The sequence below is a fragment of the Populus alba genome, chromosome 18 (assembly GCF_005239225.2).
Source record: "Populus alba chromosome 18, ASM523922v2, whole genome shotgun sequence".
Taxonomy (NCBI): Eukaryota; Viridiplantae; Streptophyta; class Magnoliopsida; order Malpighiales; family Salicaceae; genus Populus; species Populus alba.
Window position 1 is genome coordinate 7,666,492 of NC_133301.1, and position 144,179 is coordinate 7,810,670.

The 144,179-nt window shown below is 32.8% G+C and overlaps 8 protein-coding genes and 1 pseudogene across 18 annotated transcripts; 5 read left to right on the forward strand and 4 right to left on the reverse strand.

Annotated features, from left to right (window-relative positions):
* Window positions 1-7,233: 7,233 nt before the first annotated feature.
* On the reverse strand, window positions 7,234-18,907 carry LOC118056703 (phosphoinositide phosphatase SAC3). The gene is made up of 16 exons (XM_035069010.2): window positions 18,172-18,907; window positions 17,586-17,790; window positions 17,336-17,501; window positions 16,070-16,292; window positions 15,842-15,918; window positions 14,609-14,796; window positions 14,435-14,532; window positions 14,078-14,211; window positions 13,852-13,980; window positions 12,913-13,276; window positions 11,910-12,031; window positions 11,470-11,583; window positions 10,814-11,005; window positions 10,175-10,351; window positions 9,835-9,949; window positions 7,234-7,747 (listed from the first exon to the last, which is right to left on the reverse strand). The coding sequence occupies exons 1-16, from the start codon at window positions 18,310-18,312 to the stop codon at window positions 7,628-7,630; spliced, it is 2,565 nt and encodes an 854-aa protein (XP_034924901.1). The 5' UTR covers window positions 18,313-18,907; the 3' UTR covers window positions 7,234-7,627.
* Window positions 18,908-22,916: 4,009 nt separating this feature from the next.
* On the reverse strand, window positions 22,917-36,360 carry LOC118056705 (GDSL lipase). 2 transcript variants are annotated; one of them, XM_073406410.1, is made up of 5 exons: window positions 35,991-36,360; window positions 35,732-35,850; window positions 30,415-30,645; window positions 30,057-30,315; window positions 22,917-23,173 (listed from the first exon to the last, which is right to left on the reverse strand). In XM_073406410.1, exons 1-5 carry the CDS (start codon window positions 36,244-36,246, stop codon window positions 23,082-23,084), a joined length of 957 nt encoding a protein of 318 aa, XP_073262511.1. In that variant the 5' UTR covers window positions 36,247-36,360; the 3' UTR covers window positions 22,917-23,081. The 2 variants fall into 2 exon arrangements, with proteins under 2 accessions (XP_073262511.1, XP_034924903.1); XM_035069012.2 differs by lacking the exon at window positions 22,917-23,173 and adding an exon at window positions 29,350-29,900.
* Window positions 36,361-48,529: 12,169 nt separating this feature from the next.
* On the reverse strand, window positions 48,530-55,551 carry LOC118056704 (GDSL esterase/lipase 5-like; annotated as a pseudogene).
* A 7,656-nt stretch (window positions 55,552-63,207) lies between these two features.
* LOC118056668 (suppressor of mec-8 and unc-52 protein homolog 2) lies at window positions 63,208-68,178 on the forward strand. The gene is made up of 10 exons (XM_035068949.2): window positions 63,208-63,354; window positions 63,453-63,646; window positions 63,738-63,852; window positions 64,503-64,551; window positions 64,665-64,754; window positions 65,504-65,572; window positions 65,666-65,789; window positions 66,305-66,663; window positions 66,831-67,214; window positions 67,592-68,178. The coding sequence occupies exons 1-10, from the start codon at window positions 63,308-63,310 to the stop codon at window positions 67,862-67,864; spliced, it is 1,704 nt and encodes a 567-aa protein (XP_034924840.1). The 5' UTR covers window positions 63,208-63,307; the 3' UTR covers window positions 67,865-68,178.
* A 2,237-nt stretch (window positions 68,179-70,415) lies between these two features.
* LOC118056670 (uncharacterized) lies at window positions 70,416-73,812 on the forward strand. Its single transcript, XM_035068951.2, has 4 exons — window positions 70,416-71,629; window positions 71,983-72,183; window positions 72,489-72,684; window positions 73,356-73,812. The coding sequence occupies exons 1-4, from the start codon at window positions 70,754-70,756 to the stop codon at window positions 73,538-73,540; spliced, it is 1,458 nt and encodes a 485-aa protein (XP_034924842.1). The 5' UTR covers window positions 70,416-70,753; the 3' UTR covers window positions 73,541-73,812.
* A 1,921-nt stretch (window positions 73,813-75,733) lies between these two features.
* LOC118056674 (uncharacterized) lies at window positions 75,734-79,113 on the forward strand. Of its 2 annotated transcripts, none has more exons than XM_035068957.2 (2): window positions 75,734-77,105; window positions 78,939-79,113. In XM_035068957.2, the coding sequence occupies exons 1-2, from the start codon at window positions 75,979-75,981 to the stop codon at window positions 79,018-79,020; spliced, it is 1,209 nt and encodes a 402-aa protein (XP_034924848.1). In that variant the 5' UTR covers window positions 75,734-75,978; the 3' UTR covers window positions 79,021-79,113. The 2 variants fall into 2 exon arrangements, with proteins under 2 accessions (XP_034924848.1, XP_034924847.1); XM_035068956.2 differs by lacking the exon at window positions 78,939-79,113 and adding an exon at window positions 78,303-78,753 and having other exon boundaries at window positions 75,735-77,105.
* Window positions 79,114-91,783: 12,670 nt separating this feature from the next.
* LOC118056678 (AT-rich interactive domain-containing protein 4) lies at window positions 91,784-100,738 on the reverse strand. Its single transcript, XM_035068960.2, has 15 exons — window positions 99,651-100,738; window positions 99,342-99,533; window positions 99,125-99,178; window positions 98,784-98,872; window positions 98,084-98,357; window positions 97,930-97,986; window positions 97,338-97,369; window positions 96,940-97,075; window positions 96,643-96,816; window positions 95,776-96,336; window positions 95,075-95,212; window positions 94,895-94,993; window positions 93,114-93,214; window positions 92,928-93,018; window positions 91,784-92,534 (listed from the first exon to the last, which is right to left on the reverse strand). The coding sequence occupies exons 1-15, from the start codon at window positions 99,795-99,797 to the stop codon at window positions 92,439-92,441; spliced, it is 2,241 nt and encodes a 746-aa protein (XP_034924851.1). The 5' UTR covers window positions 99,798-100,738; the 3' UTR covers window positions 91,784-92,438.
* Window positions 100,739-106,621: 5,883 nt separating this feature from the next.
* Window positions 106,622-112,239, forward strand: LOC118056679 (nuclear transcription factor Y subunit A-3). Of its 4 annotated transcripts, none has more exons than XM_035068965.2 (7): window positions 106,622-106,836; window positions 107,150-107,235; window positions 108,847-109,214; window positions 110,593-110,699; window positions 110,776-110,841; window positions 111,198-111,377; window positions 111,597-112,239. In XM_035068965.2, the coding sequence occupies exons 3-7, from the start codon at window positions 108,941-108,943 to the stop codon at window positions 111,963-111,965; spliced, it is 996 nt and encodes a 331-aa protein (XP_034924856.1). In that variant the 5' UTR covers window positions 106,622-106,836; window positions 107,150-107,235; window positions 108,847-108,940; the 3' UTR covers window positions 111,966-112,239. The 4 variants fall into 4 exon arrangements, with proteins under 4 accessions (XP_034924856.1, XP_034924854.1, XP_034924853.1 ...); XM_035068963.2 differs by having other exon boundaries at window positions 106,624-106,836; window positions 107,150-107,251; window positions 108,847-109,232; XM_035068962.2 differs by having other exon boundaries at window positions 106,624-106,836; window positions 108,847-109,232.
* An 18,433-nt stretch (window positions 112,240-130,672) lies between these two features.
* Window positions 130,673-139,293, forward strand: LOC118056681 (alpha/beta hydrolase domain-containing protein WAV2). 6 transcript variants are annotated; one of them, XM_035068969.2, is made up of 8 exons: window positions 130,673-131,164; window positions 131,404-131,439; window positions 131,566-131,644; window positions 131,784-131,838; window positions 131,933-132,049; window positions 137,481-137,645; window positions 138,028-138,271; window positions 139,045-139,293. In XM_035068969.2, the coding sequence occupies exons 1-8, from the start codon at window positions 130,927-130,929 to the stop codon at window positions 139,068-139,070; spliced, it is 960 nt and encodes a 319-aa protein (XP_034924860.1). In that variant the 5' UTR covers window positions 130,673-130,926; the 3' UTR covers window positions 139,071-139,293. The 6 variants fall into 6 exon arrangements, with proteins under 6 accessions (XP_034924860.1, XP_034924863.1, XP_034924859.1 ...); XM_035068972.2 differs by having other exon boundaries at window positions 139,051-139,293; XM_035068968.2 differs by lacking the exon at window positions 139,045-139,293 and adding an exon at window positions 138,650-138,929.
* The last annotated feature ends 4,886 nt before the right edge of the window (window positions 139,294-144,179 follow it).

Here is a 144,179-nt window from a genome sequence, read left to right on the forward strand (position 1 = left end):
TTAAGGGGCTACATGTAAGGCTATAAATAAGCCTTTAATCAGTTCTGTATTATTTTAGTTCATTCTCTTCTTCTCATGGCAGAACATAGATTTAATATTAGGGGCTTTATGTTATTTTGTTAGCTACAGCCCAAGGCTTGTTTGGGCTTAATTAATACTTTGTTTTAAGCTAGGATCCAAGGCTTGTTTGGATTAAGTTATGAGCTTTTTATTTTAGGGTTTTGGGCTACTTTTGAGTGGACCTCATATAAGTCCACATAAGGGGTCCATTAGGGTTAACTTTTCAAGAACTATATAAACTCATGTAGGCCAAAATTTCAGCAGCTTTGATGATTATTATTCCGAATTTTTCAGTTTTAACGTGTGAGAGTGTTTCTTGTATTCTTCAGTTCTTGAACGAACTAAATCTGACTTATCGAAGATTAACTGGTTTCGTGACGTCATTCTACTCATTCCAATAGTGTTGGTGCCTTGGGGCAGGTTTCCATTGTGTCACACTAATATCAGACCTATTTCGGCTTTCCGGGATCAGATCTCAATCTTGATTGTGGGTTGTGTGACCACGTGATCACGAGGTTCGCATCACAAGTGATTCTAGTGGAATTAGAAAGCTAACATCCATACCCTTTTATCTATATATGGTAAGAAAAAAAAAAGGACGAAGTGCATGGAAATTGCAATTTTCAAAGACAAGTATGATATTCTATCAGTTTTGATCTTTAGTCATTCCAACTTGAATATCTTGAGCTAGTGAAGTCAGTTTGTTGCAAACTTAGGTTTGTTAATTCCTGACTGAAGGATCTATCAACATACCAAATATCAATAGAGAAAAAGCTCATATGCAAGAGATATAAGTTTTCTAAGACAACCCATAAATTCTGTCAAAAACAAGTTTTGTGAAGAAACAAGTCCAACTTATTTTCCAAGCATCAAAACCACATGACAATTATTTTTTTCATATGAAAAAGGTCTTTACAAGGGCAACCTAACTTCACTAAGTCCAAAGTCAAAGCTTGAAGATTTCATACAAGATTATTTTTCCTTCTTTATAGGAAAATAGTTTTTTTTCACTAAGTCTAAGGTTTTTCTCTTAATAATTTTAATTTAATTTGATTACTTTATTTTGTTTACCCTAGCATAGTTTAGATAATCTCAAAATCCTCAATCTTTGAATCATTTAACATAAAGATCCGAATTAGATCTTCCTTATGATATCGACCTCTTACTTGCTCTATACCATCTTATTTATTTAAGTTAGGGTAGTTAATTTGTGTGACCGCAACATCACAACAAAGACTCTTATAAGTTGTTCTTTACTTTTTGAGTCTCAGATGACTCTTACAAATTTAATCTAAACCTTGTCATTATGTTACTCTTGTGATTAAGTTTTAGAGGACTCTTGTGTGTCTTTCTTTACTTTTAAATCTCAAAGGACTCTTACTATTTATTCTGTAATTTAGAGTCCTAGAGGACTCTAACAAGTTTTACTTTACTTTTAGAGTCACAATAAACTTTTGCAAATTTGAGTCAAACCCTACCATTATGAGTCTCTTACAATTGAGTTTCAAAGGAAAGGGAACCTCAAAAGTTTTATTTTACTTTTAAACTCCTAGAGAACTCTTGTAATTTTTTCTTTATTTTTTAGTCTTAGAGGACTCCTATTTTTTTCTTAGTTTTTAAATCTCAAAGGACTGTTACATTTTTATTTTTATTTTTTAGTCTCATATGACTCTTGTAAGCTTAAGTAAAAAAAATCTCTCTTATGAATTTTAATATTAAGTGATTATTTTATTTTTTTAGGTTGGTCCCCTCTCGATTTCATAATTTTTTCATGTGTGCTATCGTTTTTTTTTACAAGTTTACTAAGCAAAGCCTATTAAAAAGTGTTTTTTGTAGACTTTGTTTCGAAACTATTGTAAAGAGATGGTAGTTGTCATAACCCAATTTTTTACTCTTTAAATATCTCTAAAAAAGGAAGAAAAAAAAATATTCAAAAACAATATATATTCCAAAAAAGAAAAAAAAATACAATTATAGGTGAAATTATAAAAAAAACTTGAGAAAAATAGTTGAAATTGGCTGAATTATTTAAAATTGGAAAGCCCATGTCCAAATTGAAAAAATTAGCAATATGAAAGGACAAGATAAATGAAATTAAGGAGGAAATCGAGAAGAAATATTGAGAAAAATGGTTGAAATTGTATGACTATAGAAATTGAGAGCCAATGATCAAATTATAGGTGAAATTATAAATACAATTGAAAGAGAAAAAAAATACAATTATAGGTGAAATTATAAAGAAAACTTGATAAAATAGTTGGTATTGGCTGAATAATTTAAAATTGGAAAGCCCATGTCCAAATTGAAAATAGCAATATTAAAGGACAAGATAAATGCAATTAGGGAGGAAATTGAGAAGAAATATTAAGAAAAATGGTTGAAATTGTATGACTATAGAAATTGAAAGCCAGTTATCAAATTGAAAAAGAAAGCAACATGCAAAGACAAGAAAAATGTAGTCATTGATGAAATTATGAAGAAATACTAAGAAAATAGTTAAAATTGGTTAAATAATCTAAAAAAAAAAACAATAACAAAAATAAAAAAGACAAAGAAATTGAGAGATTATTTTAATGCAACCAATGACAAAATTAAGAAGAAATAAGTTGAAATTAGAAAAAATAAAATAAAAAATACAAAGACTAAATTAAAAAATGTAATAAAATTGAGGGACTTATTCTAAACATGAAATTTATATTAATTAAAATGATATATATAAACAAACCACTAAAACAACATCTTTTTGGTGTATGGAAAAACAATATCTATATATATACACACATACACACATATAAACAAACCACCAAAACAATATCTTTTTGGTGTATGAAAAAACAATATTTCTTCCCACGCATGACTACTTTAGAACCCTTTGTTTTTCATGGTTTTGACCGGACTTTGACTATTGTTTTCTCTCTCCCACACCTCCCAAAATGTCAAACAACATATAATTTCCCTCCCTTGCATGTGTACTACAATATTAGTAAAAACATATGTTATGACCCTTTGAATTGGTTAAATAATCTAAAATCAGAAAAACAATAACCAAAATAAAAAAGACAAAGAAATTGAGAGAATATTTTAATGCAACCAATGACAAAATTGAGAAGAAATAAGTTGAAATTAGCCAAAATAAAAAAAAATACAAAGACTAAATTAAAAAATGTAATAAAATTGAGGGACTTATTCTAAACATGAAATTTCTATTAATTAAAATGATACATACATACATACATACATATATATAGATATATATATATATATATATATATAAACAAACCACCAAAACAACATCTTTTTGGTGTATGAAAAACAATATTTCTTCCCACGCATGACTACTCTACAAGCCTTTGTTTTTCATGATTTTGACCTAACTTTGACTACTTTTTTGTCTCTCCCACACCTCCCAAAATGTCAAACAACATATAATTTCCCTCCATTGCATGTGTACTACATTATTAGTAAAAACATATGTTATGACCTTTTGAAATTACTACAAAATTGATGCAAAGAGGACAACATAAACATTCTTGGCCAAAGGGTACAACCATGAAGGATGGTTGAGATTGACTCAAGCAAAACAATGTCCTCGATCATTCCACGAAGAACAGTTCTAGGAGCTTCATCCTTATCTATAATTAGAAGGGCAAAGTAATAAACTTTGTCGTTATTATTAAAACCAGTTCAACGAATCAAACTTGAAAACTAACAACTTGGCTCCATAGGGCTCAAGTTTTAAATAAAATCATGTGGAACTTGTCTTGATGTGACCTAGTTAACTTGATATGTCTAAAAAAAAAAATGACAAAAAAAAATTTAGGCGTGTCAATCTAAAAGCAGCCTGAATGATCGGTAAAGTCATTATTTGACTTTAAAAAATATCTCAATACAAATTTTTGTAAGCATTGAGATAGGGACATATTATATTTGACCCATGTTAATCCGCCAAACTTATGAGCCGAGTCATGGACTCTATTAGATTCAATTATATTATTTTTAATTTAATTATATTATAACAAGATATGAAGATCAATTCAAAATCAACTAAATATTAAAGTTTGAAACTGAAAGAAAAAAATCCAAAAACACTTGATTTGAAAAATGAAAAAAAAAAAAAAGTACATCAAATGTACTAGGCCTAGGTGGCCTATCAAGCTTGGGCCATAAAAAAAAAAAAAAAAAAAAGCACAAATGCTTGGGCATAAGGCAAGTGGCATGTATGGTTCATGCTTCTTTTTTTTCTTCTTCTTTAAAGGGTGAGCTTATTTTAAAAACTAAATAAATGCATTTTGCATGTTGTTGCAGACGACACATTGATGAGAGAAGGGGTTTTTGGGTTTAAAATATATTTTTCAACCTATTTTCACTCAAAACTACCTATTAAGCATCATAAAAACCTTTGTAAACCACCTAATAACCTCAAAACACCCCAAAATTACTAAAAAAACAAACAAAAAAATAACACATGTGATGCGAACCTCGTGATCACGCAACCCACAATCAAGATTGAGATCTGATTCCAGAAAGTCGAAAGAGGTCTAATAAGAGTGTGACACAATGAAAACCTGCACCAAGGCACCAACATTATTGAAATGAGTAAAATGACGCCACGAAGCCAGTTAATCTTCGATAAGTCAGATTCAGTTCGTTCAAGAATTGAAGAATGCAAGAATCACTCACACACGTTAAAACTGAAAAATTTAGAATAATATTCATCAAAGCTGCCGAAATTTTAGCTTACATGAGTTTAAATAGTTCTTAAAAAATTAACCCTAATGGACCCCGTATGTGAACTTATATGAGGTCCACTCAAAACTCGCCCAAAACCCTAAACTGAAAAGTCCATAACCTGATCCAAACAAGCCTTGGACCCTAGCTCAAAAAAAAGTTTTAATTAAGCCCAAACATTAAAAAAGATAATAAAAATAACTAATCTGTCATTAAATACCACTAGCCCTTCTTTCCTTGTGTAGCTAGAATGAATAAGGAATCCTTATAAGAAAAGAATTCTGAAACATTAATGAATCACCGCTACACTTGTAGATTATATTGCAGCTCATTAAAGATCCTTGTGGAACTAGAAAATTCCCAAAACCAGCTACCACATCCTTGTAGAAAAAGAATCCTAACCAAATAGGAAGTCCACAAGTCAAATGGAAGTAAATAACAAAATTTATACAGCCTCCGTTGACCAGTATTGCGGTTCCTTTCCGAACTCTGATTGACCTGAATTTTTAACCTAAAGTAGAAAAACATGTTTGGAGAGTCCACATAAAATATTAGCTCGATCCAACGGTCGGATTGAGAATTATGATTGTTGCCATAAACTTGGACTGTTGTGTTTTTTACGTCAAAATCTGAATCTAACCTTACTTGGGTCGTATTATAGGACTGAACCGTATCAACCTGAATAAAAAATCTCTAAATCGATCATGATCTATTTTTTCAGACAAGATCAAAGTTCAAAATCACCATCATTGAATGGAATCCATTGACAATAAAAATGACGAGTTTATTCACCAAAAAGTGGCCTCACTGATAATTTTCTCTCTCCTAGTTGTTTTTCAATTAATTTGTATCTCCTCTCTCTAACATAAGGAATAAAGAAATAAAATGAACTACGATACCAAAATAAAAATTGTAGTGAATTTGAGATTGGTTGTTTATTTCTTCTTGTTTATACTTCAATCCTTGGTCTTTTAATTTCATATTTATATGATAATTTAGAACCTACTTTAGTCTAATTAGGCTATAAAAGGATTAAATTGAATAAAAAATAAAAAAAAATCAGGGCAAGAGCTTCATTGTTTATATGAATAGTGAAGCACTTGAGTTTCACCCCAGATCTTTTAGTACATAGGTAATTAAGCAATTTCATACACATAAAAATTTAAAACCACCACCATCAAAATAACAAGTTTCTTCATTGAAAAATGGCCTAACCAATAACTTTCTTTCTCTTAGACATTTTCAACAAGTTTCTCTCTCCTCTCTCTAACACAATAACTAAAAAATAAATAAAATAAACTTTGAGACAAAAATAAAAATTGTAGCGAATTTAAGATTAGCTATGTATTTTCTCCACGTTTTACATTTTCTTTCTATATTTTTAAATTTTGTATTTTTATGATGATTTAAAACTTAATTTCATCTAGTTAGGATATAAAAAGATTAAATTGAAAGAGAAAAGAAATTTGAAAGAAAAAAGGGTTAGGAAATTCATTATTTATAAGCCCTGCATTTCATCTAAGTTCAAGTATATAGGTAATGTGAAATCTGACTTATTATATTTTTAATTAAAAATAGAAAGACTTATTTAATTCAATGTATGTTTGGTTTTTTAGAGGTGAATTGATTGTCCTGTTAGTTTTCAATGACTTGGGATGCATCCTATTCACGTTTTATTAGAAGGGAAAAGGCTATCCTCATCAGGGATGGCAATTTTAATTGCTCCATCAAATATCTAGTGCTATTTAATCTGGTAGAATTCATTTTTGTATTTACTTTCATCATGAAGAAATAAAAGGTTGATCAAATCTAATTTGCTTGTGGAATCCAAGTGAAGGGCTTATCTAACCCATCACCCAACCCTCAACCAATATTTTTTATTTTATTTTTATGGATGAAGAAGTATTTTTCTAAGCTTAGATTTAATTATTTCAAATGGAGAGTAGATAGAACAAAAACCAAACTCCCTGCGGATCCTTATTTTGTTATTGTGCAAGGTCAAACCCAATGGGTAGCGAAAACTATCCTCAAGAAAATGCGAGGCAAGCACTTCCATATAGCCTGGTTTTGTTACATGGCAATTATAAAAAAAACATAACTCTGCAGGCAAGGATTTTCACAGCGGAATTTCTTGCCTTTTCTAGTGTGAATTCCACGGCGAAATTTAACAGTTGTTTATTTAAGCTGGATTCCGTGAACAACAAATCACTACAGCTTTGTGAGGTGACGACTGACATGTCCTCGTAGCCTGTGCAGGAATAAATAAATCGGGGATAGCTGAATGTTTCTGCTGTAGCATGTGCAGGAATAAATAAATCGAGGACTCCTATATGCATTGCTGTTATTTTATTTTATTTTATTTTTCTTACTCTACAATCCACTTGTTTCCTAATATGAGGTTGGATCGAATGAATTACATCAAACGTAAAACAACATGCCAAACCCTAAAGGGTAATAAAGAATCAATGATCTTCAATTCTTCTAAACACGGAGGAGCTCTCAACGAGCACAGTTAAGCTATTTACAAGATTGAAACCTACCAAGTCCAGCTAGCATGGAGTTAAGAAGAAAAGGAAAAGATGCAAAAAGAATATTCTTTCAAGTCTCAACTTTGGTTATTTACTCTTTTGTACTTTGGTATCAAGTTCCACCGAGGTTCCCACGATGCCACCAGTCACCACAGAACTTGTGCGTATATTTTACAGAAGACAGCCGATGCAAGCCCTTTCATGTCTCTCCCAGCAACCTCTCTTTATCATTTGAAAAGCATCTTATGAGCAGGATGAACCCCGATGAGGTTGAGGTACATATGATAATTTAGAGGAAAACGAGCTCAACTTCAATGGCACAGTGCCTCCCCATGGTTTACCCAGTTCACAAAGCTATCTGAAAACTCCTCGAGCAAGTTGGGGTTTGCTGGATTACTGTACGATAGCTCTGTTCCTGTTCGCTGAATTTCCTACAAAGTAGAAAACATGAAAGCAGGGTTAAATTAACATGTAGAGCGGGTTGAATTTTTCTGGAATTCAGAAAAACTGACAGAAGCAGTTTGGTTCCTTCAAATATTCTAATCATATCATTGTGAACTTCTGTAAATTAAGACATCAACCTTCAACAATTTTAATTATTAATGGCCATATAGACCCTGAGGGAAGGGGGAATTAAAAGAAAAAAAAAAAGGGGTCTTTGTAAGCAAAGCCATTACTCAGAGATGTTAGAAAAAATTATGGAAATTCAACAACTTAATATGTTCCATGAGACCTCATTTAGTTTTTTCAACTCAACTTTTAATAAAGGTGATGCTAAGAGAAATACTTTTCATAACTTGTTTTTTTGGCAACTCGGTACTGTCTGTTGACTAAAAGACAACATGTTTTTCACTGTAGCAAGGGAATCAACCCTTTGTTTAAATGATGACATCAACTATTTGATTCAACCCTGTTGTCTTTTTCTTTGTTTAACTGCAATTAATGGCCACATCTTCCCCAATCGACCAAATTTAGTAAGAGACCACTAAGATGTGCTCTCATTTGAGCTGTACCATATTTTGCTAAAATATATGGTAATGGAGGCATGTAGCAGATACCAGGCAACATGACACGATGGCATGCGAATTGAGACCCACTTATTAAGAAATGATGACAAGACAATGCACCCTCCATAAACCTATGCACAAAAATAAAAGGGCAGCTCCAAATAGAAAAGGATGGGATAAAAAAATCATCTTCACCATCACAATTTCAAACACTTAATGAACATTTAATCCTCTGTCTCCACCATCCGATTTCACCATTTTCCCACTTCAGCACCATTGTCATCAAAGACACTGTCAACAATGTATTCTGTTCTAACACATCCGGTTTGGGATGTTTCTCATCATCATGCCAAAACTCTAAAGATCATTGATTATGACCACCTAAACTGAGAAACAACCAAGTTAGTCATTACTAATTGTGTATTGAACAAAGCCTCCACTATCCATGTTGAAGTAGGACATGATTGCTTCTACAATCCCAATTGTTATAATTGATGACAATTGCTTTGCAAAGAACCCTTAAAGGCTTAAAATCCACATAAAGCTTGGTGTTTTGAAGGAGAAATCAATTTTGAGACTGTAAGGGTTCATTTAAGGAATTACTCTTTCTGTTGATGCTTGGATGTTGATTGATGAATGTGACAATATCTTGGTTTGGTGTATGAATAGAGGAATTTAATAGCTTGTTGTGAAGATGATTGTAGTTCCAAGAGGCAAGACAGCGTTGGTTTTATCAACCATTTACAAGCTCCAGAATAAGGTTGGATGGGGTTTGAGAATGTGTTGCATTCCAGAAAATTGGTGGTACAGCCAATGAAGGAAGAACACTGTTAGTTACACATGGATGGTAAAATGCGATTATGGCAATGTGAGATAATTGGTTTGAGAATCAATTTAGGAGTCAAAAAAAAAAAAAAAAACACAGAGAGAACAAGAAAATATGAACATTTTAACAATGAGAAGCTTTTGGAATTTCAACTTCAGAATTTTCGGTTGTTTGGTGAGAAACAGCAGGAAAATGGAGGGTATGTAATTTAGTTAGAGAGAGTTGAAAATGGGAGTGACATTGGTAGAAGCCACATCCAAATGCATCTCAATAATTTCTGCAATTGATACATGTCAATAAAAAAAATAACAAGGCTACCTGAAAAACAGTTGAGAGTGTGATTGCAATTACTTTTTAAAGTGTTTTTCATGCCAAAATACATTAAAATGATGTTTTTTTATTTTTTAAAAAATTATTTTTGAGATCAAGACATCAAAACGATCCAAAACTTATAAAAAAAGAATTATTTTTTTGCGAAAAAGAAAAATTGGAAACATGGACCAAAACGCTCCCTTAGTGGTATAGTTTAGCAGCGGTTAATTATTGTGATTGTGAGCAACATGAGGCAAAGTTTGTAATTTGACGGGCAAAACATGACTGCTAAGTCGATCAATTGTGGCACACATATTGGTTAATTTATGGGTTTGGCCTTTTCAGTCTTCTCTGAATGGTGGAGAGGACTGACCTTCGTGCTGGATCCACCATATTCACTTGTGGATGGGGTTGTTTCACCCATTATTCCATTGGCAACATCTTCTGATGACAGACCACAAATTGGAGAGTTTGTGAGCAATGATGACCTGCACAAGTATCAAAAAATAATGAAGGGAACTACAATCACCGGTTCCAGCAGAAGGCATGATGTGACAGAAGCGCACACACATACATAGCACTTTTTTGCTATACCAAGCCCTATTTTTTTGGCATTTTCCGATAATAAAATATTCCTACTTTCATGCTCAGCAGTTTCTTACTTCTGTTCCACCAAATTTTTCATCCTGGTGATTGATAAAGAAAATAAATACCTCTCAAATGGCTCTTCTTCGCATGAGTTTCCAGAGGAAGACAGCCAGTCTATATCAACAAAGTTTGAGCAATTAAATGTATCTCCATGTTCAGAGAAGCAAACTTGATCACTTTCCAGGTAGCGATCTCTTTGCAGATCTCCAAAAAGCTGCCTACGAGGCATTAAGGGAGTGTACCTGCATGCAGCAATGAACAGCCAGTAAGTGAAATAGGGAACATGAGTTAGCATAATATCAAGACTAATGTTGTCCATGAGGGATTCTACAAGTGATACTATAAACCATACAGATCAATCAAGGAAATGAGACTGGAAAAAAAGAAGCAGAAGAGCTAGAGAAAAGAGAGACCGCTGCAGCTTTTTACAAGGAAAACTTCGCATGCTTTCAGGAAGCAAACATGCATCATAATCACTTTAATTGCTGCAGATATTAAGAACAGCTTTAAGAACAATGTTTATAAGAAGAGCAGAAGACTCCATCTGACAGAAGCACAGGACGAAACTTCAACTGCTATAAGTGAAAGATTTCCTTCTGTTTTTTCAATAGAGTGCCATCACTAGGGGGAAAATAATGGATCCTCCAAGAAACAATCAATTTATTCCAAATTCCAATACAGACAAAAAGGTGAAGCAATCAGACCTTGAAAATGCTATATCACTTTCACAAGTAGATATTTCAGGTGATGATTCTGAAAGAACATTGTTTTCCTCTTGAAATTGATCAGGAAAAGCTGATCTGCAAAAGTTCTGCTGCTTGACATTCATAGTTGACAAAGGTGAGTGATTTTCCCGAAGAATATTTCCATCAGATAAGGACCTTTTGAAAATGGACCTGAATAATAAAAATTTGACAGTCAAAGGATAAGCCAGAGCTACAAGTTTAGTCAACTTGCACTACTGTAACAAAGAAAGCAAAGTTAATAGAAAAGATCATAGGACCAATGAGCTCATGACAATAAGTGTACCTCCAGACAACAACCAACCTACCCCCAACCCCGAAAGAGAAAAGAATATGGAAATGATTAATAGAGAGTTCCGAAAGATGTACACAAGAAAGTAATGCATCAATGCATGGTCACACTCTAAAGCACAAAAGATAACAGAAATCTGTTAAACACTAAGCCTGGGCATTATACTTAGCTTAAACATTGGCCATTCAAAATGAAGCATCGGTGAAGACTGAGATACAATCAGATTGACCACAAATAGTAAAGTGATGAGTGGAGAAACACATTTAAGTGTACAATCTGTAATATGTAATATATAAAATTTGGCCTTGTCTGGCAATCTAAATACCTTGCATCTTCATCCACGTTTGTTTGCCCATTCCTTCCAACATTGTGATGCTGGTCAGAATCCAATTCCCAGAGTGCAGGTTTACCCTGTTGTGGTTGGAAGTGCCCCAAGAATCTGCTCAAGTTTTAGTTGTTAAAGTCATTATTGATAGAACAACTGCAGCAAATTACTCTAGGATGATCAAGCTGAGCAAATAAAGGCAATGACATAATCCAATTATCTCAATGCCCACCAAACTTTGATCTTGAACTCAGCACAAGCCACAATATTTCAGAGGTCTCTGAACAAATTGGCCTTTTCAATACATAAAAGTCCTAAATTAGATTGATTAGCTGAAGAATCACAGAGTATCTGTCCAACTTAGGCAGTATAAGCTCTTATCAAAGACAGCCTGTGTTTTTATCAAGTAGTACGAGAATAAGACAGAATGTACAACTTACACATTAATTGCATCCTGTTTCTCAGCATCCATGTATGCATTGCTGTAATACCGTTGAAGGGTTCTGAAGAACTCCTGGGACTGAGTTGCAGCCTTCCACTGACCCCTTCTCTCAGAGAATATCTAACATCATCAACAGTTCAATAAGAAATAATGAATCTCATTAATAGCCAAAAAATAGCAGCTTCAATTAAAACTATGGAGACCAGCAAGGGTATTTATCAGTGGGAGAGGATTCACAAGTAGATGCTATCAACAAAGTCAACAGAATGTACTAAGCCCACTACTGAACCCACAGCATATCTTACAGCAAAATATAAGAGACATTGCTCTGTTACAGTTGACAAACCCCCCCCCCTCCCATCTTCCATGAGATCACACAATTCTTATATATAGATTTTACATCAATCATTAGACACCAATAACCAGATCTGTTAATAGAAAATCCTCTTACCAAAGTAACTGTATGATAACATTATTTTTTCATGTGATAAATCTATTAGTTTGATAGGCTCGAGCTTCTAAAATTATGATATAAACACCTTCCTCATCTTTTTTCTTCTTTTGATAAGAAAAATATGAAGGCACCAATAGGGTGTCATTCATATGCAAGGAATATAAACTACATACAAGATAAAAGATCTGTCAACTCCTTTGCATCGTCAACACATTCAAACAAAAATTCCCTGTAAGCCAAGGTATGAAGTCTTAATTTGATATTGTATTAAAGAAAAGTTATGGAGGACTCTTCCACCTTGAATGTTCTTCTATTGCCTTCCTCAAACTCCAACACAGCCAAAACATAGCTCATGGATTAAATGTCAAGTTATAAAGTCTCCTTACTTTGTAACCACAAAATTAAATTCTTAAAAAAAAAAAATTAATCCAGTGACCAGTCTACATTGAAGTTCCAAGAGAAAAAATAAAAAGCAAACCAAAACCTCCAGGAAGACACTTGTTGTAATTAAAGAACTAATAACATCTGCAATACAAGCTAGAATCACCTTATTATGAGCAGCGGAGCCACCATACTGATGTGCAAGTGTGTCACCCATTCTCTCATAAAACCCCATCAATTCATCAGCCAAAGGCACATCAAGGTCTATTTTAGGGTTATCGATAACACCTAAGGCATTAAGCTGGTGTCCAAGAGCAGCCAGCCCATATGCATACTGTGCAACATTTGTGCGATCAAGACAATCTATGCAATTGGTCCTGAGCACACCCATCTGGAACATTGGGCGCTTGATAGAATGGTTTCCATTGACAGCATTGTTACCTCCACTAGATTTCTCCTCTAAGTTGTTGCCATCCTCATTATAGCTATTACTGTTATACTGAGAAGTTAAGTTGCCATTCTCAGCATGCCTGCATCACACGGGCAATGCCAACCTTGCCATCATTAAAACATGAGAAGTAGCCTACTCAGACATAAATGCAAATATTTTATAATGTCTGTCACTTATCAAATAAGATCATCAAGCACCCACTATACTTGGCTTCCAAGATCCAAGCACTAATGTAAGAAGTAAATTGATTAGGAAAGATTAGAAGTCCATTTGGCATCACAAAATAGAACCTGGGGTCAAAAATATGGTTTGCTTGCGTCATTGGTCCAGTCATAGAATTTTGTTTTAAATTCTTTTTAATGTCATTGGTCCCTGCAGCACCAAACATTTCCAGGATTTTCATTGCACTTTATAGCTTACACTCAGTAAGCAGAATGCAGCATAACCAACAGAAAGAACGAAAGAAAGAAGATTGAAGTTAGATCCCCTCATAACTGAAGTTAATGCTAATAACAGAAATACTGCATTTTAGATCCAGTGGCATGTGCTCATCATTTAAGTTATTGCTATGTCCACAAATTCAATGTACAAGTCATGTTGTTCAAAATATCACGAATGACTGGGGAAGCTACAGAAAGTGATTGACCAACTTACTCGGTGAAAGGTGAATCCATACAACCCTCAAGTTTCAAGTCCGATGTTGCTTGACAATAAAAGAAACCTGTTAGCGTCAAAGCATATGCAGCCACTTTTCCCAGAAGTAATAAAACATTTGTTGCTTTGCTGAGAGTTGACAATAAAGGCAAGTTCATTGATGTAAGAATACATTTTTGTCAAAATACCAGTACAAAATTAAGATGATCAAGCTAAAAAGAGATACCTTCTAGAATGTTTGTGTAGATCCCAGTGAAGGAACCTTAGACGATTCTCCTCAGATAAATTTTTATTAATATTATCAATAGCATTAGCAAACTCTGCACAAAGAATTGACTCTCGAGGTTTCTTCTCTTGTGTCTATGATTGTGAAACAATGAACAATAGATAAAATAAATAAATAAATAATAATAATATGAATTGAGACATGATACTAACAGAAGCAACTAAAACAGCCAACTTTTTGTAATAAAAAAACAGAACTGTTTAAAGATCTTTCATGTTGTAAGACTAATTCAAGACATTTGCAGCTGCAGTGGAAGAAACAAAACATGTGAACCACTGAATAAGTAAAGAAACTTACCTTAATCAAGTTCAAAACAATAATGGGATTTCCATATCTCTTTGCAAGATTTTCAAAATGAAGTCTTGTTGCTTCATAATTTTGGTCCTTCTTTGACACTATAGAAGACAAGAAATCATGTGAAAATAAAAAATGCAAAGCACCCCCATGAATGCCACAAGATCAAGGACATACATATAATATCAGGTTTAATATTCAAACGTGAGGTTTCCTGTGACCAAAATAGTGGGATGGAACCACGGTTCTGGACAACTGAACTTATTTGCACTGGAAATCCTTCGGGAACATCCTCAAAAACAATCTGCTCCGTCTCAACATCATTAGCCACTCTGCCCTTCTCATTTACCCCACGTTTCAAATACCTAAATAGAGAAACACCAGTGAGAGGTGTACCGATGTGAAAATTAATAAAGCAAAAACAACGTAAAAAACATCATCAACTCAACCAGCAGATGGTCAAACAATATCCAATATTATCATTTTTATGGAGAAGCATCGCAATCAACCCCGACTAGTTTGGGATTGACTTCTTGTTTTTCCTGCTGTTCTGTCATACATTCAGAGAAACATCATAGCCACATAAGCCGGGTTGAGATTATCATTTAACTGAAAATTAGGGTTTAAGGATTTGAAATGCATTTAAAATACATGGTGGCTGAGAACAATGGTTTCTTGGTAACCATGGAAACAGAATCGCCCATAATCTTCAAATAATAGTCAAAATATATATTTAAAAAATGCTGACAAAAGAAAGTGACAACTACCTTAATTTATTGTTAAAGAAGATATTCTATTAAAAAACCAAAACCAAGCTAGTAGATTCTTCTTCAACAAAGAGGTGTTTTGTTCTAGGAATAAATGTCCATGATATATTCTTATTTAAGAATTTCAATTTGGAGTTACAGGTAAAATTCTGTAAGTAGAGGCAGAGTAGTGATTTTGGCAATATCCTGCATCATGGATTGTTTCATTTAGTAATTATGCCATGAATAGTTACTTTTCTAATTAGAAGTCATTGGTCTATTTGGAATTTCAAGTTTATTAAGGATGCACAATATTATTTAGGAATCCTGGTCTTTTTAGGAATTATGGTGTAATAAGCTTTTCCATTTTGAGATCTTTAGCTTATTTTGCATATTACTACGAGGAAAAAAGCTTACTTTGCAACATAAGGTAATCAATGTCATTAGTTATCAGTTATGGAACAAAATAGACATTTCTAGAGTCATGTTCTAGGCTTGGTGCTTCGGGTTTTCCTCTCTTTCTGATTCTTCTTATTCTTGTTCTTTTAGCAAGGGTCATCATATAGGATGCCATTAGAATATTTAGCAACTACCTTAAGATTCCCATGCTAAGCACAACAAAACTTGGGAGGGAAAAAAAAAAAACACAGGCATGTTACTTTACCTAGTACCAGCATAATGACGTGAACGTCTTGCAATTAGGGTAAGTTTGAACTCCCGCCCGGATACAGAAAGTTTGGCCTACATTTATATAGCATGAAGCCAACAGTGAAATAAACGTCATAATTCGAGTACACATACTCACAAAATAAGCATTGCTTGGACAGCTATACACCTGAAAGAGGAAAAATAATTCACATTCTAAGCAACTTGTCTACCATCCATTATTCACCTGTTTAAAGAATCCATACACTAAAGCAACTGTCCACAGAGTATTTTGAAGGTGATTTCGGATGCCACGAGTCAAGAACTCATTCCAGACAAACATTGTTTCATATGGGACCTGGCCTGTCCTGGTATCACACAAGTTCTTTTGAAGACTACGCATAACATGGTATGAGTAGCTAAAAAAGAAGTCCTTTGTTAGGTCCACTGTGCATAGAAGCTTCTTGTACCTATGTCATCAATGAAATAAAGAGAATCAAACTTTACAACAAAACCCTCTGAAAATTTAGTGCTCAAACTCTTGCTACAAAAGGAAAGTACACATGAGAAAGAAAGTGAGCTATGGAAAGAATACAGAACGTCATTTTCCAATAAACCTGTAGTTGATTATTTCACTATGAATAATTAAAAGGTTACAGTAAGGGAATGAGAAGCAAGGGCATAAGTTTCTCACCCTAAATAACTCGACTGGCGCAGCACCAACAAATACAGAAAAAGAAGAAAAGACAAACAATTAATGTGCGATAAGGACAGGTGAAATTTATATTCTTGCAAGCCAAAAAGTGTTGATCAGAGACAAGTGCTAATTATTCTTTTGATTTCATGAAAATAACACAAAATCTGTAAGCACATTTTTTTCCTAAAAAATGGAATTTTATTAGAATATGAAAGAGGCAAGTAACAGGATGAAAAGATGAGAATCTCTCCCAACAGAAACAGGCACAAAAAAAGGCTAAAACACCAAATTTCTCCAGTCTCTCCGCATATTCCCTTGGGAAAAACCTCCAAAAACTTATGTGGCAAAGCACCACAGGAAAGTGAAAGACTTGGTCCAAACCATCACAAAAGAGCACACCTATACAACACTCTGCCTCCATTTCCTTTTAGAACTGAACGTTTTTCCTCCTTTTGATTCACCAAGACACACAAATCAGCTAGGAGCAGCTCTCCTAAAGTATTCCAGCAAACCCCAAAACTTACTGGAGATAGAGAAAATCCTAGCCTAAAGATTCCAAGAAACTGAACAGTGAAAGAAGAGGTGGTCTATGATTCACTATTATAGCCACACTTAGTGCATCATGTATCGGGGGATGAGCTCGTAGTCATAAAGTGCAAAAGAACTGTCTGAAAATGAGTAGGATACAACAACTAATACAGCTTTTGGAAATGAGTAGGGTACAACAACTAATACAGCTTTTGGTTTATCATTCATGATTTCTCTAACATTTAAAATAAATGAGTAACGATATCTCATGAAGAATGGGCTAAAGACCTGTTCTCCTCCTTAGAATTGCTGATACTAGACTGTACAGTGGAATTTGGAAGTGGAATCATCTCACTCTTGCAGACTGCATATACGTTGTGACCACAGATTGCACCAATTTGTCTTCTTTTTGTTATAAGTAGCATGTAGTATGGTCCAAGAAATTTGATGAACCCTAAAAGGAGAAGATCACTATGAGCATCGTGATATTGTAAACAATCTCAAGGAGAGAAAAACAATGCAACTAAAATGAACATACCAACAATTCCATAACAAGTAGTGACAAATTTAAGCCCACCGGTAGCATTGTTTCCTTCATGTACCCGCCTCAACAGATCATAACATTCACTCTCCGTATACGTTGTAGAATCTTCACGAATATTTAACTCGCAAGGATCAAGTCGGTCAATCTTTAGCACTCTCCAATACATCCTAGTCTTGTCCCTTCCTACCATGTAAAATTTCTGCAGAAACAGGTAAAGAACAAATAACCAAATGGGTGCAAAACACGACATAAAATCAATCAGTACATTTGCTGAATAAATCAAGCCATGTTGAATCTACAATAGGGAAGAGGCTTTGACTTGGTTGCAATTTCAAATGCATAAACTCAAGCAGACATCCGAAAATAGTAAAAAGCATAAGAGATTGAACACTTTGTATAGCATCTTAAACTGACAGCATATGATCATTCAATTCAATTCCAAAAAGAACAAAAACAGAAGGGTGTTAAAGTCAAATGCAGTCTACTTATAAGCGATCCAAAACAACCTAATTCGGCAATGAGAATTTGTGAATGTAAATTAAAGAGATCGCAAGAAAAGAATGCATAAGAGAAAGAGTACCGATTGAGTCTTATAAAGCTTGAATTTCTGCATAGAAACCTGGTCAGGCCACGGCAGCAACTCTTCTTGCTCATCAGTTCTACTATTGCTACTTATTGTCGGGGAGTAAGACGTTCCCTCATTCCCCGTCGACGACGCCATCACTCTCTCTCACACACACTCTAATTTCTCGAATTATTTTCTAGATCTATCCGTGTCTCCCTCCCCCGAGCCCCGGGCTCAGGGAGATTACCACAATAACATGCAACACAACATCAAATAAATTATTTAGTTATCAAAAGAAAGAATCGCAACCTTTGCATACAATGGAGCTTGGTTGCTTCAAATACAACATCTCTTTCTAATTATAAATTATCGCACCTCTCCTCTTCTCTCTTTTTTTCTCTCTCTGTCCCCCTTCATTCACACATACAAAGATATATAGCTTGATTCCTGTGATCTTCGAATCAAGAATAACCGCGCAATTGCAGAGATCGAAGCATTAATTAATTAACAGCTATAATTAGGCGGATATGGTTAACAAAGGGAAGCAGCTTTATATTTATACATACTAGGAAAGAAAAGGAGAAGATCAAGCTCAGAGACCAAAAAAACAACGAAGAAACCTGGGAGGTTTCGAGAACAAAAATAAATAAATAAAGTAAAAGGAAGGGGGGGAATTCTTGGCTTTTTTTCCTTCTGTTTTTTTGTGTGTGTGCGCCGTTCTTACAAACACAGCTGCTAATTATTGATGACGGTAAAAATTTAAAAGGTTTGTTGTTGTTGTTTGAGATTTTCAGATATCTTTTTTGATATTTTTGGAAAAGAAATTCTTTAAATTATTTTTTTATTTTTAAACTGATTTGATAAAAGAAGATAAGAAATAAATTTTTAAAAATAATAAAATATAATTTTAGTATATTTTCAAATAAAAACCAACCACAACTGTGAATGGCTGCTACAACCACACGTTTTTAATTTTTTCTTTTTTAAAAAGAATTGGTTTATATGATGTGAACTTGTCGAAGAAAGAAAGGAAGGCGCCGGGAGAGGGCAGTTGCAGCCACGAGGAATGCCTGGATGCCATGCCAGGCTGCTCCTCATAATTGATTAGGTCATCCATTCAGGATACCAATTTCTTCACGGCCCTCCCTCGAGGACCAATACACGCAAATCAAGTACTTGCGGGCATCTATAATATAATAATGGTTCTGTTTCAGGTGGAGATAGCAATATTTATTTTTGCATTTTAAAAAAATTAATATTTTTTTAAATTAATATTTTTTTGTATTTTTAGATTATTTTAATGAATTGATGTCAAAAATAATTTTAAAAAAATAAAATATATTTTAAAAAACAATCACATTTATATTTTTAAATATTGCCCATGTCAATTTATTTATTTATTTATTTTTGGTTTGTATGTCCTCCTTATGATGTATGATTGGGAAGAGGGTATCATTTTCTCAATCAAGAGTGTTGCACGTGATCCCATGTGAACTTTAGAATAGGGGTCATGTGACCATTTATTGCTTGTGTAAATGAATCCCACGCCGTTTCGAGAGAAGAAACGTTTCGGACGCGTAGATTATGGTGTCCAACAACAACAAGAAAGCAGCAATCATGTGAAGTAAAAGTAAAGTAAGAGCTGGGTACAAAATCCAAAGGCAGTGTTAATGAGAATGACGCCCACTGTTTTCTATTTTGAGCTTTTCAACTCTTTTCTTAACCGTAGAGCCACTCTCTTTTGTTTTGCAAATTTTCAGTATTCATTAAGCTCGGAAAAGTTCACTGTACTTTCTAAATTTTTTCAAACTTTATACATGGTCCTTGTAGTCTTCAACTTTTATATTTCAGTATTCTAGTCTTTCGACTCTGGCCACAAAAAAAAAGAGTTCATCTTGGTGTCGAAGATGGAAATACCATGCGGTGGTTTGGACTTTTTATCTTTATTGGAAAAATGAATCGTAACACACCAAGTTTATTTAGATTTAATTTATTTTTGAGCTTTTTTGACAGTTAAGGAGTGTTTTAGAGTTAAAAATGAGATTATTAAGATTTTTATGATACTTGTGCTTTTAGGCAAGATTAAAAAAAAAAAAAGTTGGGATTTGAGTTTTAAGGTCTAAATTACCTGGACATTGATTTTTCAAGTCATGATAAGTCTTTTATTAAAAAAATGCTATTAATAAAAAATATATATTTTTATATGCAAAAGAAAATAATACATAAACAAAAAAAAATAGATTGAGAAATCTTTTGAAGCGATTCATGAAAAATATAAGTGAATAAAAAAAAAAGATAAATTTCCTTACATAGTTGTGTCTTGACAATTCCTTGAAGGAATTTTTTTTTTTTTCATTTTACAAACTTGTTGTTCTCTATTTTGTTATGAAAATAATTTGTCAATCATTTATTCTATATAAATTAAACAAACTTGCTTATTTGTATTGGCTACCAGGCCTAGGTGTGCCTAGACTTTTTTTTAATAGACAGGCGTGTGATCTTGACTTTCTAAGTCTAAAGAGTGCTTAACATTTATCTTTTATTTATTTATTTATTTTATACTTTATGATGAAATGATCTTCCAATAAAATTATTAAAATGATGTTTGAAAAACCATCAAGTTACGCCATGACTTTTAAATAAAAATTATATTCTTATTATATATGAACATCTTAAAAACAATTGTTCATGAATATTCATTGAGAAGAGAATATCTATTTTATTATTTTTCTATTTTGTTTTCAAATTATCTATTCATTTGTTTTTTAATACAATCAAGTAAAAATTATAAAGAGAATTAAAATATCAATTTTCAAATAAAGAACAAGTGTTTTCTTCCGTGTGTGTGTCTATGTAAAAGGAATGATTGTTTTGATTAAAAATAATATGTTTTTTTTCTCATTAATTTAAATCATTGAGGTTCTTATAAATATTTATTTTAATTGCCTTAAGCATTAACTCAAAAGAACATATAAGAAAAATGATGTTTTTCATCAAAACAAAAGGAAAGGTGTGGAAAAAAAATCATTATTAAAGAAATACATTTTTTCTCCCTAATTTAAATTATTGAATTTCTTTTGAGTATTTATTTTAATCACCATATAATTTAATAAAAATAAATTCTAAAAAGGGCACTAGGGCAACATGCGAGTAAATTGACTAGTTTTTAGCTAAACATTATTTAATCATTGAAAAAAAATTCAAATATCAAGATTAAAAATTCCAAAAAAATCAAGATCTATGAATAAATTTTGGTTTGTGCTCAAAACTTCAATTTGAATAATGATGTTTATAATGTGTACCCACACTAGCACATGGTAGACAACTAAAACCCTCTTATGGATTTTTCTTTCTAATTTAAAGAGGTATTGTCTCACCAGAATCACATAATGAATTTTGTCCTTTTTAAAAGACACCTATTGGGAGAAAGGTGCCTTTGTGCTTATAAGCAATTAAAACCCTTGTCTCGTAACCTGTCGTAACATACACGACATCGAATGACAGGTTTTCCTTTTAGATCGAAAGGTTTTGGTATTAATCATAAAATTATAATTTTAAAGGAATCATCACCTAGTATCACGGTCATTAAAAAACCTAATAAACTAGGTAAGAGTACTAGTTGTGAAAAGAAAAAACACATCACTCCTGATACACCTTGCCTATGATAAGATACATTGTTAATTGATTTTTTTCTAGGCCATGTTAATATATGTTGGTTTATCTAATAAGGTACAACACAAATCTTTCTTCATGAGGAAGTGTTTGTCTTATGAGGTGAAAACATATCGTTCTGGAGCCCTAATCTTAACATCACACTTATTCCTTCTTTGTATCTTTAATATCCAAGAGTATACTTTATAGTGTAATTTTATACTCGTAAATAATAAAGTCCATAACTAATTCATAATATTTATTGTTATTAATTCATTTAATTTAATACTGAGAGTATGTATTGCATTGTAAAATTCATACTCCAAATATTAATTAAACAAATTAATTATGTGGTATTTATGAAATTTTGGTCAAATCCTAATGGGTGATTATAAACTAGTTACAATACTTTATTTTTGTATTTTTTTAAAACATGATAAAAATGCAATTTTTGTGTTTATAAAATATGCATAATGGGTGATTATAAACTAGTTACAATACTTTATTTTTGTATTTTTTAAAACATGATAAAAATGCAATTTTTGTGTTTATAAAATATGCATGGAAAACTTTTAGAATTTGGTTGTATACACACAAACAAAAATATATTTTTGTATTTTTGAGATAAGGAAATTTTTGGATATTTGGGATTTTTTTTGAAATTTTAGAGAAAACACATGTTTTTAATATCGTGTTAGTACCTTACAATGAAAGTCTGCAACCCGATATTAAGCAAAATTATTGGAAAAACACATGAGAGACCCACAAATATTTTTAAAATTGTCCTTGAGTTTTTAATAATGTTTTGGAAATTATCCTAGGCTTGTTTGGCAAAAGCACCAAAAAAAAAAAAAAAAAACATTGCTAAAAAATCAGTAGGGTGTATTTGGACTAAAAATCAGAGGCTTAAAAAATGATCTAATGTCATGTTTTAGCAATTACATCTTAAGAACATAAAAGGCATTTTTTTATAAATTTTTTATTAGCAAAACATGCTTTTATTTTAGGAATAGGCTCAACCCAACCACATGGGTTTAGCTTTTTAGCCTTAAACCCATGCCCAGAAACATAGCCTAGAACAAAAACAAAGCAAATGATAGAACTAAAGATTAAAAACCATAATTCCAGTCTTTCTAAACTATTAAAACCTTCAATTAGTGATCCAAAAGATTGTACGCATGTGTAATAACCATCAATATACCAAAAAACATGGAAAATAGGGACCCAAGGTAATGTTCAACAGATGAACACCAACCGAGAAACCTAGAAATGCCTTAAAATAAAAAATAAAAATGCATAGAGAGTCCAAAAAACAATCTAAACTTAGCAACCAAAGCTTGAGCATGCTCAACATAATTTGCTTGAACTGTCAAAACAACAAGAAACAAAAAATCAATGATAAAACAACAAGCAAAACCATATACTAACAACATGCCAAAAATGCATTTTCCTATCTATAAACCATGTTCAATTGATTAGTTTCATTGTCTTAAAGCTTAAACAACATGCTTACAACTTGTACAAACCCATCAAACTACTTTAAAACAACCTAATCCATATAAACATCAATGCTTACCATACATTGCCATGACTTTAAAATTGATTAACTAAAAATTCAAGCATGGAAAACAACATTGAACATTATCATATACCATACCATTATAACATAAACACATTAAAAAATAGCAATCTAACAAAACTTGAGCATGTATAAACTATCTTCAAAGCATGCTTAAATATTTTAAAAAAAATCATGACTTTTAAACAAGAAAATGACTTCAAATAAAGTTTAAATTTGAAACTATTGATTTGATGAGTAATTGTTGAGTGGGTGGCCAACTCTTGACTTGGTGAAAATCCTTATCTTCTTATATAAACAAACGTCATTGCTAACATCAGAATTGGAACCAATTGTATCATGAAAGCTCTAGGAAACTGTCTTATCTTTTCAGGATAAAAAATTGAGGTCATTTGGACTTCTATAACTCGAGATATGGGCTGAACATTGAACAGTGTCTGGGCTACAGAACAGATTCAGACTTCTCCATTGTTGCTATAATTTAGACTTGAAAACGGTCTTTTTAAATCTTGGACTCCACATGAAAGTTTTAAGCCTATATCTTAACTTTTCATCCATATAAAGTAGACCTAAATCTGAGATCTACAACTCCAGATATGACCCAATTACCGAACAATGCTCCAGTTTGGACCGAACCAGCATCTCTTTTCTAGGTTTGGCCCTCTCTTTGTCCTTTTAATTTTAGTACTTAAACTCATCAATCAATCCTTTTATTTATGTGATAGACCTGCATTTAAGATGAACATTTACCATAAATTAAAGGTATCTTATAGTATTAGATATGTTATTATAAAACATACTTTAGTTAAGGAGTTATTGATACTTCAAGTGCAAAATGATGATATAAAACCTTGATAAAAATGCATTTTTAAGCATTAATCAGTTGGCTATAAAAGGGCTAGAGGCATCACTATATTTAAAGACTGGGATGAATTAATAGCTAAAAAAAAAAAAAAAGGCTAAAGGCATTAGTGTATCTGATAACCAGGATGAATTATTTGACTAGCTAACCGAAAAGGGGCTATAGCCTATAAGCATTAACATGACTGACTACTGGAAAATGTATTAATATGGTAAAATTTTGGAAAAAGATTAAAATTAATTATATACAATGATGAAATGTACATTTGAAATTTGATTTCTTGGTCGCAATAATGAATCTGGATTGGGAAATATTTGAAAAGGGAAAGATAAATGGTAGTATAACAAATGTGCCTAATGATATAATTATGAATGAAGAATACATGCATACAAAGTTAAAAGGAACCAAATAGGCATAAGTTAAATAATAATGAAAGGTGTCGCACCCGACATCGCGGCGGCCTTAAAAATTTATTCTCGAATTAATTTAAAAAGAACAGATTTCTGGCATCCTATTCTTTTAGGGGAAAAGGTCTTGTTTAAGGAGTCGCCACCTAGTATTATGGTCACTAGGAACCCTAACTGGTCAACAGAGATTCTATGGTTCGGGACTGGTTACGTAAAAGGGAAGATATTATCACCCCTTAAACGTCCTACCTGAGGCAGGCTGCATTGCTAGTTTCATCGTAAATTGCTAAATGTTTATTTCTTTTATGTTATGAAAATTTTCTTACAATATTCCTGACTCTGGCGCCAGTGAATATTAACTACGAATATCTCCAACTCTGGCGTTGATAAATATTACGTAGCTAAAAAAATAAATTTAAATCAAATGTTTTTTTTTTATTCCCGACTCTGGCGCCAGTGAATAAATAAATAATAATACATTTATTTTTACGCGTGCACATATTTTTTTATTTTTCTAGCTAAATAAAATAAAATACAACGAATAAAAATAATATAAATTTAAACCGGTATTTTTATTCCTAACTCTGGCGTTAGTGAATAAACCAATAAATTTACATTATTTTTATTTATGCATACACATTTTTTATTTTTTTCTGTTTTATTTTTTATTTTTTTTGGGCTGGGCTAAATCCAGCCCAGCATGTATATTGGTGGCTGGGCCCAGCCCAGCCCACATGGGCTAGACTAAGCCCAGCTAGCCCGGCCAGGTCACTGGCCCAAGCCAGTGACCCGGTTGGGCAGAAATTAAAGAAAGCACGCGTGAAGTGATTTCACACGTGCATGAACAGTGCGAAGGTAATTAAATTACCTTCGCACAATGTTCTTGCAACACTAATTCACAGAAGGCAAAAACAAATTGAAGAAGGGGCGTACCTGTTTTTCTAAAGATGATGAAGATGCTTGCAGTGTGGTGGTCGCCTCTCGCCTGCCTATGACATTTACTTAATTACCTTCGCACAGTGTTCTTGCAACACTAATTCACAGAAGGCAAAAACAGATTGAAGAAGGGGCGTACCTGTTTTTCTGAAGATGACGAAGATGCTTGCAGCGTGGTGGTCGGCTCTCGCCTGCCTATGACATTTACTTCTGCTTCCTTTATCTCCCAGCTATCCCGCTGTCTTTTTTTTTTTTATAGTTCTTTGAGATGAACGAACTAAGCAGAAAATGGGTATGCCGGTTTTCTTTGAGTTTTTCACTGATTCTGGGTTACTCTTTTTCTGCAGGGACGAAGACAATTTCAAGGATAATTCTCGTCCTATGTGCTACCCTCTTTCTCTCTCTTTCTCTCTCTATATATTTTTTAGTTATGCTCTGTTTTTGTGCTGTGAGTTCTCTGTTTTTGGGTTGTTTTTCTTCTTCTTTTCTGGGTTTTTTGCTTGCGTTTTTCTGGTTTTTTCTGGGTTTCTTCCCCCATTTATACTGGGTCCTTCTTTCTTTTTATAGCCAAGCTAAACCCTCCCCTGGTGTCCTATCTTTGCAGGACTGTGTTTATGCCTCCACCATCGAGATCATGGGCAAGAGACGTGGTCCAAGATCAGATTTGTTGAGGATTATCAGCTCCCCTGTTGAAGCGGGAATGGAGAAGACGCACGACTGTTTCTAGGAACGGTGCCGTTTCGGCAAAAAATAGGAATTTTCAATTTGACCCCTATCTCTGGAATTTCGCAATTGGACCCCTAAACAAATAAAAATTTCTTTCAATTTTGCCCCTTTTGGATAAATTTCAATTAAGTCCCTAAATTTATTTAATTAAATTAAATCAAAGTTTAATTAAGTCCACAAACTTATTAATTCTTCTAATTTCATTAATTAAAATAATCCAAATTTTAAGTAAAATTTTAAACTTATTAATTCTTCAATTTTTGATCAATTTATTCTCAAATCTGATAATTTCATCCATAAACTTTGAATTTGTGTTATTTTAACCTCATTCTCAAATATATTTTTAATCATTGATTTTGTATTATTTATTCAAAAATTGGGTTATGACAAAAGGTATTAAGTAATTTACCTAAATAAGCTAAAGTACATAATTGATTTGATAGGTATTAAGAATTTTTGAATGAAAGAATTATATAAGTAAGATGAAAATGAATTAGAAGATATGTTAAGAATATAGTTTGATGGAATTAACCGCAGGGGTAGACACCATTATTAACAATAAAAATATAACTTTCCACATCAGTAAAGATATTTCTAATGGTGCATCTAGCGGATATATAAGTTGAATGTTTAAAGTATGAGAATTATAGGTTACATGTATTAAGTTGGTTTTATATAAAGGAACTAATGTATATAAATATCATAATATAATTTTAAATTCTTGTGATTGGAAATTAAACTTATACAGTTGGATAAATAGAGACATGTAGGCTAAAAATTTATGATGTTGATAAACTAAAGAGGAGATATTTTAGTAAATTTCTAAGATAATGGTATGTTACTTTCCTCATTGAAAAAAAAACTATTATAATTGGGATGTTAATAGTTGATAATGAATTGACTATATTTGTTTTCTTTAATATTTACCAATACATGTTTTTACCTTAAAGGTTCATTTCATACACAACAGGATTAGTGATTATCTGGATGCCATCTAGCCTAGGATTTAACCTTATGATTTTTTTAACTTATTCATTTAAGTTTGTAATAAGTATTCAAATTAAGAACATTTATTCCTTTTTCCTTATATACATAATCAATGTGATTGAACATAAATGCACATGAAAGTGTAGGGTGTTACATGTATGATAAATGAAGTATAAACACACAGAATAGTATGGGGTGTTATAGGAACCATATGGTGAATTTTATCCTTTTTAAAATACTCCTTTTAAAGAGAGATGTGCAATTTGTGCTTATAAGCAACTAAGACTCTCATCTCCTAACCGATGTGGGATAGTGACATCATCATGTATGCTCAAATCTGCACATGGTAGGCCTCCTAAGAGGTATTTTCTCACTAGAACCATATAATGAGTTTTGTCCTTTTTAAAATGTGACTTTTGGGGAGAGAGTTGCCTTTTGTGCTTATAAGATACCAAAGTCTTTGTCTCCTAGCCGATGTGGGATAGTGATATCATCATAACCCCATAGACGAGGAGCTTAGGTCACTACACATGACTAACATTCTCATAAACGGTGCCAATGATAATGTGCGCCCACACCTATACATGGTAGGGCCCTAGAGATATGTCTTACTAGAACTATATAGTGAGTTTTATTCTTTTTAAAAGGTGCCTTTTAGGTAAAGATGTATGTTTTGTGCTTATAAGTGATTAAAAATCTCTTCTCCTAGCTGATGTGGGATAGTAACATCATCATAGCCCTCTAGGCGGGGGGCTTGGGTAGTTGCATATTACTGAAGTTCTCACAAATGATGTCAATGATGACGTGTGCTTACATTTGCATATGGTAGGCATCCTAAGAGGTATTGTCTCATTGGAATTACATAGTGAGTTTTGTCTTTTTTAAAAGGTGTTGGGGAAAGTGGTGTTTTTTGTGCTTAACTAAGGCTATCGTTTCTTAACCGATGTTAGGTAATGATATCATCAAAAATAAGTAAATATAATTTTAAATGGTGATTTTAGATATAATTTTGTCAAAATGTTTTGTTAGACATTCGATTGAAGCCTAACAAAAAAAAAAGGTAATTAAAGAATTTTGAGATTCTCAAGCTAAGTAAACAATAGAATTCTTAAGTCGATAACCTATTTTAGCATGGACAATAATTAAGGGTCATCAATGATTTTATAATTAGTTGTACAATTTATCGTTGTAAGAGCTTATATTTGAAGGATTAGGTTTCTTAAAAAAAATTATTTACAAGAAAATGAAAAAAAAATATGTTAAATGATCTTTTTTTTAAAAATAAATTAGTAATGTTTTTGCTCTTCTTATTTTGATCTATAATTTCTATAATAAAAGGAGTTTAGATTAAAAATCCATGTGGACGTTGACTTTTCAAATTAACCTAATTTAATTAAATTTGATATGGTAAAGTTAGATATGATATGATTTATACAAGTTGTTTTTTAACTTTAATTTATAAAATAATCATACACATGTTTGATTAGAAATAATTTAAATCAAGAGTTAATAATTTTTTTAACTTTTAATTTATGGATTCTACTTATACTAAGTTCCTTTTTCATATTTATTTATGAAAAAAGAATTTCTAAATTATATTTCATTGTTAAAAATCAATTTTCATTAACCATACCAAATACACCTAATTTTGTCATTGTCGATTAACGAGGACATAATCAGATAGTAAAGGTCTGAATCACCTAGCTTAACCGACAGAGAGGGTAGTTTATGCTCTTAATTTGTCATTGCTTCATTCTTTGTATTGTACACGTGTGCAAAATTCTTATTGGTAAGACTTGAGAGAGAGTCAATGAAGCAGACCTGCTATTGCCATTATATAAACTGATCCAAGTCTTTGGATTGGGGAGCTAATCATCACCAAAAATTCATTCTCTTGGGTTTTCAAGCTTTTTTTACCCAACAAGAAAGATTAATTTTAGGGCTTTTTTGCAAGAATCCTTTTATGAGGTTTTGAAGAAACAAGAACAGGAGGACAAGCTGGCAAAGATGATATTTTGTCCACCCTTGTATGGAAAAGAAGTCGATTCAAGCAATGAAAACATTTTCTTAGATGGTCAAACAAGGATAGCTACATGGGATTCAGTGTTAGGTAAGTCCTTGTAGTTGCTTTATTTACACCAATAACGTTTTTCATTTATTCATACAACATAGCAGTTTGGTATGTGGTAAAATGACTTTAGCAAATGATGAAAGCCACTCTCAAACACCCTCTGAGTAATGTATATGCATTCCTTTATACCCACACGGCGTTGAGAAGTTGATTGGACTATAAAGGTAAGTAAAACTTCAGTGTTGGAAGTATTCTTCATCAGGGGCATCCAATATGTCAGCTATTGTGAGCCTTTCCTTGTCGAAAAAGAGGTCTTCTAGCTTGTATGGCCCTACTGAAGGTCCATCTTTCCATAAAGTCTTGGCGATTTGCTCATGGATCCTCTCTGTTGGATGGCCAGAATCCCACCAAATATAATGATCAACGTTATCGCATAACTGGAATTCCACGGGCATCCTTTTGCCTCCACAACTGTAGACATCGCCATAGGGTCTAGTTCCACAGCAAGCATTCCCTCTTTGAAACCTTGATTTTGGGTGAATAATAGTTACTTTGCTTGTGAGTAATTAAAATTAGCTTATCCAAGCAACATACTATCACATTATATTGCAATAGAGCCTACGTTACTCTTCTTAAATAAATTATGCACCACACGACTTTAATCAAGGAGAACACACATACCATAGCTTGCGGGATTATTAATTCTGTCATAAAGCCAGGTATAGAAATCGGAATTGCAATACTTGAAACCTTTCAGCAGTTGCTCGAGGCTTGTGAGTACAGCATTCAAAGCATTATTGTGTGTCAATGCAAGATCGGAAGCTGCTTCAAAGCAACCGCCTTCACTGGACTTGGGGTTCCTAGCTCTCATGGGTGGCATGCAACCTAAAGGAGACATGCTGAGAAATCCAAATTTTCTGGCTCCTTTCTCATACAACACCTAAATAAAAAGGACAAACACAATTAACATTAATCAATTCAACCTCAAGTTAATTACCATATAGATGAAGTATTAAATGTAGTTAATTAGAAGGTTCACCTGAATTGCATTTGTCAAGTTTCCAATGACCATCCCAACATACACCTCAGGCATAAAATATTCTTGCATTTTCGGATTACCTAGATAACCTGCCGCGTAATCGTTGCTTCCAACACTGATGAAATAAACTGCCTCTGATAAAAGAGCTTTTGCCTCTGCTTCTCCTAGCTTTTCTGTTAGTGACTTTTGCACCTCTTCAAAAGATCTTAACTGTGTCTGGAGGTCAACCACCTAATAGTGAAAGCAACAAGTTAAGAAACTCTTTCACTTTGAATTGGTGCAAACCCCGATTCCATCTCAAGCCCAATGATTGGATAAGTAATTGATAAGTTAGCTTTCTTTATTTATTTTTAAAAATGTATGGGTTCGGCAAGTGGATCTGATATGCTTGGACTTGACAGTTAGCTAAGTTCAAGGCGTACTGCCAACTCCAAGATAACACTAGTCTGGCACGCATGCCAGACCCAATACGCTTGGACTTGGCAGTGCACCAAGTCCAAGGTAGTGGGGGTCTAGCACACATGTTAGACTCAGTACAGTTGGGCTTGACAGTCAGCTAAGTCCAAGTAAAGACCAAAATAATATGGGTGTGGCACGCATGCCAAAACCAATACGCCTGGACTTGGCGGTTTGCCAAGTCCAAGGTCTAATGTACTTGGACTTGACAGTTAGCCAAATCCAAGGTGGCATGGGTCTGGAACGCATGCTAGATACAATACGTTTATGCTTGGCAGTCAGCCAAGTTCAAGGCATTTGAACTTGGCAATCAGCCAATTCCAAGCAAAGTCCAAGGTAATATGGGTTTGGCACACATGTCAAACCCAATACGCTTAAACTTGATGGTCAGCTAAGTCCGAAGTACTTGGACTTGGCAATTGGCCAAGTCCAATATGGTATGGGTTTGGCACGAATACCAGACCCAATATGTCTGGACTTTGCAGTTAGCCAAGTCCAAGGTAGTGTAGGTCTAACTTAGATTGAATCTTGCTTCTATTGGTCAATTATTTGATTTTGGTGATTTAGTCATTTCTTTTTCTTTTTGTTATGTACAAGATCTGTAGTCTCAGAAGCTGATTGAGATAATCCATAGAAAGAATAAACTATATATTTTGGATGAGTTAAAAGTGTTAGTTGCCGCCGCTGCTAATACTACTATTGATTTGTCTTCTTTTCATTTAAGTCCTTCATCTTCTAGTTTTTATTTATGACATTCTTGTCTAGGTCATGTTTCATCTTCTCGTTTGAGATTTTTAGCATCCACAAGAGTTTTAGAAAATTTGCAAACTTGTGATATTTCTGATTGTAGTGGATGTAAACTAGCAAAATTTTTTGCTTTACCTTTTAATCGAAGTATTTATATTTCTTATTCACCATTTGACTTGATTCATTTTGATGTTTGAGGACTTTCTCCTGTTGTCACAAAAGGAGGGTCTTGATATTATGTTTTATTTATTGATGATCATACTTCTTATTGTTGGGTTTATTTAATAAAATATCATTTTGAATTCTTTGAGATGTATACAACCTTTCGAGCTCTTGTCAAAACTCAACATTCTGCTATAATCAAATGCTTTAGGTGTGATTTTGGATGGAGAATATACCTCTAAATAAATTTTTTTCAGTTGCTTACCTTAGATGCAACCATTCACTAAACTTCATGTACAAATACTTATGAGCAAAATAGAGTTGTTGAAAGAAAACATAGGCATATTATCGAAACTGCTCATTCTCTCATATTGTTTGCTTCTGTTTCTAGTGAGTTTTGGGGAAAAGTTATCCTTACTACTATAAATTTGATTAATACATTTCTATCTTCTCATAATTCAAGTTTATCTCCTTTTGAAAAGTTATATAAATATGTCCTTGATTATTCCTCCTTTAGAGTTTTTAGTTGTACTTGTTTCGTTCTTCGTCGTCATGTAGAATGCAGTAAAGTGTCCTCTCGATATACTATTTGTGTTTTTTTGGGTTATGGTGAATGTAAAAAGAGGTATTATTATTTTGATCCAATAACTCAGAAACTTTATGTGTCTTATCATGTTGTCTTTCTCGAGTATATACCTTTCTTTTCCATTTCATCCACTACTCATAACCTTACTACATCTGATCTTATTCGTATAAATACTTTTTTTGAGGATTCTAATAGTTTATCATCTTACGTTCCTAGTACATCAGATACCCTTCAACCAATTTATACTCATCAATCTACAAGTATTTACTATTTGGCACACCTGAAGCTTCATTCTCATCTACAACCCTTCAAGCTTCATATGAGATTGTGGATCCACCTCTACATCAATCCATATGTATTCATAAGTCCACAAAACTACTAGATTTTGCTCATTCTTTATCATTTACTTCCTTTTTAGCTTATATTCATTATCTCTCTAAGCCCTCTTCCTATAAAAATGAGATTTTTTATCCTCTTTGGCAGCAAGTTATGATGAGAAACTTTATGCTTTGTATAAAACAGATACTTGAGATTTGGTTCCTCTACCTCTTAGTAAGAGTGTTGTTGGTTGTTGTTGGGTGTATAAGATCAAGACTAATTTAGATGGGTCTATTGAGCGATATAAAGTTAGGTTAGTTGCAAAAGGATACTCTCAACAGTATGGAATGGATTATGAGGAGACATTTACCCATATTGCAGAAATAACTATTATTCGTACTCTTATTATTGTAGCTTCAGTTCATCAATGATATATCTCTCAACTTAATGTTAAAAATGTCTTCTTGAATGGAGATCATTAAGAAGAAGTTTATATGACGCTTCCTCCTAGTGTTTCACATGACTCTGGATATGTTTGTAAGCTCAAGAAAGCGTTATATGGTCTCAAACAAGCATCTCGTGCTTGGTTTGAGAAATTTTATGTTGTAATCCAGTCTCTTGAATTTGTTTCTAGTAGTCATGATTCTGCTCTTTTAATTAAATGCAATGATGTAGGTTGTATCATTTTGTCCTTATATGTTGATGATATAATTATTACTAGTGATGACACTGATGGTATCTCAATTTTGAACACAAAATGGGTTAGACAATTTAAAATGAAGGATGTTGGTTATCTTTGATTTTTTCTGGGTATTTAGGTAGCTTACTCATCTAGAGGTTACCTTTTTTCTCAGTCAAAATATGTTGTATATATTCTTGAACTGGCTAGATTTACTGATTACAAGAGTGTAGATACTCCTATTGAAGTTAACGCAAAGTATTCTTCTTCTAATGGTTTACCTTTGGCAAATCCTACTTTATATTATACTATTGTTGAGAGCTTACTATATCTCACCATTACTTGTCCAAATATTGTATATGTTGTTAGCCAGTTTGTTGATTCTCCTACTATTGTTCATTGAGCAGTTATTTTTCATATTTTACGATATCCTCAGGGTATAGTCTTTTAAAGTCTTTTACTTTCATTTACTTCTTCCTTTGAATTGCGTGCATACTATGATGTTGATTATGGCATTGATCCCATAGATCGCAAGTCTGTTATAGGTATCTATATCATTTTAGGTGATTCTCTTATTTCTCAGAAGAGCAAGAAACAATCTATTGTTTCTTAATCCTCAACCGAAGCAAAATATCATGCTATGACATCTATTACTAAAGAGATTATTTGGTTACGTTGGTTACTTATGGATATGAGAGTTTTACTTTCTTGTCCTTCTCATATGTATTGTAACAACCAGAGTTCTATTTAAATTGCTAGCAACTCGGTTTTTCATGAACGAACTAAGCATATTGAGATTGATTGTCATCTTACTCGACATCATCTTAAGCATGGCATCATTACTTTGCCTTTTTGTTTCTTCTTCTTTGCAGATTGCAGATTTTTTTACCAAGTCGCATTTCATTTCTTATTTTTGTTTTCTAGTTGGCAAACTCTCAATACTTGTAGCTACTGCATTGTGAATTTAAGGGGAGATATTAAATAATACATTTTATCTTGTTTTATTTATCAAAGGTAGAATAATGTTTTTATTTTAACTTATATATAGCTTTTGTCGTTGTGGTTTGAAAAAAAAAAATATGAAAAGTACTTTTAGTTGAGGTTGATTTGATATTTATATATGTTTGGTTAAAACTATGGTTAAAATTGAGGTTGAACAAAAAGTAGTTTAATGTGTTTGGTTAAGAATGCTTTTTAAATTGAGGTTATAAAATAACTATAAAATATAAATATTAATATTAATGATTTTAAATTTAAACACTATAGATTTAACTACTACTATTATATCATGAAATAAATAATATATTATATAAAATATTTTTTATTGTTCCATTAAACTATCTACAATTCCATTACATACAAAATTCATCCGAGAATAACTACAGTTTTCCATGATTTTTAAGCGTGCAATAAAATTAGGTAAAAATATTATCAGGAATAAAATTGAGATTATAATGTGAGTAAATTTAATTCACTCTAAACTAGTTTTTTTTTAAAAAAATATTGTTCACGTGAACGTGAACAGTGCGAGTGATTAATTCACTGCACTAGTTTTTCGAGGAAAAAAAAAAAGCATTGTTCACTTTAAAAAAATTAACAGTGCAGAGTAGAAGAAGAAAAACAGATGAGAGATGCTTTGATTTTACCTGTGTTTTAGACTCAAAATGCATTGACCCCATAAAAAATAAATTGTGTTTTCAACTTTACTAAACACTTGTTTGGCAATGGATGCTTTCAAACGTAGAAGCAATTATGCAAACAAACAATCAAACTCTTTTGTATTTAGATTAAAAAAAGTAATTTAGAATAAACAAATTAATGAGATCTATAGCCTCCTTCTCTTTTTTATTTGTATTTTTTTATGTTAATTTGAATTGCTTTAACATCATCATTCTATGGCATGTCTAGAGGAATTATCAATCTGTTTTTGGTCAAACCTTAAAAAAAAACTCTAATTTTCTCTACTAATTTACGTCTTAAACTTTAATCTTTCTAAATTTTTTTAAATATATTAAAGCCCTTCATGAACCCACTATATTCTTAACAGATATGAAATATTTATTCCTCAACCAAAGCTATTAGAGAATGACCTTGCGGGCCCTCTATGAGAGCTTCAAGAAAAGAGTTCACGATTTAAAAAAAACTCTATAACTACCTTGATTATTTTAAAAAGATGACTTTACCATCGAAGAATCTAAAAGTTTCCCAAATTAGAACTGTTTTCTTGCAGGCATTCAATATCATCTTAGTGAATTTGGAAACAGTTAAAATATATATTTGCTACTATCCCAAACACCAAATAACCTTTTATTTTTATTTATATGTTCCTAATTTTTGAACATCACCAGACTGTAGATCAATTTTCTTACCAGCCCTTGATTGGTCTGAGGAAGAACTCCAGCCCCTCCCGAGGCGAAGTTAACACCATTTGTGAGATCAGCAGACGGTTGATAAAATGGAGGAATTATTGGCAATTTTGCATACTCAGCTGTCCAGTTCAAAGGAAACAGGTATTATGACAAAATAATCAGCTTCGCGGATGATTTAGAGCTCTACTGGCTAGTTATTTATGACACTTTGACTATATAAAAAAGAGAGTCAAGAGATATGCGTGGAGCACACAGGTACCTATAAAATCAACAAAGACACGGCCATCGGAGAAGCGTCCTGTAGGGGCTTCAAAAAAACCATTCTGGCCATAAGGTTTCCAATCCGCTCGCATGCCGGCGGTGGTGTTGATGTAGTTATTGTTGCCAGGGTCAGCAGTGGAGTCCCCAAAGATGAACAATGCACTTGTCGTCTTCTCCGGCAGACCATAACATGGCCTCAAGCTAATTGATAATAACAGTGTCACAAATAGATAAAATAAGTTGAGCCTCGCCATCGATCCGGAAGGAGGAGAAGTACAGTTACAAGCTCCTCACTTATTGAATCTCCTTGGTAATTATAAAGACTTGAATAAAGAAGATAGGCTTCAGCTAAACAGGCGAAGTCTTCCTATGCTCCTAGATATTATTATCACGTCGTTATCACCAGAGCTCCAACAAAAGTCTTCTAACTATCAGTCTCATACACCAAACATGTTTTTCTTAATGCATTTTTAGTCCCTTAAACTTTTTTTTTTTAAAAAAGAGTCCTTTGTTATTTAAAGATAGTTTTATTATTTAACTTAAAAATTATTTTCAAAAATTAATCTTACTTTTTTTTATTTCAGTCTCACTTTCCTATCTTTTTTTTTTTTAAGAAAAAACAAATTATTATATCATATAAAAAAGATCTCATTAGTTTGATAATTTAATTCAAGTTTGCTCGAGTATTTCAATTTTTTTTTAATAAAGTTATCATGATCTTATAATTTTGATTATGAATTTAACTGGTTAACCTGAATTTATCCAGGTTAATTTATTATATTGTTGTCTTAGTATTTTTTTTTAAAAATCATTTAATAATCTAATTTAATTATATAATTGTAAATTTACAAAAAAACAAAATCCAATTTTTTTTATATAAAAAAGATAAAGATAGAGGTGCGAATAATAGCATAGAACATTAACATAAATTTGAATTGACGAAAAAAATCAATCACAAAACATCAGAGCCTAAAAGCAATAGAGACACGTAAATTAGTTAACATTAGAGAATAGAAAGTTAACAAAATGGGTGTGCTCTATCCGTAATTATGACAAGCAAACAAAGCCAACAAATCATCTCATAGTGGAAAATGACACGTACAGCACCAACAACTCAATTATTTGAGGTTAAAATCATAAAATATACATTATTGACACCAGATTGAAATTCCATGTATAAAACCTTTTTTGTGTTTTAGAGAGGCTATGGAGAAGGACAAAGTTTGGTTTGACCGGAACCATGGTTAGGGATTACAAAGGATATTTATGAACCATGTTTGACACCTTCCATACCTAAATCCAATCCAGAATTAGAATTCATACCCGACTTGATGGGTATGTTTTTTTTTTTTAAATTCGAACTAAAACTTATAAGATTTTGAGGACCTATCAAATATCTATAATTTAACTTCAAATCCAACCCGAACCTGAATCCAAATACTATAATTTTCATACCTAATTAGCATATAATTAAGCAAATAATAGGAATATAAAATTTAATTACTAGTTGGTTTTTTATAATAATTTTTATAGATATTAAAAAAAAATAGAAAAGACATAGAACATAAACTAATGATGATTGGGATTGTACTGAATTGGTAAAGTAAATATTTACTATATAAACTAAAAGATTTAAGGTTTTACTATAGTGTTTTTTTTTTACTATTTAATCAAGACTTGTTGAACCACAAACCGCATTGTTCGTATCTATAATGCTCTTCTTCTTCTTCTTCTTTTTTGTCACTAAGCTTTTATTCTTTACAATTGCTTCATTTCAAGTCCTATTAGCATTTTTCTTCATTTACATTGTTTTAAATTTGCATTATCTCTCGTATAACTTATTTTTATTTCTAATATTTTGACAACTCTTTTCCCCACACATATTATACACTTTTTATTCTTAAACTTTAGTCCATCTAAGCTATTGTAGATTTGTATGTCATTACATTTGATAAACTTAGTCAGCTCTAACAGTTTTGACTGATCGAGTAGATAATTTCAAATAAATAAATATAGAGCTACAGACCTTCAATTTAAGCATTGTTGGATTAAATGAAAGGTGTGCTTTCCTTTACCAACTTCAGGTAGTCTCAAGTGACAATAACATCAAAATTACTCCAACGAAGCCTCGAAAGTGGGCAACTCAGTTACCCAGAGCTTGAAACATAATTGTGTAAAAAAATCAACCTTCTTTTCATGTGTTCACATTCGAAGGCTTCTCATAGGTTCTTATCAAGAGTTCACAACCCTTCCCTTATGATCGAAAGGTCAACAATAGATTGAAAAATTCACCAAAAACCCTACAAAATGCCCTTTAGGATCAAAGGGAAGGAGTTGAAAAAAAAACAGAGAAGGAGAAAAGGATAGGAGAGAAAAAATATTAATTTATTAGTATAAGAAAAAGAGGGCCTAGAAACCTATGAAAAGGTTTTTCCTAAGTTTGAAAAGGATAACAAGTTTGGGAGAGGCAAAAGTTTCCAAAAAGAAAACGAAAGGAAAGAGTAGTTGTTTAAGGTATTCTTCTAATTCAAAAGTGCCCTTGTGGCCTGCTTTAGTTGGTTTTTATTCGTTTTTTGTTCTATATTTATATTTACAAGCATAGAAAAGAGGTTTGGAATGCTTAATGAATGGTGTTGCATTCACCTCTATGTTACTATATTTTTTTATTTAACGATGTTATTTTTTAAGTCCTTTTATGTCATATATGTGTGTGCGCGTAAGTTGCTATTTTAAATTTGTTTTTTACATATAATGTTGTTTTTGTTCTTGTTTTTTACTTAACTTATGCATGTTAATGCAAGGGTGTTTACTTTGGCTTTGTTATGCCTATTCATACATAAAATAAGTTCAAAAAGCCAATTTTGAATCCAAGTTGCATGAATATATATGCTGTTTTAAGTTGTTGTTTTTTGGATTTGTTACCTCAAGATTGATTTTGGAGTTTTAATGTTTTTTTTGTTGATGATGCTTTAGATTCAAATATGTTGGTATATGTCAGTGTGACTTGTTGGGATAAAAAAAACATGTTTTAGAAGCCAAAAGTGCCCATTTATAGGCTGGAAAGTGGCTGCCCTTGCTAGGGTTTTTATGGATTTATGGGCAATGTTACTCGTGTTCTTAGGAAAAACATTGCCTTGGACCTTTGATTTGGACTTTTTTTTGTCCATTTCTTTGCCCAAAACACTTCTTTGAACATAATTAACAAATAATCTAGTGTTTATTTGAATCAATAACATGTTTGTAATAGATTTTAATCCTTGAGTTTCAATTTTGATATGAAACTCAATTTGACAAAATTATGTATTTTAAGTGAAAACTAAAGTGATTGAATGCTAGATTATTATTCCTTGCATGATTTCCAACATGTATGTGGTTTTCTTTTGACCAAATCTGGTTTGTATTGGGTTAGATATTGCTAGGTTTCATTTCGATTTCTAGGGGGTTCTTCGTGTTCTTTCTAAGAACATTACCTTAGTTACATGATTTGGTCCATTTTTTTGCCGAGAACACTTTTCTGGACATGATTAACAAGTAAACTAGTGTTTATTTGCATCAATAACATATGTCGCACGTCAAAAAATCTCGTGTGGCATCGGCTGGCGATCCTTTTCTCGTTGTTGCATTTGCATGAATCGGTTCATTGGAGTCGCCACCTAGTAATTGATTGCAGGCTACTAGGAAACCGGACGTACTGGTCTTGTCAGATATTCGGGTAAAGGACTGGTTGTGGTTAGGGAAGGTATTAGCACCCCTAACGCACCCTACCTGAGGTAAGCTGCTTTGCGAATTTGATGCGTTAAAGAAGTTTTAATAATTGTCTTTTCATCAAATATTAGAAATACAACTTACGTATAAGTTAATACTTCTTGACCTTGATCCAATCAAAATATTAAATTCTTCTTTAATCCTTGTAGTTTTACCATACAAAAAAAATAATCAAAATATAAAACACATATTTCATTTTCACTGTACTTTTCTTTTTTTTTCTTTTCTTTTTTTTTTCTTTTATATTTCTGCATATAAAATTAAAATATAAAATTCCTTTTTTTTTCCTCAATAACATACATAAAAAAAATACACCAACACACACATCCCCCTTTTTTATTATTATTATTTTCTCTTTCTTTTCTTTTCCTTTTCTTTTTGTACATCACATTACAAAATCATAAAAAACTAAACACTAAACAAAAGTACATTACATAATTTAAAAGTTACAAAATAGTCCCTAAACTCCAGAAATTGCATTGAAGACCTTCTGCCATCTCAGCAACAGTGGTGGCGCGTCTCCCCACACGCCACCGTCACTAGCGGCGCGTGGGCTCACGCGCCGCCGCAAAATCAACCGACGGGGGGATCTGTTATAGCTTCTCCCCCTCTTCACTTTCCTTGCCGGTGGCAACCTGCAAAAACAACCACAAGCGCAACAACAGTTGATTTTCGATTTTATTTCCTTTGTTTTTGATATCTGCTTCGATTTTTCTTTTTCTCCGTTTCGGATCGGCTACTCTACAGATCGGTTCTTCTCCTTTTTGTTTCCCCTTCTCTGTTTCAGGTGGTCGATTGTATGACCAATGGGGGAGGCGTCGGCTGCTAGGCTTTTGTCGGGTCTGGCCGGAGGAGATGGAGAAGAGATCCATTGTTGCCCGCGGTTGGTTCGGTCTCTTTTAAAAAAATGGGTTTAGGTTTAGGTTTTGTATTTTTTCTAATGTTGTCAAAATTACCCCCCTCTGAATGTGTTGAGGAACCCAGTATTTATAGGTGGAAATATTGATAGGTTTTCAAATTGGTCCCTCAATTTCTTTCTTTTTGTAAATTTGATCTTTTCTTAATTTTTTTGTATTTTTTGAAAACGAGCAATATCAACGTCGACTCGATGAGGAAAATAAATAATTTTAAAAATGACACGTGAAAAGTCGAACGCGTTTGAAAGACCCTTAAAAAATTAAATTCTTTTCTAGACGACGTTGAAAATGCTAAAATGACGAAAATATATTAAAAAACATATTTTTTTGGATTTTCTTTGTTTTTCTCTATTTTTTAATTTTTTTGAAAATATATCAAAAACATGGGTCAAAAAATGGGTAGCAACAGATGCCCCCTCTTTACAATGCTTACGAAGCAAAAATCCTCAATGTTTTGCATAGTAAGCTTTGTAAAGAAAAACTTGTACTTTTTGTTTTGCTCAATAATCCACTTCATCTAAAAAACCTTACTCTGTTATTTTTTTCTCTCTCTCTTTATCTCTCTGTTTTTTTATTATCCTGAGATCCTATCCACTTCATCTAAAAAACCTTACTCTGTTATTTTTTTTTCTCTCTCTTTATCTCTCTGTTTTTTTATTATCCTGAGATCCCATCTGGCGACTTCCTTTAACCAAAACCAAAGAATGTGTGTAACTCGGTCAACCTGAAATCTCATATGGAGATTCCCTTTAACCAAAGCTACATGAGATCCCATCTGGCGACCTCATTCAACTAGAAAAAAAGAATGTGTAAAAAGTGGTCTCATTGTAATGGGTGACCAACCCAGGTGGAAAGAATGTGAAAAAATGGTCTCATTATGATGGGTGACCTACCCAGATGAAAAGAATATGAATTGTGGTCTCATTGTAATGGGTGACCTACCCAAGAAAAAGGAAAGAGTTGTCTCATTCTTATGGGTGACCTACCCAGGGGGAAGAATGGCCTCATTATTATGGGTGACCTACCCAGGTAAAAAAAAAAGATGGAGAATGGTCTCATTCTAATGGGGTGAACCTACCCAGAAAAAAAAAATGGTGGTCTCATTGTGATGGGTGACCTACTCAAGTGGAAAGGGGGAAGAGTGGTCTCATTCTTATGGGTGACCTACCCAAGGGGAGGAATGACCTCATTCTTATGGGTGACCTACCCAGGTAAACAAAAGATGGAGAATGGTCTCATTCTAATGGGTGACCTACCCAGAAAAAAAATGGCGGTCTCATTGTGATGGGTGACCTACCCAAGTGAAAAGAGGAAGAGTGATCTCATTCTTATGGGTGACCTACCCAGGGGGAGGAATGGCCTTATTATTATGGGTGACCTATCCAGGTAAAAAACAAGATGGAGAATGGTCTCATTCTAATGGGTGACCTACCTAGAAAAAAAATGATGGTCTCATTGTGATGGGTGACCTATCCAAGTGGAAAAGAGGAAGAGTGGTCTCATTCTTATGGGTGACCTACCCAGGAGGAGGAATGATCTCATTGTAATGGGTGACCTACCCAAATAAAAACATGGAGAATGGTCTAATTCTAATGGGTGACCTACCTAGAAAAAAAATGATGGTCTCATTGTGATGGGTGACCTACCCAAGTGGAAAAGAGGAAGAGTGGTCTCATTCTTATGGGTGACCTACCCAGGGGAAAGAATGATTTCATTGTAATGGGTGACCTACCCAAGTAAAAAAAAACATGGAGAAGTGGTCGCGTTGTAATGTGTGACCTACCCAAAAAAAATGTTGGTCTCATTGTAATGGGTGACCTACCCAAGTGGAAAAATAGGAAAAACGGTCTTATTATGATGGGTGACCTACCCAGATGGAAAGAATGTGAAATGCGGTCTCATTGTAATGGGTGACCTACCCAGATGGAAAAAATATGAAAAACTACGGTCTCATTGTAATGGATGACCTACCCAGATGGAAAAAATATGAAGTGTGGTCTCATTGTAAAGGGGTGACCAACCCAAGTGGAAGATGTGATATGACAAGTGTGAAAAATAGGACTTACCTGGCGAAATCCTGAGGGGATGACAGAAGAAAGGCTGGAAAACTTGGTGCTTCCTGATAATTCCCGATCATAGGGTTTGAAAACTCGGTGTTTCTGGACTGCAAGGGTTGAAAACTCGAGGCTTCCCGATTGCAAGGTTGATCTTTTCATTTCTTTGGGATTTTCCTAATGGTAAGGTTCATCCCATCTTCTTTTTATTCCATGATCAAAACCGATTCTTTATTATTATCACCACAATGCTTCCTTCTTTTTCCACCATCTTGCTGGACCTCATTAAGGTTTTTCCTGTAACAATTCAAAAATATGTGCAAATGGTGTGTTTTTTTTTTTTTTTTTGAGGTTAAATGATATGCATGCATCCTTACCTGATTTGAAATATAGGTCCCCCCTCTTTGATGCTCCATCGTCAAAGGGTGCCCTTGTTTGTATCCCAAAGCTTTCTTTGTTCTTCCGATGCATTGGCTCATTCATGTGCTAGCCATCCACTCAGCTGTAAATGCAGTGCCCATCCCGGGCTGTCTTCGACAATTACTGCTTGCATCTTTCATCAAGCTTGACCCTGCCCCCCAAGTGTGGTACTGCTTGATTCATCATGAAGGATTTTCTCTCCTGGCTTCTTCTGAGACTTATCCTTTGATTGATTGTGTACATCATGCCAACACCCATCAATATTGTTAATCAGTCATGAACTTGCCTTCGGTTGAAACACCATTCAAGTATGTATGGTCACCAGCCTTCATGGAACTGCCAAGTCATCCAGACATGAATCTCATGCTTTGCAGTAAACAGCTCATCATTGTAAGCGCGATGTATTTCTCTATGGATTCCTCTTAGCTTGTCAAATCAGATCGTGAAAATAACTGCTTTGGCATCATCAATGATGTTTCATGTTATCACCCATATTCATGCGGTGAAGTGCGGATTTGAGCTTCAGAATAGATGGTCCCATAGTCAATCTTAGTGGTATGCATATGTTCGATGTTCATTCAAATGCACTCACCCGATAACATCATTCAGGAGTCATAGCTATGTTTCAGAGGGTAACCCAAGATGAAGATATGAAAATATCTTTCTAGTGCAGCGTTGCTCATCAATTGCTGCTGAAGTGCACTAGATCATGGATTGTCCTTGAACAATATTGGCCCTAGCAATGATATGAATGCTCGTTCATCAGTTTATACTAAAAAAAGGTCTTCCTTTGTCATTGTCAGATGCTAAACATAACTTTCATGTACTTTGATGACTCATCCTCTGATTCTTTCTTTGACCCCAGCTGATCAGAATGTTGTTTGTTTTTCTTCTAAAGGCCCACTGTATTGCCCCCAAGGTGGTCAACGTTTCAAGGAGTGTCGGGAAATTGATGTCATTTTTGTAAGGATTTTGCAAACTTAATTGATGTTCTTGTTTGGAAATCTTTCTTGTTCTGGAATCAAATCTCATATTTCAAAGATCATGTTTATTCAAAGTCTAGTTGTTTGAGATGAAATCAGAAGAGATATCAGTTTTTTGAAAAGTATTTTTTAAATTCAAGCTTCTTTGGTTAAAGACCCAACACACGTCATTCAACGTAGTCCTTCGATTTTCTTGTATTTTGAAAATAGAAAACGACCCGTTGCAAGATTAAAATGGTCTTTCCCATGGTTCTTTTTTAAACTCTGATTTTGGATATATCTTTTGATGGTCTGCGATGAGGTGACCTTCTGTGAATTTGAAGGAAAACAACAGGCTCAAGTCAAAACTTGAGGATTCATCAAGGAAAACTGTTTTGTTTTTTTAGCAATAATTTTATCAACATGCATAATGACCAGTAGCTTAATTCATGAAGCCACGACCCTTATAGAAAAGCTCTTCCAATTTTGAGAGCGCCATTTATCGGTTCAAGTTGCTTGCTTGATTAAAAAGGGCTTTTAAAAGCACTTAATGCAGGCTATGGTTTATGGCTATGAAAGAAAAGAATTTCAAAGGCTCAAAAGGTGTTTGAGGGTTTCAACAACTTAGGATCAACATTAACTATTCATCGATTCTCTTTCTCTTGTCATCATTGTAGAGAAAGTGACATTAATATTTGGTTTATTATTGAGCAAAAATAATTTTAAATTGGTTTTTTAGAGTAATAAATTTGTACTCTCGAAAAGCTAAATGTTCATATAATAGGATAATAAATCTTAGAGGCGACTTCTTCAAAATGAATGTAATGACTACTGTAACTATGGATAATAATAATGATGATGATGATGATGATGATAATGATGATGTCAATTCTTCTTACTTGCTTGAGTCTTGTGACTTATAGCACAACAAGTTAGGTATTGTGAATTATAATTCTATGTAAAGGTTAATAAATATTGATTTATTATGAAGTATTTTTTTTAGAAAAATCATAAATGTGAGGATTGTGTAGAATCTAAATTCACAAAAACTTCTTTTCATTCAATTAAAACAAGTAGTGAACCTCTAGGTTTAATTCACTCGAATATTAGTGATTTAAAGTTTATACAAACTAAAGGTGAGGAAAACTATTGTATTATTTTTATAGATGATTGCATGGGTATTGTTATATCTATTTTCTTAGAAATAATGATGAGTCTCTTGAAATATTTAAGCATTACAAGAATAAAATTGAAAATCAACTTAATAAGAAAATAAAAGTAATAAAAAAATGATAAAAGTAGAGAATATGAAGCACCACTTGATAAATTCTATCCCCAAAATGATATTATCTACTAAAATACCACTCCTTATTCACGTAAACAAAATAGCATTGTAGAATGTAAGAATTGAACTTTAAAAAAATAATGAATGCCATGTTAATAAGTTTATAAGCACCTTAGAAACTTATGAGGGTAGACAATTCTGATTGCCAATTATATACTTAACAAAGTACTCCACAAGAAGCTAGAGAAAACACATAAGAATTATGAAAATATAGAATACCTTTATACAATTACCTCAAAATATAAGGTTGTCTTGCAAATATGACAGTATCTGATCCAAAAAAAAAAATCAAGATAGGATCTAGAACTATAAATTGTGTAATATGAAATATGCTTACAATAGTAGTGCATATTAATTTCTTATACACAAATTAATTATTGAGAATATTTATCATAATGCTATTATGGAATCAATGAATGATACATTCTTTAAAGATGTGTTTCTGTTTAAGGAAGCACAAAAAAAATTATTCATTTAAGAGAACAATTGAGGCTAGCTCAAGTAATAATCATTAATTATAAAATGATAAAGTTGAGCATAAAAGGAGTAAAAAGGAAATAACAACCAAAAAATGTTTGGTTTGAATTTTTTTAACATACCTGTTAGAAATAAACCTAAAAAATAAGAAAATTTCTTGTCTTAAAGATTCCTATTAGAAAGTGACAGTTAATAGTAGAGTTGAATCAATTATGAATAATCATACATGGAAACTAATGAATCTTTCTCTTGGAACTAAACCATTATGCCACTAATGAATCTTTAAAATGAGTATAAAATCTAATGGAATTATTGACAAATATAAATATAGACTTGTTGTTAAAGGTTTTAGACAACAAAAGATGTAAACTATCTAAATAATTGCTCAACAAAATTAACAAGGTTATATTGTCAAATGAGTTCAAAATCAAAGAAGTTGATAAATGTGTTTATGTGAAAAACATAGATGAATGTTATGCCATTGTATGACTCTATACGAATGATATGTTTATTTTGAGCAACAATAATTATATGATCAAGTCTACCAAGAAAATAATAACTAATAAGTTTGATATGAAAGACTTGAGTGTTGTAGGTATCATATTATGAATAAAAATCTCTAAAACATTTGATGGATTAATATTGTCCCAATTTATCTAGTTGACTAAGGATGTCAAGATCTAGGTTCAAATGGAAAATTAAGTTATATAATATTTTCGATAAAACCAGGAAAATAAAAAAAACATGATTTAAATAAAAAAAAATATTTAGGTGTAAATTTTGTTTTTTAAAGAGTAATCAAATCTAACAATGGATGGATTGTATTAATTTTTTTTGGCTCCTAAAATCATTGATAAAAAGGAGGGGTTGAATAAGAGTGTTTTAGGGTTGGTTTTTTTCATAGAACTCTTGTGTGCTTCTTCACCTATTTTCAGCTTTGCTATTTTGAATTTAAAGCCCTACTTCCTCTCATTATTATTTTTTCTAATCTAAAGCTTAGATTTTAGTCATTATAGAGATATTATTAAGTACAATTTTCTTTAGTTTGTTGAACCTTATTTAGGAACAAAGTGGTGTTATTACAATCTTGCGCTTTTCTTACGCTATTTTTCATTTATTTTCATCTTTGCTCTTCTGGATTTAAAGCTCCGTTTCCTCTTTTTTTTTTTTTTTTTTTTTTTGTTTTTTTTAATCTAGAGCTTAGGTTTAGTCATTATAGAGAGATTATTAAGTACAATTCTCTTAGTTTGTTGAACCTCAATTTAGAAGTGCATCTAAACAAAGTGGTGTTGTTAGAAATCTTGCGTTTATTCTTCACATATTTTCATCTTTTGCTCTTTTAGATTTAAGGCTTTGTTTCCTCTCATTATTTTTTTTTTCTTCTATTCTAGAGCTTAGGTTTAGTCATTCTATAGAGATTATTAATTCCAATTTCCTTGGTTTGTTTGAACCTCATAGTGCATCTAAATAAAATGGTGTTTGTTAGAATCTTATGCTTTTCTTGCAATATTCTTCACCTATTTTCATCTTTGCTCTTCTGGATTTAAAACTCTATTTCCTCTCATTATTTTTTTTCACAATCTAGAGTTTAGGTTTAGTCATTGTAGAGAGATTATTAATCACAATTCTCTTGGTTTGTTGAACTTATTTAGGAGTACACGTAAACAAAGTGGTGTTTTTTAGAATTTTGAAAAAAAATTATTGAAGAAAATTATTTTGCACTAAATGAGAAGTAATAAAGTCTCAAGGACAAACAATTAATCATTAAAAAACAATAAAAATTTTACTTTTGTTATATTATAAGAGTTTTGATAAATAATTTATTTTAAATTAGTTTTATTTGAAGTATAAATTCTATACTTGTTTTAGTATTAGTATGATTTATTATGCTTTTATTATATTACATGACCATAAATTAGTGCTTATAATGGGTCATGATATCAAGGTACATGTCTTTTTGGATTTTTTATTTTCACTTATTTTTTTATAGTTTATTAAAGCAAGAGATGGTTATAATAATATATTTTTTAGTTTTCATTTATTTTTTTATAATTTTTAAAAGCAAGAGATGGTTATAATAATATATTTTATAAATTTTTTAATATTATGGAATTGATTATTTTTTATAATATTTTTAATATTAATATATCAAAACACGAAAAAGATAAAGAAACTTTTTTAAAAAATAAAATAAAATTTATTTTTTGAAAAAAACACTTTACACAAAACGGTGCGGATAACATTTTAAGTCGTACAATTTTCCAATCCGTCTGTTTCGTTATCACCCTCCTCCCAAAATTCAATTCTTTGTATTGTACAACGTGTGCAAAATTCTTATTGGTGAGACTTGAGAGAGAGTCAGCAAAGTAGACCTGCTATTGCCATTATATAAACTGATCCAAGTCTTTGGATGGGGGAGCTAATCATCACCAAAAATTCATTCTCTTGGGGTTTCGAGCTTTTTTTACCCAACAAGAAAGATTAATTTTAGGGCTTTTTTGCAAGAATCCTTTTCTGAGGTTCTGAAGAAACAAGAACATGAGGACAAGTTGGCAAAGATGATATTTCGTCCACCCTTGTATGGAAAAGAAGCCAACTCAAGCGATGAAAACATTTTCTTAGATGGTCAAACAAGGATAGCTACATGGGATTCAATGTTAGGCAAGTCCTTGTAGCTGCTTTATTTACACCAATAACATTTTTCATTTATTCATACAACATAGCAGTTTGGTATGTGGTAAAATGACTAGCAAATGATGAAAGCCACTCTCAGACACCCTCTGAGTAATGTATATGCATTCCTTTATACCCACACGCCGTTGAGAAGTTGATTGGACTATAAAGGCAAGTAGAACTTCAGTGTTGGAAGTGTTCTTCATCAGGGGCATCCAATATGTCAGCTATTGTGAGCCTTTCCTTGTCGAAAAAGAGGTCTTCTAGCTTGTATGGCCCTACTGAAGGTCCACCTTTCCATAAAGTCTTGGCGATTTGCTCATGGATCCTCTCTGTTGGATGGCCAGAATCCCACCAAATATAATTATCAGCGTTATCGCATAACTGGAATTCCACGGGCATCCTTTTGCCTCCACAGCTGTAGACACCGCCATAGGGTCCAGTTCCACAGCAAGCATTCACCCCCTCTTTGAAACCTTGATTTTGGGTGAATAACAATTACTTTTCTTGTAAGTAATTAAAATTAACTTATCCAAGCAACATACTATCACATTATATTGCAATAGAGCCTACGTTACTCTTCTTAAATAAATTATGCACCACACTACTTTAATCAAGGAGAACACACATACCATAGCTTGCAAGATTATTAATTCTATCATAAAGCCAGGTATAGGAATCAGAATTGCAATACTTGAAACCTTTCAACAGTTGCTCGAGGCTTGTGAGTACAGCATTCAAAGCATTATTGTGTGCCAATGCAAGACCAGAAGCTGCTTCAAAGCAACCGCCTTCACTAGACTTGGGGTTCCTAGCTCTCATGAGTGGCATGCAACCTAAAGGAGGCATGTTGAGAAATCCAAATTTTCTGGCTCCTTTCTCATACAACACCTAAATAAAAAGGACAAACACAATTAACATTAATCAATTGAACCTCAAGTTAATTACCATATAGATGAAGTATTAAATGTAGTTAATTAGAAGGTTCACCTGAATTGCATTTGTCAAGTTTCCAATGACCATCCCAACATACACCTCAGGCATAAAATATTCTTGCATTTTCGGATTACCTAGATAACCTGCCACGTAATCGTTGCTTCCAACACTGATGAAATAAACTGCCTCTCTGATAAAAAGAGCTTTTTGCCTTTGCTTCTCCTAGCTTTTCTGTTAATGACTTTTGCACCTCTTCAAAAGATCTTAACTGTGTCTGAAGGTCAATCACCTAATAGTGAAAGCAACAAGTTAAGAAACTCTTTCACTTTGAATTGGTGCAAACCCCAATTCCATCTCCAGCCCAATGATTGGATAGGTAATTGATGAGTTAGCTTTATTTATTTATTTTTTAAAATATACGGGTTCGGCAAGTAGATCTGATATGCTTGAACTTGACAGTTAGCTAAGTTCAAGGCGTACTGCCAACTCCAAGATAACACTAGTCTGGCATGCATGCCAGACCCAATACGCTTGGACTTGGCAATGCACTAAGTCCAAGGTAGCGGGGGTCTGACACGCATGTTAGACTCAGTACACTTGGGCTTGACAGTCAGCTAAGTCCAAGTTAATATGGGTGTGGCATGCATGCCAAAACCAATACGCTTGGACTTGGCAGTCTGCCAAGTCCAAGGTCTAATGTACTTGGACTTGATAGTTAGCCAAATTCAAGGTGGCATTGGTTTGGCACGCATGCTAGATATAATACGTTTATGCTTGGCAGTCAGCCAAGTTCAAGGCATTTGAGCTTGGCAGTCAACCAATTCCAAGCAAGGTCCAAGGTAATGTGGGTTTGGCACACATGTCAAACCCAATACGCTTAAACTTGATGGTCAGCTAAGTCCAATGTACTTGGACTTGGCAGTTGGCCAAGTCCAATATGGCATGGGTTTGGCACGGATACCAGACCCAATATGCTTGGACTTTGCAGTGAGCCAAGTCCAAGGTAGTGTAGGTCTAACTTAAATTGAATCTTGCTTCTGTTGGTCAATTATTTGATTCTGGTGATTTAGTCATTTCTTCTTCTTTTTGTTATGTACAAGATCTATAGTCTCGGAAGTTGATTGGGATAATCCATAGAGAGAATAAACTATATATTTTGGATGAGTTAAAAGTGTTAGTTGCCGCCGCTGCAAATACTACTATTGATTTGTCTTCTTTTCATTTAAGTCCTTCATTTTCTAGTTTTTATTTATGACATTTTTGTCTAGGTCATGTTTCATCTTCTCGTTTGAGATTTTTAGCATCAACAAGAGTTTTAGGAAATTTGCAAACTTGTGATATTTCTGATTGTAGTGGATGTAAACTAGCAAAATTTTTTGCTTTACCTTTTAATCGAAGTATTTATATTTCTTATTCACCATTTGACTTGATTCATTTTGATGTTTGAGGACCTTCTCCTGTTGTCATAAAAGGAGGGTCTTGATATTATGTTTTATTTATTGATGATCATACTTTTTATTGTTAGGTTTATTTAATAAAATATCATTTTAAATTCTTTGAGATGTATACAACCTTTCGAGCTCTTGTCAAAACTCAACATTCTGCTATAATCAAATGCTTTAGGTGTGATTTGGATGGAGAATATACCTCTAATAAATTTTTTCAGTTGCTTACCTTAGATGTAACCATTCACCAAACTTCATTTACAGATACTCATGAGCAAAATGGAGTTGTTGAAAGAAAACATAGGCATATTATCGAAACTGCTCGTTCTCTCATATTGTTTGCTTCTATTCCTAGTGAGTTTTGGAAAAAAGTTATCCTTACTACTGTAAATTTGATTAATACATTTATATCTTCTCATAATTCAAGTTTATCTCATTTTGAAAAGTTATATAAGTACGTCCTTGATTATTCCTCCTTTAGAGTTTTTAGTTGTACTTGTTTCGTTCTTCGTCGTCATGTAGAGCACAGTAAAGTGTCCTCTCGATATACTATTTGTGTTTTTTTGGGTTATGGTGAAGGTAAAAGGAGGTATTATTGTTTTGATCCAATAACTCAGAAACTTTATGTCTCCTCATGTTGACTTTCTTGAGTATATACCTTTCTTTTCCATTTCATCCACTACTCATAACTTTACCACATCTGATCTTATTAGTATAGATCCTTTTTTTGAGGATTCTAATAGTTTTATCATCTTACGTTCCTAGTACCTCAGATACCTTCAACCCAATTTATACTCATCAATCTACAAGTATTTACTATTTGGCACACCTGAAGTTTCATTCTCATCTACAACCCTTCAAGCTTCATCTGAGATTGTGGATCCACCTCTACATCAATCCATACGTATTCATAAGTCCACAAAACTACTAGATTTTGCTCATTCTTTATCATTTACTTCCTTTTTAGCTTATATTCATTATCTCTCTAAGCCCTCTTCCTATAAAAAGGAGATTTTTTATCCTCTTTGGCAGCAAGTTATGATGAGAAACTTTTTGCTTTGTATAAAACAGATACTTGGGATTTGGTTCCTCTACCTCTTAGTAAGAGTGTTGTTGGTTGTTGTCGGGTGATAAAATCAAGACTAATTTTGATGGGTCTATTGAGCGATATAAAGTTAGGTTAGTTGCAAAAGGATACTCTAAACAATATGGTATGGATTATGAGGAGACATTTACCCATATTGCAAAAATGACTATTATTTTTACTCTTATTATTATAGGTTCAGTTCATCAATGGTATATCTCTCAACTTGATGTTAAAAATGTCTTCTTGAATGGAGATCATTAAGAAGAAGTTTACATGACGCTTCCTCCTAGTGTTTCACATGACTCTGAATATGTTTGTAAGCTCAAGAAAGCATTATATGGTCTCAAACAAGCACCTCGTGCTTGGTTTGAGAAATTTTATGTTTTAATCTAGTCTCTTGGATTTGTTTCTAGTAGTCATGATTCTGCTCTTTTAATTAAATGCACTGATGTAGGTTGTATCACTTTGTCCTTATATGTTGATGATATAATTATTACTAGTGATGACATTGATGGTATCTCAATTTTGAACACAAAATGGGTTAGACAATTTAAAATGAAGGATGTTGGTTATCTTTGATATTTTCTGGGTATTTAGGTAGCTTACTCACCTAGAGGTTACCTTCTTTCTCAGTCGAAATATGTTGTATATATTCTTGAACTGGCTAGATTTCCTGATTACAAGAGTGTAGATACTCCTATTGAAGTTAACGCAAGGTATTCTTCTTCTAATGGTTTACCTTTGGCAAATCCTACTTTATATTATACTATTGTTGAGAGCTTACTATATCTCACCATTACTTGTCCAAATATTGTATATGTTGTTAGTCAGTTTGTTGACTATTGTTCTTTGAGTAGTTATTTTTCATATTTTAAGATATCTTCAGGGTATAGTCTTTTAGAGTCTTTTACTTTCATTCACTTCTTTCTTTGAATTGCGTGCATACTCTGATGTTGATTATGACATTGATCACACAGATCGCAAGTCTGTTATAAGCATCTATATCATTTTAGGTGATTCTCTTATTTCTCGGAAGAGCAAGAAACAATCTATTGTTTCTCAATCCTCAACCGAAGCAGAATATCGTGCTATGACATCTATTACTAAAGAGATTATTTGGTTACGTTGGTTACTTACGAATATGAGAGTTTCACTTTCTCGTCCTTCTCATATGTATTGTAACAACCAGAGTTCTATTTAGAATGCTAGAAACTCGGTTTTTCATGAACGAACTAAGCATATTGAGATCAATTGTCATCTTACTCGACATCATCTTAAGCATGGCATCATTACTTTGCCTTTTTGTTTTCTTTCTTCCTTGCAGATTGTAAGATTTTTTTTACCAAGTCGCATTCCATTTCTTATTTTTGTTTTCTAGTTGGCAAACTCTCGATACTTGTAGCTACTACATTGTGAATTTAAGGGGAGATATTAAATAATACATTTATCTTGTTTTATTTATCAAGGGTAGAATAATGTTTTTATTTTAACTTATATATAGTTTTTTGTAGTTGTGGTTTGAAAAAAAAATTAAAAAAAAATACTTTTAGTTGAGGTTGATTTGATATTTATATATGTTTGTTTAAAACTATGGTTAAAATTGAGGTTGAAAAAAAAGTAGTTTAATGTGTTTGGTTAAGAATGCTTTTTAAATTGAGGTTATAAAATAACCATAAAATATAAATATTAATATTAATGGTTTTAAATTTAAACACTATAGATTTAACTACTACTATTATATCATGAAATAAATAATATATTATATAAAATATTTTTTTATTGTTCCATTAAACTATCTACAATTCCATTACATACAAAATTCATCCGAGAAGAACTACAGTTTCCATGATTTTTAAGCGTACAATAAAATTAGGTAAAATATTATCAGGAATAAAATTGAGATTACAATGTGAGTAAATTTAATTCACTCTAAACTAGTTTTTTTTTATAAAAAAAAAAAAAATTGTTTCACGTGAAACGTGAACGGTGTGAGTGATTAATTCATTGCACTAGTTTTTCGAGGAAAAAAAAAAAGCATTGTTCACTTTTAAAAAATTAACAGTGCAAAGTAGAAGAAGAAAAGCAGACGAGAGATGCTTTGATTTTACCTGCGTTTTAGTCTCAAAATGCACTGGCCCATAAAAAAATAAATTGTGTTTTCAAACTATACCAAACACTTGTTTGGCAATGGTTACTTCAAATGTAGAAGCAATTACACAAACAAACAAACTCTTTTGTATTTAGATTAAAAAAAGTATTTTAGAATAAACAAATTAATGAGATCTATAGCCTCCTTCTCTCTTTTATTTGTATTTTTTTTCTATGTTAATTTTAATTGCTTTAACATCTTCATTCTATGGCATGTCTAGAGGAATAATCAATCTTCTTTTGGTCAAACCTCATAAAAGAACTCTAGTTTTCTCTACTAATTTACATCTTAAACTTTAGTTTTTCTAAATCTTTTTAGATGTATAAAAACCTTCCATAGACCCATTATATTCTTATCAGGTTATTCCTTATCCAAAGCTACCAGAAAATAACCTTGCAGGCCCTCTACGAGAGCTTCAAGAAAAGGGTTCACAATTAGAAAAAACTCTATTCTACCTTGATTATTTTAAAAGATTACTTTACCATCGAAGAATCTAAAAGTTTCCCAAATTAGAACTGTTTTCTTGCAGGCATTCAATATCATCTTAGTGAATTTGGAAACAGTTAAAATATATATTTGCTACTATCCCAAACACCAAATAACCTTTTATTTTTATTTATAAGTTCCTACTTTTTGAGCATCACCAGACTGTAGATCAATAGATTGCTTATTAATTTTCTTACCAGCCCTTGATTGGTCTGAGGAAGAACTCCAGCCCCTCCCGAGGCGAAGTTAACACCATTTGTGAGATCAGCAGACGGTTGATAAAATGGAGGAATTATTGGCAATTTTGCATACTCAGCTGTCCAGTTGAAGGGAAACAGGTATTATGACAAAATAATCAGCTTCGCGGATGATTTAGAGCTCTACTGGCTAGTTATTTATGACACTTTGACTATATAAAAAAGAGAGTCAAGAGATATGCGTGGAGCACATAGGTACCTATAAAATCAACAAAGACACGGCCATCGGAGAAGCGTCCTGTAGGGGCTTCAAAAAAACCATTCTGGCCATAAGGTTTCCAATCCGCTCGCATGCCGGCGGTGGTGTTGATGTAGTTATTGTTGCCAGGGTCAGCAGTGGAGTCCCCAAAGATGAACAAAGCACTTGTCGTCTTCTCCGGCAGACCATAACATGGCCTCAAGCTAATTGATAATAACAGTGTCACAAATAGATAAAATAAGTTGAGCCTCGCCATCGATCCGGAAGGAGGAGAAGTACAGTTACAAGCTCCTCACTTATTGAATCTCCTTGGTAATTATAAAGACTTGAATAAAGAAGATAGGCTTCAGCTAAACAGGCGAAGTCTTCCTATGCTCCTAGATATTATTATCACGTCGTTATCACCAGAGCTCCAACAAAAGTCTTCTAACTATCAGTCTCATACACCAAACATGTTTTCTTAATGCATTTTTAGTCCCTTAAACTTTTTTTTTTTAAAAAAGAGTCCTTTGTTATTTAAAGATAGTTTTATTATTTAACTTAAAAATTATTTTCAAAAATTAATCTTACTTTTTTTTATTTCAGTCTCACTTTCCTATCTTTTTTTTTTTTAAGAAAAACAAATTATTATATCATATAAAAAAGATCTCATTAGTTTGATAATTTAATTCAAGTTTTGCTCGAGTATTTTCAATTTTTTTTTAATAAAGTTATCATGATCTTATAATTTTGATTATGAATTTAACTGGTTAACCTGAATTTATCCAGGTTAATTTATTATATTGTTGTCTTAGTATTTTTTTAAAAAATCATTTAATAATCTAATTTAATTATATAATTGTAAATTTACAAAAAAACAAAATCCAATTTTTTTTATATAAAAAAGATAAAGATAGAGGTGCGAATAATAGCATAGAACATTAACATAAATTTGAATTGACGAAAAAAATCAATCAGAGCCTAAAAAGCAATAGAGACACGTAAATTAGTTAACATTAGAGAATAGAAAGTTAACAAAATGGGTGTGCTCTATCCGTAATTATGACAAGCAAACAAAAGCCAACAAATCATCTCATAGTGGAAAATGACACGTACAGCACCAACAACTCAATTATTTGAGGTTAAAATCATAAAATATACATTATTGACACCAGATTGAAATTCCATGTATAAACTTTTTTGTGTTTTAGAGAGGCTATGGAGAAGGACAAAGTTTGGTTTGACCGGAACCATGGTTAGGGATTACAAAGGATATTTATGAACCATGTTTGACACCTTCCATACCTAAATCCAATCCAGAATTAGAATTCATACCCGACTTGATGGGTATGTTTTTTTTTTTAAATTCGAACTAAAACTTATAAGTTTTTGAGGACCTATCAAATATCTATAATTTAACTTCAATCCAACCCGAACCTGAATCCAAATACTATAATTTCATACCTAATTAGCATATAATTAAGCAAATAATAGGATATAAAATTTAATTACTAGTTGGTTTTTTATAATAATTTTATAGATATTAAAAAAAAATAGAAAAGACATAGAACATAAACTAATGATGATTGGGATTGTACTGAATTGGTAAGTAAATATTACTATATAAACTAAAAGATTTAAGGTTTTACTATAGTGTTTTTTTTTACTATTTATCAAGACTTGTTGAACCACAAACCGCATTGTTCGTATCTATAATGCTCTTCTTCTTCTTCTTCTTTTTGTCACTAAGCTTTTATTCTTTACAATTGCTTCATTTCAAGTCCTATTAGCATTTTTCTTCATTTACATTGTTTTAAATTTGCATTATCTCTCGTATAACTTATTTTTATTTCTAATATTTTGACAACTCTTTTTCCCCACATATTATACATTTTTTATTCTTAAACTTTAGTCCATCTAAGCTATTGTAGATTTGTATGTCATTACATTTGATAACTTAGTCAGCTCTAACAGTTTTGACTGATCGAGTAGATAATTTCAAATAAATAAATATAGAGCTACAGACCTTCAATTTAAGCATTGTTGGATTTAAATGAAAGGTGTGCTTTCCCTTTACCAACTTCAGGTAGTCTCAAGTGACAATAACATCAAAATTACTCCAACGAAGCCTCGAAAGTGGGCAACTCAGTTACCCAGAGCTGAAACATAATTGTGTAAAAAAATCAACCTTCTTTTCATGTGTTCACATTCGAAGGCTTCTCATAGGTTCTTATCAAGAGTTCACAACCCTTCCCTTATGATCGAAAGGTCAACAATAGATTGAAAATTCACCAAAAACCCTACAAATGCCCTTTAGGATCAAAGGGAAGGAGTTGAAAAAAAAACAGAGAAGGAGAAAAGGATAGGAGAGAAAAAATATTAATTTATTAGTATAAGAAAAGAGGGCCTAGAAACCTATGAAAAGGTTTTTCCTAAGTTTGAAAAGGATAACAAGTTTGGGAGAGGCAAAAGTTTCCAAAAGAAAACGAAAGGAAAGAGTAGTTGTTTAAGGTATTCTTCTAATTCAAAAGTGCCCTTGTGGCCTGCTTTAGTTGGTTTTTATTCGTTTTTGTTCTATATTTATATTTACAAGCATAGAAAAGAGGTTTGGAATGCTTAATGAATGGTGTTGCATTCACCTCTATGTTACTATATTTTTTTATTTAACGATGTTATTTTTTAAGTCCTTTTATGTCATATATGTGTGTGCGCGTAAGTTGCTATTTTAAATTTGTTTTTTACATATAATGTTGTTTTTGTTCTTGTTTTTTACTTAACTTATGCATGTTAATGCAAGGGTGTTTACTTTGGCTTTGTTATGCCTATTCATACATAAAATAAGTTCAAAAAGCCAATTTTGAATCCAAGTTGCATGAATATATATGCTGTTTTAAGTTGTTGTTTTTTGGATTTGTTACCTCAAGATTGATTTTGGAGTTTTAATGTTTTTTTTTTTTTTGATGCTTTAGATTCAAATATGTTGGTATATGTCAGTGTGACTTGTTGGGATAAAAAAACATGTTTTAAAAGCCAAAAGTGCCCATTTATAAGCTGGAAAGTGGCTGCCCTTGCTAGGGTTTTTATGGATTTATGGGCAATGTTACTCGTGTTCTTAGGAAAAACATTGCCTTAGACCTTTGATTTGGACTTTTTTTTGTCCATTTCTTTGCCCAAAACACTTATTTGAACATAATTAACAAATAATCTAGTGTTTATTTGCATCAATAACATGTTTGTAATAGATTTTAATCCTTGAGTTTCAATTTTGATCTGAAACTCAATTTGACAAAATTATGTATTTTAAGTGAAAACTAAAGTGATTGAATGCTAGATTATTGTTCCTTGCATGATTTCCAACATGCATGTGCTTTTCTTATGACCAAATATGGTTTGTATTGGGTTAGATATTGCTAGGTTTCATTTCGATTTCTAGGGGGTTCTTCGTGTTATTTCTAAGAACATTACCTTAGCTACATGATTTGGTCTATTTTTTTGCCGAGAACACTTTTCTGAACATGATTAACAAGTAAACTAATGTTTATTTGCATCAATAACATATTTACAATAGATTTTAATCCATAGGTTTTGATTTTAAATCGAAACCCATTTTGACATAATAGTGAATTTTAAGTGAAAATTAAAGTGAATGGATGCAAAATTATTGTTCCTTGCATGTATGTGCTTTTTTTTTTAACCAAATCTGGCCTATGTTGGGTTCCATTTCAATTTCTAAGGTGTTTTTATTTTTATTTTTGTGTTTGATATGTTTTGTTTAAGTTTTTGTATTTTTGGCAAGTTTAATCTAGTTTTTGGCTTTGGTTTTGTTTTTGGGTTATTTTCAGGTCAAACATGTGCGACAGCCCCTAATGAAAAACTTGTTGTGAATGAGAAAAGTATTTCTAAGAAAATTTAATCATAAAAATGTTATATATAATAAGATAAGGCACCTAACCAAGGGTTATAGAAATATGGCTCAACTAGCTAAGAGCTCTTTTTTGTTCTGGTAGCAGTTGTAGTCATTCTCATTGTTTACACTTTTTTGTGCTATGTGTTAGGTCCAACACTTTGTCCTTGATTGTTTACACTGTTTACACTTTGTCTCACTGTTTAGTCATTCTTCGTGTTCTTTCTAAGAACATTAGGTTCCTCATCTAACAATTGTCAGCTAACAGGTTCAAGGAGTATGTTCCCTCTTTTGTAAATCTTGTATATATGAACTTAATGGTTCTCTAGCCTTGTATATTTTTTTGATTTGATATATATTTACTTACCTTTTATAAAAAGAAAGAAAGCAAGAAAGAAAGAAATAGGGCTCAACAAAGTAACTTAAAATAGAAAAATGATTGTTAAAGCCAATATCAATGAGATGGATCACTTATTGATGAAGTTTCAAAAATAAACATGTTTATTGTTGTTTTTGAAAGTCAATCTAATAAAAAAATCTCGAGTGGTGATGGAGTAACACTGGTGCGGCAATACATATATGTACCTAAAAAAAGATATTATCCACTTACAAAGAATTGAATGATGAGCACTTGTACACATAAATTCATTAACCTTTAAAGTATTAGGTGCGGAAAGGTCATATCAAAGATGACTTTTAAAAAAAGAAATTGACCCTTAATAATGTGTTTCATGTTACTGACATTAAGATTAACTAATAATTGGTTCATTATTGAGCAAAAATAATTTTAAATTGGTTTTTTAAAGTAATAAATTTGTACTCTCGAAAAGCTGAATGTTCATATAATAGGGGTATCTTAGAGGCGACTTCTTCAAAATGAATGTAATGATTACTATAATTATGGATGATAATAATAATAATAATAATAATAATAGTGATGTCAATTCTTCTTACTTGCTTGAGTTTTGTGACTTGTGTCACAACAAGTTAGATATTGTGAATTATAATTCTATGTAAAGGTTAATAAATATTGATTTATTATGAAGTATAATTTTTTTTAGAAAAATCATAAATGTGAGGATTGTTTAGAATCTAAATTCACAAAAAAAAATTTTCATTCAATTAAAACAAGTAGTGAACCTCTAGGTTTAATTCATTTGAATATTAGTGATTTAAAGTTTATACAAACTAAAGGTGAGGAAAAGTATTGTATTATTTTTATAGATGATTGCATGAGGTATTGTTATATCTATTTTCTTAGAAATAATGATGAGTATCTTGAAATATTTAAGCATTACAAGAATAAAATTGAAAATCAACTTAATAAGAAAATAAAGGTAATAAGAAATGATAAAAGTAGAGAATATGAGCACCACTTGGTGAATTCTATCCCCAAAATGATATTATCTACCAAATACCACTCCTTATTCACCTAAACAAAATAGTATTGTAGAATGTAGGAATTGAACTTAAAAAAAATGATGAACGCCATGTTGATAAGTTTATAAGCACTTTAAAAACTTGTGAGGGGAGACAATTCTAATTGCCAATTCTATACTTAACAAAGTACTCCACAAGAAGCTAGAGAAAACACATAAGAATTATGAAAATATAGAATACCTTTATACAATTACCTCAAAATATAGGGTTGTCTTGCAAATATGACAGTATCTGATCCAAAAAAAAAAAATCAAGATAAGATCTAGAACTATGAATTGTGTAATATGGAATATGCTTACAATAGTAGTGCATATTAATTTCTTATACACAAATCAATTATTGAGAATATTTATCATAATACTATTATGGAATCAATGAATGATACATTCTTTAAAGATGTGTTTCTATTTAAGGAAGCACAAAAAAAATATTCATTTAAGAGAACAATTAAAGCTAGCTCAAGTAATAATCATCAATTATAAGATGATAAAGTTGAGCATAAAATGAGTAAAAAGAAAATAACAACCAAACTGTTTGGTTTGAATTTTCTAACATACCTGTTAGAAAATAAACCTAAAAAATACCTCTTGAGAAAATTTCTTGTCTTAAAGATTCCTATTAGAAAGTGATAGTTAATAGTGGAGCTGAATCAATTATGAATAATCATACATGGAAACTAATAAATCTTTCTCTTGGAACTAAACCATTATGTCACTAATAGATCTTTAAAATGAGGATAAAATCTGATGGAATTATTGACAAATATAAATATAGACTTGTTGTTAAAGGTTTTAGACAACAAAAAATATGAACTATTTTGACACATATTCATAGGTGTCAATAATAGTTTCCATACGAATGTTAATAGCCATCACATTTATTAACAAACTTGAAATACATTAATTGATGCATAAACTACTTTCTTAAATGGTGACCTAGATGAAAAGGTTTACACAGAACAACCCAAAGGGTTTGTTATCAATAAACAAAAAAAACAAAGTCTATAAGCTTGTCAGTAACTATATGATTTGAAACAAGCATCTAAATAATTGCTCGACAAAATTGACAAGGTTATATTGTCAAATGAGTTCAAGATCAAAGAAGTTGATAAATGTGTTTATGTGAAAAACATAGATAAATGTTATGCCATTGTATGACTCTATACGGATGATATGCTTATTTTGAGCAACAATAATTATATGATCAAGTCTACCAAAAAAATAATAACTAATAAGTTTGATATGAAAGACTTGAGTGTTGTAGGTATCATATTATGAATAAAAATCTCTAAAACATTTAATGGATTGATATTGTCCCAATCTATCTAGTTGACTAAAGATCTCAAGATTTAGGTTCAAATGAAAAATTAAATCATATAATATTTTCGGTAAAACCATAACAATAAAAAAACATGATTTAAATAAAAAAAATATTCAGGTGTAAATTTTGTTTTTTAAAAAGTAATCAAATCTAACAATGGATGGATTGTATTAATTTTTTGGCTCCTAAAATCATTGATAAAAGGAGGGGTGAATAAGAGTGTTTTAGGGTTGGTTTTTTCATAGAACTCTTGCGTGCTTCTTCACCTATTTTCAGCTTTGCTATTTTGAATTTAAAGCCCTATTTCTTCTCATTATTATTTTTTCTAATCTAAAGCTTAGATTTAGTCATTATAGAGAGATTATTAAGTACAATTCTCTTAGTTTGTTGAACCTCATTTAGAAGTGCATCTAAACAAAATGGTATTGTTAGAATCTTGCGTTATTCTTCACATATTTTCATCTTTGCTCTTCTAGATTTAAGGCTTTGTTTCCTCTCATTATTTTTTTTCTATTCTAGAGCTTATGTTTAGTCATTGTATAGAGATTATTAATTTCAATTTCCTTGGTTTGTTGAACCTTAGAGTGCATTTAAATAAAGTGGTATTGTTAGAATCTTGTGCTTTTCTTGCGGTATTCTTAACCTAATTTCATCTTTGCTCTTCTGAATTTAAAGCTCTATTTCCTCTCATTATTTTTTTTCACAATTTAGAGCTTAGGTTCAATCATTGTAGAGAGATTAATAATCACAATTCTCTTGGTTTGTTGAACCTTATTTAGGAGCACACGTAAACAAAGTGGTGTTTTTAAAATTTTGAAAAAAATTATTGAAGAAAATTATTTTGTACTAAATGAGAAGTAATAAAGTCTCAAGGACAAACAATTAGTCATTAAAAAAATAAAAAATTTTAGTTTTGTTATATTATAAGATTTTTTGATAAATAATTATTTCTAAATTAGTTTTATTTTAAGTATAAATTCTATACTTGTTTAGTATTAGTATGATTTATTATGCTTTTATTATATTACATGACCATAAATTAGTGCTTATAATGGGTCATGATATCAAGGTACATGTCTTTTGGATTTTTTATTTTCACTTATTTTTTATAGTTTATTAAATCAAGAGATGGTTATAATAATATATTTTTTTAGTTTCATTTATTTTTTATAATTTATTAAAGCAAGAGATGGTTATAATAATATATTTATAACTTTTTTAATATTATGGAATTGATTATTTTTTATTAAAAAATATATAAAAAATAATATTTTTAATATTAATATATCAAAACACGAAAAAGATAAAGAAATATTTTTAAAAAAATAAAATAAAATTTATTTTTTGAAAAAAGCACTTTACACAAAACTGTGCGGATAACATTTTAAGTCGTACAAGTTTCCAATCCGTCCGTTTCGTTATCACCCCCCCCCCCCCAAACTTCCCAAAATTCCAATTTCAAGAACCCTAATTTGTTCAGTAGCGCCAAAATTATCAGCAATGACCTCTTCGAAAAAGCACTACAAGGAGAAAATTGCACGTCGCAAGTAATTATACGTAGCAGTTTCTTTCTTTCTTTGTTTTTTTTTGTAAACTGATGTTTTAATGGAATCTGATTTAATAAAATGGAAATTGTTGCATGCAGAGAGGAGAAGCCAGAGGAATCAGAAACACCGAAATATAGGGACCGAGCTAAGGAGAGAAGAGAAGATCAGAATCCCGATTATGAACCGACTGAATTAGGGTCATTTCACGCGGTTGCTCCACCGGGGACTGTTGATATCCGGTCAGTAGCTGATTCACATCAGATTTCTATCGAAAAGAGCAAGTACCTTGGAGGTCGGTATCTTCGGTAAAGGGTGGTTTAATATTGATTTATTATTTTTGTTTTTTCTTTTTATTGATGGGGGAATAAATGGTGATGTTTTAGGTGATGTGGAGCATACGCATTTGGTGAAAGGACTTGATTATGCTTTGCTTAATAAGGTGAGAAGTGAGATCGATAAGAAGCCGGATTCTGCAGAGGATGTTGATGGGAAGTCTAGGTATGTTTTTTTTTTTTTTTTTCAGAGTTGTAAATTTGGTGGTGTTTATTCTGATTTTAATGATGAACATGAAAATTTTAGTGAGAAAAATAAGAACGGCTGATAAGTATATTGAAAGATGAGATTGCATGTAAATACACTTTTAAAAGAAAAGTTGAGGGTGTGAAGTATCTTTGAAGAAACAAAGTTGGACTGTGAGGAATCAATATTCTTTGTGCTCCGATCCAATATGATGTGGGAATAACTTGCTGTAATGTAGCGTTATTTGAGCCCATGGTTGATCAAGCATGATACGTTCAAACTGATAGAACATCCACTGAGATAGAATGTCCACTGAGTTTGGGGGTGGGGGGTTGATTCTGAGACCACAACTTTGGGAGTAGTTGCATTGTCAAATTTGATCATGTTCCCCAATGAATTCTCTTCCCTCGCCTTAATTATTATCAAACTATATGTACAAAATGTGAATATTCTACTTTTAGTGTTTCTGAATGTATTTCAAGAGTTACATTTTTTTTGCGTGTTTTGGAGAGATATAATGCTAACAATTTGGTTTCTGTTACTATTCCACTTTTTATTTCTGAGTGCTTTGGCTATTCAGCATGTAATAGTCTTGTTTTGAATTAATGCACTCCTGTATTGTTTGACAGAGCATCCAAGGAAGACCAAAAAATATTGTTTCGCACTGCAACTGCAAAGGTGTGTTGAGTTCTTGAGAATATGCAGAACTACAGAATTGGATTCCAAATTTAATTTTATCAATTAGAAGTTAGTTTTCTGCTTTGTCTAAATTGTTTATTTTCCTGTTTCAGTCAGTCTACCAATGGATAGTCAAACCTCAAACCATTATCAAGACAAATGAGATGTTTCTTCCTGGTCGAATGTCGTTTATTTTTAACATGGTAAGGATTTTACGTTTTCTATGCTAATTTTTAACCTACCTCAGTATGACGAGAAAGAAAGGATTTTTCAGAGAAACCTCCAGAACTTTCCTGTGTGAGCTTGGCTTATCTGCTTTCTGTCTTTGTTAACCAAGAGTCTATTTTGGGAAGCTTCAAACTTTCTCCTCATAATGTTGGTTTACTTAGTGTTGTTGATTTTACCTAGTCAGATGAATTTTTTTTCCTCTAATTGTACCTGTGGCAATATAAAAGCTTAACTTTAATGGAAAAATTCCATGGAAATTCCTATTGAGTTTTTTTTTTCTTTTCTTTTAAATGTTCTCCTGCTTCAACAGCTCTCAATATTGCAGATTGTAAAATGCCAGAGCTGAATTGACTTGTAACAGTGAGCAAAGTGATTTCTTTGTTTACAGTCTTTAGGGCTTTGAGGTCACTTGGAGGTTAGAGAAAGCTATTAGTTTGGGGCATCCAATTCAGGCCTTTCTGTATGATGGTTCATCTTTGGATAAACGTGAAAGAGCAAGATTGTTAAGTAATATACTTTGATAGTATAAGATGACAAAGGGCCAAAAACTGGAGTTAAATATATGAAGTAAAACCTAGAAGTGCTGGGAAGTTTTAATATGATGCAATTATATGTTGGGATCAGGAGCAGATGAGTGCTTTATTTGTCTTGCGCTTTTTATCCAGTTTTGAATGCATCCTTACAAGTAGAATGTCTTGATTTTTCTCTTAATTGGGTGTTCTAGGAGGGTGGATACTCTCACGATATTCCAACCACATTGCACAGAAGCAAAGCTGATTGTCCAGTGCCAGAGGTTTATATTTTCTGGATCCATTGAAGCAATCTAGTTTACTTCTTACAAATATCTGAAAGCATATCTGACTTTGGGTTGTATTATGTTATGTAGGAAATGGTTACCGTCAGTGTCGATGGATCTGTGCTTGATCGAATTGCTAAAATTATGTCATATCTTCGCCTCGGATCTTCTGGGAAGGTTCTCAAGAAGAAAAGGAAGGATAAAGACGCAAAAGGTTATTCTGTGCACATCACATTCTAGTTAGTAACAAGGCATCACTGTGGAATCTATCTTTTGTTTCCTTAATTGGATTAAATTCATCATAGCATGGGCCTTTTCCTTTCTAACTGCAAGCTATGGGATATCTTTTACAGCAGTTCAGTGCGTTTGAAATAGATATGCTTAATGTAACATCATTTTGATCATTGTCTGAGACAGTATGTTTCTGTGAAGCTTCTGCTTGCAAATAGCTAAGTGACATAAGTTTGCTATCTGGCTGAAATGAATGAATGTTTTTTTATTCAATTCATTAGAGGTTAATTCAAAAGTTTGAAATGTGCATATGAGTAATATTTTGTTGCGTACTATTGGTTTTGAATGGTGAAATAGGCCCAACTTTGCCATTCATATTGATTTCTCATTGGTTATTGACATTGTTCATTATATGCATCCTTCAGTTTGGTCATTTTTCCTGTTTATTACTTGAGTGACAATGTCTTTCCCCCTCCTTATTTTGGTTTTATCTTACAGGAAAGATTTCAGTTGTTGGCAATGAATATGATGAACATGATAAGCCTTCAAAACCTAGCGGTGGCATGTTGAACAATAAAACTGAAAGGGAGATTTTGCCACCTCCTCCACCACCTCCAAAAAACAATCTGGCTGATTCCTTTGAGAAGCAGCAACCTGCTGTTGCTAGGGAAGAAGAGAATGACATATTTGTTGGGCATGGCATTGACTATGAAGTTCCTGGAAAAGACATGAGCCAAAGCCCTCTTTCGGAGGACATGGAAGAATCTCCTCGAAACAAGGAAAGATTATCCTATTTCAGTGAACCAGCTTATGGTCCAGTGCCTCCCTCTGAGCTATCTCATGAATGGCAAGACCCAGTAAGTTGATCATAATTGATATGACATTTGCAATACTTGTTAAGTTGTAGGAAGAAATACTCGCAGTTCATTTTGCAATTGCCCTACCTCTTGGCACTTGTTATTAAAAGTCAGTTGTCTACCATTGTAGATCAACTTTAATCTTCTGTGTTGATTGTTTGTTTTAGAATGGATATGATGCTGTCCATGCTCAAGCATTATCTACTGACTACCAAGGAGAGTGGCAGAACTATCAATATGCTGAGCAATTCACATATCCTGAACAGTACGCCCAGCAAACAATGCAAGCTTATGACATGCAAGCTGCTTCTGGTATTCAACCAGATCCACGCTTCATGACCCAGGAAGAGAAGGATCGGGGTTTAGGTTCTGTGTTTAAGCGGGATGATCAGAGGCTTCAACAGCTGAGGGAGAAAGATGCCAGAGAAAAAGATCCCAACTTCATTTCTGATAGTTATTCTGAATGTTATCCTGCATATCAACATTTTACTCGTGAGGTTGTTGATAGTGATGATGAAGATGACTTGTCAAAAATGGACATGGGTGGTCGGGTAAGTGGTTGGTCTTAAATGAGTAACTTCCCTTTTCTTTTGACACAAAAAAGTGGAGCATGTACAAAGCATTTGATTTGAAATTGTTATTCCATGTACTCTAGTTTTTTTATGGCAACATGGATTTGATATTTCTCAGTCGACAGAAGAACCTGTAGTAGAAGTTCATGTACTTAATGAACCCTAAAATGTTGTCTTAATGATTTCCTAGTTGTGGGTTGGTGAGAAGGAAAATCATTGTAGAACCTTGGCCCCGACGGTCGTTCCTAGGCCCAGTCAACCCCTTATGATGAGGAGGGTTGTGATGCAAAATTTTTAATTAATCTGCTGAAATTTATAATCTGTGCTGATTATACTTTTGTATTCTCTCTGAACAGGCAAAAGGTCGACTTCATCGATGGGACTTTGATACAGAAGACGAGTGGGCAAAATACAATGAGCAAAAGGAAGCAATGCCAAAGGCTGCATTCCAGTTTGGTGTCAAGATGCAAGATGGTCGGAAGACGAGAAAGCAAAACAAGGACCAGAAGCTTAATAATGAGTTGCACCAGATAAATAAGATACTAGCCAAAAAGAAAATGGATAAGGAGAATGGTGACGGCGGCCATTATGACGATGACACACCACCTGGGAAGAAGCAACGACTATGAAGTCGGTTGCCTAGTGGCCCTACATTCTTTGTGAAGAAAGTCTTACTTGTGTGGATGATGCACTTAATTGTTCTAAATGAAAAGGATCATCGCCTCTGTTCTAGGTCCTACCACCATCTTCTTGCTCATGTAAAATGACTCTAAGCGCAACAGGTTGAAAATGTCTTGCAATGATATTTATCACGTTCTAAGAAGACAAATTTTTGCTACCTAGATGGACACTGATAATATTTCGCCATAATATGCATTGAATTTGCATTATATCAATAGATGAGAATCAACTGAAAGATTAATATAGCAGTTTTTGTTAGAAATTAGGATTTGAATTTCTTTTCATGTACGAGGATTTTCTGGTCTTATAATATAGGTTCTGGTATTATAATTTTAAGTTATGAATTTGTTAGGTTAATTTGGATTGATTTTGATATTTTTTTTGGGTTAGTTTTGTGAGATTAAATATTATTTTTTAATTTTATTTTTAAATATTTAATTGGTTTTAAAAATTGAGATTTATAATATTTTTTTTTATTTTTTTTTATTAAGTTTTTTTTTTCTTGTGACTCGGCTCATATGTCCTAGATTACCTAGATTTACCTGAGTTTGTTAATGTTTTATGTTGTTTTTATTATTAATTGATTTTTATTGATTTTATTATTAATTGATTTACCTGAGTTTGTCCTAGAATGTATTTTTTTTTATAAAAGTGAATTTTGAAAAATAAATTATTTTTTTATATTTGGTAGTATAATAGAAAATAAGTTGAAAAATACTTTTTCAGTGTGTTGGTTATGTCATTAAAAAATGAGCTGAAAAATAATTTGTTAATATTTTATTTTTTTTTAAGTTTATTAAAATAATAAGGAACAAATCTAATAAGTTAAAAAGTTAATTGAGAATGAAATTGAAAAAAAATATAATTTCATAAATTATCTTAAATAAAATAAATAATTATCAAAAAATAGAGATCAAATTTAAAAAATAAAAAAAATAAGAGATGAAGAAATTAAAATAATAATAATTAACATTTCATAAATTATTTCAAATAAACTAAATAACAATAAAAAAAAATAACGATCAAATTTGATCGATAAAAAATTTCAATAAAAAAATAATAAGAAAAAAGCACATAACAATTATAAAAATAATGACCAAAGTTAATATAAAAATTAAATTTTAAGAGATGAAATTAGAAAATAAATATTCAAAACAAAAATATATATAGCAATCAAAAGTTTGAGGATCAAATTTGATATAATCAGCAAATAATAAGATATTTTTAAATTTTTCACAACTTCCGAAAAGTGTTTTCCGTTCAAATTTTTCAGGAAAACACATTTCTGGAAACCAAGTCAAATTTTCTTTTAACTGGAAAATATTTTTCATTGATTAACTTTTTTAATGGCAAACAAACACAAGAAAATTTAAAAAAATAGTTTTTTTTAAAAATTACTTTTTAGAAAACAAACATAATCTTAAACATTAAATTGTCTAGAAATTAAGCTTTTTTTTTTTTTTTCTAGGGGAAAATGATCTTTCATGTGCAGGTCATTATAATCATTTTTTTTTAATTTGTCTCACTTATTGTTGTTTTTCTTATAACCAGTTTAAGTTATGATTTTTTTTTTTTTAATAACACAACGTCCATTTTAATATTAAAAACCCATGTCATAGCGTTAACCACCCTTCTAAGTTATTTCAACACAGTAGAAAAGCCAACTATTATATATGTTGGCAAGCATTATTTTTTTAAAATTCATTTTTGTAATAATTTCAGCTATTGAATTACAAGATTCGCCTTTAAGATTCTTTCCTTGAATGAATAAGATTTCTCAGCAAGTAAAATCTTGAAGAATATTCCTCCATACTGTTCAGATTTATTCATTCAAGGCATATGAGTTTTTAATAAATATTTTGAAAATAATATTTGATATGGAAGTATAAAAGAAGAAGAAGGGGTTTGAAGTCTGACTTTATATGACTTGTTAGTAAGATCTTAGTATTCATCCATGATTTCTTAGAATAATTTAAAGTGTTGGGTCTTTTTTGAAAATGATTTCATGATTTTAATATTTTTGATATTAAAAATAAAAAAAAATTAAGTTTTTAATATATTTTTATATAAAATATTTTATTAGTCTAAAAAGTAAAAGCAAAGCAAAGCCTAATAAATAAAATTAATGGCGAATGATCCAGGGTATGTGTACGATAAAAGCTCGATTGATATTATGGTAAATTAGTAATAATTATTTTTTATTTTAAAATATTATTTTTTATTTTTAAAATTTTATTTTTGATATTAACATATTAAAAAAACAATATAAAAACATAAAAATTAATTAAATTATAATAAAAAAATTTAAAAAAATTTAAATTTTTTAAAAGTATTTTTGAAATTTCAAAACAAAACAGTTTTTAAAAGGCTGTTATTTATTTTTTTTTTTTAAAATTATTTTTTTATATTTTAAAATTATTTTGGTATAATGATATAAAAACAATTTTTTAAAAAATAAAAAAAATATTTTAAAAAGTAAAATTTAAGGAAAGAAGCTTTCACTGACTTTCTAATCTTTCTTTTTCCTTTTGATTGTGGTCGATTCGTCGTCCGTCTTCCATCGAAATAAGAAGCCCTGCATTTCAAAGCAAACCCTAATTTCTATCAGACTTCTCGCAAGGCACGCTGCCTTTTCAATTCTCTCCAATTTGAACTTCGAAGGAAGGTAACCAATCATTCGTTTGGAAAAAACCCTAGTCAGAAGCAAGCCTTAATTATTTGTTATGCTTGTCGATTCCACGAGACCAAATTATTGTCCATCGATTCTCTGTTTCAGTTTCTTTGAATTATTAAATATTGAATTGCAGTGAAATATCTTTAGTTATCTGGTATAGCAAATGGAGAGTCTTGAAGGAAAATTACAATTTACATCCCTTTCGAAAGAGAAGAATACGTACCTCAATGTTAATGAGGACTGTAACGATCCCTTTTTATGGCCTGTGCCCAAGGGTGTGAACAGCAACAACAATAATAATCAGATAGTTGCTAAATCCTCCTCGATTGGAGATTATGTCGCTTTCGAGTTTCCCCAAGATTACATTGGTGATTCTAGTTATGATCGTTGTGCTTCCGCCAACTTCAATGCTCCTCCGGAGGTGGAGGTCAACTTGAAAAACGTGTTAGGTGGGATCATTGCGATTTTAACTGGGCGGAATAAAGATTCTAGTAGCAGTAGTGTTTCTGTAAATAAACAGCAGCCCGGTTCAGATGTTTCGTTTCTGGGCTCGGAGAAGAATGGGGACACATATTTGCACTCTTCTGTTTATATTCCGAGTGCGCCGCCACTTCTGGAGCCGAATGGGTTCAATTATGCAGTGTATAAAGCGGTGTTGGAAGCTGAACCACCTGAGTGGTTGCCGGATAGTTCTACTACAGTTTGTATGCAGTGTACTTCTCCCTTTACAGTGGTTACTCGTGGAAGGCATCATTGTCGTTTTTGTGGTGGAGTTTTTTGCAGAACATGTACTAAAGGACGGTGTTTGTTACCGGCTAAGTTTAGGGAGAGGAACCCCCAGAGGGTTTGTGATGCCTGCTATGACAGGCTCGATCCTTTACAAGGAGTTCTTATTTGTACCATTAGCAATGCTATGCAAGTGGCGAAACATGATGTAATGGATTGGACATGCATGAGAGGATGGTTGAACCTGCCAGTTGGTTTGTCAATGGAACATGAGATATATAAAGCATCCAATACATTGAGAAGCTATTGGCAGGTGTGTTTTTTCGTTTGTTTCCAAAGTTCTTTATATTTGACAGATGTTCAGTTTCCTGATTCTTGATCTCATGAGTTACATTTTACTCGCTAATTGCATGTCAACCCTAGTTATGGCGGTAGGGTTACATTTATCTGATGACAGTGTCTTATTATGCAATTCTCAACTAGCTGAGGAAGATTCAGTTTTGTATTTATGTTGACATTATCTTATCTTGTTAATGTCAAATAGCCAAAATAGTTGGTTATTCAATTATATTTGTTTGTTGTTCTTCATTCAGGGACCAGTTCTGCCAATGCCTTGTGTTTTTAACCTGATCATAGTTTTGTGTATTGGCTTTCTGAAATGGGCAGGTATCTACGCTGAATCCTGAGAAGTCCATACCCCTAGCAGTTATGAAAGGAGCCAAAGGCTTGGCAATCTTAACAGTTGTCAAAGCTGGTGCAGTAGTTGCTTACAAACTTGGAACTGGTTTAGTCATTGCTCGGAGATCAGATGGATCATGGTCTGCCCCTTCAGCAATATGCTCAATTGGTTTAGGATGGGGCGCGCAGGTAAATTCTTATGGCATTATTTTTCTTCTTATTTGAACTTTGGATTCTTAATTTTGCTTGTTTGTGTGCTTTTCAACAAATTAGTGTTTAGATGTGAAAATGCAAATTGAGCAGAAAAATTTCCAAGTTTTGCTTTGTGTATGGAGCATGAAAAGTGTCTTTTACCTTTTCTATGATAAAGTGATTGTTAGTATACTTTTCTAAGATAGATCAATCAATTAAATCAATGATGCTGAAATCTAATTCTGGTCACTGTTTGTGCTCTCTCGATGATGCTGTATCTGTCTTCTCTCCTTGTTTCCTAGATTGGAGGTGAGCTAATGGACTACATAATTGTGCTCCATGATTTCAAAGCCGTGAAAACCTTTTGTAGTCACATGCATTTTTCTCTTGGAGCTGGTTGCAGTGCTGCAGCAGGCCCTGTTGGGAGGGTGCTGGAAGTAGATCTTCGTGCTGGGGATAGAGGATCTGGCATGTGCTATACTTATAGCTGTAGCAAAGGTATTTTATTTTGAGATAGGTTTTTTTACATTTTATGTTCTGACCTTGAGATTATAAGAAGCGCTAACTTCTATCTTATAACAAGAAGCCTTTTGGTTTGCACTAAAACGAAGATTTGAAGCTAGATATTATTTAGTTTTACAGCTCTCGTACTTTTGAGAGGAGATCTTAAGCTTTTGACATACTTTTCGCCCACAGCTTATTAATGTTTGAAATGTCAATAAATCTTATGAAATTTCCAGTTTGCATTTTCAAATTGATGAAAGTTGTTTTGGATGTGACAGTGATCCTAGGGTGGATCTCAGGTTGAAGTTCCAAGGGGACTGAATTCATTTTTTAGGATGAAGCTAAATATATTAAATACTTTTCGTGTGGGGAATTGGCCAAATTTACTTCTAATGCTCCTGGCCCCCCTTTATGTATAGCTTACTTGTAAATATGCTTTATCCGCAGTTGCCCATTTGTTTTACATAAAATCTTCGTCAGTGAATACATTACAGAAATTATGTGCGATGTTCAGATACCATTGAAAATGGTTTTGGCAGATGTCTAGCTTTTGGCGTGCTCTCCTATTCTGCATGTTGTCAATTATTTTGGCCTTCTCTCTTAAGCCTATGCTGTGTTTGAAAATTTATGACATTTGATCCTCCAAAGTGTTTGACATCTATCAGGGGCGTTTGTGGGAGTGTCGCTAGAAGGAAACATTGTAGCAACGAGGATGGATACCAATCTAAAGTTTTATGGTGATCCTTATCTCACAACTGCTGACATTCTTCTGGGGACTGTGGACAGACCTAAAGCTGCAGAACCCCTATACGCTGCTCTCAGAGAACTGTACTCAAGTCTACTGCAGTAGTACTAGTGCCAGCCCTCCTTTCATGTAGCATCCAGGCTAAAGCCTTGTCGCATCGTGATAGAATTCTCTGATGAGAGATGTGCGCTTGCCCCGAAGCTTAATTCACCATCTTCGAATCTTAAAATTGTCTAGTGTACAGGACCATTTCATGTGACAAACGACAACCCTTAATGTTATACTTCTGATATTTCATTCAAATGTCTTTGAAACTGCCTGATGGTTGCTTGTATAGACACTTGTTTATATGCAGTTCCATAGAGATTGTTTGTGTATAGGCATTTACTCAGAGGATGTTGAATCTGTCTCCGTAGTGATGCTACATTAGATTTGAGCACTCGCCTGTGGTAAATTTCAGCTTCCCTTTTTCACGCGGCTAACTGGTAATGACATAAGAAGTACGCGGAAAGCTAAATCAATTACTATTAACAGGAAAAAAAAAAAATTCCGCGTTACAGAACTCAAGGTGAGAAGTAGCATTGGCCATATTATAAAAGTTAACAAGTGCTCTGTCTACTCGACAAAAATACATTCAGAGGAGGGTGGAGGGTGGAGGGTGGAGGGTGGAGGGTGGAGGGTGGAGGGTTTGGTGGAAGAAGAGAGAAGAGGTCTGATAAGTTGGAAAGCTTTCCTCAAAAAGTTTCGAATTCTTGGAAGGGAGAATGGAAACCACCACAGCTTTGGAGAAGGTCGATTCTCCTACTTTCCATATTGTTTTTTCCTCATTGATCTATGCCATGTGTTTTTGTTTTTACTTGACGGCCAGGATGGATTCCAGTGCCCAAAATAAATACCCTGATTTCAGGTTATTAGTAGCCAAAGAGGGGACTAAAAAAACGAAAAGGGATTAGTTGCTTCGCTTAAACTTCGATACCAAGTTACGTAAGATTGTTTGTTACGGCTTCTACTGGTTGGCAGATCACTTTCCTGCCCACAGATTTTTACTTTTGTTAACCACAGATATCAAAAAAAAAAAAAAAAAGTAGAAGAAAGCAAAACATGATAAACCGGATGGGTGTTTGGCTGTCATCCAAGCTTAGGAAAAACAAGAACAAAACAGAAACGTTGAGATTTAAGGGGACTTTCGAGCTTGCTGACGATAAATATGTTGTTGACGATGTATAATTTCTTCACACCCAAGTATTTGGAAATGATGCCTTGAATTAAGTGTTTCGTTTCGGCTAAACAAAAATAGTTGATTTACTGTTTACATATTTTGATGGTTGGGTTATGATATGATATGATGGTGTTTGACTGCTGTATAAATCATCACACATGATAGGTTCTTAAGCATTTAGGTTATGATATGATATGATGGTGTTTGACTGCTGCATAAATCATCAGCACATTTACTGTTTATATATTTTAATGTAATTGTGGCGTTTGACTGATATGATATGATGGTGTTTGACTGCTGTATAAATCATCAACACATTTGGAAATGATGCCTTGAATTTAGTATTTCGTTTCGGCTAAACAAAATGTGATGATTGTCTAACAGATACAGTAGAAAGATTGGATTGATGATTTGCAATAAAAATACAATAGAAAGATCCGTGGACGATTATTGTGTTTTGATAGAGGATGTTTTTGGTGATTGAAAACTATTTTGATGGTGTTTTTTTGCGGTTGTTTCTGAAGAAATGGCAACCATGGAGGGCTGATGGAGTTTAAATATTTATTATAACCGAGTTCTGAATTATAATTTTGTATAAAATTATGATTCTAAATAAAAATTGTGTCAAACTATCATTTTTCAAATATTTTTTTTAACTTACGTTATTTTTTCTAAAATTTTATACCAATTATGTCTTTTTTTTAAAAAAAAAAATCAACATTCAGAGCAATGGAATTCTGACGAAGTCAGCTAGATGGTTTTCTCATTAATTGAAGACCTAACCACTCTTGTTTTTGTTTCTATCCCAACATTTGATCTTCCGGTTCCCCTGTTTATTTATTTAAATTATTGTCAATATCAAGGAATGACTCTCTCAAAGAACGAAAACAAAAGGCAAAGAATGACTTGATGAATCCTACAGGAAAGGTAGAAAATATCCCCTTTACTAATTATCACCATGAATTAAATTAATAGGAATTATATACACAGAAAGAAAAGGACTTTTAATATACTGTTGGCGAGAGAAATACTAAATGAAAAGTCGGAAATTACATTAATAATAACTAATAATAAAAAGCAACTTGGAGTTCGAAAGCTAATACTATCAGTATCTACTCTCTACTGTACTGATAGTCTATAAAAATAAAAAATAATGGCTGGCTAGAAACAGGAAGCTCTCAATCGTTGGTGATGACCATCGAATTGATGCAGCGCAGCTCCCGAAATCAATAAAATATCCAAGAAAGATTGCGACAGAGATAACCCTAAAACCCCACAACGCAACACACAACAACAACAACAACAACAAAAGAGGAGATCAAGAATGAAGCCAAAAGTTTTGGAAATACCAGAGTCGAAGCCAAAAGTGGAGATGCCCCATATTGTAATCGTGGATGATCATCATCATCACGACCAGTTTCTTCCCACATCCTTATCAAACAAAGGCACCACAGAGGACAATGCAATCTCTGTTGAACAGTACAGTGAAGATCGTGACCTCAATATTGCCGTCATGTCTTCTCTCAATTCCAGCAAAGAAGCAAACTTTTCGGGGTCCAAACCAGAGGTGGCTCAGGTTGTAAACCTTGATTATTATCATGATAGGTTTCTTGGCATGCCCTTATCAAACAAAGGCACCGGAGAGAATAATGCGATCTCTGTTGAAGAGTACGGTGAAGATAGAGACCTCAATATTGCTATCATGGCTTCTCTCAAGTCCAATAAAGAAGCAAACTTTATTGATCCCTCTCAAGATTATTTCTACTACTATAATGATGAGGATGATGATATAAAGGTACTCGATTTCTTGCCTGAAGTCATTCCTTCTAGGAAACAAAAAGAACCCACCTTTATAGAATCAATGGCTGAAAAGGGTCAATCTTCAAATTCTCAAATTGACCCAGATTTTGTTTGTCAAATATGTGTCGAACCCACGATTTTAAAGAATTCATTTTTAATCAAGGGTTGCACTCATGCTTACTGTACCGAATGCATGGTCAAGTATGTGTCCTCGAAATTACAGGAAAACATAACCAAAATCTGTTGTCCTGTTCCAGATTGTAAAGGCGCATTAGAGCCTGAGGATTGCCGTTCAGTTTTACCTGAAAATGTGTTTGATAGGTGGGGTAATGCTCTGTGTGAGGCTGTGATTCTTGGCTCTCAAAAGTTTTATTGTCCATTTAAAGATTGTTCTGCAATGTTGATTGATGATGGAGAGGAGGTTGTCAGGGAATCTGAATGCCCTAATTGTTGGAGAATGTTCTGTGCACATTGTAAGGTTCCTTGGCATTCACAGATTAGCTGCGAAGAGTATAAAATGCTGCATAAGGATGAAAGAGAGAGGGATGATATACTGTTGATGAATCTAGCAAAGAACAATAACTGGAGGAGGTGCCCAAAATGCAGGATATTTGTCGAGAAAATAGAAGGTTGTAGATATATGAAATGCAGGTATGTTTTGTTTGTTGTTTCTTTGCGTGGTATCCAGAAGGGTTTATGATTTTTGGTGATTTTTTATTGATTATTTGGCTGACATAATTTTATTGTTTAATGCTTCTTTATATTGTACATGTAGTCGCGATTACTTAATTATGAGGGATGGAATTGATAAATGTTTTTGCTGATTGTTTTGGTAGCACGCTTTCATTAATGTTCTGTTAGTGAGACATTCTTACCAGGAGGTTTCGCCCAAAATTTACTTTGTAGATGTGGATAGGATCCTTTACACGTATCTGAGTTAATTGTCAAATTACAGATGGAATGATCTCAAAAGGGAAGAACATGAAAATGATTAGCTGTTTATTTATTTGAGAAAGCAGTTTCCCCATTCTGTTGTTGTTGAGTGTAGCATATGTTTCATATTGCATTGCCATGCAGCTCTTGGCACCTCCAAAATTGCAACATTATTGGGTAACAGCTTCCAGGATTATGTGTTCTGCTCTTTTGTTTGACGTTCTAAATTCAACGCTTAAAGCCCTCCGAGAGATTAAGAACTCGTTTGGGAATGCATTTGAAAGCATATTTTCTAAAAAATGCTTTTTTATATATATTTTTTGATCGTTTTGATATGTTGATGTTAAAATTGATTTTTAAGAAAATAAAAAAAATATATTATTTTGATATATTTCCTAGCGAAAAATATTTTAAAAAGCAATCGATACTACACTTCCAAACGAGCTTTAAGATATGACTTGGTCCAAATTAGCCCCATGCCAGACTCAACCTTTCCTTTTTCTATCCACTTGTGTTTGCCTAACAACTAAGTGTTTCTCTTTACTAGAAGCTTCCCCACACTCTCTTCTGTTACGAGACAAGCAGAAGACACAAGTAGAAAATATGCAACATATATAAACACAAATTATTATAGGTATCAATTCCAACCTTGTATGTTATGCACAAAACTTGCATGCTATACACCAAACTAGCATCTTGAAAGCACTTAGTTGCTAGACAAACACGAGTTAACTGACAAAGGGAAGGCTGAGGCTGGCAGGGGGCTAAATTGATGCACAGGAGCTGGAAAATTTCGTTGAGAAATTAACCCCATGACACTACCTGGAAATGTTGGAGATAATGAAGCAATGTTTCACATTGCATTTCCGTTGGTTTTTAGGTCACTGACTTTTCTCACTTTTGAATTAATGATAGGTGTGGAACTCGATTCTGTTACAGCTGCGGATCTACTGATTTAAACCCAGTAACACATTACTGTTATAAATGTAAGGGAATTTGGTAGGGAGACTAAGAGAAGGAAGATACAGAATGCAATGTGAGGACAAATTGGGAAAAAACAGAAGTTGTGGGACTGAATTTCAAGATTGTGAACTCTAGGAACTGGTTCATGTTGTAGTGAATCCAAATTCAATTATGAAGGCTGTATCATATTTTGCTATTTGTATTTCTAGAATGATCGAGCCAGTCGTATGATCATAACGTGCCTTGGAATGAATTATATTAGCAACTTTTATTGTATTTGTGTCCTTAACTCTGTGTGTTTGTCGTTTTCTTGAATTGCACCATTGTTACCCAAATGTAGCTCAGGAGTGTTTTTTTAATGTAGGGCTCTGAACTTTATGAAGTATGATTGGCCTTTTAATCCTCCTGATAAGCTCTTAAAAGACAAGAGATAGTTTTACCTTACTATGCAACTAATAAAAATCCTACAACCTATCAAAGTGATGATGAATATTCCCAAGGATTAGGGACATTTTTGTATTCCTGGAATGGTTTTTCACTTGGATTAGTTCTCTGACATTTTTTTTCCTCGTTTTTAATTGATAATAGGTGTGGAACTCCGTTCTGTTACCGCTGTGGATCTACTGAAATATGTACGGTAACACATTATTGTAATAGGTGTAAGGCATAATGTATTTGCGTTTCTCAAAACATGTATATATATATGCAACGGAAATTATAATTTAAATATTATAATATAAAATATATTTAGTTTGTTAATTTATTTTAGTCCTCATACTATAGTGATTTTTTTTTCTTATTCATCTATAGTGATGAATTAGCTCTTGATTCCATAAATATTTTCATATGATTTATTTTATGTTTAATATTTATTTATTTGTTATCTTTGATTAGAACGTGTGGTCAAGATCAAAATATAATACAATTTAATTTATTATTAATTCAATAATTAATTAATTTACATTTCAAAATCAAATAAAATGTCGAGCAACCTGTTATAATTCTTTAAATATGAGAAAAGTCATAAGTGATTTTACTTAATCTCTTATTGATCAGTTTCTTAGTGTAATTATTATCCATTTATTAAGAATGTTCTAGTTTAGATATTATTCCATGTAATATATTTGCTTTGTTATTTTATTTTAGTTCTTAATACTATAGTAATTAATTATTGGTATAAGAATAATAAATAATTTAATTTATTATCAATTTAACAATTGATTGATATATATTTCAAAATCAAATACAATGTCTAGCAAATTGTCATGATCTTCTAAATATTAGAAAAGTTATAAACGATTTGACTTGACCTTTCAATGATCAATTTTTTAGTATAATTATTAATTTTTTTTTATAAAGAATGTTCTGATTTGAATGTTATAACATGAAACATGCCTGCCTTTTAAATTTATTTAAATGAAATGGCGTCATTTTGGTGTTTAGGGTTAATTTAAGTTTAAAAACTCATATTTTAATTTCAGCCCTCAATCTTCTGATTTATTAAATTAAGTCCTCAATTGAATTTTTTATTCTAAGAATTGATTTAATTTTACCCCTACAAAATCTTAAAATGACCCTACGAGTATTGTGTTTTTTTCTTTTCAATTTGGTCTTTGGTCTTGGATATTTGCGATTTCATCCATGCTTGACCTTCATCCTTCTAATTTTTTATATTTCATCCTTGATTTCACTCAATTAAGTCCTCAAATTCACATTCTTTTTTAAAAAAAGATCTTTGGTCTTGAATTTCTTCAATTTGGACCTTAATTGACCCTTAAACTTTGATTTTCTTGCAATTTTGACCATGATTTCACCTAATTGAATTTGAAAAAATAAAATTGATCCTTTAAAATTTCAATCTTATTACTTAAGCTCAAATTAAGCTTCCAAACTTAAATGGTTTACCAATTAAGTCCCTAATAAAATTAATTTTACCCATTAAAAGCCTAATTAAGTCCTTATATTTAATTACATTTTTTAATTTGACCCAAATTAATTCTAAAATTTAATTAAACCTTTAATTGAGCTTATGATTAAATCAAATTGGCCTATTAAAAGCCTATTTAAGTCATTAGACTTAATTTTTATGCAAATTTGTCTGATAATCATTTGATTTAACTGTGAATTTGCATTATCTTTCAATCTTGGATACAATGTGTATAATTGAGCTCCTAAATTTGTCCAAAATTTTACCTTGGTTTCTTCATATATTCGAAACCTTTCTCGGCCTACTCTTGCCTAGTTGCCAATCTTTTTGTTATTATTATTATTTTTTTTAAAAGGAAAAGGGTAAATTTAGGGGGAAACCAAAAAAATTGTTATGACAAAGGGCAAGATGAATTGAATTTTCAATAACAAATAACTTCTTTTTTTTTAGCTTGAGAACAATTCTCATATTATCGTACCGATCCAAGAAATTTGGTCATGTTAATTTGTTAGCATCAAGTATGCTACATAGGGATATGTTACTATTAATTTTGATCTATCAACATATTCATGTAAAAATAGCGAGTATTAATTTCATGCATATATATATTTAAACCCAAATTAAGATAAGGTCTTTAATCTTAACTTGGTCTTCCACTATTTTTTTGCAAATTAATAACCTTTATTATTAATTTGGGACATCTCACTTAGATCTCGTAACGAGATAGGATACCATTTAATTTATATGATGTTAAGTAACTTAACAAATTAAAATAAATTAAATTAGATAAATAACATAGCTTTTTAATCACATCTTTATGTGACTTCCAAATCAATTAGGTGATAATTCTTTGTCTAAACATATAAAATCAATAAGTAATTCATCCTTATATGATTATAAGTAACTCGTCCAAATCATATAAGTTAGTTAAGTAGGACCTAATTTTATAGTATTAAACATATTTGATTAACAATAACCTTGAGTAGCTCAACAAGTTATCCATTAATAGAACTCTTTTTTTATGACTAGATAAAAGTTACGAGGGTAGAATTGTAATTCTACCTTTAAAAAACCCTAACAAAGCTTTACGGAAGAATTATAGTTCTACCTTTATCTTATTCTCCTTACTACAACCAGAGTGGGCTACCTATGTTGGTGACAACCTTCAGCAATGCTGCCACTACACTTAGTGGCAGTGCAGGGTAGCAACCCTCGTACTGCACTAGCAGGCACTGCGTGCAACAACGCTTGGCACTCCTATGGATGCTGCCAATAGAGACTGACTATGTGCGTAGCCTAGCCAGACATGCCAGCAATGCTTGTTATTGTTGTAGCCACCTAAAAGCAATCTTTAATTTTAGTGGTGGATTCAGGCTAAATCTAAAAAATCCAACCAGATCTGGTCAGAATATTAATCGAAACTTTTTTTTAAAATCATGAGAGAGAAAAATTAATTTTAGAAAAAATAACCTTTTCACATAAAAGTAATTCATAATTAACAACAACATCAATTAAAATATGTAGTCAGCAACCTTAATTGTCTAACAAAGGTTTCATTACCATTGTTAAGTTTCTCAAAATGCATACACGCAACAAAAATAGTTAATCTAAAATTTTCCAAGTGTCTCAAAAATCTTGTTGGACTGATCTAGAGTTGTTTAGAGTTTGTCGCACATGGGCGTGCAACATGGAGGTTAAGGAATCTCCACCTAATTGTTTGGTTCGGGGTCACTAAGAGACTCGAATATATTGGTCTTGTAAGAAATTCTAAGGTAAGAGACTAATTTTGACTAGGAAAATATTAGCACTCTTAGCGCAGCTTACCTCAAGTAAGATGCATTGTTTGGTCTTCATATAATTTAAAGGTTTTGATGGATGCTTAATTGATGATTAATCTATGGCTCAAAAAAATTTACTCTTATGAATAAATATGGCATTTCAAATTTATTATAGGTTCGTATTGCTAGATAAATTCTTATAGGAATGGTCTATGTAGGTGCCCTTACAGGATTTAACTATTATGAAAAAACAAAAGGGTTTTTCACAACTCATGTATTTTTGTGAAAAAAATATTCTCAAATAGAATTGGTAAACATTTAGATTAATTCTAAAAATTTTCTAACCAACTTCTGGTATGTAAATACTAGCCTACTTGTAAGTATAGTATTTATATCATAATGCTGACCATTAATTCTCATGAATTAAAATTATTAAGAGAGTTATTGAAATATTAGTCAAGTCCTCGTGAATTTAATAAACTAATTATTAAATTAAAAAAATACATGCAATGATATTTTTGTATATACAAAATAATGCTAAAAATTCAAAAATATCATCAAACATTAAAAAAATAAATAAAACTTAAATGGGCAGCTGACATGGAATCCATTCTTGAGTTTTCACAATAGTATATTTATTGTATAGAGGTTGCTACTTTCTTTTCTTTTCCTTCTTCCTTTTCCTTTTATTTATTATTCTTTTTAAAGCTTGCTTGACTTTCTATGCAAAGCTATTGAACCTTTTAGAGTTTTTTCAAAGGGTATTTACTCACTTTTTCTTTATGTTTTTTCTTTCTTTCTTTCCTTGATTTCTAGGAATATTGATAAGATTGTTTTTGATAAATTATCTCAAAAGATCGTTCAAAACTCAACCTTTTAACGAAAATAAAAAAGTTATAAACAAAAGCCAACACTGAAAGCTATTTTACTAGGCTGCTTTATCCTCAGTACCTAGCTTCGGCAGATTCACCAGCCCAATATCATGAGATGCGATAGGCTCATTCGAACTGAATAATGTGCGAAAATAGTTTAGAGCCTCTATCATCTGTGCACCACACCCCGTCGGTAAGGAAAAGACCATTAACCCGGTTCTGCTTTTACGATCGAACTGCTGTTAAAGTGTGAAAATATTTTGTATTTTTATCACCACAGCGAACCCATTTCTCTCTAGATTTTTTAAACCAAAGGAGTTCTTCCTGAAAAAACAAACCACATTATACTCCTTACTTAACTGTCTTTCCTGTCTAAACAAAGCATCTGAGGGAGCAGTATCCATGCAACGCTGAACACCATTGATACGGCCTTCCGACGACTTCCTCTTCCTCCTATAGATGTTTCCAAAAGCTATCCTGTTTAACTTAATAGATTCCTTCCGAACTGCCTCAAGGCCCCGAAGAACATCATTACTACTTCTATTCCAGGCTCCCGCGCGCCACAACCTCATGGAACTCAAGATGAGATGACCACATGAACTGCTGTAAACCCTTGCCTCTTCCAGAAAACAGCCACCCTGTCAAATCGAACATGAGTTTCCAGAAGCACTATAATGCTTCGATGGTACTTGCGGATCAGCTCTTTACAATGCCTCTTGCTAATCTGGTTTGCAGCACCGCGGTTTTCTGTTACGATTCACTGCCGACCAATCTCCGTGAATCCCGCAATTAGTAGCCTGAAGGACTGGAGTTATGGGATTGCATGTGCCGACCATAAAGTAGGGGTTGTTGCTAGGGTTAATTTCCGGTACTGTCCACCACCATACCTGCAGAAACACGATCAGGCTCTGGCGAGGTCTCCTGACCAGTGGTTGTTGAAAGGCAGTCCCTTCCATGATGACCATAGCACCCATATTCTTCACATATAATATGTAGAACTTCATATTCCACTTTATACCAGTGATCCCGAATCCACACCCTATCTACTACTGGTTGATTGAGAGAAATTTCGATGCAAATTCTCGTAAACCTTCCTCTTACCACATTCAACGAGTTCATGTCAATCTTGATAGGTGTCCCTAGTGTAGATGCCACGGACAAATGAAAGCTTTCACCATTGAACACAACATTCAGGCCCGTTAAGCGCACCCACACTGATGTACGATCAATTTTGGCTGCAGAGGAAACAAAATTCGAGGACCAGGTTCGCACCATTAAATAATGATCGTAGATCATCCAAGGACATCCATTCACCACCTTCAGCCTGTTGCTTTCCTGATCAAATTTCACCATGAATTATCCATGAATTCAAAACCACCAGCCGGCTTCCACACGTTCCTGATCAATACCGAGCATTCATTTGAGTATAGCCAACATGGTTACCTGATAGCTTCACTTCACTGTGAGTCCCTCCAAGGGTAACATGGATCGATGAAAGTTTCATCATCTAGGAAAATCTTTGGAAGTAATCGATTTCTGTTTTCATATTCAATACGGTTTTCATATTCAATACGAATCAGCAAGGTTGTTAAAATCACGATTTTAACACGGCACGGAAAGCCTTACACAAACTCGGATCGTAAAATCGTAAAATCATAAGGAATTTTAAAATACATTAAAAAAAAATTCATGTTTCAACAAGCACCTTAAAAAACATGCTGTGTGTCATGTAAACTAAAACCAGCTTCATTCTCTTCATCTTCCTCATCATTAATGAGAGCTGATTCAAGGAAAAATTGCTTGAAAATTAAAATTCAATGACCAAATTGAATGTCCAAAAACCCAAGACTCGCTATAACTCAAGGATTCAATTGTTAGAAATCAATTATTTCTGATTAGGGTCCCAATCTGTCTAGGACTAAAGTGAAAAACAGCCATCATATCGTCTCCTACGCTTGCGCGGATGAAGCCTCGTCTTGATCCAGTTTTAGCAAAAAGATCCCCTTTATTCACAGCAAAAAGAGCCTCCTTTCACATTCTTTTAGACCCAATGTATGAACTGATGCATGCAAGAGATGATCAAACCAAGAACACGCAACAAGATCATGGATTCAATTTAAGACTTGTACAATCCAATTGAGATGCACCTCTTTTCTAGTGTCTCATACAACAATTGTTCCTTCGAGCTAATAGGAGGAGACAGTGCGGGCAAACTCGTTTAATCGGTTCACCCAATTTTAACGATTTTACCTGATTTTGACGAGCGATTTAGCACGTAAAGCCTATATTAACTCGTAAAAACATACGATTTTACGAGTTGAATCGTGATTTTAACAACCTTGTGAATCAGTTGATTCGCCAGAAGATCCACTATTTCCCGTGGTGGTGGAGGAGCTTTCGTTCCTACCTCCTTGTCACGGTATGACATCTACACTTCTTGATATTTCTCATGCTTCCTATACCTGTTGGCACCACCTATGACGTCAGGTGGCTCTCCTGAACAAGTATCCTTCGAAGTTTCTGTCGTCGTAAACTTAACCTCCATGCAGAGAGACACTCGTTTAGTTCTTTATTTAATTATATTATATGATAACGAGGATAAATGCCTGACATGTGTGGGGGTACATAAAGAAAATGTGCTAAAATTTAAATAAAAAATAACTATAATTTTATTGGAAAATAAACTAAAATTCTAATGGTATTTTAAAAAATAATAAACTAAATATATTTTAAATTAATAAAGTAATAAATATAATATATATTAAGTTATTTAATTTCAAATTAAAAAATTAAATTAAAAAAAAAATAAAAAGCAAAAAAATACCAAACTTGCGAGCTTAAAAGGCCCGACATGCCTAGCACAATGAAAATTAGGCATATGACGTATGGGCTTGACAAAATAGGTTAGTGCACCTAATATTTTTTTATTATAAATATAGACGGATTAACATATTATCTATAAATAAAAAGGTGGATTAAAATTAAGATGTATGTTTTATTCAAAAACCTAATTTCTACTTTATTTTTCTCTTTGGGCACTATAAAAACACTTTTATAACATTAAAAAAATGATTTCTCAACTAAAAAATTCCAAAATCTATTAAAAACACAATTAGTAAAAAAATATCTCTGAGCTCTAATATACTTCTTCCAACAACTTCAAAACTCAAAACCTTCTAAATGAAACTCCTCTTATCAAAATAAGCATTTTGACACCAAATTTAAACATTTTTATCATCGAATTATGACCGACCTATCTTTTTTCTCTCTTATCTATTGTTTTTCAGCATCTTTCTCTCTCTCTTTAAGAATTAAGTAGGGGTAAGTATTTTTGGTTCGGTCTGGTTTTGGGTCAAAATAAATAATCAAACTAAAAACCAGTTCGAACCGACCATATTTGGTTCAGTTTTTCCCCTTCCAGACAAGTTTAAACCGAAATTATTTCGATTGAGCTTTTTTCTGGGTTTTTTCACTAGCCATATTTTTAAGGATTTATACTTTCGTCATGTTTCTATTTTCATAGCTCTATGCCTATTTTCTAAGAAATCTTGGCTTTCTCAACAAGCATGACTCTTTCTTAAACTAGTTAGGCATGCATGATATCTATAAATTCAATCCTAGTTTTTTTTCATTAAATTCCTACTCAAAAATTAAACTTTGCAAAAAGATACACAAAAGAAAAGAAAAGAAGTCATTTGATTGGGCAAAAAAAAAAAACAAAGGGAAGATCAAAAGATATCTATTATTGAAATGTAAAACCATCAAAATATTATTATTTAAACGAGAAAAAACCAATTACAAATAGTTTACATAGATCCTCGCCTTTCATTAAGTGCATATTGTTTTTATACTCGGTCTTTTCAATAAATAATCAAACCTAATTTCCAATTGTTGTCCTCGCAAAACCAGCATCAAGGAGAAGACAAAAAAGTCTTTTAATAGTTCAACATAATAATCTTCTTCGATTATATGTGCATGAAAAATTATATAACAATTACGAGATTATGTGAGAAATAGATAGAAGAAGGATAAAAAAAAATTAAAAGCAAAAGTAAAGAGAGGTGAAAACTAAAAAAAATTAAAAGTAAAAGTAAAGAGGAGCGTGCCTTCAATAAAAGGACTGGGGAGCATGGAGCAGGATTAATTTAGGAGGGGCAACTAATTTTTCTTCAAGGAATGTTATTTTTCTTTGTTTCAATTTTAGTCCCTTATTTTCAAAAAAATTTCAAATAATAAAATCATTTTTTTATATATAAAATTAAGCATGAACCCATTGTCGGGATTTTTTTTTTAGATCAAGAAAACACACATAAAAAGTATATTGAAACAAGTTATCAACTTCAAATCTCAATCAACATAAAAATGAAAATTAAAAAGAAAAAAAGAAATAATAACCAAGGCAAAAAAAAAAAAAATCAGAGTTTGCACCCCATTTTCTTATAAAAAAAAGAAGATATTATATTTTTCTTTGTTTTAATTTTTATCCCTTTTTTTTTAATTTGTCACTGACAATAAAATCTAAATTTTTTTTTTTATAAAATAAAGTATCAACTCGAGATAACCACATAAAAATAATCAAAATAAATTATCAACCCCAAATCCTAACTAACTTAATAGTAAAGATAAAATTAAAAAAAAAAAAAATCATTAACCAAAAAACAAAACAAAATAAAAGGAAAAACACTGAATCCATAGTGTTCCCCCAAACGTGTGGGGAAACACTTGTCCCTTAACAATCCTTTCATTTAGGGATGTTTCATCCATCCAAGGTAGAAATAAAAGGGAATTTTAGGGCATTAAAAATATTTAGTATCTTTTTTTTTTTATCAAATCTTGGAATATTATAGATCAAAAAGATAGACTAGCTAGAAAGTCAGTAAGCCTATAGTACATTTTAACAGATAAAAAAAAAAAAACCAGTGGGAACAGGCTCCCAGCTAGCACAAAAGAAATATAACCAAAAGAAAAGACCATCGGTTATTTCAGGAACCCAAATAGTGCAGGTGCCAAGGATAATCGAGCAATGAAAATGCCAGAACTAACCATCAGAACAGACCATAACCATATAGATAGCATTCTTAATACAAAGAACCTCTAAGCCATAAACTGAATCCCACGTGAAGGCCATCTGCATGAGCCATGCAGCCACGTAGCAGTGTGAAGCAGGAGAGAACCAAGAGTCGAGAGCACCCCAAGAGGATAAAATGGCGTGCCCGACAATGAATGAAAAAAATAGAAATGCATGCATGTCACAACCTTCACCATGCACACCCAAAAAAAGCACCATGCAATCCAAGCCAGAGAGCAAAAGCTCCTGCCCCTCAACGATGAGAACTGAATCCAACCATCCTAGATGTTCACCCGACAGCCAATTAAAGATGATATTTTTCATGAAAATGAAACACAATATAAAAAAAAATTTGGAATCTCCTGAAGATGGTATCAACTCCTCTAGACTTTGCATCAAAGACCCGTTTGTTTCTTTCTTCCCAGATAAGATACACCGTGATGGCCAATGAGACTCTATGCATCTGAAACACTAGATTGGATCTCTTGGAGTATAACCCACGAAGTGCACTGTTGATGGTCAACATCCTCCTACCAATTCTAAGCCAAGCTTTTATCCTAGCCCACAAACTGCCAGTCCAGTTACAAATGAAAAACAAATGAGTGTGGGTCTCTGCTTCACACCGACAGAAAGCGCAAGAGGGGTCGGAAGGGATGAACCACAACCTGTCACGGGTTCTAAGTTTACCCATGATCGCCAGCCATAATATAAAACTGTATTTAGGCAAGGACCACTGCTCCCAGACAACTCGACCCCATGAGACTGTGGAACCAACCGGTCTGAAGAAATCATAGGCATGGGCTAGAAAAGGACCTGCAGAATTAGACCAGTTGGTCATCAAGGAGACACACTCCACCTCTGAGCCCCCACAATGTTGAAAGATAGCATCCTGAACAAAGATGATTGCTTTCCACAACGGGAAAGAGGAATGATGTGCTTGGACAGCTTGGACAGACCAAATAGTGCCACTACTCAAGTAAAAATGGTGGATCCAACGAATCCAAACCGAGTTTGTTTTAAGATGAATATGCCACGGTTGCTTACTAAGAAAACTTCTGTTGCGAGCACAAAGATCAAACAAACCCAGACCACCCTCAGTTTTAGGTAAGCATACAGTCTTCCAGGCAACAAGGGTTGAGGAACCACGACAGGCATTGCAAGTCCAAAGAAAATTTCTGCATATACTAATAATTTGCTTATCACTATTGCAGGGATAGGGAAAATATTCAACCAGAACTGGACTTTCCCAAATAAAACAGATCGGAAGAGCTCCAAACGCCCTGCATATGTAAGATGTTTGCCAATCCATCCTTTGACTGACGATTGCAGGTCCTGCAGAAGTGGGGTGAATTGACTTGCAAGCAACCGATGGGGGCTAAGTGGGACTTCAAGGTAGGTAGAAGGAAATTGCCCTTCTCTGAAGCCAGAGGCTGTGAGGATAGATTGCTTTTGAATAGAGCCAACTCCCCCAAAGAAAATGAATGATTTTTGTGGATTAATGTCCAAACCCGAAGTCTAGCCAAAGAGAGTAAGCTGCTGGAGAATACAAAGAACTGATGATAGGTCACCTCGAGAGAGAAGAAGAACATCATCTGCGAATGCAAGGTGAGTGATACCCTGAACTGCACACTTGGGAAGATACTGGAAACCCTCCTGCTGAGAAGCAAGTGTGAGCAGCCTTGAAAAGTATTCCATACAACATATAAAAATATACGGGGACAAGGGGTCTCCTTGTCGAACTCCACTGTGACCCGAAAAGAACCCATGAATATCGCCATTTATGGCTACTGAGTAGGATGCAGAGGAAATGCACTGCATTACAAGTAGGACAAAATGAGCAGGAAAACCAAGGTGGCGAAGAAGGCTTTCTATGAAGTCCCATTGCACATAGTCAAAAGCCTTTTTAAAATCCACTTTCAACAAGCATCGAGGAGACAAGCGTTTCCTACGATACTGGCAGAGAAGTTCCTGAACAAAATTTATATTATCGCTCATATATCTCCCACCTAAGAAAACATTCTGCATGGGGCTAACTATGTCTTGTAAAGCTTGGGCAAGCCGGCCAGCTAAAATCTTGGACAACACTTTGTAAATAACATTATAGCAGGAAATAGGCCTGAAGTCCGATGGGGAGGAGACATTCTCTGATTTGGGAACCAAGGCAATGATTGAGTGGCTAACCTGTTTAAGAAGCCGGCCAGAATGAAAGAAGTCCTAAATGGCCGCACAAAAATCCCCTCCAACTATAGACCATGCTTGCTTGAAGAAGGAGGAGGAATACCCATCAGGACCTGGGGCCTTTTCATTTTCAATACTAAAGACAGCCTGACGAATATCTTCGTGAGAAATTGGGGAGAGGAGAAAGCCATGAGAGCTAGATGGGAGGCACGGCCCACACTGAATAATTGCACTGTTAAAAGGAATAGTAGTCTTAGAAGTGCCCAACAGCTGTTGATAATATGCCACAAATTCATCCCCTATTTCCTTAAAAGAACTGCTAAGTTGGCCATTACTACATGTAATGGAAGGAATGAAGTTCCTCCGGTGGTTCTGCCCCATGAGAGTATGGAAAAACTTAGAGCCTCTATCACTGTCCTTGAGAAACTTGCATTTTATTTTTTGACTGAAGAACTGTTTCTCTGCAAACTTCAGATAAGAGAGTTCGGAGCGTAGAAGCTTGTCCTGCTCAAACAGAAGTTGGTTATTCCTGTCTTGCTGGAATGCAGTTTGGAGATGCTCCAGTTGAGACTCAAGTCGAGAAACTCTCTTAGAAATATGGCTAAAATGAAGACGATTAAGCTCTTTCAAGGGCCCCTTCAAGAGCTTGAGTTTACGGCAAAGAATATACATTGGGGTGTCATACACCAGAGAGGACCAACAAGAAGAGACCACCTACAGAAACTGATCATGTGTAGCCCACATATTAAAAAAATTAAAATTACGCCTACCCTGTACATATGGATCCAGCCTAACTGCTGCAGGGGAATGATCAGTAAATGCACCCGAAGGTTCAAAGTGCACATGAGTAGAACATTGCAAAGATGACCATGAGGGATTAATTAGAACCCTGTCAAGCTTACTCCAAACAGTGGCGTTTGTCCAAGTGTAGTGACGTCCAGTGTAGTTAACATCACGAAGGCCCATATCAAAGCAATAGTCTCAAAAATCAGAGACTTCATAAGAGGAGATAGCCTCACCATTGTGTTTGTTAGTAGAGGAAAGTAAGGAGTTGAAGTCTCCAAGAACCAGCCAGGGATGGTTGGAGTTCCAGCGCCTTAAATCCGCCCATAGAGGACGTCTTGCAGAGATGGTATTAAAGCCATAAATAAAAATAGCCATAAAGCTAACCTGAGAGATTAAGCAGGTGACTGAAATATGAATAGCTTGCACAGAGGAGGCAAGCAAAGCAACCCGAACTGTAGCCAAATTTCAAAAAAAAAAACTATTCTAGCAGTGTGGGCTATATCTGCATTAGAAAGATACTACCAATGCCTCACCCGAAATTTATGCATGGAAGCAACTCTGGAAAGGAGCATTTTGGTTTCAAGCAACCCACAAACATCAATCTTATGCTTCTTCACGAGGCTAACTACCTCATGTTGCTTCAGGGGATTGTTTAGTCCTATGATATTCTAGTTGTAAATTATCATAGTTTTGCAAGGGAAAGGGATACCCTTCCACTACGACTATCCCCTTCCACTACGACTACGCTACTTTTGGTTATGAGTCCTAACCCCACACTGGTCAGCCACATAAAGATACATCAAAATAAAAATAAAGAGTATTCATTGTCCAAATCCCAATAAAATACCTCATAAAAGAAATAGAATACTAATATTAAACAATGCCTACAAGATTAAAACATAAGACGAATAGAACAAGAAAAACAGAGACCCAACGATTTTAGTTCATCGTGAAGTCATAAGATCCTGATTATAATCATCCAAAAATATTAAATTGATATTCTATGAAAAACAACGACGCATTACCCTAATAAACAAAAGAGGCTAAGTATGAAGTCAGGCGTCGATCGGGATTCCATGCCCAGCGCTTTAGGACTCTGCAGGATAATTGATAGTCCGGCGTATCCCCATTACGGTTCGCAGAGTTTAGAAGGAACGGCCCAGAGAGAAGGTCTCTGTGGTGTTTAAATTAAATATTCGACAAAACTACCTGATCAAATTAAATTTCATGAAAAAAAAAAAAAGAAGAAGAAGAAGTATGCTCTGCAACTAGTTTATTGGCCTTTCCAGAGCACGTGGCAGGTGTGGGGGGGAATTGGGCTGGCTTCTTGCTGGCTTAATCATGTATGGAAACAACAAGGGGCTGGATAACACTACTATAATTACATTCCTCCTACTCTTTTTATCTTGTGCATTTATGTTGAGGGAGAAGAAACCACAAAAAAAGAAGAGAGAGACATTGGGAATTCAGGCCAGCTTGCTAATATCCATTTGCATTTTTCTGGGATTTTTTCTTGAAATTTGCGATGCTGCAGTGAGGACAAATATACTCCAGCCCGTCTGTCTTAGCATAGTCCTGCCATTCACCACCGAAAAACATTGAGTAAAATTTAAGATCCGTTCGACAATTTGCACTTCATGCGAACAAAAACAAATAAAAATAACAGTCCTGAAGACTTTTCGATCAATCAATCTAAAAAATGGATGCTCAATTCTTTTTTTAAGACTGCGAATTCATTCTTTCACCGATGATGACCTATGTTACCTAGGTAAAAGATATAATCTTTTACAACAAGACCAGGTCCCAAGTTCAATCATAGCCCTAGTTTCAATCAACAACTTTTATCTGCTTCAAGTAATATATTTGAAACACTTAATTTCAAGCACAATTCTAATCATCAAATAGATTTGAAACACTTAATTTCAAGCAACAATTCTAATCATCAAAGAAGCCTGATCAATTGCATACCTTAAAGGCACCGAGTCCCTGCCTCCTATCACAGCCAAAGTGAGCCCACTCGCCACATATTCCACAGTTAACCCAATCACCAGCTGCACTACTGTGAATATGATAACTCTAGTGTCAGTACATTGTATTTTCGAATGCAAATGCACGCGCACATGCAGGGAGAGGGTGAGTGAGAGAGAGAGAGACCTGTGACACAACAAGCAACATTCTCCATCTACATCATCATGGGCCAATTCATATTCCAAAAGGTAAGTTTCATAGTGCCTTTTCAGTGTATTGCCAACACCCTATTAAGCATGGAGCAAAAACAGGAAGTTACTCCAACTTGTAACACAATAAGCAGTTCAATATTGTACAAAGCAGAAATCATGAGACATAGAAAGCAAGAAATGATCATGCACAGAATAAATTTATGGAACCACCAGAAGAACTTTCAGCTGAAATCTATCATTTACTATAAATTATGTGGTGAAAACCCATTCCCATCAGTATTACAGGCATTCTGATTTGGTCATCCACAAAACGAAAAATGATTTGAAGGATGTATATGTTACTTTCATAGCTATAAACTATACACATAGAGATTTTATAATAAAAGCTGACTCGGCAGGAACCAAAATAATGAAGTCTATGTAGCCCAGCATTGCTGACCCTCTGCTTCATAAACTCAGCTTTGCTTACTAGTCATCTAAATCCAAGTACCATTTCACTAGCATACCAGTTATAATGAATATATTCAGTTTATTGGAGCAAAAGGCTAAATCAAATATGGGCAAGGCAAAGTTTTACAATTGGAGAAGCAAACGATAATGAACAAGGGAGCTAATAAGATCACATCAGACAAGAATGTCCAGCAAAAATTTAAAAAACTGGAAAAAAGAAACTAGTGCAGAAAATGCATGTAAATAGAAGGGAGCAGAAATGCTTTTATTTATTTATTGAGAATGAAATACTTCTACTTAAAAAATGGAATAATATCAGACAGACTCACTACTCCTGATCTTTTAGTACAATGGCATGTAAATGTAGTTACTGAAGAAAATAAATTACAACGCAGCAGGAAGAAAGCTTGGGGGCAAAGCAACAGAGCATGTTAACAGAATCAAGATGTTAGCTAAACAAACAAGAAAATGTGACAAAATTGAAATATCAAACAGAAAACATTTAATAAACAATTAAATTATGTTAAAATCTACAGCAAATAACACCATATATTTGAGATGGATACATACATCCCAAAGGTTCCAAAGTTCAACAGAAAAAGAATGTGGTTCTGCACTGCTTAGCGGTAACTTTAGCATAGTCACAGTATACGCAATCCAGGTCCACCTCACCAATATTGTGGCCAACTTTAAAGCACTCAACCAACATAAGACATCTCAAAAACCCAGTGTTGTCAAAGGCGAAAGGGGCTAAAAAGAGCCAACCTTGTAAAGTGCCTGAGGCACTAGGCACACGCCTAGGCACTTGCCTGAATGAACCAAGGCGATATGCTATAAATTAAAAAAAAAATGTAATATTATATTATATTATATAAATTTAATATATATATCTTCCCAATTAAGATTAGATCATTAGAAAATATAAAATACCATAACATGGTCATATAAAGTTATATTTTTTACCCTTAAAAAAAATAAGATAATTTAAAGTAGTAAGTAGCCAAATAGATTAAAAAGAAAAATGAAATATCAATTAAAAAAAAAGGACAAATAGGTCAAAACATAAATCATTTAAAAAAAATCCATCAAAAAAATAACTTCAAGTAAGCGCTAGCCTTAATGCCTTGCACCCACTCACAAGGCGCTCGCCTAGGCAGTGCTTCATTGAAATCCAATGCCTAAGGCTAATAAAGGTACTGGGGCCTCGCCTTGCCTAGAGCGCCTAGGCGAGTGCTTCAGCACCTCTTGACAACACTGTAAAAACCACAAACAAAAATAAGAAGAATTAGAAGTTGGAAAACTTACAGTCATTCTATTAGTCAATGTATGATTGCGCATCTTTGAGAAAACTTGTCCTTTCCAGTTGATTCCATTCCCAACATGAAAACCTCCTCTTGAGACCACCTGAGAACCCAGTATTTCTCAGCTTTCAGCACTACAGCCTTCGCAGATTTGAATCATAATGTAGCATATAAAAAGGCTCACCTCTCTATACAAGTTAAAAAGGTCGAGGCGTTTTGCATTGAGAATGGCATCAGGAAATTCAGCCAGTCCACCTTGAGGAACAAGACGAGAATGACCACGAAGAATCAAGAACTGCATTACATCCCTCAAGAATTCCTCCTGCCAGAAAATAAAACAAAGCGGAAAGATGTTTAAAAAATGATTATGATATCAATAATATGCATATAAACCACAAGATATAATAGGATTATAGGAAATCTAACTCTCAGATCCAAGATGATAAATGTGTTGCATTGGATTATCAGAATAGTTTGTACATATGAAGCAAAAACGTTCAAGTATCGTAACAAACTTGTTTAGTGGAGTAAATTTAATAGCACAGAAAGATGGTAAGTGACTGCTTGGTTAGTCACCAAACATCATAGAAGTTCCGTTACAAAAAATAAAAAAATAGAAATTACACACCAGGCTATTGACAGTACTTAAACTAGCCACGCATCAAAATCCCAGGACCATCCATGTCTCTGAGGTACAACACTTGGAAACAAATAACCTCAAACATATTACACATCAAATCCTGCATGGATGTCTAAGTTATAAACTCAAGAAACAAATGACTGGATAAGCAATCTACAAATTAAGATAAAAATGAAACCATTCCTAAGCATATAAAATTCATTAAAAAAAAAAAAAGAATTTGTGAAAATAAAAATGACATCTACCTCAGAGCAAGCTTGTATTGGAGATCTGCCACAACCATGTTTCTTCAAAGGCAGTGGATTAAGAGAAATAATCTGCTGAGCCTGATAAGAGTTTGACAATGATTTTCGATGCGTGACAGGTGCAGGCCCAACAACACTATGCTTCGGTGGAGTTGGCAAGCTAGGTTTTGTTTGTTCTCCATCATATCTTTCTGCCTCCAAAAATCCAGACAATGGTAGCATTTTATGACGACGAGTGTGAGGTATTGGCCTCATTGCAGCAACATACAACTTCTGTTTAAAATTTCCTCCATTTTCACCTCCACAGCCAAAAGTCAAGGGTTTAGTTTCTCGGGAAGGCTCAGATCTTTTTCGACAGGGGGCAGGAGGAATCAACCAGCTAGGATGCCTAGTGAGAACGGGGTTGCGTCGATGGGGATCTTTGCTCTGCTTTGTACAGAAGAAAAGGAGGCGATCAGCATCATCTTTTTCAAAAGAAGCAACTGACAGTCCTTGAATGCTAGCAATTCCTAGCATGACTAAGCTGCGGTAGGTTACATCTGGGGCCAGCTGCCGCAAAACCTGCAATGGCATTCCATAAGACAAAGCTATAAGAACTCATATTGCTTGATCAGTGTACCTCAGCAAAAGACTTAAACAAAAATTTGTGTAAGTAACTGCAACCAAACAGCTGTCCATCAGTTACTCTAAGCAACAGCTTATTGTTGCAAAACTATATGATCCTTTATTGGTATTATTTAATCACTCATCCAAGGAATGTATTGATGCAACTTCTTTTCTTCATCCATCAAATGAATTATCTACATCAGAAATTTGACTTTTTTTTCAAGGATAGGAACAGATAGGAAGGCTGTGAGACAATGTTACCTGTGATGCCCAAGTAGGAACCTTCATGGAAACTTCAAAAACACTTGCACCACAGGCTATGGATGCAGACTTTCGTGGCTCAGATGAAGGTGATTTGCTTTCATCAGAACTGGTCAATGCATGGACTAGCTGACTGTTCTCGATAAGCTCACTTTTAATATGATTCTCTAAAAGCTGAGGCAACAGCCCCCAACCAAAAAAAGAAAGGACCAGAAGTTATCAGGCAAATATAAGAACTTCAGAGAGACCATACAAGCAAGCACACTATCAACCCTTGCAGAGAAATTTTATCTTTACCTGATCATTAAAACAATTTTGTGCACTGCCGGACACTAGTAATGATATGTGAGCAGAACTACAGGTTGATAAATCACATCGCATTGTCACTACACCACGAGAAAATGACCCTGCCTGAAGAGGGGGAGGAGGAGCACTGCAAATGACAGTGAGATTTGTGAGCTAATAGAAACAGAAAGCAGTGAGACTAAAAGACATTTAATAACATAGAAGGTGCATTATGTTGATCGCAACAATAATTTAGAATTAAGTCACAACTAATGTCACATTAAGCTTAAAATGGTGCATGTGTCCACATGTTTATGCATGTATATGTACATTCATAAGTCTAGTATGTCAGTAGCAATATAAAATAAAAGGGCAAAGAAACAAGCAACTAGGAAAAAATCATTCAGTACCTTGTGCGATTATGAAGTTTACTCCCACGAATCTGAATGCACATGGTTGCAAAATAAATAAATAAATAAGAAGTTGCTTAATACAAAATAGAAGAGATGACTCAAATGAAGAAATATAAATTAGTGATAGCATTTAAGTATAAATAGAAAATATAAAAGCATATTTCCAGTATAACAACTGCTGGAACATAGATTACAATGAAACTTGTTACACTTTCATACTCAACAATAGAATGGCTAACCAACCAATATACTTGCACTCATAAAGGTGACATAAATCTCAGCTAAAGCCTAAATCATTTAATACTTCTAATTTAGTGATTTTGACATTTCAATTCTATGTGGACTGAGTGAAGAAGTATGGTATTTATCATGTCTCATAAATTTAGATATGAAAATTCCATGAATAACTAAGATTGTTCTGATGAAAAGTAAAAGGTGCATTTATCTGGAGAGAGAAAAATGGGAATAATGATATCACAGGCAATATCCTTGGCATCTTTGTGGTTTAATAATCTAGACCCAAGAGATGCTTACTGACTAGAAATTGAGGAACTCAAGAAATAAATACAAAAGCCAGCAACGAACTCACTTCAATGTTCAGGAGAGCATTGAGCCCATCCTCCAAAGATCCCAGCACACATGCATCCTGAAGAGTGAAGATGGTAACCAGTGAATGCTACCATGATATATTCAACCAAGCAACAAGTGAATAAATACTCAGAATTATGTAAATCAAAACATACCAATGTGCCTGTCAGTCCACAAACAAGAAACCTCATGGTCACATCATCATCATATATTTTTATAGCAGGAAGAGGCCCAGAAGAGCCTTCTTCACCCTGATCATCTGCCTCAGGGAGAGCAATATCAAACTTCGGAGGATCCCCAAGTAACCGCGGTCCGGGTTTACCGCCAACTTTTTGGCTATTGGAAGCTGGGGTATTGTTGTTCTGTACACAGTAGAGCCTAAAAGATGCATGAGCAAGTTGGAATGCATCACATGTATGGCTGCAAGAACTGCAATGCACAAGAGAACACAAAAGAGGATATGAAATATTCATTTATTTACTTATTTCTGAGTATTTATAAAGAAAAGCACGTTCTACTACTCTGTCAGGGATAATTAGTCCAGCCAAACAAATTGTCAAAATATGTAAAGCTCAACATCTGGTCAACACCAGCCAAACATGTTTTCAACATGTAAAGCTCAACATCTGGTCCACAATCTCATCATGGGAAAATAATTTGCACCCAAACAAATACTTACACAATTACCAATTTGTCACTGCTTCAAAACATGGATCCATGAGCAAAAACTACTAGACCACATATTAGATAGAGCCATCAAAACAATTAAGGATAAAGATGGAACTAAAAGAACAACACATGTTAGAAAAGGTGACTGTACAATGATAATCTTGATGTAAAAGTAGAAAAGCATACCTTTGAACCACTGACAACAATGCTTGACGAAAGTGAGAAGCAGCATAACATGAAAAGGCACTTTTCCAATATATAACATATGGAACTCCCTGCCACATGAAAACACTGGTTCAACAATGATTCATGAGAAGAAATCAGACAAACAATAGATACATACATACATACACATATATACAAGTCTTCAAATTCCAAGCACCATCTCTTTAAATATTTATAATTAGCTTAACCAGTAACTCCATCAAAAAAATAATAATCAGCATGCATCTTTCCCCAAAGAAACAATAATATCAGTAACTTAAAACAAGAAAAAGAAATACAGAACTATTGACGATTAATATAACCTTGGAGTGAAGTGCGTCGGCCAACTTTTCACCATTGGGGATCTCTAAATAAACCTGTACATACGTTTGAAGGTAGATTCAGTGAAATGCTATGATTAATGTTGCAAGCTGTACAATTATATCTGACAGGACTGGAAGATCGACAATGGAGTTCATGTCACTGACATTATAAACAAGAAGCAAGAAGTATAATAACATCTTGATGACCATCACTCACCGTGGGAGGCAACGTGGAACCAAATAATCCACATAAGGATTCTGGAGTGGACAAATCAACACCTGCCCATCTTAGAGATCCAATTTCTTCTCTATCTTCAACCTGCTCACCTTGAAAATACACAATGCTGGGCTCCAGAGACTGCAGCACTTGCCGAAACTCATCAGTGCTCGGATTATTCAGTACCTGAACCTGCATTCAAACAAAAACAGTAACAAACATCAAATCTTCAAACATAAAATTTAACTAAAACTCAGAAAACCCATAACCAGAAACGCTGATTTATCGCCCAAAAATTTTAAAACATACATCAAGCCGCCCAGTAGATGCAAGTTCCGGTAAAGGGTATCTGGGTTTATCATCAGAAAGAGGCAGTTTCTGCTCACCACTTTTACCACAAAGAACAGCAAGGAGAGTACAATGATTCCTTAAAGGACCTTGAGCATGAAACATCATGCATACATGCCAAGACCCCTCAATATATGTTTGAAAAACTAGACAACTAAATCGCTTTCCCCAAGAGCAGGAGCAATTACGCAATGGCTCCTTAAACCTAGAAACCTCTACACAATCAAATCAAAGAGCAAAACCCTAAACTTTGCTACAAATCTATGGATCCCAACTTAGCAAATCACCAAAAAGCCCCAAATTCTCGTATGAAACGCTCAAAACCAAACCTAAAAACACTCCAAATTGAAACTCAGCAACCCAGATGAGAAAGACAAGAAACCGAGCAAACCAGATAGCAAAACTGAGGAATTAGAAGGAAAAAAGAGAGAACCCAGCAGAGGAAGACAATCTAACAACAAAAAGGAACCCTAGATAGGAGTTGTGATACTATATCAGAGAAATAATCTCTCACGAAAGGACATCTTTTTTTTCCTTTCTATAATTAAAAATCTCTTCTTTGGCCGCCTCACGCACCGAACGAACGAAGAATAAATAAATAAATAAAATTCAATCCCAATAAATAAATTAGAATAGGAAATAGGAAATGTTTTCATTAAAATTCAATCAAAATCTTTTTATTTACCTTTATATTTTTTCGTTTTTCAAAACCAAAGTGTCAGTTTTAAAACTAGTGTTTTCCTTCACGCAAATCAAGTCAAAACAAGCAAGAAGAAAATGTCTAAAAAGAAATAAATTGGAGGTTTGTTCATTTTGTTTCACATTTGATTGGATAACTTTTCTAAATCATTAAAAAAAACATTGTGTATACTGTATCCGACTTGTTGCCCACAAGATCCTCGTATATTAAAAGAACCAACAAACATTTAACTTGTTTACGTGTTCTGAAAGACATATACTCCAGGGAACAAACATTAAACATTTGTGTGTATCAACTTCTTCTTTTTTTCCCTCTTGTGCATGTAGGGAGGTAGTATTGCTTTTGCTTTTGTGCTCCTTTTAGATTAGTTATTGTCTTGGTCTCCAGGGAACAAAAGATTAGTTCTAACGTGTTAATGTAATTGCTTTTGTTTTTGTTGTGTTGGGTTTCCTTTCTTTTTCTCCTTGTCTTGGATTTGGAGATGATCGCATGAACCCTGCTATCTTCATCATTAATCAAGACCATGATGATTTATACTGTTTGTTGGTGTGAAAGATGAGTAATCCATACAGATAGATGGTTAAAAGGATGGATCATGTTATTGATTGGATGGCTACATATAGAACTTGGGCTTGAAGGGAAGGGAATCTCTCAACAATTGAGGGAGGGAATTAGTTTTGCCACATGGGTGTCAATACCCAAAAGAAAAAACCCTTTTTTAATGTACTGGCTTTAAGATAATTTTCTTCAAAGAACTCATTTATGATTATTTTGTTTTTAATTTAGAAATTAATTTTTTTGTTACAAAAATAAAAAAAAATTTATTACAAGGACCATTATATTTATTTAAAATGATATAAAATATAGATATTTTAAAGAATATATAAATAGACTTGTCTCATATTAACTTTTTATTAAATAGTTTTTGAAAAAAAAAATCAAAAAATATATATTTGTTAGAAAAAAGATTTCATCGAATTAATATTTTCTATCAAGAAAAAAAATTCTAGATAAATATTCCAATGAAAATTCTAATATTTTACTCAAATCAAACTTAAAAAAAAATAAATATCAAGTAGACCAGTCGATCCCTAACATGATTTTGATAATGTGAATAATTCATAAAAATACTATAATTTTTAGTTTTAATTATTCAAAATATACAAATCATGCAATAATAAATTTTAACTTCCAAATAAGTTTTTGATAATTTCATAAATAAATATATGGACATTCGGAGAAGGCTCGGTAATAATTGAGTTATTCTGGAATCAATTTATATAATATTATTATAAATTTTTTGCTCTTAAATGCTTATAGTTATGTTTTATTGATTTTGCGGCCAAAGTTGTTGGATAAGAAAAACACTACTATAAACAAAGAGTTGAATACAATAATTATCACTTGAAAATGAAATCTTCTAGATTTAGTTTAAGTGAAATTAATCAAAAATTTCCTATCACGCCACTCACTACAAGGTTTATATGTTCTTATACTGTAACTCCATTATTTTGAAGTCCTTTTTCTTTTCTTTTTTTAAATTTAGATTATTGCTTAAATTTTCTTCATGATAAAGCCTTTAAAAAGTAAAGGTCTCCATTGGAATTAGTTGAACGTGTGAATCATAATTTTCTTCAACCCTATCATGTTCTTCATGAGAAGCCCGGTAAAAGGTGCCCTGTACTCATTTATTTTATTGCATTCTTTGTGTTTTTTAAGTTTTTATTGCTATAATACTTATTTGAGATTCTGGTTGATAATACTATAGGTGATTATGTTGCTCATATCAAGTTTACAGTATTGCAAATGCCAAATGGATCAAATCGGATCACATCACATAACATTTTTTGCAGGAACATACCAAAACAATATAAAATCTTGAAATCAAGGTCTGGTTAGCTTTGGGTACAAAGACAAGAAGAGAGTGGGAGGTTTTGGAGAAGTTATTTTGTAGGGTTTCTAGAATAAAAGAAAGATGATGTATTTTTGAAAAATAATTTTCAATGTTAATTGAAATTGAATTCTTATAACAAATCAGAGGGTCTCCCATCTAATTTGTTTTGGGTCATTTTTTATAAATTGATTTCCATTCAAATCAATACCTTTAAATTAATTAAATGATTCCAAACATAGAAATTAATTTATCTTTGTGAATTCAATTCAACTTAAAAGATTTTAAAGAGCATGAAAGTTCTTGCTTCTTATATTATATTACTTGAACCATGATGACTTTTATCAAGAAGCCTAATTATTTGAAAAGGTTTAACCTGTAACCCAACAATTTAACCTAGTTGTTCATAAGTTGGCTCTTTGCTTCATAAATCATGTTTTTATGATTCGATTATTAGATCGAACATGCCAAAGAACTAGGGAAAGGTCCTATGATAAGTTTATGGCTAGCTAAAGACTCTAGTAACTACATTTTCAAAACACCTTTTACCATAACTCCCCTTGATCATTGTTGTTTAGCAAATGCCAACCTATAAGACTTTGGTTTAGTGGTTGTAGTCTCTTAGTTTTTATATAAAAAAAAAATATTTTGAGTATAGTGCCACATGTTTTTTATAAAAAAAATATTTGGTTTGCAACACTTTCTTTCCAATCACTTTGAAGCTTTTTTTTTTTTTAACTTTATAATAAATAAATAAAAAAAGATTTCAATTAGTTTGTGGAACTATAAAAAGATAGAATAAACATTAATATTTATTTATCAAAGGATAAAACCATATATATTTAAAATAATGCCAAGAAAAAGAGAGAGAGAAAGAGAGAATATTTAAATGAATAAAAGAAAGGGAAAATAAATAAAGCAAAAAGGTAAAAGAATGCTTCTAAAATAAAATAAATAATGAAAAAGATAGATTGAATAAAATTACAATAAAAAAAATTGCATGTGTAAGGTTAGCCATCTTTTTTAGCTACTGGATAGCGTATTTATATTGGTGCAATATTTAAGTTTTATATAAACATCTAATTCTAAACCTATATAGATCGTTTATATGTTTCTCCACATTATCTTTACCAAGACCACCACCTTACTTCATAGTTTCTTCTCATCTCGATCAATAATCTTTATTAGCTTCACCTCAAGTGTTAAATCTTCTCGGATTTTCATCAATACTTATGGTAAAACATAAGAATGTTCCTATTTAGTTTTTCAAAACAAAGATACATGAAACACATTATGTATCTTTGATAGATGAGATGAGAATACTAACTAATAGACCACTAATTTGATCCTTTTTATAATTTCAAATGAATCGATATATCTTGATGTTAACTTCTTTTTCTTTTCAAACCAAATTATGTTTTTATAGGGAGCAACCTTTAAAAATATTCAATCTCCAACCTCAAATTCCGAAAGTCTTATTTGGTTATCAACATAACTTTTCATGTTTATCTTGGGTCCTTTTTCATTTGTGTCCTAGTAATCTAGACCTTATTTATGGTCATTTATATCAATTCTAACCTTACTAATTTCTTTTCACCCATCTCATCCTAACATAAGAGAGTTTGACTCTTTCTCCCATAAAATTCTTCAAATAGGACCATACATATTGTGGCATAAAAGCTATTATTATAAGCAAATTCCACTAATAACAAATATTTTCCCCAACTTCCTTGATAATTTGGATTGCAAGACCTTAAGAGGTATTTTAGTATTTGAAATAGTTAGGTGGCCCATGCTACGCCGCGGGCTCACCTTTTATTTTCATAAAGAAATTAGATCCCGACATTGGCAAGACCCAAGTTTATTTTGAGTCTTATACAACCAATGACCTAAGGCTATTTTAGGTTCTGCAGCACGTGAGACCCAATGATAGTTGGGTCTTGGTGCAGCTCAAGCGCCATGTGCGCGTTAGGGTATGCTCAGCACATAGGCATCAACTCAAACGCCATGTGTCCCCACATGGTTTTTCTTCGATAGTAACAATAGTTTTTAAAAATTTATTAATGATGATAATAATAATAATAGTAGTAGTAATTTTTAATTTTACCTTTCAAATCAAATCTATGATTGTTTTTCAATATTAAGAATAATTGTTTTCTAATTTGGTAATTATTTTATTAATAATATTAATTATTATAAAAATAATAATATTGATAACACAAAATATAATATTTTTAATATTAATACTTTTGATTATAGTAAAAATAATAATATTTATAACACAAATAATACTATTTTTAATTCCAAGAATATTTAGAACACAAATAATAATATTTTTTATATGAATACTTTGTATTAGAAGAAAAATAATAATCTTTACGACTCAAATTATAATATTTTTTATATTAATACTTAGAATTTTTGAATATTTTTAATAATATTACGTTGCAGGCTTACTTTTTATTTTTATAAAAAAATATCATAGAAATCTATAATATAAATAATAATATGTTTTCAATAATAATAATAATATTTTATTTCAAAGTTATTAATTATAGTAATAATAATAATAATAATAATATTTTTAAAATAAATAATAATATTTAAAATCTTAAAACTCAAGAACCTTGGTTCAACACTATGACCCAAGTGCCAAGTGTCGCAAAGTGGGCACAAGCATGGCTATAAAATTGTAATAATGTGAATAACCATATGCAATTCCACCTTCATATTGTTTCATATAATCTCAATATGTACGACCAACAATAGCACATAATATAAGATATATATTATATTGACTCTCATAATGAATCAAACTAATGATCAAAACAAGATGTTTAAAAACCCTTTAATTTATATCCCTCTTCTAGTTTATGATAACTTTCATAATCTTGAATTATCCAAATTAATTAAAGCAGGAAAGAAAGAGGAAGAAAAGATTAAAAAAACATTCTATATAAATTAAGATAAAAACAAATCTATCCAAAATTTACAAAACCAATAATAAGACAAAAACAAATCTTGATGTTTCCCAAATTAATTATTTCATTTTTTGGTTAGTTTTGTTAGAGATAATTTTTTTTATTTCACATTAAAAAAATATAATTTTTTTTTGAAAACATAGAGTATATATAGTAATGGGTTTCCAATCCTCTATTTGAAAGAAAAAAAATACTAGGTCTCGTCTAGTTCACAGGTTGACCTGTCAGGTCAACCAGGTTTGGGCGGATCGTTACACTGGCCTGTTTTTTGACAAATTAGAACTGGTCCAGCTCCCTAATTAACCAAGTTCCAGATCAATTTATTGGTTCGGGTTTAATAACTATGTTATAAACTGATCAAATCTCTATACAAAATGTGATGTATTTGTTGTGGATGAGGAAAATGAGATAGTGGCGGCTAGGGTTTAAACTTGTTATTCAGGAGAAATGAATTTAGTGATTTTTTTTTTGTTATTTTTATGTTTTAAGGAACTTTTAGTTATTATTTTAAGTATAATACCGGTCTTGTAAATATTATGATGCCAAGTCCGCTATTAAAATTAAAAAAAAAGGTGTAGTATTTAAAAAAATTGGTTGCAAAGTTAATAAATTGATAATAAAGATAATAAATTAATAATAATCACGACTCACGAGCCGCTCGTCATATCCATCTATAAATCAAGATTTGTACTCAATTAAAATGAAAAATGAAGTGGACGAAAGAAATTCTTATGAACGTGGCAATCAATACTTGGCTGGAGGATCCATGATGTGATGATGTTTGGGTGCACTCGCAAAGCACAGGCACAAACAAAACACACTCGAGTGGACAGGCGCGTGGAGCATGGAATGGACAGTGTCGGCGGCCATGAATAAAACCAAAAGACAAAGGGCTTGTTGGGGTGGGTGAGTAATAACACGTGGGAGTGGGACAGATGAAAGAAAAGAGATAACGTTAACAAAAAATACAAAATAATATTTTTATGTTTAAAGAGTATTTTTTAAAAAAATATTTTTTGACTTTTTTTTTAAATTAATATTTTTTAGATTATTCTAATATATAAATATAAAAAATAATTTTTTAAAAATAAAAAATTTTATTTTTATATATTTTAAAATAAAAAATACTTTAAAAAAAATAATAACACCAACATTCCTATCTACTCCAAATAGTCCGGCTTTTGCTTCTAAACGTGGATTTCACATTATAGTACATTATTATTTTTAAGAGTTTTTTTCTCTCTTGGAACGCAGATTCTTTCAGTATTTTTTTTTTAAATTTTATTATTAGCATATTAAAATTATAAAAAATTATTAAATAAATATCAATCTAATGGTGGTTTCGTGGATAGGGGGACTCATGTAAGGAAAAAAAAAAAAAAAACTCCACAAAAGAAAAGAAAGAAAGAAAGAGAAAGACAAGATAATAGGAAAAGGATACGACGGTGTGGGTTTGGTGGTCTGGAGAGTTTCAAGAGAGGGAGACATGTCCAACTTCTTCCCTACAGCCTCCTCTTGAAATTCTTTGCTTCTTCTTCAACTACTACTTATTGACTTCCTTATCAGATCCCAAAGGTCTCTCCTTCTCTCTTTATTTTATTTCGTCATGTCCTTATTTTTTCTTCTCGCTTGTACTCTGTTTGATGGTTTGGATAAAAATTTATGAGTGTAAAATCCAGGTAGCCGGGCATGTTTTTTTGCTGTTTTATGTGTGCATGTTTTCTTGATGTTGTGAAAGTAGTTCTAAATATACTGTTTTTTACTGTAGTTACTCTCTGGTCTCACTGCCCATTTTTTGTCACTGCCTTTTTTTAGTTTATTGTACTCTTTGGTTCTCAATAGGTTTTACATTAAATTTATGTCTTTCATTTTGGAATTATTGGAACAGGGTTCTTGAGGATTTCCTTTAATGATCTTATTCAAGTAAATCTTGCTATACCAAATGCATTTAAGCGGTTACAGGCGGAGTAAACGGTAACCTAAATAACAGGTTTCTTGTGTGGTTGGACTTTGATTTCATGCTTATTCAATGCTAGATTTACTGCTTTGTGTGAGAGTGTACACACACACACACACACAAAAAAAAAAAAAAAAATATATTAATCATTCCTGTTAGGTTTTTGGCCAAGCCTTACTTGCAGAGCACAGTTGATTGCCGGCATAGGCTTTTAGGTTTGTCTTGTTGCACTTGTAGCATCTAAGTGCTTCCTTGGTAGATTCTTCCTTATTTCCATCAGTTTTGAAGTTTGAGAACTTTTTGTTTGAAAACTGGGAGGTCCTGTAGGTTTATTTTTCCTGTTACAGTCATATGTCAGTATAAAAAAGGGAGACTTTCATGTTGCATTTTGTAGATTCTCAGTCACAATTCAAAACTGGTAGTTATTGAGGTCTGTATCATTAAGTTGGCCATATATCTGGTTTTTCCATGCTTTTACACTGCATGCCTAGTTTAATGTTCTTCTTATCTTCAATAGTTTTGTGGGTTTGGTGGATGATGCACACTCTTGTTCAATATGTAACAAGCTTTAATGATGCATCCTTCACCCACTTTTGGAAAATTGTAGGTAGGCCAATCATGGATAGTGGGTAGTCGTAGACTACACCTCCTTCCATTGTTACTTAGGTGCAATGTGACTCATCTACTGATTGGAAACTCATTTCTGATATCAATGGCTATTGGTGCTCTTTAAATAGGCAAAACAAATGTTATTTGTAGTTATTTACCTTGTTCTCTTAGGAAAAAGTACTTTACTAAATTGGAGTAGTGGTAAAGACTCTCATGCTATGGTAGTGCATATGCATGCCAGCTAGTTAGTGTGAAGCTATGGTTTGGTTATACATTTTATCATAAAATGCTTTTCTGCTGTTGATTTTTGTACAATTAGTCAGGGCCATTTCTTCCCCAAGATGTCCTTGTTAACCACACAAGCAACCTCATGCCAGCAGAAACCACAATGTTTGCACACCCATTGCTCTTTAGTTATACTGATGGCGAATTGGGTTTTGAATTCTGATGCTGGTATAGGGTTGTTGATATAACTTTAGTTACCCCTACCTAGAACAAGTTTCCTGGAAACATGGGTAAACCATGGGATTCTTATGTGGTAGCTGAAGCCTGAAATGACTGCAGTCATTGGTTGCTGCATAAGTGGTATATAAAGCTCTTAAAAACTTGCATTTCTAACTTCCAAAAATTACCAAGAACTGTTAAATACAGGTGTTTCTGATGTAAATGTTATTTTAAATTTTTCTTATTTCATTTTGATTTTGTATTATGCTTGTAGTCTCAGCGTCTCCCATCCTTTCTTGAGTATTCACTGTTTTTTATTTAAACCATACATACCCTTGGTCACTTCAGCTTTGCTTACAGTGGTGATTTAACCTGACCAGTTGTTTCAGTATGAGAGTATCTCTCTTTGTGCCAAATAGTTGTATTTAGTTGTTTCATGGTGCAAAACTAGTCTATTTGAGTGTATCTCATGTCAATTTACCTATCCTTTTTAGTTGATTTTAGATTTTTCATCACATTTTCTTATGTAACTGAAGCAGACCTAGCTCAATGGATCTTGTGTTTTCTTTGGACAGTTAAACAGTAATCTCAAAGGCAAGCCAAAAAGAATCCGTGATTGCTTGAGGATTTCCATCAAATTCATGATATATATACATATAGATAAAGTTGATGGCTTTACGAATTCAGAACTTGCTGAAGAAAAACTTTGATGAACCTCACTTCACTGTTAGTTGCCCATCATGGTGGAATTCAAATGAACAGCAATTTTTGCCATCTTTATCCAAGAACACAAGCTTTAAAGTAGACTCTCCAAACCAACCTTATCATGAATCAAAGCAGTTAGGATTTCATCTCCTGGACCAGGAATCATCCTCAACTCTATCAATTGGTCAATCTCACAATGAAATGAGTTCTGTGGGAGGGATCAATTCACAAGATCAATGTATTTCATCTGAATCTGGTACTTATCTTGGTTGTGCAAATGTATTCAACATATTATTTTCTTTATATTTGCATTACACTAGCAGACTACAGACTTTATTTTTCAGCTAGTGTTAGGGAAGGGTGCTTTCAACTTTTTTTCTCAACTTTAGAGGGTAGGCGTGGCTACCAATTACACTATGTCTTATCCTGAAGGTACATAATGTTAACAATAGCAGAAGAAATATATTAAAACATATTTATTTTCTTTTCAAAAGCTATTTATGGTCCCTTAGCAATTTGTGGTCTAGGAATCCTTCTAACATAAAATAAGTGTTTTTTCCTTCTTGTAGAATTAAAGTGTCCTGTGAGATGTTTAAAACTAACAGCTATTGTGTTACCAAAAAATTTCCAGTCTCTGTTTCCAATTTAGGCTGAGCCTACAAGAAGCTAGTCAAAACTTGATTTTTTTCATTTTTATTTTCTCATAATATCAGTTTGTAAAAACTCCAAACTCTATGTAATACATGAAATAATTGTTCCTTTCTTTAAGTTGATAACTGAGAAATGCTCCAATTGTATTCAGATGATTTCATGTTGCATTTCATCAGAAGTTGTGAGAGTTCAATTGAAAGCAAACCATCTGAATGCTTTGTGTATTATATTTAATGTGCTGCCTTCTATTTGTTTTGTTATCTTTCCTTTTCCTGACACCAATTTAGTGCTATTCAATAGTCGGTAATATTTTTATTTTATTTTATCAGTCATTAAACACCCTTATGGTTGGTAACTTTTTCTATTCTCAGTCTTACATTATGTTTGGGTTTTTGTACATTCAAACCTGAATTCTACAGAATTAATCAATGAGCTTTCTCAACTACTGTGTGCCATGTATTCCTTCTTCTTTTTTGTAATACATTTTAAACTGTTCTTATGGATCTTACAAGATTTTTAGTTTCAGATTTTCAAATTCTTCATCTGTTTTCTGTTTTGTAGTATTTTTCCCTCTGGTAATTTATCAATTTTTTTTTCTCATTTCGGTGAATTTGCCCTTTTCTTTTACTAATTGTTTCTATCCTGAAGATATCTTGTCTGAAATAATTCTCGCCTGTTTTTGACATCCACTGGAATTCTAGTCCCTTGGCACTTCATCACATATAGTAAACAGAGATCCTTTTAATGTATTTTATAATTTGATACTGGATATGGTACTTTGTAATATGTTTCCTTGATATCAATGGTACCATTTATTGTGATGTAAATATTGCTGTGTTTTAGCAGGCTGAATTGGCTCTTTACTGGAAATATTACAAATCAATGCAATAATTTTATTTTATATGAGTATATTGCTAAGCTATCTTTAACATGGAACTGGTTGTTTTTCCATGTACTTGATCAAGATGAAAGTTGTGGGAAGGGCATGAAGGGAAAAATGAAACCAGTTCTCTTGTTGAGTACTCCAGATAGTGTGTCTAATCACGCACAAGCTGATTGTAGCTATTCAATGGTAGGTTGAGCTGGAATCACATGGGCCCCTGCTTGTCATCTTGGTTATAGTTATAAATTAACTTCTCACATTTCAGGTTCGTGCACCATATGCTGATCCTTACTTTGGTGGGCTGTGTAATCCATATGAACTTCATGCTTTTGTAAGTATGATTGAGTACATGTGTATACAATCTATTTCTAGGTAGAGTTGTCCTGTGCTATGGTCTTGTTATCTGTGGTAGTGTTGATTCTCTTTGATTTGTTTATATGTTACTGATTGTTATTTTTATGCAATTTTCCTTTTTGTTCTGTTTTGCAATCTACTTCATTAGGGCACTTTTGAATGCCCTACGTTATTTGTCTGATGGTGAAAGATGGAGCTTAATCCTTTGAGTGATAATCTAAAAGTCTCATTTATATATTGTTTATGTTCTCTTTTAGTTAGAATTCGTGTTCTTTATAATTTGTTGTAACTATTCCTCATCTCTTGATCTGATTATCATTGGAACCTGATTAGATTCAGCCCCATCTGGGTTCTCATATGGCGGGGATGACAGCTGGACGAGTCCCACTCCCCGTTGATCTTGCAGATGATGGACCAATTTATGTTAATGCTAAACAGTACCGTGGAATTATCAGAAGGAGACAATCACGGGCAAAGCTTGAGGCTCAAAACAAACTGGTAAAAAATCGAAAGGTATGTCTATTCATCAACCATTTATTTTTAGCTTTGTTTTGTTAATGAGCAATCTGAATTATTTTTTTATCTCTTTTATTTTCTATAATATTTAAAGCACAATAGTTAGTTCCTTCCTGGGAAGAAAACCCGAGCACATATTACTATGCAAGAAAAATGATACAATACTCCTTAATTTGTTATTTATTGACTTACCATGCTGCTCTTAATGGATTGCAGCCATACCTTCATGAGTCTCGGCACATGCATGCCTTGAATAGGGTTCGAGGATCTGGTGGACGCTTTCTCAGCAAAAAAAAGCTCCAGGAATCTGATCCCACTCCTCGTCAGTGTAATGTCACAGATAACATCCACTCACACGTAAAGAATAATGCATCAGAACTTGAAAGCTATCAGTCTGGAACCGGCCAATCTGGTGCCTCAAATACTACCTGCTCTGACATCACCGGTGTCTCCTACAGCAATGTCACTTTTAGGCAGCCAGATCGCAGGTTCTCAGGTATTGCTACTCACCTTGGTGGAGGCATGGAAATCAACAGTGGGCTTATGTGCAGAGGAACCCAACACCACACTTCCGTTGTTCAGTGAAAATGTGGAAGAAGACCGTGTCATCGGTCAGGCAATTCATCCTTGGCTTCGTATCTTTTACTTAGAACTAAATGTGCACGAGGGACACTGTTATGTATTTGATCTCTCTGCGGTTTGCTTTTTTTTTTATTTGATACATCCTCGGCATGTCAAAAAGGTTGGAAATAGTTTTGTGTTTGAAACCCATCACTGGGTTACACTGATTGTTAAATATGGCAACAATGCAAGTGTTTTCTCATCAGATTATCAAATAAAAGATCAGACTTGGGGCTTTGATCTAGCATCAAACCACTTATATCCAGATGCTGGGCGCTTTGCTCTGTGAATACTGAAGTGGTAGCCTATTTCATAGGTTCAGATAATGTTGTTTCTTTCCTGCATATCTGTTTCTGTGTCGAGACTTTGGACTGGACATGAAAGAATACACATGCACGTGCGAGGCATATACTAAACAGTTGAATACGTTTCGATATCTTCAAATCTTATGACATGCTTTTCTGCACATTTTAACTAGGAAAAACTCAAAATTCACCCGCCCAAATGATTTTGAATCATTTTATAAAAGACTTAATATGAAAAGCCTCTTCTTTAACATTTTCTAATTCAACCATGAATTCTCCTAAGCCCATTAAGATAATGTTTGTTTACGTGGTAACTTTAGCTTTTAAAGCCAACTGAGTAAATATCATGTTTGATAACCAAAAAAACACTTAACTCTTTATGTGGGATCCATGTTTTTTGAGTTGAAACCACCGGCTCCACAAAGCAGCTGAGAGCAGCTTCTTTTTGCATCTGCTAGGTGAATAATTCACTTGCATCTTCTCTCATTTGTCCAGGTGAATAATTCACCTGGGCACTGTTCATGTTCACCTACTTCTTCTAGCATTTGCCTATTCACTTGGACACTGTTCACTTCAAGAAGTAAATTTAGGCACTATTCACGTGAACAATGTCTTCACTGCAAAAAAAATTATTTTTTTAAAATTATATTTTACTCGAAGAAAAACTAGTGTTTAATATTATTTAATAACACTACATAAATTAGAAGAATATCGCATGATGACGTAGCATTTGTGGAATTTAATCGCAATTTTAATTTTATTTCTGATGATATTTTACTTGATTTTGTTGTACGCTCAAAAAATCATAAAAACTAGAGTCCTTATCAGATGAATTTCATACGTGATGAAATTGTAGATAAGTTAATGTAATAAAAAAAAAATATTTGATATAAAGTATTATTTATTTAATGATGTAATAATGATAGTTAAATCTACAATATTTAAATTAAAAACCATCAATATTAATATATATATTTTTTAATTATTTTATAGCCTCAATTTGAAAACCATCAAGTAAAAAATAAGAAAAATCACTTGGAAGCTGTGCCTAAGTTTTCTTGCATACAAATATGGTCCCGTAGCTATGTTTTAGCATTTTCATTAATGGTAAAAATATTAGAAAGATTTATATAAACTGTGATTGTGGTTGGATAACAAATATTTTAACATAAAAAAAACACAAGCCGTAAAGGATTTTATTTTAATTGTGTTTTATTCAAAAAATTAGAAGGAAATCGCTTGATGATGTAGTATGTAACATCCCTAATATTTGTATTCAAAACAGATAGTAATGACATTATAATTCAATCAAGATAAGAGATTTTTTTTTCCTGTAATCAATAAAAATTTTGGCAGAGTTTCCTCTATATTTTTAGGTACCAAGTTATCGACTTTTCTTCCACAATCCCCAATTAACAAATCTCTTACTTGTCCTATCATCTAGGACATCCTCCTCTCATTATATCACAACTTCTCAATAATTAAATTCACACATGTCCAAATAATTCAATATCTCACATTTACATGGATGCAATCTAAAGAATTATTCTAAAAATAGTAACTAAAGTACATTACATAATTCAAAGATTTATAAATAAGGACCATTAACAAAATTATAATCAAAATAAGTTCATAATTAAAGAAGAAATTCATAATTTAGATTGTACTACATAAAAGGACTTTCGATAAATTGTAGACGCATTATATTACATAACAAAATGATAAATTCATTCATTACTACATAATATCCAACAAAATATAAGGAACTAATCTACTATTCAGTCCGGTAGGGGGATGTACCTGAAAATAGATTTAATACAATAATTCAATTAGACAAATGAAAAAAAAAGACATTCATAAAATTCTTTTAACTTTTTTTCTTTCTTCCTTTCTTTTTTGTAAATTTAGTCAAAAGATCATTAAATCAACTTGCTCATCTAGTATTATATATCAATTAAATTTCAGAATAATCTATGAATTTTTTTTTTAACATCAACAAAATATAATTATTCCTATCACCTAATTAACACGACATTACATTCACTAATAGATGACTAATTTTCTACCAGTCCATTTTGCAAGCACTATTGTCATCAGTCAAAAAACTAGTTTAACATTTCACCCATTCATCAGGGTATAAATCTCATTAACCAGGGAATTGATTCTTCATCTCGCCCATTTGTCAGGGCACTAATTCCATTAAATCAAGAATTAGTTCAACAAATTACCCATTCACCAGCAATTAACTAGGGACTCAATTTCTTACCATGTCCATTCACCAGGGCACTAATCCCATTCATTTAGGAATTAATTCATCATATCGCATATCTTATTTTATCAAGTAAACAACATAATAATTTCTAATATATCAACCACGATTAATCAGATAATATATATATATATATATATATATATATATATATATATATATATATATATTGTCCAATGTTTAAGTCAGGTATCGTGTAATTATCTGACGACTGAGCTCGAGTTGTAGTTCCCTGCAGTGGTGTCGGCCTAGTAGCCTCTCCTAAATTGACATGTATATCACATCAATATTCTACTTTCCATATCGAAACACTCAATAAATAAAATCCTTCCTATTATCCTTTCATTTGCCAAAATAAAATTTAGAGAGAAACATGAAAAATTTCCTTCTTCCTTTTGTAAATTTCCTTCCTATTCCTTCAATTTTCGCATTGTAACACACAACATTTCATCATTCAAAACAACATATATATATATATATATATATATATATATATATATATAATTTATTTTACCAAAATTTAAATTAAAGGAAAACATAAAAAAATTCATGATCCATTCTCTCTTTAACATTAATATCATCTCTTTCCTACACAATCTCATCATCTCATTCAAATTCTTAAATTTTATTCTTCTTATTATTATTTTTCCAAAAAAATTCCTTCTTCAAGAACACCTAAAATTTTGCTTTAATTACCATAATTTCCTACTTTCTCTACGCACTTCATGATGCGAACCTCGTGATCACGTGGTCACGCAACCCACAATCAAGATTGAGATCTGATCCCGGAAAGCTGAAATAGGTCTGATAGGAGTGTGACACAGTGGAAACTTGCCCCAAGGCACCAACACTATTGGAAACCAATGGACCTTTCAATTCTGACTTGGTGGAAACCTTCAAAACCAATGCATTCAATGCGTCTTTCAATGTCTTTGTCTTGGACCGAGTCATTGGTCCATTTGGAACATGTAATGGGTCCTTACTAGTGTTTCTATGCTGGTCCGCATCATCCATTCTCTCCTCGAAAGGATTCGACCTCGAATCAAAATCTGTGTCAAACAATGTAAAATCAGCAACATTAAAGGTAACACTAACACTATACTCACCTGGAAGGTCAATTTTGTATGCGTTGTCATTGATTCTCTCTAAAACCTGAAATGGACCATCACCACGAGGCTGTAATTTTGATTTCCTTTGGTTAGGAAATCATTCCTTACGCATGTGCACCCAAACCCAATCACCGGGTTGGAAAACAACCAGTTTATGTCCTTTATTTGCTTTAGAAGTGTAAATTATGTTCTTTTTCTCTATTTAGAGTCGAACTCCTTTATGGAGTTCTCTCACCATCTTTGCCTTCTTTTCACCATCTAAACTTACACTTTCTTCAAAAGGTAAAGGAATTAAGTCCATAGGAGTTAATGGATTCAAACCATAAACAATTTCAAAAGGAGAAAAACCAGTGGTCGAATGCAAAGTTCTATTATAAGCAAACTCAACAAAAGACAAACATTCTTCCCAAATTTTTAAATTCTTTTGAATTACAACACGTAAAAGTTGGGATAATGTTCTATTTACTACCTCAGTTTGTCCATCTGTTTGAGGATGGCATGTTGTCGAAAATAAGAGTTTAGTTCCCAACTTTCCCTATAAGGTCTTCCAAAAGTAGCTAAGGAACTTAACATCACGATATGACACTATACTCTTAGGAATGCCATGCAAACGTACAATGTCCCTAAAGAACAAGTCTGCGATATAAGTTGCATCATCTGTTTTATGGCATGCAATGAAATGCGCCATTTTAGAAAATTTATCAACCACAACAAAAATAGAGTCTCTACCTTTCTTTGACCTGGGTAAACCTAAAACAAAGTCCATAGAGATATCTACCCAAGGTTCAGTGGGCACATGTAATGGTGTATATAGTCCATGCGGTTGTACTCTAGATTTTGCCTTTCTACAAGCAATGCACTGTTCACAAATTCGTTGCACATCTCTTTTCATCTTTGACCAATAGAAATGCTCATGCAATACATCTAAGGTTTTTGCAACCCCAAAGTGACCCATTAAACCACCCCCATGTGCTTCACGAACAAGCAATTCACGTAAAGAACTAGCAGGAACACACAATCTATTCTCTTTGAACAAATAACCATCCATCAAATAAAACTTACCAAAAGCCGAATGTCCATTTGCATTATAAATCTCAGCAAAGTCAGAATCATTATCATATAATTTCTTCACATATTCAAAACCTAACAATCTAGTATTCATGGTGTGTAAAAGAACATACCTACGCGAAAGTGCATCAGCTACGATGTTCTCTTTGCCTTGCTTATTCTTGATTACGTAAGGAAAAGTTTCAATGAATTCAACCCATTTTGCATGCCTCCTATTCAACTTACCTTGTCCTTTCAAATGTTTCAAGGACTTATGATCCAAATGGATTACGAACTCTTTTGGCCACAAGTAATGCTGCCATGTCTCAAGTGCTCTTACCAATGTATAGAGTTCTTTGTCGTAAATGGGATAGTTCAAGGTTGCTCCACTTAACTTCTCATTGAAATACGCAATAGGTCTTCAATCCTGCATCAAAACAGCACCTATTCCTATTCCAGACGCCTCACATTCTATTTCAAATGCTTTTGTAAAGTCAGGTAAAGCCAAAACAGGTGCAAAACATAATTTCTCTTTCAAAAGAACAAATGCTAATTTTTGTTCCTTCCCCCATTTAAACCCAACTAATTTTTTAACAACTTCATTCAAAGGCACAACTATTGTACTGAAATCTTTCACAAAACGCCTATAAAAACTAGCTAACCCATGAAAACTCCTTACCTCACTTACCGATTTGGGTGTAAGCCAATCCCGGATGGCCTTAACTTTCTCCTCATCCATCTCGATACCCTGTGCAATTACAACATAGCCAAGAAACACAATTTTCTCCATGCAAAAGGCACACTTTTTAAGATTAGCATACAATTTCTCACTACGCAACACGCTAAGTACATTACACAAATGATCAGGATGCTCAGTTAAGTTCTTGCTATATATCAAAATGTCATCAAAATACACAACCACAAACTTACCTATAAATGCACGCAACACATGATTCATTAAACGCATAAACATACTAGGTGTATTTATAAGTCCAAACGGCATTACTAACCATTCATACAAACCATGTTTAGTCTTAAATGCTGTTTTCCACTCATCACCTTCTTTCATCCTAATTTGATGGTACCTATTTTTCAAGTCAATTTTAGAGAAAATACAGGATCCATATAACTCATTTAACATGTCATCAAGCCTAGGAATGAGATGTCTATACTTTACCATTATGTTGTCGATGGCTCGACAATCAACACACATCCTTCATGTTTCATCCTTTTTTGGTACAAGTAGCACGGGTACAACACACGGGCTCATACTCTCACAAATGTAACCCTTTTCCATAAGTTCATCAACTTGCCTTTGAAGCTTATTCATCTTCTTGGGATTGCTTCTATAGGCTAGTCGGTTAGGAATTGAAGCTCCATGTACGAAATTAATCTGATGCTCTATCCCCCTCAATGATGGTAATCCGCTAGGAGTATCATCGGGGAACACATCATCAAATCCCTGCAACAAAGAAATAACAACACTAGGCACAATATGATCAAGATCATTAGTATTAAAGTAAGCCTCTTTGTACACAAGTAAAATCATTGGCTTGTTAGTGAAAAATGCAGATCTGACCTCACCCTCTTTAGCATAACAATTGGGTTGTTTCTTTAGTTTTTCCACACAATTCTCATCACACTTGCTGACTTTCTTCACTCCTCTTGTCTTACCTCTACTCTGGGCCAGATTTGGGTGTTTTTGAGTTGTGGTCGAATGGTTTGATTTGTTTGGAGTGTTGGCCGAATATTTGCTTGTGTTTGGATGGGTTGCCAAATGGGTTGTAGTGGTTTGGGTTCTAGCCGAATCTGATGGTCTTCTCTCCCTTTGTTCCTCACCTTGATTTTCTCTCCCCATCGCCTTATGCTCACTTTTTAGCTTTATTTGATCATCATACACCTGTTGTTTGGGTGTAAGAGGTACAAGAGTGATGGTTTTACCATCTTTTACACTGATATACCTATTTTTAACCCCATCATGAATTGCCTTCCTATCATATTGCCATGGTCTCCCCAATAAGATCTGACTTGCTTGCATTGGTACCACGTCGCACAGAACTTCATCAACATATTTCCCAATAAAAAATGGAACCACAACCTGTTTAGTCACTTTCACTTCACCACTATCATTCAACCATTGCAATCTATATGGTTTCGCATGCTTAGCAGTACACAAATTTAGTTTACTAACAAGGGTGGCACTACAAACATTAACACAACTTCCACTATCTATAATTAAACCACACACCTTGTTTTGTACATAACAACGCGTATGGAAGATGTTCTCCCTTTGTTCATTAGTATCATCTTCTTTGACCTGAATTTGAAGTGTTCGCCTTATAACCAAGGACTCCTCAACCGATAATGCTAACTCATCCCCATCACTATTCTTCAATGGTGGCATGCCTTTACAATCAGAACTGTCACTTTCAGATTCCATATCACCATTATCTCTAATCATCATGATTCTCTTGTTTGGACACTTTGAAGCATAATATCCATGTCCCTGACATATGAAACATTTAACATCACGAGTACATTTAGGTTGAGTTTCAGATTTACCTTTGGCATTAGTAGGGACATCAACTTTAGCCTTTGGTGGTTCAGTTCTAGAAGGACCAAAGGATCTTGGGTGGACAATACCCTCTATCTTTAGATTCGGCTTCCAAGATGATGACGAACCCGAATTAAATGCTGGCCGAGTATGCCCCTTCCTAAGTTGTCTCTCCACCTTCGTCGCCTTGTGAACCATGTCCTCTAGTTTCATATAGTGTTGTAACTCAACCACATTAACAATGTCCCGATTCAACCCATTAAGAAATCTAGACATGGTGGCTTCTCTATCCTCAACAACATTAGCCTGAATCATTGCTATCTCCATCTCTTTGTGATATTCATCTACTGTTTTATAACCTTGATTCAGACCTTGGAGCTTCAGATATAAGTCTTTGTAATAGTGGTTTGGCACAAATCATCTCCTCATTAAGACTTTTATCTCCCTCCAAGTCTGATCGGGTCGCTCGCCATTCCTCTTCCTACTGATCATAATTTGATCCCACCAAATCAATGCATACTCCGTAAACTCAATTTTCACCAATTTCACCTTTTTTTGTTCAAAATAGATATGGCAATCAAAAATCAAATCCATCCTTTTCTCCTACTCCAAATAAGCCTCGGGATCGTTTTTACCTTGAAAGCTAGGAATTTTCAGTTTAATGGTGTCCAAGTCCCCATCCATATCTTCATAAGTGCTCATGCCATGAAAATTCACATTCCTCCTAGCCCTGTTTGGTCCAGACCTGATTCCTTGGGTAGCTGATGCAAAATCATAGTCATCTTCACCTCCATCTGTGTTTTCATCAACAAACTCTTCAAAATCAGATCTGACATTCCGTGCGGCCATACAAACGTATTTCCCCGGCGATCAGCCCCACTATTCTGTTGCTTTATCAAATTCACCTCATCTTTCAGATCCTTGTACGTCCTAGACAACAGCTCAAGTTGCTGGCCTATGGATCGCAATTGGAAAGCTACGTCAGCGTTTTGTGTCGCTGATTCGTTGTTTTCAGACATTCTTTGAATCTGTAAAATTTGGTTAGTAGCACAAAATATATCCTCACACCTCTCATGTATCACACACATAACAAAAATCAAGGCTTTTCACTCTATTAAGCTCTCTACGTCTTTTACCTCACAACTTGCTTTCTTTTGGTTCTTTAGGAACTGAAATCAACAAATCAAAGTTATTAGCTTTCGCAGCGCATTCTAATTATAATTTTCTGACTTAAGAATAAAAAAAATATACTAAAAACAAAGTAAAACAAAACTACGATTACGATTTTGCGAGTAGCAATGTAAATTCGTGCGAATTGTGGACGAAACGAAGACACGAAATAAAACAAAAGCGAATATTAGCGAAAAGAATTACTTGACTCCTAGATAACCCAAATATAATAGAAATAAAAAGACTCAGACAAATCTAAACAATATAGATCATGTTCTCAAACTTGACGCAAATCTATCATATTATACAATTTTTACGTAATAGAATTGAAACCCAGACCAAATGATCTCGAAATGACCTCAAATTCAATATTTAGCAATATAATACTATGAAAACACTAATAATCAATTTATAGATCGTTCTCTTATGTCTAGGTACCTAAACCCTTTGTATGATCAGTTTGCGGCAGAATTGAACCTCCAATTAAAACCTCCAGAAACCGATATCAAAATAATCCCAAATTTAATATGTGGTGCGATCGCATACCCAGTACTCGGAATATGAAGTTTCAATAGATTCTAAGGTGTTTTACCTAGGGTTTACTAAGAGTAGTGTTTCTACGATAAAATTGAAACTCAAATTAAAACCTCAAGCAAATAATATCAGAATAGGCCCAACTTTGATATATGATGCGATCCCACCCCCAATAGACTGAATATGAAGTTTAAATTGATTTCAAGGTGGTTTGCTTATGGTTCACCAAGATTTGTGTTTCTGCGACAAAAATTAAATGATCCTTCAAATTTCAACTAATCACTCTTTTCTCTATTTTTTTTTCTTTTTAATAAACTGATATGATTATAGACAGTAACTAAATGAAATATAAACTTTTTTTTTTTGCTTAGATGACGTAGACTCGAAGAACAAGAAGATGGACGCAAACACTGAAAAACTTAAGGGAACACTAAAGAAAAAAAAAACAAAAATAACAGAATGATGTGACCTTGTTTCGGAGCCTAGCTCTGATACCAACTGATGCGAACCTCGTGATCATGTGGTCACGCAACCCACAATCAAGATTGAGATCTGATCCAAGAAAGCCGAAATAGGTCTGATAGTAGTGTAACACAATGGAAACTTGCCTCAAGGCACCAACACTATTGGAATGAGTAGAATGACGCCACGAAGCCAGTTAATCTTTGATAAGTCAGATTCAGTTCGTTCAAGAACTGAAGAATGCAAGAATCACTCTCACACGTTAAAACTGAAAAATTCAGAATAATGATCATCAAAGCTGCTGAAATTTTGGCTTACTTGCGTTTAAATAGTTCCTGAAGAATAAACCCTAATGGACCCCTTATGTGGACTTATATGAGGTCCACTCAAAACTGACCCAAAACCCTAATCTGAAAAGCCCATAACTTAATCCAAACAAACCTTAGATCCTAGCTTAAAACAAAGTATTAATTAAGCCCAAACAAGCCTTGAGCTGTAGCTAACAAAATAAAATAAAGCCCCTAATATTAAATCCATGTTCTGCCATAAGAAGAAGAGAATGAACTAAAATAGTACAGAACTGATTGAAGGCTTATTTATAGCCTTCCATGCAGCCCCTTTAATCCTAGAAACAAAAGGAAAAGGTAGCCACCATGTTGTTTCCAAGTTGTAGTAGGATTCTTTTGTTTCCTTTGCTGTCCTCATCTCATGGCCCAAATAAGGTTGTATTGGACCCCTCTTGCATATGGATAAGATGTACTAGGATCTCCTCTTCATACTCCAATGGACCTTTCAATTCTGACTTGGTGGAAATCTTCAAAACCAATGCATTCAATGCGTCTTTCAATGTCTTTGTCTTGGACCGAGTCATTGGTCCATTTGGAACATGTAATGGGTCCTTGCTGGTGTTTCTGGGCTAGTCCGCATCACTTCAACAATCTTAACACAATTTCACAATCAATTGTAATTTTCCTCAAAATTTATCATGAACCCTAATCCCTCATTTCACAAAGTTCAATCAATTTAAAGTATTTATTCTTCAAGAATCTTATTAAAAGTGTAAGAACACCTTACCAAGTAATAGTCAAAGCTTTAACACTTTTGTATTGAAAAGTTTTCCTTGCTTGAATTATTTTTTCCCCTCTCCTTCCGAATGCTTCTTCTTTCTTTTTGAAAAGTAAGTTTTGTTTTTTTTTTTTTTTGTTTTTTCTCCTTCTAGCACACTTACACTCACACACACACACACACACACACACATATATATATAATTAACTTTTTTAAAATACCATCCATATCCCTAATGTTTTCTTCCGTACACACTTGCACTTACACACACACACACACACATAATTAATTAACTTTTTTTTAAAAAAAATACCATCCATGTCCCTAATTTTTTTTTCTTCTATGCACACACTTTAGCCCACATTATTTCTTTAACCCTTTTTTTTAAATGCCTTCTATAGCCCTCAACAATAACTTTTAAGATTTTGGGTAAAATTTCCTGAATCCTAATACCTATTTATACCAAATCTTGCCCGGGTTATATTGAATTTTACTAAGTTACTCGTTGGTACTTTTAGTTTCATGAAATTCACTTCTAAAGAAATTTTGTTAACATTTTCGTATTTATTAACACTTGAACAAAACATTTTAATTCAAATTCTCAAATATATCATCATTCTTATAATTCAATTTATCACTTTTCCTCATTTTTTATAATCCTGACTTTTATTAATATCAATAATATTATCCGGGGTTTTACATAGCTTTTGCAGAATTTGATTGAACAATAAAAAATATTTAATATCAATATTATTTATTTCATGATATAATAGTAGTAGTTAAATCTATAATATTTAAATTAAAAACCATCAACACACACACACACATATTATTTTATAACCTCGATTTGAAAAACATTTTTTTAACTAAAAACATCAAACTACTTTTTGTTTAACCTCAATTCCAACCACAGATGTAACCAAATATATATTTTTCCAAACCAACCTCAACTAAAAGTATTTTTTATAAAATAATTTTTTTCAAACCACAACTAAAACAGCCATCACAACACCAAACATGCTCTTAAATTACAACTTCAATCCACATCATACATGATAGCTATATTAAATATTGATTTGCCACGTGTTTTCTTGTTGATAAACCAATTGTGAATTTCTAATTAGACCATTATTAGTCATCCTTACTATATTTATTTTGGATGTTAATATATATCAAGACCGAGTCTAATATAAGCTCTCATGAAAGTCATTCATAAGAATATAATTGGATTTGGAGTGGGTGAAAGAATTTTTTTTCTTATCAAGTTTGGGATGGGCTTAGTGATTCTTCATTAATAAAAATATAATATTTTATAATTATAATTATAATTAATATTTAATAGTTAATCCATAATAAGAAATAAATGTCAAATCCATATAAATATTAACTTTTATAATAACTCCCATACATGGTTAAATATCAATAATCAAACTATAAATCCAACAATAAATTTCTTTTAAATGATCAATTATTTAGGAAATTGTTGACCCGACATATAATTTGAGATCAATATGCTATTCGTTCTTCATTTCTTCTTTTTAATTAGACAAAACTACAATTAGAAATTGAATCCCAAACATAAATAAACAACAGGCTCACAAATTAAATGGAATGTAAGAATATCTACTTGGCTTTATCAGGTTTGAAAAGAAAAGATATGCAAATAAATTAATCTAGGTAAAATTTTAAAAAAGCAATAATAAAAATATAGGAAAAGTTGTAAACAAAAACAAGAAAAAGAAACACGATAGATAAAGGATATGTCAAATAAAAAAAATTATGCATATAAGGATGATCATCATTTTTAGTAACTGGATGATCTTTTCATAATGTTACAAAGAATAAATCCTACACGAATTATAATTTATAACCCTATATAAACAACTTCTAATAGATAAAAAGTTTACACTAAAACAAATTTAACACAACCTGAATTTCTATATATGCATGTCTCCTTCCTGGAAGTAATATGAATCCTAACTAATTTGTAATACTTGCCAATTCAATATGTTAGGACTCCTATTTTGAATAAGAATTCATCTTCTGGTTAATCATGTAAACTTTTATTTCTATAGTCAGTTGCCCTTTCTTGATTGATCATTTTTTTATAGGCATAGGGTGTGAGTAATCATTATGTATAACTTTGGTTTTTCAAGGCAGGTTCTTATTGGGTTAAGTTTCAAACCATTTAAATATGATTTTAGCATATCTTGGGAGGTGTCTACATCAATGAGCTTATTCAGAATATTTACGTCAAGAAGAATTTTAAAGAGGATACATCAATAAGCAAAGATCATTGGTAGTGGTTGGTTCAAGTGGTAAGCAACTTGTTCCGCTTAAGTGAGGTCTTGATTTCGAGTCCCCGTGTACGTAGCAACACTCATTGGTATCCTCACTTGCCACTGCCAAGTATGCGACCCGAGACGACCACCAGATTAGTCGAGGCAACCCGGATACTGGGGGCCGGCAACCTAAAAAAAAACAAGCAAAGATCATATCTTAGTTAATTTAATATATGTGTAAGAGGGGCGTGGTCTATCTACAACATGGACTTAATTATTTCAGAATGGTGGGCTAAATAATTTTGGCATTAGGCAATTTTGGGCTTATTTTTTCTAATGAACAATCTTACTCTAACGCATATTATTTTTTATATGACCATTGGATTAGGCTAGAATTTTACTAGAAGCTTGAAGATGTATTATTTTCCTAATATACCTCACATACTTTCTCCTATTTAGTTCTTTAAAATAAAAAAACAATAAAAAATTTCAGATTCGTAACATTCAACCAATAGAATTCAAGGCACACAACAATAATACTAATAAAAAAAAATACAACAACAAAACCAAAAACAAATACAAAAATGAAAACGACAACAAAATTCAAGAATTGACTCCATATAACTCGAAAACTAGTGTAGACTCAAACAATTTAAATTCAATTGTAAACAAACAATTACATACTAATCAGATCCAAGTTGAAATAAAAAATAATATGAAACTCAAAATCATGATTTCAACAAACAATACCCTATAATAAAACAACCAATTCAGAAGAATCTATATTGTAATTTTTTCAAGTACCAAATTCAAGAATTGTAAGTTTCAATTTAACGATAGTAACAAAAACTTATAAATTTAGCTTTTTTTTTTTTTAATATACTAGTTCGATAGTAGGTAAATTTGACAAAAGACTTTTTATATATATATATATATATATATATATACTAGCTGTCGCAATTCAATAATGGAGAAACAACGAAGATATTTAAAGATAGATAAATAAAACCTTATTTTAGATTCTTGCTCTAAAACCAACTAATGTGAACTTGGAGGTAAGAACAATTGAACCCATAAAAAAGATATGGATAACCTAAGAAAGCTCAAATCAGATTGATAGGAAACTTGACCCAATGATTATTTAATCAAGAAACCAAAGTTATTAGATGAAAGACTCCAACCAAATGATTAGAAATAATAATAATAAAAAAACCTAAAAGTATAAGCAAGAACATCATAAAGACAGTTAATCTTTGATAAGTCCTGAAGAGTTGGATGAAGAACCAAGAGTATGAACAACCTCGCGCGCATGCAATATTATTTCGGAATAAAACCAAGTCTTCCGTAAAAAACCTAAATATAAGTTAAATAACCCTATTTATACTAGGTAAGACATCCTAAACAATGTTGGGGAAGTAACAAAAAAGTTTAATATAAAATATAAAAAATAATTTTACATCAACTAGGAAAATAATGCAATTCTTGCACAATAACTTCTAGGCTTTGTTGCAAAGCCTTCTCGATGTCCGATCGCTAAGAAATCTTAGCCTTAAACAAGAAAAAAGGTCTTTAAATCTTTTGGAAAATGTTAGCCTAATCCAGTGGTTGAATAAAAGAATTATACTTAGTTTAAAACTATGCATTATAAAAAATAAGCTCAAAACTGTTTTTAATGTCCTTGAATAATAAGAAAACCTTGTCAAAGATAAAATCCACAAAACAAAAGGAAACATAAGTTGTTGTTACCTCTTCATATGCTGTAAATGTTGCCAAATGCTTCAAACCCAATAAGGATCTCCTTTTTTTTTTTGCATGGATCACATTAATTGCTTGTTCATCCTTTGTTGAAGTCTTGAAACTTGCCTTGGTCCAAATATCTTGAATAAGCTCATTAAATGCTTCTTTAATCTTTTTGGCTTTTGACGTTATAATTGGCCAAATCCGCACCTCTAATAGATCCTTTGGTGATGCTTGTTGGTTCTCATCATATTTGTTGCATTATTTGGCTTAAACCATATAGTATACCAGACCTCCTATAATTCAAGATTTTGGTATATTCTCTCTTTTTCTAAATGGCTAGTAGCTATTTTTTTTTTCTTTTAAATAGACATTTCCTTCCACCTTTACAACTTGATGCAATTATTATTATCTTGACATAATTACATTACTACTACTTTGAGATTACTTTTTAATTATTCTCTTTTTTCATTTTGAGTTCACCATTCACTTTACCTAAAATATTTAAATTACTTCTTTACAAAAGACTTGAGATTTTAAACATTGTATTCTACTTTTGTTGGTGAGTATTGTTTTCATTCTTTATGAGAAATTTTTTTTTGTTAAAGTGTAATTGTGTTTTTGGCTCCATGATGGCTTTTGTGATTTAATCCAAACACAATTTCATATTGTTCGGCAATGAAATTAAACTGATGTTTAACTTATGGACCCCACGTTAAAATAGATATATGGCCGCAATTAATCAAAAGCATTTTTTGTCAGCTTTTCACGTGAAAAGCTGGTCAGGAGCCATATCTAAACAATGAAAATTATGGGTGTTTAATACCATTGCAAATATTGGACAAAATTATCCTCCCCTTACAAAACACAACACAATAACCGTTTTTCCAGAGCTTTTGATCTCTTTGTTTTTCTTTACCATAGCCTTTAGATCCCTTAAAGCCATCACTCCTCCAAATCTCTATGCCATCACTCATTGTTTTTCTTCACCATAACCTCCAGACCCCTAAAAGCCATCACTTTTTGTTTTTCTTCACTAGAGCCTCTAGATCCCTAAATGAGTATGGCCCCTCTAGATCTTTAAGCCATCACTCTTTGTTTTGCTTTACCATAGCCTCCAGATCTCTAAGCCATCACTCTTCTTAGAGATTTATTTTCCTTTTTTAAAGATTTACAAACCCAATCATTATTGGTAGCAAAAGCTCGCTCAATCCAGTTTTGATCACCATCCCATACCCACCTTGATGTAAGCTACAAATCTGGTAATCGTACTTTGATTCATTCATTTCTTGTCAGTTTTTTCATTTATCAACTGTTTTTCTGTTCTTCTGTTTGATTTTTTTGAACAGGTTAGCTATATGACCACCATATGTTTCTCATGCTTCCTTGTTAGATGCATTCTAGTGAGTTTATATTTATATTTTTGCAGATTCTCTGAAACTACCCTTGACTTTTAAGAGGGATGTTCCCTTGTATTGTATAGAAGTTTTAAAGTGCTTGTATGAGAATTTGAGTCTGTATTGCTGTGTAACTGTCATAAATTACAATGTTTCCTTTAGAATTGGTTAGCTGTTTATTATTAAATGAGAAATGGAGTTCGTACTACTTTATATTTATTATTAGATTTGTAAACACAAGTCTTTTAAATAGGTTAAAAAACTTATCTTTACAAGCAAACAAAATTAGAATTTGAAAGCATAAATGGAAATTACATAATATATAAAACAAAACAACAAATGTAGAAAAAATAATGAAAATAACAAAATTGGCTCAAACAAGATCTCTTGAGTATAATTTCAAGAGATCCGGGCAGTAAACGATCAACAAATTTGAGTCTTTTATGAAACTGAATATCATAAACCTCTTATAAGAACTTGAGCCCGATTTAACAGTCAGATTTTTTGTTATGACCTATTTTAGCCACTACTCTAGTCTGGTGTGACTAGACCTCCTTTTGAGTCTATATCAATTCCATTAGTTCATAAAAGTATTTCTTAGGTCATCCACGTAATTAGTTGTGGCAGATACCTATTTGAATACGTAGAGTCTAAAGTTTTCACAAACCTAACTGCATCGCTATCTCTTTTTATATAGTCTAAGATTGCCAGGCATTCCATTGAATTAAAAAAAAATATTGCATTTAAAAGTTTTTATTAAATAAAGAGATATTAATGAGTTCTTTTTAAAGAAAAAACATTTCCCAATTATTCATGGCTAACTATTTTTATTATAATAAAAACTAAATAGTATAGGGAAATCACTATATATTAAGAGACCTTTTACCGTGGATTGTAATAGTAGTTTCACTTTTAATTTCCCAACTTATTTTTTTAGGAGACGTTTCTTTGGTTATTTATGTTTTTTCTTTTTCTTCTCTCTCCTAACAACTAAAGTGAACAATTATCCTTTTTTTTTTTGTCAAATTAGTCATGTTTATTATACCTAAGTAAACTTGGGTCATGCATGTTTGCCAGATCTAAGCACCTTGGGGGTGACATGGTTGTTATTATTGTTGTTGTTGTTATTAGTATTATTAGTGTGATTATTATTATTCTTATTATTATGATTATGATTATTCTTGTTTTTATTATTTTTATTTTTATTTTTATCATCATCATCATCACAATTAAAATTAACTATTACTATATTATTATTATTATTATTATTATTATGCAAGTAAATTTGGATTTGACAACCTTACCTGACCCAAGTACTAAACCTAAGTCTTCTTGGTCTAGCTTGGCTGGTAGATCCAAGTTGCTTGGGTTTAGCAGGCATAACCGTCATATAAAAAAAAACTTTAAATATTTTATATATTTTTAATATTTTTTAACATTTGAAAAAAATATTGATATTGACCTGTTGTAGAGCACAAGTCAATTTACTTGTGAAAATCAAATGAGAAGACATGTTATAAGTTTCAGTCAAGTTATATATTCCTACAAGTGTAAAATAATAAAATATGAATAAAAAATAACTTCAAGGGATTTATTCCTTTTCGAAGTCCCTTTTAAGTTGTTTGAAAATTTATTATAGTTTGTGAATAGAATTATGTAATAACAATGTGGTAGTAATTATATTGATACACACACTCATAGTGCCCTAAATATCCTTCATATTTTTCAAATATTAAAATTCTTACATGTGTTAAATTAGAAGAAAAACAATTCAAGCATCCTATATAAGTTTATGTAATTAGTAGCATATCTTTGAGAATAGAATAAAAAATTAAAGGATCAACCCTAAAAATATATGAATTGAAAATGCTTTATAATTATTATATTATGATATATAGTTACCATGTTATAATAATATAGCAAAACATAAGCATAAACTTTTGTCTTAATGCATAATCGTTGAAATGTATCATTTTAGATGAATTTGAAAATTTAGTAGCATTTATTTTTTTAAATGTTTTTCGCTTAAAAATATATTAAAATAATATTTATTATTTTTAAAAAATTATTTTGACATCAACATATCAAAATTATACAAAAATATAAAATTTATTTTAAGCAAAATGTTTTTTTTTTCAAAATAAAAAAAAGGCTTTTGGCAGTTCCAAACAGCCCCCTTTGTCTGTTTGTAAGGTTTTAAGCGCTGCCACAAGGAAAAACTAATATTGTGGAGGGAATAAAAATTATGACAGCTGCATGGTATTAAGAAAGCTACAGTGAATCCTGATTACAAAGAATTTAGGCACACATTTTAAATATCCATTTATATAGATATTAATTAAACATTATCTAATAAATTCTAAATTATCATTAACTTAAATTTTCATTAATGAATTGAAACAAAAAAAAAATTATAATATGATTCTCAAACCAATAAATAATAATTCTTTGAATTTATTTATTTTTAATAAGAAGATACTTTATATTAAGATTTTGTTTAGTATTCTAGTAATGATTATTTATTAAAGTAATTTTTATTTTAAAATATATTAAATAATATTTTTTTTTTATTTTTAATTTTTTTTTAATATTAATACATTAAAACAATATAAAAAAAATAATTTAAATAAAAAAATAAAATTTTTTTTTTTTTAAAATACAAAAATAAATAAACTCTTGTAATCAACGGCCATGAAGCTAGTATAGAAGTTTAATTAAAAAAAGAAGAAAGCATGTGTTAGCTGAGATGAAAGGAGGAAACAGATGGGTTCTCTCCATTACGGAGGACCCCACACCCAGATCGTCCAATTCATATCTTTCGTCCCCAAATTCCAAAAGAGATGGATTGATTGATTCGACTCGCCGACTCGACCCCAACAATTTTTTTATTTTAATTTCAAATCAAATCATAAAACTAAGCAGCACACATCTCCCTCACTCCTCCACACAGAAAAAGAGACTGTCAAATCAAAACGACAAGAGCTATAGTGGACAATGGTGTCGTACGTGAGCGCGTTGCTGTACGGAGTAGGAGGCATAGTAGTAGCAGGGATGGCTTTGCTTGTAGCCTTTCAAGAGAAGCTCGTCTACGTCCCGGTCTTACCCGGTCTCACTAAATCCTACTCGATCACTCCTGCTCGACTCCGTCTCCTTTACGAGGACGTTTGGCTCCGATCCTCCGATGGCGTCCGCCTTCACGCTTGGTTCATTAAGCTCCTCCCTGAATGCAGAGGTCACGACTCCGTTATTCATTTCGTTTAACTCAGCTAGGGTTTACATAAAGGGAAAAGAAATTCGAATTTAATTTTGACCTTTTTGTTGACCTTGAATCTGTTAGAGCTCAATTAGTGAAAGGATTAATTAATTCCTTATATAAACTGGAAATAGGTCGAGTGTAAGTTTGATGTAGATCCGTTGATAATTTAATTTTGAGTTTCCAAAACTCAGATGTTAGTGTTGATGGTTTTGCAGGTCCAACTGTCCTGTTTTTCCAAGAGAATGCTGGAAGTATCCTTATCATTATAAGCCCTGCATTATGTTTGTTGTAATTGTCTCTTGTACTGGGTTCCTTCAGTTTTTGTTATTTTGCTTATTGGCTGGCTGAAACTATAGGCCTTAACTATTAACCTTCAGACATTGCTCATCGTCTTGAAATGGTCCGCATAATGATTCAGAGGTTGCAGTGCAACGTGTTCATGCTTTCATATCGAGGGTATGCATTTCCTGATCAAGTGCTTCAGTTTTTGCGTCATTCCATATTTCATTTTGTTTATATCTCAATGGTAATTGCTGTATTCTTGCTGCTTTTCTGAGTGGAAACAAATGCTTCATCATTTCCTTTATCTTAACAGTTATGGAGCAAGTGATGGATATCCTTCGCAGCATGGAATTGCAAAAGATGCTCAGGTGTGGTTCTCAACTCTTTCACTTTATCTCCCAATGCTTATCGTGTAGCCTATAGCCATATCCTTAGTTTGCATGTTTTTCTTTTTTTGGGCAGGCTGCTCTGGATCATCTTTCACAGAGGACTGACATTGACACATCTAGAATAGTCGTGTTTGGGCGGTCACTTGGGGGTGCAGTTGGGGCTCAGCTCACTAAAAACAACCCTGATAAGGTACTGCTCCAGATAGTTCTGTTAGTACTACTATATGCATTGTGTTTCTGGAGTTCAAAATCTTGTTTATGGTTTTTTCATAATTAAAAATGTTTTTTCTACACCTGTCATGCAACTTCTTGTATTTTGTTGATGAGTCTTCCAGGTCACTTGCATTGTGCTTTTAAGTTTACACAAATTTTGATGGTATAGTCTTTTGTTAGTCATCTTGCGGTGGATGCTCTGTGTGTTTGTGTGAGTGAAGGAGAAAGAAAGGGTGTTTGTTATTTGAAACCATTAGAATTTGTGAAGTTAATTGTGGAGCCTTGAATGTGACTTATAATGAATCAATGAGCCTCAAAAGAGAATAGCTTGGAGTTGTACTGAACAATACTAGTGGGGTCTTTCCTTTTTAGATTTATTTTAGTAAGCACAAAATCTGTGATCTTCAACTACTAGTAGCTGTACTTTAATATGAGTAGAGTACAAAGTGGTATAGTTGGAGCCTCATTGTAGGTTTTAAATTGGCATTGCCATGCATATGGTTCTTTAATGGATATTCTTTTATTCACATAAAACCAACCTCTTAGGTTTGCTCATTCTAAAGCACTTTTGATACTCAACCCTTTAATTTAACTTTTTACTCAACTTCTTACTATCCTGTCAATAAGGGGAGAAATTAAGCAATTAATCGAGATTGATAGCCAAGAAATATCGAATAGACATATTTGTCATACATGCCATGTGTATCTATAATTACTGGCAATAAAGGGAAGGGAATCAAGTACATGCAAACTTTTTTGTTTTACATGTACAATTGTGTATATTTAAAAAAAGGGATTAGAGATAACACCAATAGTATCCATCCTTCATGTTATAATTGCATAATTGGAGGTTTGGGTAAATTTTTGAGAAGTTGAGGTAACTAAGTATTGTTAGCCCTTGTAAAATCAAGGGAGTAGAAAAAAACGAGAGAGAAAAGGAGAATTCAACAGAAAATATTGTCCTTTGTCATGAGTTTTTGTATTAGATTTAATGTGTTTCTACAATACAAGTGTATATGTGCTAATCCTTGTACAAATAAAAAAAATACAGAAAAAAAAATGTCTCCAATAGAATTAGGCAAGTACAAAAAAGTAAAAATATGTCTTCTTGTATGGTTAGGAAGTCTATTGGGCCTCCTTACTAGTATTGGCTCTTATTGCCCACAACCAACTTAGATTGAAAAAAGACAATGGGTAGAGCTTAATGCTTTGGTGGGAACATTCACTATCTAATCACCAGTGTTAATAAACTGAACTTGTAATTCCTTTTTCGCAACCATATCACAAACAAATTGAAAATCAATTTCAACACGTTTCATGTGTGAATGAAAAACCGGATTAGCTGTGAGATAAATTGCTCCATGATTATCACACTCTAAGATAGGAGGAAAAGGGGACAAACAACCAAGTTTAGACAAAAAAGAGGAGAGCCATCGTAACTCAACAAAACATTGGAAATAGCCTTATATTCAACCTTCATAGAAGATTGAGCAACCTTTTTTTGCTTACTAGACTTCCAAGAGAGAAGGTTATGATGAGATAAATAGCATAAGCACTTGTAGACTTTTGATAATTAACATTACCAGCTCAAACAAAGTTACTGAAGCCATGTAGTTGATCATAAAGGGTGTTTAAAGATAAGTCAAAATGAGATGTACCATGAACATAACATATGTTTAACCGCAAACTAATGGTCCTCAGATTGAGCATGAACTAACAAACCTTTTTAGTAGCAAAGGAAATATCTGGCTATGTAAAAGTAAGATACTGAAGAGCTCTAATCACCTGACAATATAAAGTAGGGTTAGAGTAAGCAAAACCATCGTTAGAGGTGGTAGAAAGACAAGAACCAACAACAATCGGTGCGGAAACTAACTAACATTGGGCCATGCTAGCCTTGTGTGCAATGTCTATGGCATAGCGAGACTAGGAGAAGGATAGTATATGAGAAGAATTTTGTACCTCAATACCAAGAAAGTAACTCATATGGTCCAAATCTTGAATAGAGAATTCTGCAGTGAGATGAACAAGCAACTAAGTTACATAAAAAAGATCATTACTTGTGACAAGAATGTCATCAACATAAACCATAATATAGATGCAAATAGTTGAGAATCGGTATATACAAAGTGATGTGTTAGTTTGACACTTGTGAAGGCCAAGACCCCACAAGAATTGGTGTAGCTGATGGAATCATGCACATGGTGGTTGTTCAAGTCCATAGAGAGATTTGTGAAGTTTGCATACATGAGAAGGAAGGTGAAGATTAACAAAACATGAAGGCTGCTGCATGTAAACATGAGTGTCAATAAAACCATTAAGGCATTATGAACATCCAAATGATGAATATACTAACCTAGGGAAATATCAATAGCCAAAATTGTGGTTGGCTTGACAACAAGAGTGAAGTTCTCATCAAAGTTAGTGCCTTCCTATTGATAATATCCTTTGGCTACCAGCCAAGCTTTATAGAATTCAATGGATCCATCAACTTTCTATTTAATCTTGTACACTCACTTGCAACCAGTAACATTATTAGAGGGATCAAAAGGAATCGAAGACTAGGTGTGATTGCGTGGACCAGTGCATCAATTTTTGCAGTTGTTGCTGAATCTTGCTCTCGATATTATTTGGCTGCTGTATAACAAGTAGGTTTGGATAAAAAAAGGGTGAAACAACTTTGGTCAAGGAAAGATGCGAGACAAGAAAGTGTTTGGGCTGACGTGAACGAAGGGTCACAAGGAAAGTACAAATAAAGTACTATTTAGTGGGAGATTCATAGGAGAAGATGAACTAGGGGAGTTGTTGTCTTTGACAATTTTGGGACCAACAATAATGGATAGAGTCTAGAGGTAGATGGATGGTACAAAATAACACGAGACTATTGAAGTTGGAGAATGATAACTAGATGGTGAGATTGAAAAAGGGATTGAAAATGGAGTAGCACGAGGAGTCCCATAACTAGGAGATGTAGTGGAAAGAGGTGATGTAGAGGACGAGATAGAAAAATAAGGTAATATGATAGGCATGAGAATGCTAATCCATTGAGAACTAACAACAAGAGGACAAAAAGGCAAGGACTGTGATGACAAAGAGGAAACTAGTGAAATGGACTTGACATAAGGAAAGGAAGATACATGGAACATACAATGATGGATGCCTTAGACACGGAGAGTAGAGATATCCATGCAACAATATTTAATGTGATCCAAACTATAACCAAGGAAGATAGATGGGATAGAGCAAAAATCAAGTTTACGTTTATTGTATGAATTTAAAAACGAGAAGCGTAAACAACCAAAAACCTTTAAAAATGCATAGTTAGGTTGTAGTTTGAAAACTTTTGAAAAAGGAGATTGATGCTGAAGAATTTGCGTAAGTGGCAAGCGATTCAATTAAAATGATAATTGGCTTAGGAAGAAATCTGACAAGCCTTATTAATGCAAGATGCGAGAGTATGGATGACCAAGACGTTGATACCAGACTTGTGGGTAGTTCTTGCGATAGAGAACTCTTGAGGACTAGAGAAAGGGTTAGTACTAAAGCTAATATAAACCATCTTTAATTGCGCTGGACAAGAGGATGACTATGAAAACTTGATCTAGACAAGATAAAAGTGACTATGAAATTAAAAAAAAACATCATTATCTAAAACAAATTGTCAGGATCAAGAATGTGTAAAATAGGAAATTTTTGGGAATGTTGAGGTATGTGAATTGAAGTATAGCCAAGGTGCAAGATATTAAGTTTCTTACTTTCACTTACTACAAGTTGTTCGAAGCAAGTGAAGGGTTTCACTTACTCCAAGTTGTTTGAAGCAAGTGTAGGGTTCCATATGAGTGAGTCCAAGAATATCTGACGTGACATGATTTGTTGCCCGGGTATCAAGATGCCATGATTGATCATGATTTGAAGAGTGACTAGTTCAAGCAGTGTTGGTTGAAGGTATAGGCCTAAAATTGAATTGAAGATTCTGAAGAGTTTCCTCTTAGGAGAGAACCAATACTTGAAAAGCAGAAAAAACATGATAGGGCAATATGATAATAGTTATTGTATATTTGGCCCTAGGTTTGGATGGCATGCCATGGTTGATTCAACTTAATTCATTCCCCACCTATTTTTTTTTCTTTTTATTTTGGCGACCTCACTAATTTCTATCATGCCTCTTTGTTGAAAAGACCATTTCAACCAGTCAAGGAACCGAGGTTAAAGTTGTTACCTTTATCAACAGAAGTGGACTGTCTAACAATGCTGGTGTAAGGGGTAGTCATGTCATCAACAAGCATGGATCCAATGGAGAGCATAGAAAAGTCATCAATGTGTAAGAATTCATAGGTCAAGAGTAAACTATGCAATTTTAAGATGGTAACAAGTTTGAATCGAGCTGTTGGAGTGGTTACTAAGCCCTTGAACTTTAATCATAGATCTTTGAACATATACAAGTTAAAATATGTGAGAGTGTGTGGTTTCCAAATTGCTGTCAATTCATCACTATATTATGTCCCTTGTCATAGTTCAAGAAGGCTTGAGTGAAAGGCAAGAGAGATCATCCAAGGAAGTCATGGATGCTATTGAGCAAAAGCTTTGATGCCATATAAAATCAAGAGAATGGAAGAGAGAAGGAAAATTCAGCAAAAAATATTACATCGCTTGTCATGAGTTTTGTTTTAGATTCAATGTGTTTTTGTATAAATAAGAAAAATACAAAACATGAAAAGCATGTCTCATTGTATGGCTAGGAAGTCTTCCGAGCTTCCTCATTAGAATTGGGCTATAGCCCTGTCTAAAATTGACTAGTAGCTTGTTCAAGTTAAAGCCAGTGCAAGGAAGTTTTAGCATATACATGCAATGACATGCGTTAAAGATATTCTAATATACAAGTTTTGACATATATTTCATTGTCTGAGCCTTAACAAAGAAAGGGAGGAACCAAAATTGTGGTTCCTAGTACCCAATTGTGGTTTCTAGAAAAATGTTCACCAGATAACGGGAAGAGACTTTGCTGGTTTTGATTTATCATATTCTCTTGTTTTGGTAGACATATCACCTTAACTAGAATGTTCAATTTTTCTTTTTTGGAAATATTCGTTGATGACTTCAATTTACCTGGTTAAGATGCAGATTATGAGTAATGGCTAGGACAGCTGTTTATTCTTCTCTTTTGTATTTTGCTTTCACCTTGCATTTCTTTCTAGTTTGAAATATGATAATCTTAATATGCTAATTTACTGTCTTCCCTTTCCATCTACACTATTCATTTCATTAACATTAAAGAAACCATACACACTTACTACTCATCTTGGTTACTTTTGATTGAATGGAATTTATTCACTTTCTCTGTTGGAGTTCAAACTTTTAGGTAATATTATTCTTTTAGTCATCATCTTTTATTGGCTTTATCATTTCAGGTTGCTGCATTGATCTTGGAGAACACTTTTACATCCATTCTAGACATGGCAGGAGTTCTACTGCCCTTCCTAAAGTGGTTTATTGGAGGCACAGGTTCAAAAGGGCCTAAAATTCTTAATTTTCTTGTACGTTCTCCATGGAGTACCATTGACATTGTTGGCCAGGTGAGATCAAATGTTGGTGGAATCTCATGCTATCAATTATTGATTATTTATGAATACAACGCACTTTTGCATTTTAAAATGATTGGAATACCATGTCAATCTCTTGTTGATACCCATAGCATGTTTCTATATCTTCTATTATTCGAGAATGTATATTTGGAGTTATAGGCTGGATGCACCCCTTGCTTCTCTTTGGTTTGTGAAAGAATTAAAGCGCATGTGCCAATCTTGTGTGATTTGCCTATACAACATAGCTTGTTGAAGTTGAACTAGCTATTTTCAAAATTGAGTTTCTGCAAATGGAAATTACAGTTCATTGATGCTTTTCTACCCTTTTGATTTCCTCTATCTGTTCATCATGGATTGACCTTCTTAATTGCAGATTAATCAGCCAATTCTTTTTCTTTCTGGATTGCAAGATGAAATGGTTCCTCCATCACATATGCAAATGCTCTACGCTAAAGTAGCTTCTCATAATAGGAAATGCATCTTTGTGGAGTTTCCTAATGGCATGCATATGGACACTTGGCTTGCTGGTGGTGATCACTACTGGAGAACTATTCAGCAGTTTATTGGAAACCATGTTCCAGAGATAAAGGAACATGAATCATCCCACGATGACAAAGGTGATTCTTTTTCTTCTTGAAATCTTATGAAATTATGTCTTGAAAAAATCCCCTTTAATGTAATTGGTGAAGGAAAAACAGGGATCTAAATCATCTTTGATTGGATGGAATTTGTCCCCTGATTTGGGCTCTTTTAGTCTTCTTCTGCTACATCATTTGATGCCTTATGTTAGGGACTTTTGGATAACCCAATGTTTGGACTCTTAGGCATCATGGGAGACAGCCTGCATTTCTCTTTAGCTTTTCCTTCTTGTTGCACTCGATAACCATTATAACTAATCTCTTGTAAGCAAAAGATAATCTACAAGTTTTCAAGTTCTAATACTTCAATGGTCTGCTCAGCTTGTATTCAATTGACATGTCTTTTTCCTTCCGTAGGCACTTTCTTGCAGACATTGTTTACATGACAAACTGCTGGATGTGTATTGTACTCTTGTATTTCTCCCTTTACATTGCAATCCTCCTTGACAACCTATTTATGTTGTATTTCACATTTCAGTGCTATTATAATACCTCTTGTTATGGCATGTGGAATAACCAGCTTTAGAATCCGAGTTACGATAGAGATATTTACCACTGCCATGATGGCCCAAGTTCAACTCACTGCCCAAACTCACCTCCTTTATGTACTTTTTAACGAGCTTCCTTGTATTTCTGCTTCCAGATATTGAGGGGAGGTGACTTCATTTAGAATTTTGAGATGTTATAAATGGGCTCATGACAGCGACTTGAACTCTGAAGTATTGGTACCTTTTTTTCTTTTTTCCTTGAAGTTGCAGCAATTAAAAGCTCTTTGTGATGAATTCCGCTCACTGAATAGTGAAATCAGTTCAAGGCATTATGGTTTTCTTTGAGATTTTTGTTGGTTTTACAAGCTTCAGCAGATGCTTAGAAAATATGAACGCCCATTGGTATAGTGTACAACATTTGATACATCTCCTTAGCTAGTGAATTCTGACCGGTTCTGATTGTATGAAAGAAATCTATGAAAATTGAAATAAATTCTTGGAGTTCGTATGCTGGACTCGTGTGTTTCCTAGCAGTTTTTACTTCGACATTCTAGGTCTTTTAAAGTTTCCTCAATACTAATTATTATTTGCATTGCTTGGTACGCCTAATATATATATTAACAAAGATATATGAAGGCAACTTTTGTATATAAACTTTATGTAATTTAAGAAATATATTATTAGTTAAATTGTAAAACTAATAATTAAGAAATGATGGCATCAAAGGGGTGGCATGGAAGTTGTGGTAGTGACAATATGATAATAGTTGATTTGATGTTAATATGATAATGGTTATAGTAATATTATTAAATTGATGATTGTTATTTGATTAGTAAATAATGATAATTATACTAAGCAGTGATAATTATTAGTAAAAATTTTAAGGGGAAATTACTTTAAACCTTCAAGTATGGGTGTCGTGACATTTTTCCTTTTAGTTTTTGAAGGCTTACATTTTAAATACCACATCAGGTAAAAGCCAGCTTTAAAATTTGGATAAAAAAACACTAAAATATACTTGACTGATATTTTTTTTGTCCTTTCCCTCTTTTGTGGTTTTTTCGTACTCGTCTCTTTCTATATCCATCAACTACCATATTAAAATTAATATCGCAATGGTATGTGATATTAATTTTAATAAATACATAATGATAACTTATTGCTACTCATTAAACTCTTAAGATAAGATTTTCACAAATTTAAAGACTAGTATCTTTAATAAAGGATTTTAATCTCATTTTACTAGTTGTTTTTCTTATCATATTTATGTATTAATCATATTCTTTATAGGCTTCATATAAAAAATGGTAGCTATTTCACTCATAATTGCTTCATTATCATAAATATGACTATAAACTCTTGATATGGTTGCTTCACTATCATAGTACAAAACAAAAATAAAATAAAATAAAAAATCTAGCAATAAGTTTTTTTAGCTATTCTTCTTCTTTGCCCACAATAGCCAATGTTATTAATTGTGATTTCAAAATAGAATATTAGATGCATGTTTATTTTTTAGTGTTGTAGGGGACATCTCAGCAACTTATTAGGATAGGTAGGGGTAAAGTTAAAAAAAAAAAATTCCCATCTACTTTTAGGGTAATTAAAAATTCTAATTGGTCTTCAAATATTCAATATTTTTGAACTTTCAAGGAACAAGACCCGTTTAAAATTCATATTATCATTGGGTTGATTCTTAAAAGAAAATCATCTAAAAAAGAGAGGTTTTTATTATTATAAGAAAATAATGAAGTATCAACATCTGCACGACGAGATCCATAGAATCATACAACCACTAGATTGATTATTTGATAAGAAAAAAAAAACCTATATATATATATATATATATATATATATATATATATATATATATATATATGAAAATAATCATACAATTTAAAAATATTGTTAAAAACCATACATAAAATCAAGCACACCCACATTCAAAATCAAACACATCCATAAGCAAAATCAAACCATTGAATCTTTTGCAACCCATCCTTCCAATCCTATTAGAGATATTGATTCTAGGTTGTATTTCACCCAGGAAAATAAATTCCGAGCAACATCATGTTCTAAGGTTGCCACATAATGACATAAACCCCAACATTTCAAATATTATTACAGTAACCCATAAAGAATCAATAATAAATTACGAACTATTCCAAATGAGTAAAAATTTATATGAGATCTTAAAACAACCTTCAAAAGCTAAGCATCGTTGCATGAAAATCATGCATTGTCATGACTAGAGGCACATGCATATACGCTTGATAATTGGAGAGGTGCATGAATTGCTGGATTGAATTACATGATTATAGGAAGTTTTGTTTTTGTTTTTGTTTTTGTTTTTTGCTCTTTGTTAGACTATTTCCACTACTACCATTATTATTATTATTATTATTTTTTTTATTAAAATAAGGTGGTTACTACTACTATTATTTGTTTTTTATTTTTTCAAAAGAAGGTTATGTTTGTTGTTATAGTGGGTGTTTATTGATGAATTTGTGTGTAGCAGTTAAGTTGGTTTTGGCCGTAAAAGGAGAGGGGATGTTATGGTATGGTGTTGAGTGAGAGATCTACGGAAGCAAAAGGAGGCTGCCAACTATGGTTGAGTTAGTGAGTGGGAGGAAGATGATGAAAAATACATTTTTCAATGATTTTTGTGTAGCATGGTTGTAAAGAACTATAAAAAAGCACTTGAAAATGAAAGAAATGCCTTGAAAATGCAGAAAATTAAATGGATCAACTCGATAGGTGACCTACCTTGACTAGAAAATCAAATGAGTCAACTTGATAGGCGATCAATCTTAGTATAAAATTTAAATGGTTAAAATTATTAAATGATTAACCTTAATATAAAGTAAAACTGTTAGATGACCAATCTCAACATAAAATTTAAATGGGTAAAACTTATTAGGTGACCAACCTCACAATGCAATTTAAAATAGTCAAATTTGTTAAGTGAATAGCCTTAATGTGCGGTAAATTGTAGAGTTTAATTTGACTTACTGAGATTCGTTCAAAGATTTTCTAATTGTAGACTCGATTTGAACTTGTCATCTTCTTTTTCTTCTTCTTCTTGAGAAAATAAGATAGTCAATTGAAGAATAATTTAAATATGGTTGGTTTATGGAATGACCAACTTGAAGGGTGGTATTTTTATAGAGCAATTCGCTAAAAGTGATTTTTAATCAATCTTAATATAAAGTGATGAACATAAAGCTATTCTTAATGTGTCATTTTAGAGTGATGAACTCAAAATTATTTAAAAAACAGTCATTTCAAGTTTCTAGAGTGACAAACTTGAAATGATTTAAAAAAAATAGTCATTTTACAAAGTGATGAACATGAAGTTATTTTTTTTATATTGTCATTTAATATAGTGATGACCTTGAAGATATTTTTTAAAATATACTTATTTATAGAGTGACAAACTCGGAGTAATTTTTTAAAAAATATAATGTAAATTGATTTTTAACCTATCATTTTAAAAAGTGATTTTAAAAAAATATGGTCATTTTAGTGAGTGAGGAACTCGAAATGATTTTTAAAAACATGGTCAATTCATAAAGTGATAAACTCAAAGTGATTTAAAAAAATAATCATTTTACAAAGTGATAAACTCAAAATGGTTTAAAAAACATAGTCAATTATAGAGTGATAAATTCGAAGTGATTTTTAAAAAATATAATTATTTTATAGAGTGATAAACTCAAAGTGATTCTTTTTTAAATATAGACATTTTGCATGGTGATGAACTCAAATATATATTTAAAAAAATACAGTTTTTTTATAGAATGACAAACTCGAAATGATTTTATAAAATATAATCAAACTCAAATTAATTTTCAACCTAGTATTTTTTAGAGAGATGAACTCAAAGTGATTTTAAAAAACATAGTTATTTTTATAGAGGGATAAACTCGAAGCAACTTAAAAAATTTCATTATTTTATAGAGTGGCAAGCTCAAAATAATTTTTTTTTATAAAATATACTTGAATCTTTAAGTGATTTTAAAAAAATATAGTCATTTTATAGAGCAACAACCTTTAAGTGAATTTAAAAATATGATCATTTTGTAGAGCAACAAACTTGAAGTGATTTTAAAAATACTTTTTAGGATAAAAAGTAAGTACAAATTGCATATTTTGAAAGCTCAACCTTTCTTTACATTTTTGAAGTCTTTTGGCTTTCAAAGCGCCAGTGATCGACACTATTTTTAAGATTAAAAGCATTATGCTAAGCCTATGTTAGTCCTTAAAACTAAAAGATACGTTAACCTCACTATTAAAAAACCTGGTTTAAATCAAGACATAATACAAGCTTGATGAGAATTCATTGATGCTATTTTTATTCCTTTTTTTTTTTTTAAAATAAAAATCTACATGCAACAAAAAATCAATAATAACATTAACACATGTAGTTTCATACTGAAACCAAGCCATTACGCTTTAGATAAACCTATTGCAATCGAATCATAAGATATTGATTCCGACCATATTTCACCTTGAAAATAAATCCTTAGTGGTATCATACCCTAGGGTTGCCACACAATAATGTAAATTCCAACACTTCAAATATTCATAACCATTTGCAATAAATCATCAATCAATTAACAATTATCAACAATTACTAATATATTATTCCAATAAATAAATAATATATTAAAAATTACTTAAAAATTCATTAAGACTCAAAATCATCCTTCAAGAGTGAATGGAATCAAGTCAAAACTACTAGGGCGAAGGGAGGTAGTGACGACAAGTGGGGTATACATGTCAATGGATGGAATTTATTGTTGGCTCATTGCTGTATATGATAGTGTGGGGTAGAAGCTCGTTAACCACCATGGCAGGTGTGTGGCTCCTCCTATCATCATTTACGAGTGGTGTCATCCGCCTTTGCATGTGAAGGGAGATCAAAGCCCTCAAAGTTTTAACTTTTTTTCTCTCTCTTTATTGGTCATGTTTTTCTCTATTTCCTTTCCCCCCCCCTTCAAGTTAAGGCTATTGTTATCGTAGTTATGTCAAAGAAGATGGTGCTGTGATAGGTAGTCTATGGTGGTAGCGTGTTGAAGAGTGGAGTTGTTGTAGTGGTGTTGGTTATGGCTTGGACAATGGGAAATGGTGTTGGATAGGTAGTCTGTAAGGCCTAACCAACTCCTCCTTGCAGAATATTATCCGCTATGGCTCAACCCAACCTGGCTTCCACGCCTCATGGTTTTGTTCCTGGCAGCCCACATGCCCCAAAATGCGTCCTACAAGGTTAGGTATTAACTACCTTAATATACCTTGGCTCTGGACACTTTTCTTTCGATGTGAGATGTTATAATCCCCTCACCTTAAAAACGAGCTGTCCTCGGCTCTGATACCATATATAAGGCCTGATCCACTCC

Excerpts from the sequence above, each read along its gene's own strand:
- LOC118056703 (XM_035069010.2), bottom strand. The coding sequence starts at position 18,312 with ATGGCGTCGTCGACGGGGAATGAGGGAACGTCTTACTCCCCGACAATA. Across the intron at positions 12,032-12,912 it reads GCTCCGCTGCTCATAATAAG|ATATTCTCTGAGAGAAGGGG; the intron begins GTGATTCTAGCT and ends TGATGATGTTAG. Across the intron at positions 10,352-10,813 it reads AGTGATATAGCATTTTCAAG|GTACACTCCCTTAATGCCTC; the intron begins GTCTGATTGCTT and ends TGCTGCATGCAG.
- LOC118056670 (XM_035068951.2), top strand. The coding sequence starts at position 70,754 with ATGGAGAGTCTTGAAGGAAAATTACAATTTACATCCCTTTCGAAAGAG. Across the intron at positions 71,630-71,982 it reads CATTGAGAAGCTATTGGCAG|GTATCTACGCTGAATCCTGA; the intron begins GTGTGTTTTTTC and ends TGAAATGGGCAG. Across the intron at positions 72,685-73,355 it reads TACTTATAGCTGTAGCAAAG|GGGCGTTTGTGGGAGTGTCG; the intron begins GTATTTTATTTT and ends GACATCTATCAG.
- LOC118056678 (XM_035068960.2), bottom strand. The coding sequence starts at position 99,797 with ATGATGTTTCATGCTCAAGGTCCTTTAAGGAATCATTGTACTCTCCTT. Across the intron at positions 97,370-97,929 it reads ATGCTCTCCTGAACATTGAA|ATTCGTGGGAGTAAACTTCA; the intron begins GTGAGTTCGTTG and ends ATGTGCATTCAG. Across the intron at positions 96,817-96,939 it reads AAAATTGTTTTAATGATCAG|CTTTTAGAGAATCATATTAA; the intron begins GTAAAGATAAAA and ends CTGTTGCCTCAG.
- LOC118056679 (XM_035068963.2), top strand. The coding sequence starts at position 108,941 with ATGGCTTTACGAATTCAGAACTTGCTGAAGAAAAACTTTGATGAACCT. Across the intron at positions 109,233-110,592 it reads ATGTATTTCATCTGAATCTG|ATGAAAGTTGTGGGAAGGGC; the intron begins GTACTTATCTTG and ends TACTTGATCAAG. Across the intron at positions 110,842-111,197 it reads CATATGAACTTCATGCTTTT|ATTCAGCCCCATCTGGGTTC; the intron begins GTAAGTATGATT and ends GAACCTGATTAG.
- LOC118056674 (XM_035068956.2), top strand. The coding sequence starts at position 75,979 with ATGAAGCCAAAAGTTTTGGAAATACCAGAGTCGAAGCCAAAAGTGGAG. Across the intron at positions 77,106-78,302 it reads TGTAGATATATGAAATGCAG|GTGTGGAACTCGATTCTGTT; the intron begins GTATGTTTTGTT and ends AATTAATGATAG.
- LOC118056705 (XM_035069012.2), bottom strand. The coding sequence starts at position 36,246 with ATGGCGAGGCTCAACTTATTTTATCTATTTGTGACACTGTTATTATCA. Across the intron at positions 35,851-35,990 it reads TGTCTTTGTTGATTTTATAG|CTGAGTATGCAAAATTGCCA; the intron begins GTACCTGTGTGC and ends TGAACTGGACAG. Across the intron at positions 29,901-30,056 it reads TAATAATCCCGCAAGCTATG|GTTTCAAAGAGGGAATGCTT; the intron begins GTATGTGTGTTC and ends CCCAAAATCAAG.
- LOC118056668 (XM_035068949.2), top strand. The coding sequence starts at position 63,308 with ATGACCTCTTCGAAAAAGCACTACAAGGAGAAAATTGCACGTCGCAA. Across the intron at positions 63,647-63,737 it reads AAAGAGCAAGTACCTTGGAG|GTGATGTGGAGCATACGCAT; the intron begins GTCGGTATCTTC and ends GTGATGTTTTAG. Across the intron at positions 65,790-66,304 it reads GAAGGATAAAGACGCAAAAG|GAAAGATTTCAGTTGTTGGC; the intron begins GTTATTCTGTGC and ends TTTATCTTACAG.
- LOC118056681 (XM_035068968.2), top strand. The coding sequence starts at position 130,927 with ATGGTGTCGTACGTGAGCGCGTTGCTGTACGGAGTAGGAGGCATAGTA. Across the intron at positions 131,440-131,565 it reads TTTCCAAGAGAATGCTGGAA|ACATTGCTCATCGTCTTGAA; the intron begins GTATCCTTATCA and ends ATTAACCTTCAG. Across the intron at positions 131,839-131,932 it reads GAATTGCAAAAGATGCTCAG|GCTGCTCTGGATCATCTTTC; the intron begins GTGTGGTTCTCA and ends TTTTTTGGGCAG.